Source organism: Trachemys scripta, chromosome 11 (genome assembly GCF_013100865.1).
Source record: "Trachemys scripta elegans isolate TJP31775 chromosome 11, CAS_Tse_1.0, whole genome shotgun sequence".
Classification (NCBI taxonomy): Eukaryota; Metazoa; Chordata; order Testudines; family Emydidae; genus Trachemys; species Trachemys scripta.
The window spans coordinates 52,635,799-52,779,977 of record NC_048308.1 but is presented as its reverse complement, the minus strand read 5'-3'; the positions used below and the strand labels follow the sequence as shown (position 1 = coordinate 52,779,977).

Here is a 144,179-nt window from a genome sequence, read left to right as displayed (position 1 = left end):
TAAATACCCTTTCATTACAAGTTTTACATTTCCATTCCCTGGGGCATTTCCCTTTTTCAGTGGTCAGCCCTCTCAGTGTAGAGTGCCTCCAGGTCAATTTCGTCAGTCAAAGAACACACTAACCAACTTGGGCACAGTCGGAGCAGTATAACAATAATAGCTATACATTCTGGGGGAGGAGGAAGGTGCGTAGATCCAGGAATAGGCTTTCGAGATCAAAGATTGAAAGATTTCATTACATTAGAGGGGGTTGTTGCTTGAAATCTCATATTAACATATGTTCATTCATGTGCCAAGCACAGCACATTGATGGATAGTAGCATGGAGATGGAGAAAGAGAAGAAGGTACACTACTATTATGTGTCACTAAACTCATTTCATCTGTAAAGGGAAGAATATTGATTTCATTCATCTCACTTAGTTGGTAGTATGACTGAAGAAAAATTCAAGTTCAATGACATCAGCTGTAAAGATGACAGGATTGTAGCAGAGGATGGGAAGAAAAGGCAGCAGGAAAGTGATAAATGTAACTTCATTACAAGAATTTAAAAACACAATTTGTCTTCATGAGAAGGTGGAATAGGAGTTGTGGATTCTGGATGCACCTCTGATCTATGGTGACCCTTTGTAACATCTGTGTTCTATGAGCTTTAAACTCTTGTGGATTTTTGTTGTGTTTATACATAATCAAACAGGGCATAGAGATGAATAGAACTGTAACATGGAATACATAACCTGACTCTCCAGTTGTTACCACTGGTATAAATCAGGAGTAGCTCTATCCAAATCAATGGATTGACTGAGTAGAGAATCAGGCCTGTATAAGCAATAAATATGGGCCTGATTCAAAACCATTCCATGACTGATTCAAAGACTTCCATTAACTTCACTGGGTTTTGGATTAGGCCCCCACGTTAAGAAATGTTTATGCTGAAATGATATAGGAACTATGGAGCATGAAATATCTCTTACATTTTGATTTCTGAGGTTTTTAGAGTTTGGGTTCACATTTTTTAACGTAAGGATTTTTATTCTTATTCTTTCTTAATATGGTTATTTCTCCTAAATGTTCCGTTACCAGCACCACACATACAAAGAACTGGAGGCACTGACCTGTGAGAAAAGGTTTTTACTCTGACCTAGCAAAGGACTTAATCACAAACTTTAAATATGCAAGTAGGACCATTGACTTCAATGGGCTTTGGATTACATCCATAGCTCTGGACCATATGGGCCTGATTTTCCATTCAGTGGGAATACTCATGTGCCTATAAGCGCTAACGTTAGCAAAACAATGAATAAAGGGTTTGGGAACATGGGCCCTTCCTGCAAACACTTAAACACATGCTTAGTTTAGTAGGTCTAAGTGGGACTATTCATGTGCTTAAAATGAAGCCTCTGTGTAAGTCTTCGCAGGATCAGTGTCATGATGATTGCATTAAAGTATTTAAAAGGTCTAAACTACCACCATTGATAAGAGTGAGTGGGGGAAGTGAGCACACACTTGTTGTGTACGCTGCGCACATGTAAATGGCTACATTGCAAGACAGTGGAAAATCAGTCTCCTTCAGTTTCCCACGCAGAGACTGATTTTCAAAAATATCTGCATTCCTCCTCTTATGGTCTCAGCTTGATTTCAATTAAGGAGATGCAAGAATGTCAAGACCCATTGGATTTCTTATATTCCAAAAAAAGGTTTTCATGTCATATCCTATTTACATATTAGAACTTCCTGACTGTAACTGAAACTCTAGTCACAAAGGGAACAAAGCTTCAGAATGGATGGTTCACACATTTGCATGTCTTATTGAAGTCTGGCAGGTGTTTCATCAAAACGTTTTGTGCCTTATGAGCCTTTTTATTGTTACAGTTCTGGTTTCTATGAATCTGTAGCCAAATTGTGGTTTTTATTGACACCTGTCCTATTTTTTGTTTCTTAACTTTATAAAGCAAAAATGCCAGCAGAGAAGAGATGCTAATAGTACTGATACCCCTTTGCTGAGTGGTAGCAGATGTTGAGGTCCTGTATGTTAGTTTCCCATTGAAGGAGTACTCAGGTAACATGGAGTCTGAGTATATTCTTAGTGCAACTTGTTTTACTCACATACATACATGACTCCTAGAACAGAGGTGGTCACAAACGGCATGCAACCAATCCCTGAGTCAGGGATGTCAGTCAATTCTGGCTCCCAGTGAGCTCCTCTGTTTCAAGAATTAACTCTAGTTAGAGAGATTAAGCAGATGACAAACTCCCTTGCTGCTTGCCCCAGATCCTCTACCAGGCCTGCATCACAAAACACACAAAAACACAGCATTTTCTTCCAAGACTAAAAACTTGCTTGCTTACTGTGAAAAAGAACTTGTAAGGTTATGTGTAACAATACAGTACCACCACTAGGGCTGCCTCTCATTAACACCTTTGTAAGGAGGTTATTGTATCCAAGACAGCTCTGTTAAATTTAGATGGCTAACCCGAGTCATCTGAATCCTCAAGTATCCAAGTAGGTGGTCTGATTTTCAGAGGTAGTAAGTACTCAGGATGTAGTTTCAAAAATGATATACTGTGGGAGTTGCGTCTGTTCAGTACCTATAAAAACCAAGCCAGTTACTTAGATGCTTAAATATGAATTTTCATGGAGTCATAGATTTTAAGGCCAAAGGGACCATTCTGTCATATAATCTGACATCCTACATAACATAGAACTTCCCCGAATTAATTCCGGCTTCAAGTCCAATAGCCGTGGTTGATTATTCAGCTGATTCTTCATCATGACTCCCAAGTCTTTTTCAGAGTATTTGCTTCCCAAGTTAGAGTCACCCATCCTGTGAGTATTGCCTACATTCTTTGTTTCTAGAGATATACATTTACTTTAGCCATATTAAAATGCATATTGTGTGCCTCTGCCCAGCATATCAAGAGATTTAGATCACTCTGTATCAGTAACATATCCTCTTAATTATTTATTACTCCCCCACTATTTGTGTCATCTGCAAACTTTATCAATGATTATTTTATGTTTTCTTGAAGGTCATTGATAAAAATATTGACTAGCATAGGGCTGTGAACCAATCCCTGTGCGATCCCACTAAAATCAGAGCTGCTTGATTATGATTTACTATTTACAATTACATTTTGAGACCTATTAGTTAGACATTTTAATATATTTAATATGTGCCATGATTTTGCATTATTCTAGTTTCTTAATCAGAATGCCACGTGATACAAAATGTGACACAACCTTATCAAAGTCTCAGTATATTATATCAGTACTATTACCTTTATCAATAAAACTTGCAATCTCATAAAGAAATGATACATTTTAATATATCCTAATACCCTGGGACATACATGACTACAATTACACTGCATAAAAAAATGAAGATATTTTGACAAGATCTAGTTTCTATAAACCCATGTTGATTAGCATTAATTATATTAACATCCTTTAATTCTTTATTGATTGAGTTCTGTATCAGCAGTTCCATTATTTTGTGGGGGATTGGTATCAGGCTGACAGGTGTATAATTACTCTGATAATCTGTTTTCCCTTTTTATATATTTGCACAGCATTAACTTTCTTCCCCAGTGCTTCAAGACTTATTAAAAATCAACATTAATGGTCTCAAGAGCCCCTTGGCCAGCTCTTTAAAAAACTGTTGCATGCAAATTATCCAGACCTACTGATCTAAGAAATGTCTAACTTTATCATTGACCTTAGTTACTTCTAGAATGGAAAGTATTTTATTATCATCATCATGCAATATTAATACAACATCTGGCTTTTTTTCAAATATAGAACAGAAATATTTATTGTACACTTCTACCTTTTCTGCATTATTACTAACAATGCTCTTATTTCCATCTAGTAATGGACCAGTACCTTTGCTAGGGTTTCTTTTGTTCTTGATATATTTAAAAAACTCCTTATTGTCCTTAACTGTGATGGCTATGGAGGCTGTCTTGTGGTCTTTTGCTTCCTTTATCAATTTTCTAGATTCAATTCCTAATCATAAGCATCCAGTTTTGAAAAGACTGCCCTAGTTTCTACTATTTTTATGTAATGTAAAGTTGAATTGCATGCCAGATTGTGAAACCTAAGCTTGAAGTGTCCATTGTCACTGAGATTTAAAAGAAGAAAAAGGAAGCAAAGAAATGAGGAAAATTTTTACAAAGACCAATCTTGCTGACTTTACTTACTATGCACAAGGAGTCCTTTTTTTATTGCAACGGGACAATTTGCATGTGTAAGACAGGCAGGATTTGGCTCATACTATCTGGCCCAGATCCTCAAATGTATTTAGGCCCCTCATTCCCATTGAAATCAATTATTCCTGTGGATTGATTTCATTGGGAATTAGGTATCAAAGTACTGTTGAGGATGTAGGCCTCTGTTTAATCTTGCATCTAGACCTTTCCAGGGGAATAGGTATAGGAAAAAAGCAGGAAAAAGGATCTTTAAAAGAAAACACCAGGGCAGAAAGGTGTATATAAAATTTGAACTTTGTATAAAATTTGAACTTCCTGATTTTGAAAAACTCTGTTAAAGGACAGTTACAGGGATTTGTTCCAGAATTAGCTTTTTCCCCTTCAAATCAATACAAGAAGAATGTGTGAATTTAAATTCATTCTCAGAGGAACTCATGCTCTCTTCAGTCAACAGTATTAAAATCCATCAATCTTGCACAGAAGCTCACCAAACCTCATAGATAAACAAATGTTTACCTTAACATTCTTTCTGTTACCTTCTAAATCTTGCAGTGTGTCATTTCTTTTCCTGTCACAAACCAGATAATCTTTCACCTAGGTTACTATATGTATTTATACTGTACTCATCACCACGGTATCTGAGCACCTCTACAAAGAAAGCTACATACTTCCAAAAATTTCCATGTTAGTTGTTTGGCTTGTATTAAAAACTCATGTGACTTCTTCCTTTCATTCATTCATCCATTCAGGACATGTCCAGAAAAGCAGCACTCACATGGCCCTGTGAATGTGAACCAAGAGCCCCATTTCAGAGCGGCTGAACAGGCACAGTTCTCACTGAAGTGAAATGTGTGAGCTCAGAACCTCCATCAGTCAGAGCATTGATATAGCTAGGTATGTACCTAAATTTAGGCACCCGAGTTTGTAAATTTAGCTCGACGGTCCTTGTCTGTCTTTATGCCTTGCAAAATCGATTACTGGGAAGCTTTATGCTTTTTGAATGGGTCCCATCTGTGGTGCTCCGTAGGTTAAGCCTCTTTTTCATGTAGCATAATGAAACTCAAGTGGTGATGAGATCTCACATTGTGGACTGATAGTTCTCAAGATCTGTTCAAGGTAGGCAGTTTTTTTTTTTTTTAAACTGCCAAAGCAGTGCTAGCTGCTTCTATATGAGTAGCCCAACATCAAAGCAGAACATTGCAGAGAAAGCTAAAAATTAGTGCTGAGCTCAAGGTACAAAATGGAGGTTTTCTACTTAGGTATTACTATATTTAAGAGCAAATCAGCACCAATTCATCTGTGTTATTGGTGTTTTTTTTGTATCACTAGCCATTGTAGAGGGCTTGCTTGTGTTCAAAGAATCATAGAGTCCAAGGCTAGAAGGGATCATAGGGATCATCTAGTCTATCCTCTTCTATAACACAGGCCATAGAACTCCCCCCAAATAATTCCTAGCACATATCTTTTAGAACAACATCCAATCTTGATATAAAAATTTTAAGTGACAGAGAATCCACCATGACCTTTGATAAGTTCTTCGAGTGTTTAATTACCCTCAGTGTTAAAAAGTTACATCTAATTTACAATCTGAATTTGTCTATTTTCAGCTTCGAGACATTGGATCACGTTATGCCTTTCTCTGCTAGCTTGAAGAACCTCATGTTAAATATTTGCCCTGAATGTTGGTACTTATAGACTGTAATCAAGTCACCCTTTTACCTTTGCTTTGTTAAAATAAATAGATGGAGCTCCTTGAATCTATCAATGTAAGGCATGTTTTCTATTCCTTTCATCATTCTCATGGACCTTCCCTGAACCCTCTCCAATTTTTCAACATCCTTTTTGAATTACAGACACCAGAACTGGACACGGTATTCCACCAGCAGTTACAACAAGGATTCTGGTGGCACCTGTTTTTGTAGATACAGACTAACACGGCTACCCCCTGATACTTGACACCAGCAGTTACACCAGTGCCAAATACAGAGGTCAAATAACCAGTCTACTCCTACTTGAGAGTTTCTGTGTCTAAGAATGGCATTAGCCCTCTTGGCTGCAGCGTCACACCGGGGGTTCATGTTCAGCTAATTATCCACCATGACACCCAAACCTTTTTCAGAGTCACTGCTTCCCAGGAGCAAGTCCCCCATCCTTTAAGTATAGGCTACATTCTTGTTTCTAGATTATATATTTACATGTAACCGTATTAAAACACATATTGTTTGCTTGTGCCCAGTTTACCAAGCAATCCACATTGCTCTGTGTTAGTGACCTGTCCTCTTCGTTATTTACCACTCCCACAATTTTTGTGTCATCTGCATACTTAATCAGGAATAATTTTATGTTTTCTTCCAGGTCCAATAACAGATCCCTGAAGGACTGGAAACACACCCAATCGATGATGATTCCCTATTTACAATTACATTCGGAGACCTATTAGTTAGCCAGCTTTTAATCCATTTAATGTGTGCCAAGTTAATTATATATAATTCTAGTTTTTTTAATCAAAAATGTAAAGGTTTACATACTGTATAGTATCTCATACATAGTTATAATAGCCAAGATTTTAGTCTGTCTCTGGATTCCAGCCGTTATGATAAGGGTAAATAGTCTCTGATTTGAATGGAAATGTTTAAAAATCCATATCAATTCGCAAATCAAATTATAGGACAACCAGCCCAGTTTAAAAAGGTTTAATCTGAAATTCTTATTATTGTAACTGACTTGAATGAATGGACTAAATTAAAGTTGACTTCCTCTTTCAAGGCAATTTAAATATAAACAGGTTAACGTCATACAAAAAAAAAAAAAAGAGAGAAAGGGGGGGAGATAAAAAAAAAGAGGAGGAATGGAGAGAAAAGAGAAACATGGGAAAGAGAGAACCAAGGCTAGGGACAAATAGCAGAAATGTAGTTTTGATCCCAGCTTGTGTTTACCTATTATTCTGAGCTGCGGCGATAGTTGCTCCCTGCTAACCCAGCATGGCAGCTGTGCAAACTTCACTTTAAAGCCTGATATTTCACATGTTCAGTTGGCATTTAAGCTCCATGAGCCTCCTCTTGAGTGAATTAATGAATATACCAAACAGTTTTCTCTGGAATGGTAGGAGTCCCATAAAGGTCAAGTCCTTATCTTCCAAAGCATCGTTAGCTCATAATTAAAAAAGAAAACTCACTGCTGATAGCATTACCAAAACTAAAACACCATTTACTACCGTTATTTTTTCTGATCACAGCCTAATAAATATGAGGCGGGCCAGGCAGGGGTGTGTCGGAGGGCGCTATATCATAATTAGGTTACAGTAAATCCTTTTTGATGTCCCCCTCCTTCAATCCCTTTAGCAGTATAGAGCCTGATTCAGATCCACAGAAACCACTATGTGAGGGCCCTGTATGAGTCAGGACCGGCAGCCAAGGAGAGGGTCGGGCCAAGGGGATGGCATTATCCCTCTTGCTCTGGGAGATTTTAGAGGCTGAGATATAGATGAGCTTATCAACATCCACTAACTCATGCCCTCCTCTGTGTTATGGCACCTTCCCAAGGGGCAGGTTCTAAGGCACTGGCCAAGGAAGGAAACTCTGTTAGCATTGCTCCTTCAGCAACCTTGGTGTCAAGAGGCCAGAGGGGACTAAAAAGCAACATTAAACAGTCCAGAAACATAAGACCAAAGTACAAGCTTTCAGGGGATCTGCTGGTTTTGGGGAGAAAACCATCTGTTACTTCCACACGTGAAGTGTGCCAAATCCCACCTATGAGGGAAGAATGTGAAGGAGACAATTCAGCATTTCCTGTCCCTTCCATGTGAGTAGCTCTGTAGAGGAACAAATGCTCCTGTGACAACATGGAATTATCTGATGGTATTTTGGCACTTCTGTTTTCAGTCATGAGCAGAACCAGGACCAAAAAAAAAAAATGATGTGGACAAGTGGCAGGGCATATTTGGTAATGAACTTTTATCTATACTCAGTAACATGTAATTCCAGTCTCATGGTAGTGCAACCGCACTGGATTTGTGGAGCTACAGGGATGAGAAGCTGGAGTGGATTTTAGGGAAAGGTAGAGGTTCCGTCAATTCTTATTTTGTACAAATGGATTATCCCATCCCTTCTTACCATAGGAAGATGAAAAAATTGCATTTTAGGTAAGAAATTCAGAGATACTCGTAGATAGTAGATATCTGATGTGTTTGCATTTCCCGTTTAAAGGAGGGTGAAACAATAAATAATGAGCTGAGAATTGTATAGCATTTTAAATAGTTTTATAATATCCCTGCAGCCCTACTGGCTTTGTTCATTCCTTTGTTATCCATGAACAGTATCCCTAGGAGTAATAGCATATCAGGAAAGACCAAATTATTTAGAGTCTTACCTATGAAGATTTTTATCCTCTAATATATTGGTATTTTGTTAGGTCCCATTGTTTGGCTGGCCTCTGAAATGTGTGAAACAGCTAAGAAAGGAATGGCTTGATAGCATTTAATGGTGTTCATAACTCTATATTTTCAAATAATCTTTTTGTGGTTTATTTCTTGTTTTCTCCATTACACTGAAGTCTGTACTGGAGTGTAGCTCATCAGTCAAGTTGGCTGGCTCTGAAAGGGAATCACCTTTGACCTTCTGTCTTAAAGTAGTAGGGTCACCTGAGTGTCTATGTGAGATTTTCTATTGGTATTGCTTTTGGAATCCATTATAACACATAGCCTTTACACACCTTCTGTCACAAATATCACCAGTACTACTCAGACAACTTACTGAATCTTTGAGCCTGAGACTGGAAAGGCCAATGTCATGTAGAGAAAGTACTTATTCAAACAATGTATGCTAATGCAGCTATTTGAAAGTCTCTGATTAACACAGCAGGAGTGTGCTGATTTTAATATTCTGCATTCTGAAAACCAGTCATCACTGGATAAAGATTCCAATGTTGATTAAATTTTGACAAGAGCCCCTAATGCCTCGCTAAAGAGGACTCAGACAATCAGTCCTGCAACCCTCATCAAACTGAGCTTGCTAAAGTTTGGCAAAAAGCTGTATGAGCCCAATAGGTTTATTGGTGCGCCCTGCAACTTTTTCCCTATGGAGCCAGGAAGGATTTATAGAAATGCAGTCCCACTTGTGACAATGACTCCAGGACAGAAACTGCCCCCATCACCTTCTGGTTGGAACTCTGGTTTCTGACTCCAAATGCCATAGTGATAAGATCCTACATCATCAGTAAGTAGCCGATAGAGCATGAGAAAAAGCACCAGATATTTTCACAACTAATTAAAACACAAGGACTTTCCCCTGATGGATGGGGAATGAAAGAAGCAAATGCAGAGGAGAGGTAGTTCTGATGCTAGGGAGAGGAATGGCAGGTTCAGCCAGAGTGCTCAGATGTAACTCCAGTCTCTGTTGTTGGCACAAAGGATCTAATACCCATTTTATCGACTTCTTTAGGGTGGAACCAATGCTCTCATTAATGTAAGAGGTTGACTATGGACTTCCCTGTAAAGTGTCCTGTATTCAATTCAGCAGGGAGGTGTTACAGCTGTCTTTCAGTCTGAGATTGAGAAAGGGCACCTTAAATAAAACAATCCCCCATATTGACAGTTGCAGAGCAAAAGTAACAGAAAACCAATCCAGATAAGAATTATTGCTGTTATTATGTTTTCATATGTGATACATGGAATAACTTTCAACTCCAAACTCTACTGATGAAAATAACATTGTGGCCTGCTCACCTCTATTGGGGTTACTTCCATGTACATTGTAGAAATTGGGGGGAGGGATAGCTCAGTGGTTTGAGCATTAGCCTGCAAAAACCCAGGGTTTTGAGTTCAATCCTTGAGGGGGCCACTTAGGGATCTGGGGCAAAAATCAGTACTTAGTCTTGCTCGTAAAGGCAGGGGGCTGGACATGATAACCTTTCAAGGTCCCTTCCAGTTCTCTGAGATAGGTATATCTCCATATTTAAAAAATATTTAATTTAAAGCTCCTCAAATCTTCATCGGTGTAGTTTCCTTTACAGTTGCCACTGGGGAACAAGGTTTGCTCTTTCCTGCTGCTGTAAAAGTGACGTGCTCTGATCTGCTCAAACCAGAGGATCTTGTGGTATCTGTGGAGGACCAGTACCTCCATAATGTCACTTGCCTTCCCTCGGCTCCTGTGACACTGGTAAACTAAGTGCTAGCTCTGGCCAAGATCGTAGACGTTAGCTAAGAATTGACAGTCTCATAGCTGGAAAGCAAACCAACTCACCTGTATGTTAGTTTTGTTCAAAATAGGTATTGATCTTATAGAATATATTTAGTGTTTAGACTCTATGAAATGCTTGCTAGTTGCTGCATGTGTTAATCTCACTTGTAATGTCTGTATTCCATGCTATAAGGAAATATGTACATTTTGCTTTACAATTTTAAAAATCTTTGCTCTGAACTTGTGAAAACAGGCATCATCCCCCCTTCCTCTTCATGAGGCCTAGCGAGATTAAATAGGCCATTAAGGAACATCGCAACAGAGAGGATTGGTGAGTGGCCCTATCACACCTTGGAAATGCTACGTGCAAGGGAGCTCGTCTCGTAGACTGGAAGATGAAGGCTGTGTCTGTGATACGGACTTTACAGCGGCACAGTTGTGCTACTGAAGCTACGCCATGGTAAGGTCTCCTGTGTAGCCGCTCTATGCTGGTGGGAGAGTTCTCCCGCTATCATAATTTAACCACCCCCAATGAGTGGCGGTAGCTATGTCTCTCCCGCCTGTGCATTAGTTGGTGAAACTTACGTCGGTTGGGGTGTATTTTTCACACCCCTGACCGACATAAGCTTTGCCGACAAAAGTGCTAGTGTAGACAAAGCCTAAATGTAAAAGATAAAGCAGGGTCACAAGAGAATTTTTCATCTCTTTGCTGTTTGAGTTCTCACAGGGCCAGAGACATTAAACTAAGGCAGAGATCCCAAGCGGCTACCCCGGGGTCTGCCCTGAAAGACATTTTGAATTGTCAGATTACCAGATCTCTGTCATCTTTAGGAACCATAGATGATAACTCGTGTGTGTGTGTATGCTTGCTTGCTTTAACCAGTAAATAACTCTTTTATATCCTTTTCCTAGTTAAAAACCTTTGCATAGTTTATTACAGAATTGGCTACAGGCATTGTCTTTGTTGTAAGATCTACGGTAACAATTGATCTGAGGTAAGTGGCTGGTCTCTAGGGACTGGAAGCAACGTGAATGTTTTTTTAGACCATTTATCACTAAGTTCAGCTTGCCTCGGGGGCCAGATAGACTGGAGAGCCTAAGGGGACTGCTTGTGACTCCATGGTAAGACTGATATAGTGATCCAGGAGTTCACATTTATTACTGGGTTGGTGAAGTCTAATTGTAGAACATACCACCAGTTTGGGGTGTCAGCCCTCTTTTTGACAGTCTTCTCTGGGGTAGGCACTCACAGTCATGAGCCACTCAGACAATGTGAACTTGGCAGCATAGTTCTCAGGAGCTCTTGTGTCAGCCACTTCCCTGAGAACCAGTCCCAGGGGCTGAAAGGAAAGCAATACTGCCAGAATCAACATTTATTTGTCTGATAAAGTCTTGCAGGTTTGGTGTGGGGAGAGGTGCAGTGAAGAGTAAGAAGAGTTATCCAATGATAATGGTCCAATGTCAACAATCTCTCACACCTCTGCATTTTTGGCTGAGATGGGAAATCTGTTTCCAGCCCAATAGGAAATAAGTAGTACAAGAGACCCAAAGATAAACTTCAGATGAGTATCCCAACTTGCGGATCTTTATCGAAATCAAACATTCTAAAGTCCTTATTTTATCCACACCTGTGTGTCCATCCCTACAGAGGATATAAATCAAGCAAACTGGCTGATAGCACTTGAGATGGTATTAGTTATAGTTGGCGCTACACAGTTATAGGCTTATCACAAACTAAATATTTTAGGGGAGATTTCTGATGTATTTTTTTGTAGATTTTTTTAAAACCTACTTACTAGCAGAGGCAAATTAAAATCACTCAGCAAAAGCCCTTAATTCAAAATAATAAAAGCTTAATGGAAACACAAACAGACAATGCCCACTTGGTAGTGTTTCATTTTGAAGGTGTACCCATGTGTTTCTGCAGAAAAGAAGAGGGCCAGTGGGATTCACATCTTCACTTCATTTCTCTGGGCACCTAGGACTCAAAGTTCTCACTAGGCTGCACACCATCTCTTGTAAAAAAAACATAGCACAGTATTCTTCAGCAATGGTCCCGCACATTTCAGCTCACAGTAACGTTACTATAGTGATCTGGACCATTACTCTAATACTGTAATATCTTTTTATAAAAAATGGGCATCTGAAACTGTATGGAATCCTCAAAAAATGAAAACAAAAAACAAAACACCAACAAAGGAGGGGGGAGGGGGGTCGTACACAGAGACAGAGCCCAGGTGCTCCTGCTCTAAAAGGACTCCTGCCTTTAGGTGAGCAGTTTTGGCAGAGCAGTCCATTAACATACATTTTGATTCTTGTCCCCTGGTGCAACATTTTCACCACTGCTCACGTTGGATTTTTGACAGTAGCTACTGAAATCAATAACTACCTATTCTGTATGGCACCACAACATCTCTTCTGACTAGTCTTATGAGCTAGCAATGGTGCAGAGGCTGAGGTGGATCCTGAATCATTGTTAAAACATACCACTGATCCACCTCCTAGTAACTAAAATCTTTCAAAATCATGCACCTTAAGAGTTGATTTCTGTGCTTCTTGCAATGCAGCTGCATATGTCTCCTTCTATTAGCAGAGTACTTTTTTATTGTAAGCTCTTTGGGGCAGTGACCTTGATTTCTTTTTGATGTGTATAGTGTCTAGCACAGTATGGGTGCTCCTGTAAACAAACAAATAATAAAGGCAAAATTCATAATTTTTGTTTGGTACCTGATATGTTTTACTCAATTTTTTGGCTTCTGGCTCTGCATTTTCTCTGTACTTTTGCATTGTTCTTCATATTTTGAGGCAGAAAATATATTGTGGTCTTTTCTTATTTGCTTGCAAGTAAGTTAGTTGAGTTTTAATCAGTTATTCTTACAGTGTACAGTTGCTAACACATTTGAAAGTCCAGTCAATTTCTTAAGCTATATTAGCTTAATGAGCCATATATAGGCCCCCATAGTCTTTGTATTTATATGGCAATTTCCTGATTAATCCTAATTAATGACACATCAGTGCACATTTGAAGTGAATGATGAAAATGATCAGTCAACCCTGCTAATGAATGCATTCACTCTAAAGCAATACCCAAGCCAGGAGTCAGAGAGGGAGAAGCTGGGTAAACATGTTTGTGTTTCTGTTTTCTGCTACAGCAAGTAGAAATCAAGCAATGTTTGTTTTTTAAGTTGCAGGAAGCCCCAACAGATTTGACTGATGGTTTCTGCTTTTCTGGTCTTTTTTTAAAGCTGATTCCTAACTAATTTAAGAATGGAAGCTGGTAGTAAGTGAGGAGCTTGAGAAAAAGGGAAATGCAGACTGTCCTAGAAACCAGCAGAGAAGAATGCGTTTAAGGGTCTGTCTATAGGCCAGATGAAAGGGGGCAATTTAAAGACCAAATCTTTCAAAAATCTTCAACGGTGTCTTTAGAGATCACTCTTGCTATTATATTCTCAGACTGGTAGCAAATGAATGGGAAGAGTGGTTATGGTAACATTTGCCTAGTGGGAGCTGCTCAAAGGGAGAAGGTTGGGCTGAAGAATTCAGTGATATTTTATATACTAGAACTCTGACTTCCACTTATGCAATCTGCCATTCCTACTCTTCCACTGGGGGTATGAATAATGTGAGCACAACAATAAGAGCTTCTCTGACAATATTCTGCACTTCCCTAGCATCTTGTAGTACCTAACCAACGCTTATTAATTCTTACAATATTCCTGGCAGGTAGGTATATATTACTAAAATGGCTCTTAGTGACAGAGCCAGGAAGACAACCTGCCTCCCAGCCACTTGTCGAATTGTCTGTATTCATTATGGTAGTCAGAACTGAATTTAGGTAACTGCCTATTCTTCTCCAGTTCTTCCATAAACAATCTGTGTAACAAAGTGGCTATATTTATTTTGATCCCCTCTTATATCTGGGTTACAGAGGATGTAAGTTACCATTACTACCAGCTGCCACATTTCAGGGCAACTGTGACCCTAACAATGTCAAAGTGCTCACTGTTCTGTAAATACAAATTTTTCAAGGCCTGACACTACACTGTTGTCATAAATTTTATCCAAAAAGTAACTTGTAGGGTATCAAATGAAAACTGGTGAGTTTCTGGTCATTAATATTATTGTGTGAATGATCTATGGTTAGTGTGTAAAGAGTTATGTATTTGTGCTGGAAATATGTGTCTAAAAACCGTTCAGACCAAACAATCTGAGTAGAGTGGATGAACAGGTTTGCCTTAGACAAGGAAATGTGGATTTATCAGTCTGCCTGAGTCAAGCTCTGTAAGCCAGAGACAATGAAAGAAAATTTGCATCTAAGATGAAGCAATCAAACCAATGGAAAAAGCTAATTGACAAGAGGATGAAAAAGGGACATGGCTCCTGCACCCTGAGAAACAAGCAGGATGAAAGAAGAACTTTGTCTAGGCGGTTCCTTTTCCAAACACATTTCAAAGGTTTCTTGAACTATAAGAAGAGGGGTAACAGACATTGAGGTTATCCATCACTTGGGGGACAAGCGGTCAGCACTTTTGGGATCTGTGAATGGTGGATCGCTGCAGCCATGTGGATTGAGGACTATGAAAACTGGCTGTAGCTGAGAAATCGCCTGAGGCCAGGATTGTAATCTGTTAAATTTTAGACACTAATAAGCATGTTTTATTTGTAGCCATTTTCTGTTTCTATTATTCTTGCTTACTCTCATGTAAATCCCTGTTCTTTAATACATTTATTTTTTTATTTTACCATACAATCATGTCAGCGGTATATCTTAAAGTAAAGTGTGGTTCCTGAGCTAAACTAACAGGCTGGTGTGTGCACTGTCTCTCTGGAGGCAGCGGATTTGGTAATTTCTGGGATTGCCCAGTGGTAGGGGCTGGGTACTGCAGAGGAACTCTTTTCCAGGGGGTTCGGAAATGGGGGTTCACTGACTGTTACCTATAAAGCAAGGTTAAGACTGGCAGCACCTCAAGGAGTTTGCTAGTGAGGTGGACAGAATAGAGCAGCAGGGAGATAGCACACAGTTTAAACTCCAACAAAGCTGTCTCTTGGTGAGGCAGAAGGGGAACAAAATGGCTTACAGTTTTGTATGCCCCAAGAAAGTGTCTCAGCAACTACACCAGTATTCCCCCTCTGTGGTCTGCCAAGGACACCCACTCTAGGCTTCCGGCTCCTCAGCCTTTCTTGGGCAGAGACCCATGTCTCTCTCCCTTTCGACCAGGGTTTTTCCAGGTTGCACTGAAGTTTCCTGCCTACACTGAATTCCCCAGCACGTTAGACTGCTCTAAGTAGCCTGCTTTTCTTTCTCCTCAGAAGCTATAAAAAGGATCATTGCCACAGTTAAAAGTTACCACACAGCCCTTCCTAAGCAAGCACATTTATTCTTAAGGTGAAAGCATCACAGAAAAAAACATACTAAAAACTATTAAAAAAATCCTGCATGCATGCTAATTACCAGAGATTAGCTCCAACACCAATGAGGGGTCTGGCAGGTGATCAGTCCTTCAAACCCCACTCAGGGGTTTTTCTGTGGTTACAAGTTTCTGATAGCTGTTAGCTCAGAACAAGAACACCCATGAATCTGTGGTTCATTCCTTTATACAGTTGGGCCTTTTGATTTTGGAACCCGGGGACCAGGTAATCATCAATCACCCTTTCCTTAGGACATAGTTGCAAAGGGAATAGTTTTTGCATAGTCAGCGGCAGGATGGGGGGGGGGATTTGTATTCACCTCCCATTAGATAGTTCTCAGGAAATTCACTTCACTTGTATTGTCCAGAAAGTTCATTTTTGTGGGCCATATTGTTCAATATAAACCTTTCATCATTCAGACCCACAATAATACATATAATACAATGGATTCCAAAGACACTTAAACGTAATTAAACGCAAACATAATTAAATAATATCTCCCAAAGAGATTACAGGAAATTGCCATATCTGTCAGAACAGCCAATGGAGTTACCCCTTTAGCTCAAGTGAAAGGCCTGTATTTGTTGGCATGGAGAGTCACAGGTAGTCCTGGGCAAAATTTTTCATCCAAAACTATTTTTCAGCAAAAAATGCAGATTTGGCAACTTCATTTCATGAATTCATTTGGATTTCATTGAGTAGAAGATCCTCTCCCAAACAAACAATCTGAAAAAGCCTGAATATTTTGTTTTGGCATTTTCAAGATGAAACATTTTGATTTTTGGATTCAAAATGACTTAGGAAATTCCCTTCAAATTTATTTTTAAAAATTAAAAAGTGTAAAAGAACATTCAAAATATAAACACATTTTATTTTAGTTGAACTCAATATTTTGTTGGACTCAAAATGGATTTCTTTTCACTTTTCCATTCACTGACAATTTTAAATAAATTCAGTTTCAGTTCAATTCCAAACATTTTTTCTCCCATATTTTTCAGAATTGCCAATGAACAAAAAAAAAAAAAAATCCCTTATTCACACAGCTCTGATCACAGGTTTGCTCCTACTTGATGGCCAATGGTAGGGTGTCATTACAGCTTCATAGCAGTAAGTCATGAAGAATAGCTTCTCAGAAAGACAGCTGAAAGATTACAAAGCAGATACAATGAAAAAGGCTTTTCCATCAAGCTGACATCAAAGGTTAATTTTAAGCCTTTTGAAGATTTTTCTACACACCATATAATGAACTGCTTTTAATCTCTTCTTCTGAAGTGGGGCACAGTTGTACTTCCCACGCACTTTAAAGCTTTCCCCAAAGCAAGTCCTGTGCCGTTCTCTCTTGCACCAGGCAGATGACGTGTTCTTTCCTAGGATGAAGCACATAATCTTCTTCCCATTACTGTGTTATACCTGGCTGCACATCCTAATGGGAGAGCGACAGTACTTGGCCTTCTCAATCCTGTTCATGATAAACCACTGCCTTTGTCTGAGGCAGCCGTATATTTGGGACTCGTGACAGTCCTGCTGCAATACTAGGCCTTTCCCTGGCTAAGGAAATGAGCAACAGTGTTCTTAATATTATAATAGGTTATTTGAAGAGCTGGTAATGAAAAAAGTGTTTTCAGAAAAAGCATTAGAAAGAAGTGACAAATTTTCATGTTTTCCCAAAACTTTGTGGAAATGTTCTGTTTTTTTTATGGCAAACCAAAAACTTAAAAAAAAAAAATAATAAAAAATAAAAGGTTTTATTTTTGAGTTTTTCATTGAGAAAATAAAAAAACCTCTTCACTTCCAAACAAAGGCCTTTTCACATTAAAAATCAAGTTTGACTGAAATGTTTTGACTCGCTGTAATTATTTGTATTGCAGTAGCACTTAGAAACCCAAACAAAGATAAGGCCTAGACCATTATTCTAGGCTCTTTACAAATACATGGTAAAAGACACTCCCTGCCCCAGTGAGCTTACTGTCTATGGAAAAAATAACAATACTCTCCACTATGGAGCAATACCAACATTCTCAGAATACCAGCCCAGGACATTCTGAATAGTTCCCTAAAACTCCAAACCACACATACAAGGTGCATTAGTGAGCAGTCATGGCCACCACAGCTTCCTTCTATCTTTCTCTTGGGCCCTTAGTTTCACACATTAAAAAGTCAGCTTCCCAGAGTATTGTTCATCTAGTGGAGACATATTCTCAGCTGCCATTGGGACAAAATGTAAAAGCAAAATCTCCTGGCCTTTCTCCCTGGGGTCTGTATCCTCAACATTGAAAATGAAAACACTGTGTTTTTAAGGCTCTATACAGTGTATTTATGTAATGGTGTGGTAACTGCTGCCAATTCCCAGCGTACGTGTAGAGCAGGTGTGACTGACCCTGCTAATTTACACTGTTGCAAGCGCCCTTTTGTCTACATTAGGGGTCTGCACCCAATTAGTTAAACTGGTGAAAATTTTCCTAATCTAGACAAGTCCTTAGTGTGATCTGATTTCAGCTTTTTTTTTAAAAAGTTACAGTTTATAAATAAAAGACCAAGGGGGCCTAAATTTCACCCTTGATATTTATATTCTTTCTATACTTACACATAATTATTATATGACCACAGTTGATGGCAAAACTCTCATTGATGCCAGTGGGGCCAGGACTTCACCCCAAGCAGGGAGCAGAATTATTGACTAGAAGAAAAGGGATGGGTCTGGCGAAAGGAAAGAAAAAATATATAAAAAATTCCTAACATTAAGGTCTATTAGACTGTGAAATAGCCTCCCAAGGGAAAGAGTTGAAGTGTCTTTGCATGAGTCATTTAAAATTGGCTTGGAAAAAATTACTGACAATATACTGCAGGGTACTGGATGAACTAATAGGTCTTTTTCATCTCTAACTTTTACAGCTCTATGATAATAAAAGACATAGAAATCAATTCTTTCAAATGATTCAAGGGATTGCTTTGCTTTAGGAAGCTAAAAATATGCCTATTCACTTGGTCATGTGCCTTTAAGGTGACATTCTAACAAACTGCATTCAATTATCCCTAATTTGAAAAACCGAACTACCCTTTTCCACATTCAAATGATTTCACACATTTTTGACAGAACTTCTCTCTTAGACAATTTGCATCTTAGCTGAAGGAGAGGTGGGGTGAGGGCTGCTTCTGTTGTAGTGTAACTGGGAAGAATAAACATTAAGCATAAATTTGTATATTTTTAAAAGAAATAATGTGATTACTGAGAAGGCAGTTTTGCATACGTACTAATGATTTGTTCTAAAAAGCAAATACCAGTAATTGGATATTTCTACTACCTTCTACGACTGCTGAATAAAAAGGAAAGTTTTTTACAGCATTTATTTTTAAAAGTTCATGTAGTAGCCACTTTAATTTATAAAGTACATCATACACTAGCCATGTTGGTTTTACTGAAAAGAATGGTCACTAATTTAATTAAGGGAGTAAATGTGAGAAGTCAAAAATTTAGTTTGGGTAATAAAGAAATCGACCATACTGAACCCTTTGAAGACTAGGGGCTAAATCCTGGTTCCAATGACAAAACTCCCATGCAATGGAGCCAGGATTTCACTAAGGGTGGGTAGGTAGGTAAATGGATTAGGGAGATTATCCTAAACATTAATTTGTATGGCAAAGTGAAACATCTAACAGATTTTTCAAGTTAAACCATTTATTTGATTTGTGCCAGTTCAAAATATATACAGAAGTTCAAAATACTTTGGCTTACCTTCACCCCTTTGGAGTCGTATTGATTTATTTCTTTTCTACAAAGAAATAGTAGAACTAATGGACTGGTCTATAATTAAATTGCTAAACTGCTCCTTCTAGTGGTAAAGTAGTAGCCCTGCAGTGCTCTGAATAAAAGAAATAAATAAACAAAAAACAATATATAAAAAATGATGAATTGAAAATTAACTAATATACTTGGGTATCTTGGACACTTTTGTTACTTGAAAGGAAACAGATGTGGACTTGAAAGAACATAAATATTCTTCATAATTTTTATGTTTTATCCTTAATAACTATGCAGAAAGAGCAATTAGGCAAGCTCAGCATAATAATATAACCACTATATATTTTGTATATAATAGAGAAAATGTAGTGATGGGCTGTAAAGAGAGAGCTAAACATATAAATACCAATTAAAGGCTTACATGGCAATGTACTACAGAATTAGGCCCCATTTTAGCCAAGCATGTAAGCACATATTTATATCCATTCATATTTAGGACATCACTTAAGCATGTCCCTATGTCCCATTGACCTCAAAAAGACCTAAACATATGCTTAAAGTTAAGCATGTGCTTAAATGCTGTGATGACAAGAGATGGATGGCTGAATTGGAGTCTTTCTCCTCCTCTCTCCAGACTCCAAAAACAACTAACCCTTTTCTTTTCTTTGCTGAGCAGGATGTGGTAATGGATAAACATCTTAGAAGTCTTAAAGAGAGAAGTCGAGTGAGGTAGAATCTTTTATTGGACCAGCTTCTGAAGAACTGCTCTGTATAGCTCAAAACCTTGTCTCTTTCACCAACAGAAGTTGGTCCAATAAAAGATACTACCTCATCCACCTTGTCTCTCTAATACTACAACACTGGAAACAACAATTAAAAGTCTTAGTCTAGAGTCCCCCTTCAATAGTATGAGAGCAGATACCTTTACTGGCGTTGGTTTGAACCAGTGGTGGGCAACCTGTGGCCCACAGGCCACACGCAACTCGTCCAGGTAATCAGCTGGCGAGCCACAAGACAGTTTGTTTACATTGACCATCTGCAGGCACGGCTGCCCGCAGCTCCCAGTGGCTGCAGTTTGCTGTTCCTGGCCACTGGGAGCTGCGAGCGGCCATGCCTGTAGCATGTTGCCCACCAGTGGTTTGAACCATTACAATATGCTAAATTTATTCCAAGGAGCATGCCTTAGGTACATTTTACTGTTATATTGACAATCTATTATAGAAAATAGTCACATTTTAAAAGGAACTGAACCTATGGTAGCAAGGCTACAAATAGTTAAAATAGCAAACTAGGGTTTAAGCAAACTATTTAATAAATCCTTTAACTATCCCTTTAACTTTTAGGATCACTCTCATATCCTGCACATTTGAAGTCAGACTACAGCTACTGAACATACCTATCTATTATTTGAAGATGAACTTCACACGCACTGTACAGATATTATGGACCAGGAAACCTAATATGGCTGGGCCTCTGATGCTGTCTTCTGTGTCTCAAGCTCAATGTGGAAAGTCCATTACTGTTTCTTCAAAAGTAATTTCAAAATGCAAATACATTTGCTAACAGATTCTTGTCTCAGAAAGATTGTCAATTTCCTGGCCCCATGCACATTTATTTTTCATAAAGAATGAAATATGGGGCAGAGATTTATTTGTTGACAGTTATCAGCACTAACTCAGACTCAACACTGACCTAAATTCTTCTTGCTTAGAAGTGGTGAATTAGAAAATAATGAAGGCGATGTTATTTCTGAAATGCAAAACTTGAAATTGCTGGAATTTATTCAAGTTCCTTGAATGTCTGAGATATCAGGGCCTCTGGGTTTACCGTTCTATTTCTATTTCTATTTCTAATAGCGAATTCTGATGTAGACAAATTTGCTTCTTTTCTATGTATCCTCATGCTGAACTGGATGCCCTAATAGTGTCTGTCTCTCTCCATTTTTTTTGCAAAAACCTTTATTGAAAAAACGTTTTAACCATATTTATGAAAAAAACAAAAAATCACAATTCTGTGTCCAGTTGTAGGCTATTGAATTTGCACATGTGTGTTGAGTTCAGGGCTGGCTTAAAGCACAGGCATTATGGATTCTCCATGGATTTGGTGGTATTTATGCTGTCCAGTATGCTGCTGTTTGAAAATCTGGAGGGGGCTGTCATAACTATAAAGGGAAGGGTAATAGCTATCCTGTGTACAGTACTATAAATCCCTCCTGGCCAGAGACTCCAAAATCCTTTTCCCTGTAAAGGGTTAAGAAGCTCAGGTAACCTGGCTGGCATCTGACCTAAAGGACCAATAAGAGGACAAGATACTTTCAAATCTTGGGGGGGGAAGGCTTTTGTTTGTGTTCTTTGTTTTGGGAGTGTGTTCGTTCTCGGGACTGAGAGGGACCAGACATCAATCCAGGTTCTCCACATCTTTCTAAACAAGTCTCTCCTATTTCAAACTTGTAAGTAAATAGCCAGGCAAGGCGTGTTAGTTTTCCTTTGTTTTCTCAAGTTGTAAATGTACCTTTTACTAGAGTGTTTATCTTTGTTTGCTGTACTTTGAACCTGAGACTAGAGGGGAGTCCTCTGAGCTCTTTAAGTTTCATTACCCTGTAAGGTTAATTTCCATACTGATTTTACAGAGATGATTTTTACCTTTTTCTTTAATTAAAAACCTTCTTTTTAAGAACCTGATTGATTTTTCCTTGTTTTTAGATCCAAAGGGGTTTGGATCTTGATTTACCAGGAGTTGGTGGGAGGAAGGAGGGGAATGGTTAATTTCTCCTTGTTTTAAGATCCAAGGGGTTTGGATTTGTTTTCACCAGGGATTTGGTGAAGGTTTTTCAAGGTTTCCCAGGAAGGGAATCCATTGAAATGGTGGCAGCCGAACCAGAGCTAAGCTGGTAGTTAAGCTTAGAAGTTTTTCATGCAGGCCCCTACATTTGTACTAAAGTTCAAAGTGGGGATCCAGCCTTGACAGGGGCCAAAATAAAAGCTTGGGACTTAAATAGTTGGGCTTTGACTTAGAGGTGAATTTCACCATAGGTGAAAAAAAAAGCTGAGGTTCCTTTTGCTTTTGTCTCCGGGTTCTTCCTATTTACATATTTTTAAACCAGCCCCTCTTTCAGAGATGAATCAAAGTAGCTGGAAAAGATTGACTAATTCCAAATCAGCCTAACTTTGATACCTGGAAAGATACTGGAACAAGTGATTAAATAAATCAATTTATAAACACCTAGTCATGCCAAACTAACTTCTTTCTTTGGCGGGGTTACTGGCCTAGTGGATGAGGGGAAGCTGTGGAGGTGATACAATCTAGATTTTAGTAAAGCTTTAGACACAGTCTGACATGACATTCTCTTAAGCAAACTAGGGTAATACAGTCTAGATGAAATTACTATGAGGTGGGTGCACAAGTTGTTGAAAGACTGTCCTCAGAATGGTTTGCTTCAAAGTGGGGGGCAAGTCTATGGGGGTCCAATAGGCAGGACCAGCTCCAGGGTTTTGCTGCCCCAAGCGGCGGGGGGAAAAAAATCTGTGATTGCAATTGCGATCCGCGGCACTCCGGCGACAACTCCACCGCGCCGCTTTCTTCTTCGGCGGGAATTCGGCGGTAGGTGCTTCCCTCCGAGAGGGACCTGCCGCCGAATTGCCGCCGAACAGCCCGACGTGCTGCCCCTTCCCCTTGGCCGCCCCAAGCACCTGCTTGCTGGGCTGGTGCCTGGAGCCGGCCCTGCCAATAGGGCTCTGTGCTGGGTCCAGTACTATTCAATATTGTCAATAAGGCTTGGATAATGGAGTGGGGAGTATGCTTATAAATTTTGAAAATAACACCAAGCTGAAAGTTGCAAGAACTTAGAAGAACAGGATTGGAATTCAAAGCAACTTCGATGAATTGGAGACTTGATCTGAATTCAACAAGATGAAATTCAACCAAAATAAGTATTTAGGAACAAAAAAAGCAAATGGACAATTACAAAATGGGGAATAACTGGTGAGGTGGTAGTACTGCTGAAAAGGATCTGGGGGTTATAGTGGATCAGAAATTGAATATGAGTCAACAATGTGATGCAATTGCAAAAAAGGCTAATACTATTCTGGGGTATATTAATAGGAGTGTTGCATTTAAGATGCAGGAGGTAATTGTCCCATTTCTACTCAGAACTGGTGAGGCCACAGTTGGAGTACTGTGTCCAATTCTGGGCAACACACTTTAGGAAAGATGTGGACAAACTGGAGGGAGTCAAGAGGACAGCAACAAAAATGATAAAAGGTTTAGCAAACTTGACCTATGCGGAAAGGTTTAGGCTTGAGAAAAGAAGACTGAGGGGGGACCTGATAAGAGTCTTCAAATATGTTAAGGGCTGTCAGTAAAGTGGACTGTGATCAATTGTTCTCCGTGTCCATTTGAGGTAGGTCAAGAAGTAATGGCTTAATCTGCAGCACGGGAGATTTAGGTCAGATATTAGGAAAACTTACTAACTAGAAGGGTAGTTAAGCTCTGGAATAGTCTTCCGCATGAGGTTGTAGAAACTCCATCATGGGAGGTTTATAAGAACAGGTTGGACAAACACACCTAACTCAGGTGTAGCCTAGGTTTACTTGGCCCTGCCTCAGCTCAGTAGGCTGGACTCGATGACTTCTCGCGGTCCCTTTCAGCCCTACATTTCTATGATTTTATGAAACACACAAGCTATTCCAATCCTTGAGTAACCATGAATTTCAGCTTCCTGAGTAGCCTTCAGATCAGTGACGGCAGCCTTCTTTGATAATGTTTTTATTTGGATGGCATAAATTACTGCAGCCAAAGGTAATTAAAGCTCTGTATGTAGCTTTGACATCTCAATAGGAAATACCACCTTGCAGCTCAGAATTTTTAGGGCGAGATATAGATATCAATATGGAAGTCTCCCAGGACCCATGGTACCCTCAGGTAAGTTGATACGCAGCCAGTTGTCTCATATACTGTGTCTGAATACCAACACTTCTCAGATGTCTTTCTTTTGCTGTTTCTCTTCTTTCTCTGCACTTCCTATAGTTGGCTAACTGCTGACTTCAGTCTGACATTAGGGATTGTTTTTCCCCACAGGGGTTTGTCTACCTGTCAGAGGCTTCCTTTCAATCTCCAAGGGTGAATGGAACAGAAGACAATGACTGAAGAAAACAAATTGCTCAAGAGCATTTCCCACAGTGTTGAGTCTGATACAGAAATACAAATGAGGAGTGAGAATTAGCATAGAAACCAAAGAACACCATCACAATGCTATACAGAAACTTCTCACCATAGGAGTAGAAGAAAAGCTTAACTTCCTTGGCATCTACAAAGGCCAGGGGCAAATCGTTCTCTTCAATAATATCTACAATATTATTACTGATTTAAACTGATGTGATTGGAATGTATACTGGATATCAGTCAGGAAAAGAAAAATACACAGGTAAAAGTCAGCCTTAGAAGTTATCTGCAGGAAAGCTGAATTATTTTTAAAAGTTGATTAAAATTTTTATAGAGAGGAAATTCAGCAAAGAGCATTTTGAAGAATTACAAATCAAATTAAAGGAGAACACTCAGCTCTGTCTCTCTGCAATGTGTAACTCCACACAGGGAGAACCTAAATTGTCTTTATTTAGATGAAGACATTTTGTTGCAAGAACTCATTTAATTCATATCTAAATCTGTTGTGGTTCTCTGGAGGCAAGGGAAGGGTGGAGAAGGAGGGTGCAGACAGGCATATGCTAGAGAGGTGAAATCTATTCTGATCACACAGGACCTAATGGTGTCTGGCCCCTGCTTTGGTGCGCATGTGAGGGATGGGAGAGACCTCTTGCAAAAGGGTGGCAAGGAAAGGTACATGTGGCCCTGCCTCCATAACACAGGGCTAATAGAGCTGGCCCAGCACTGAGGAAAGAAAATGGTGTACCTTTCTGAGGGCTTCACATCTTCACACCCCTTGTCTAGTGTAAGAGACAGCATGTGGCTGCACTGTCTAAGGAGAACGCCAGGGAATCTGGCTCCCAGGAATAGTATTCTGCTACTCCTAGCTGTGCTGGCTAATGCATTGGAGGAAGAAGCCAGCTGTGTGTGGATATGATTTGTATGTGTCTTACTCCGCATTACACCCCTGCGTGGCTGTTTAGGCAAGGCAATGATCTAGTCCAGTGGGATTACTTGTGAAATAAGGTACTACTCAATGTAAAGGTGGCAAATCTAGCCCATAGCGAACATTTATAATGTATGGTAATTCAGTGAGAATCTGAAGGGAATTTTAAAGAAAAAGAGCTGAAAACGGAGGTTAAGCATGGCCTAATATTCTATAATAAAGTATTTTGTTATGTTAATACATACACACCTTTTAGCTTGAGATATATTGTAGTGCAGTGAAATCAGGGAAAAATAATAGAACATGGAAGTATCACGTACAGTAGGGGTTTCATATACTGTATGATATTCTGCTAATAGAAGATGTCATCTTACTAATGCAATTTTGTATTATTCATACTTGCATATTGAATTTTCACTTTTCATACTGTAATTTGTATTTGATCTCATTATTATACTTTCCGAGACGGCCATACTCCACTGGGGAATTGTTAGGCTGAGTATTTGGTCTAGTTTTATTTTCCTGCTCATGCCATTCCTCTCTGAGGTGTTGTTAAGCCGAGAGTTTGATGTTTTATATTTTTCATCATTTGTATACCTCAGAAGGCTTATTAGACCTTTGTATTTGAAAGTGTGGTATGTACATGTACAGACATATATATATATAATGTGTGGGTATTGCTGTAAATAAGGAATATGTATAATAAATTAAAACATGGACACCTAAATACGTTGTTATGAACTAATTAATATTGAAGTAAAAAGTAAGTGCAGGAGCTGAGCTCCTATGAAAATCTGGCCACTTATTCAGGTCTTAAATATGGATTAAGGTATTTACCTTTAGGTTCTTAAGTTTGAAAAATCTTGGCCTAAGTGTGCAAGTCTATGCGAGTGTATTTTAACCTCTGCATGCACATATACATATTTACACTGCATATTTAATATTATAGTCTCTTCTATGATGCCATTGGGCATTGAAAAAGTGGGAGCTATGAAAAAAATCTAAGTTTTATAGTTTAAAAACTCACATGAATCAAGATCTGGAGTTGACACATATTACTATTATTCTTTATATTGTGGTAGCGCTTAGAAGCCTGAACTAGCAGGGTTGTGCTGGGTACATTTTTTATTACACTGATAAAATACACCTATTAAAACAAATTAATACTAATTGCCTTTTTATTCCTGTTACTAATTATCTATCCCGGACTATCTTGTTTCCTGGAGTCTTCAATGCTTTCTTTTTAAATGGTTCCCTGTATCGCCTGCTTTCTGTTTTTAGTTCTTTTTGAAGTCTGTTATTATGTGTATATGTGAATGTGTGTGTGCTTGTATGCCTTATTTATATGGGCACCTCTCTTGTCTCGTCCTTCTTGGATGTCTCTGCTGACTACTTATTTTTATTTCTCTTCTCATCACTGTAACACATTGCCCCCAGACACAGGATAATTGCTAACAAAAGGTAGGACGATACTGGAATGAGACTGCAGTTCTGACAAGTCACAGAATTTATAAGGGGACATGCGCACCCCCACTGCAAGAGCGAGACTCCAAATAATGACAGACCTGTGAGACCAGTCGTTTGAATTAGCAGTGGTTATTATTACTCATGAAGTGTTGACCCCCTACCAGGATTGAACTGGAAATCAAGAGCAACCTTTGAGAGAAGCAATCTAGTTTTATCAATCAGTTCCTCTCTGCAACTGTATCATTCCTTATTTGTATGCTGTGGCAGACAAGTGGCTCAGATTTCAACTTCCTTGCACAGAGCCAGAAAGTGTGATGTGGCCCAGTATTCTAATTCTACCTCACATACATACTCTCTGATCAGAGAAGATAATTTCCATGGCAAGTAGTGATTTATTGTTATATATTCATTGTGGGATTTAAAAAATATATATCTTGTTTCTTTAAAATGAATCTTATACACTATAGTTCCCTGATAAAATGGTAAAGCACTGGTGGGCAACACTCTTATGAAGACACAACTACCCCATTTATGTCTGTCGTTAATAATCATCATCACCACATTACTGCTTTGCATCTATTTAAGTATGGCACCTTTCATTTGAGGGTGTTAAAACACTCTCCAATTACTAAGCCTCAAAATACTTTGATGAGGGAGGGAAATATTATTATTTCCCTTTCACAGATGGGACAATAAAGGCACATTGATGTGCTAGATGATTTCACTATTGTCATAAACTGAGAGTATCAGCCAGGGATAGACCCCTAGAAGTCATCTGCTCTAACTACAGGAGCCACTACTCTTCCTGCTGCCTGTTTGAAGGAAGGGGTGAACAGTTCAGCCCCACCCAAAGTACATTTTTTGAACTACAGACATCTCTTTCAGTTGCATGTGCAGTTGCAGGAGTACTCCCTCAGAAGGGACATTTTCTACACTACATCGTGCACTGATAGTTGTTCAGTTTAGAAACAAAATTACATAGCAGGGAGCCAAAGTATAATCAATGACAGTTACATTATAAAGGAGACTTTTCCCCCATCACTGCAAATATACTCCTTCTGCAAATGTGACTTCAGTGGAAGTCACACATAATTATAGATTCATTCAGTGGACTTTGAGTTTAGGCAGCTTGCAATTTTATGGTGTCTCTGCTTGTTCTCAACTATAGAGACTTAATTCTGGTCATTTCTGTCAAGAAGGAAATATGCTTTTCTTGTCCTCAGTAGATATTTCAGGTACTGTTGGCATGATCTCTGCTTCAGCAGATTGTCTGTGGGCTGTTTGGCTTTTTATTAGCTTTTCCCTACAGTTCTGAATGGCTGCTTTTTATTTTAATTTTTCTATCTCCACACTGTATAGTGGACAATAACATCAGGAAATACGCTACATTTGGAGAGTGTTCGAAATCAGAACAGAATGACTGTTGCTCTTTGCGTGGGAATGTTAGCTCTGCAGCACATCTGATATATGAGTGTTTGTCTCTCAGCATTGCCAGATGGGTATGAATCCTGGCTGTCAGGATTTGGAATGCTAAATTTATCACAAGAGCATTGTGAGAATATTGGTTGCTAGTTGCTGGTCTTGCTATTCACCAAGGTGGCTTCTGTTGATGCTCCCTGCTAAGGTCTCCAGAGTTTGCCATTTTTAATTAATTATTTTCACCTTTTATTTTGCCTGGTGTTTGAAGCTTTGAGAACATGACTGTTTCACTTGCTTCAAGCTATATGAAATGATGGCTAGGAAACAAAAAATTACCTGTTGAACTTAAACTCCACTCAGTGATTTAATCACCATTTTTGCTAATTAAATCAGTCTCCAGCTTTTCCAAGTGCTCTGAAGGATATATTTTTACAAGACTACAATCTGTTAAGAACAATCACATAAATGTTATTCCTGGGAAACTAGAGCGTAGGGGAGATTTAGCTGAAGCAGAAACGGCAAGCCTCTTGCAGAGTCAAGTAAATATTCTCCCATGAGTTGTTTATGCGTATACTCTATGCCAGGATATACAGTACTATCAATCACCTTATTGCCTCTTGTTCTTTGATTGTAGCCATAAACCCCAAAAGGACTCATTAGGCTTGTTTCATTTTTATTTCATAGTCCCTGGAATTGGAGGAGTTTTAAAAATAAAGGTTTTTGCCTGGGTGAAAGTTTTCTGAAAACATTTTGAAGATCAACCCAATCATCTAATGTGCCGACAGTCTTCAGAGTCTTTCAGCAGGAACAGGATCTGGAAGCAAACTGTGATTTATTCCAGTATTTCCAAATTAAAGGAAAAATACAACAGCTAACAGACAAACAAGTGGAGTGGTTTAATCAGTGGAACGTCATAGTTAACCAAATTGCATCATACAAGTTTGTGTTCTTGAGCCTAGATGGAAGAATAATGAGAACTGAAACTCAAATCAGAACAGGTGATGGATAACCCTAAAATAACATTTAAGAAAACAGAAACATTTACATATATAGCAAATATGCATTTATGTGCATTTATAGATATTGTAGGTGTGTGTGTATGTGTATATATATTCGTGTATGTGTGTATACACACACAAAAGTGTGGGGGTGGTATAAAGAAAGCTTTATTGGCATGACTTTAAGTGCATTACTCCTTTCCTCTCCTTTGGTATATAATACTGCTTTTTTTAAGTCTTGTATTTCTGATTAAAGGTAGGATAAACTGTGCCAGATCCTCAGGTCAATTGCTTTCAATGGAGCACTGCCAATTTACACTAGCTGAGGATTTGGCCATTTGATTAGCAATGCATCAAAGTACTTGGGAGGATGGTGTCACAGAGTTCTGTATAACAAGTTGCCTTTCTGTGATCAGTAAAAAATCAACCAAAGCTTCAGCCAATGTTATGTTCAGTAAATGTATGTGATCTAGACAGTACGTTGTTGATTTTCTCTGGAAGAAAGCAATCTGATTTATATAGAGTTCAAATAAATGTCTTGTTAACTTTTACAGCCACCTACTGTAGACTTATTCACTCCTTACATCATAACAGACCAATGTCAGCAGGAGCTGGATTTAACAAAACTAAGAAAGAATTGGTGCTGGAAAGTTATAATGGTTAAGTTCTTAAGACTCAGTTCTGCAAGCTGCTCCATGGTGGGAGGACCCTGTTCCCATGCAATACCCCTTTGACTTCAGTTAGGCTCTATGTGGATACATGGATCTGCCTGCCTGGAGCTTCTTACAAGATGAAGGCCCTGTGTTGGAAAGGACCAGGAGTTGGATGCTCCCTCTGGAAGGATATTGAGATCCCTGAGGGAGCTGCAAAGATACATTTAAAACCCCCCACAACTATCATGAATCTGGCTCTGTGTGAGATAACATCAGAGCTGAAACCACGAGTTCAGCTTCTCTTTATATCATGGCTCCTCCTCTGAATTTTATAGTTACAGAGAAAAGTGGAATCTATCCAGCAATCTTCTATTTGGGTTGGTCCAGGTGCAGCCTACTTTGTAGATACAGATCTTCACAAGAGTGAAGGAACACAATTGCTACTGAGTTTTCTGCAGACTTCATGTATAATAATGAGTACATTTACCTGTACTACACATTAAGTGTGAAATCCATTGACTTCAATAGGGCCAGGATTCACCCAAAGCACTTGTCTCCAGTTGAACACATGGTGAGCTGTTTACTGCTGCTGGTTGCTGTTAGAGCTGGTTGGAAATTCTCTGACATAATTGTTTTCTGTCAGAGTGCAGATTTATCACAATAGAAATGTTTCAAGGAGATGATTAGAGGTTGACAAATTTGTACCCAGGTAGGGCTCTTATGGAACCTTGCTTGCCAGGTAGCTTTTGAAACCTGTCTGGTTTCTTGCTTTGTCACCTGCCAGCTTGCTTGGCCATTTCTTTAGCAGCCTGCCTGGTAGGCTGGTGGAGAGCTCAACCTTCCAGGCTTCTTTGTCAGCCTACCTGGAGAGCATACAGGGAGATGAGACCATGAATGCCCTGGGAACACCAGTTCCCAAGCTCAGAGGCTCCTGGCTCAGCTGGTGCTCCTAGAGCTTCCAAACTCCAAGCCCCCTTTCAGCCTGCCAGGAGGAATTATCAACATGAACCATTTTGACATTTCACAACATTTTTTTGCTTGATTCTATTTGGTGGAGAAGGTCAAAAAATTTTGTTTTTCATCCAGCTTGGAACTAAACTAAATTTCAAAATTTTGAAATCCTCTGGGGGAAAAAGAATTACCATTTTCTGCTCAGCTGTAGCTGACGTAAAATAGGTTTGGTTGATTGTTGTTGAGGATTAAAATGACACATTCATCCATGAGTTTGTTATAAACTTTTGTACATTTAAGGTAAATTATTCCCCTACCCGGTCTACCAGATACTGCTACTTCCTCATGGAAGAGTATATTTAGGGATGACTATTTCCCATAGTGCTCCCCACCTTTTCAAATGAAAAGTCAAGGGGGTTTCATGCTTCTAGGAGCATTGCCCTAGCCAAAATCAACTCTAATTGAGCAAGAATTGGCTAGAGGAGGGTCTGAACCAAACCCTGGATCCAAATACTCCAAACTACGAGAAGGCTTTAATGAGAAATCTGAATTTAGATCCCAATCTGAATCCAGCAAAAATCCCTGTGTGACAGGTTGTCACCCCTGGGGTGCAGTCTGGGAGCCGTGGGAACCGTTGTACCCCTCTAACTCCCAGGTCGGCTGGCCCTGCTCACACTGCTTTGTGGGAGATTTCAAGCCAGCCTCACCAGGTCCTGTTATCACTCAACATGACAAAAGATGGCGCCATTCACCCAGACACCAGCCAATTTCCCAGCTCCCCAGGCACCTCTCCCCTGCAGGAGTATAAATCCAGAATTATACCGTCTTGCACCTCCCATGGATCTGTACAATGTAAGCTTATAAATAGTTCACTCCCCCCCTCAATGTGGGAAAGATATGCAACAAGCCTGTGTGAACCAAGCTGAGATTTTTCTTCAGACAACTCACTCAAAGGCACACTAGTTTAGATAAAGCAAAAAACAAATGTATTAAGTACAGAAAGATAGATTTTAAGTGATTATAAGTGATAGCAAACAGATCAAAGCAGATTACCTAGCAAATAAATAAAAACACAAACTAAGCCTAAAATACTAGATAGATTGGATATGAATTAGCAATTTCTCACCATATACAGGCTAGAAATCCTTTTAGCCTGGGACCAGCACTTCCCTCAGTTCTGTTGGTGAAAGAGCCAATAGAAGCTCCATCTGGCATGAAAACTTGTGTCTCTCACCAACAGAAGTTGGTCCAATAAAAGATATTATCTCACCCACCTTATCTCTCTGATATCCTGGGACTGACATGGCTATAACAACACTCCATATTGTCATGAAGATTATCTGTTTTGTGTATTGTAAAAGATGTGGGGAGCCTGTATATTGGGATAGGTGAAGGCCTGAACATAATAAATAAATAAATAATGATGTTGTCTCATATGCCAGAATAAGGTACAATATTGGTGGTTTCAGATACAGGAACTGTGAAAATGAGAGAGAAAGACAATACTGTTTATTGTAGTTTAAATATTGTTGCATTTTTTGGAACCCCATTCCAAATTTAACAGGTGGTTCTACTGTATTTCACTCTAAACTGTATGCAGGCTGCTATATAAAACATGAGCAAACATGGCTTGAATTTTGAATATGGCACAGTAAAATTATGGTAAGGGAAAACTCCTATGTTAGTAATGGCCTAATATAACAAGGTTATAAATAAATTGCTCACTGTTCTCATGTATTTTTAGTAAACAGATTTGGGAATAGCACAACTAATCCCCAATGCCCAATTAAAGTCTCTTAACTAATTTAACAAATGCATTGTAAATGGGTAGCTAGAGATACTTTAAATAAACATACATTTCACAGAGGAACTTTAATAGCCAAACAAATGGAAAATCAGTTGAGAGGCTTCTGCTTTCTCAATTGTCCTTAATAAATTAGTCATAAGAAAAACAAACACAATTAACAAGCACAAACATCATGTGTTTTTTGTTCTGAGAACAGTATTTTACACTATTTCCATTTTAAGAACATCTTATCTTAAATGAGAAGCACTTTAGACCTGAAGAAGAGCTCTGTGTATCTCAAATGCTTGTCTCTTTCACTAGCAGAAGTTGGTCCAATGTAAGATATTACCTCACCCATCTTGCCTCTCTAAGGACTTTAGACAGTGTTTAAAGCTTCACTGGAATTCTTTTTTCCACCCCAGGTTTGCAATTATTTTGATGGGCTCTACTTTTTTTTGCTTTTGCATGTATTCCAAAAGTGAAGCTACTAGGCACTCAAAAGCTGAGGCGGACAACTTAGTGGTGAATTAAACTCAGAATCTGGTTTAATAAAGAGGCACAAATCTCCCCTTCGCCCCCCTTGGTAAACCTCACCAGCAATCAAACCTGCCAATGAAGGTAACGTCTGCCTTTCCGGTGGGGATAGCCCTGGCATTTTGCCTGCCCATATTTTGTGCTTGTGGAATCCCAGTAAAGTGCAAACTGTGCTTCAATTAAAGAAGGCTGAAGGGCATATACGGCAGATGAGCAGCATGTGTGCTGGGAGATAGTCTGATGTGTCTACATCAGACAGCAGGATCAAGTGCAAAGCAGACAACTGTGGAAAATCTACTCTGGAGCAAATATTTAATAAATCAGGAATTTAAAAAAGCCACAACTATCAGATGCCTCTTGTTTGCCGGGAGTGTTTGAGATTCAGTAAGACCAGCATTTGGCAGAACTCTGTCAGGCAGACACCCAATCATCCCCTTTCCTTCCTTAACATGTATGACAAGTGTTTTGAGAGCAGTTGTTTGAACACAGATTTCCTACCACCCATATGATAGCTTCCCATTCAAAGTTTGGCTGCAAGAGCTTTGGCTAAGGTCTCGGATTGTTTAGTTTAAGAGATACCCAGAGAACACCTGTCACTTCTATTATTACAGAGACTCCTGTTTGTTTCTACTTAGTTTTAGCTGGCTTGGCTTTCATGTAACATTCCTGATAAGGCCAGTACAAAAATGGCAGGTTGGCAACTTGAAAATTCTTTACTAACAACTTTGAACATCCTTCTAGAAGCCCTATGACTGAATGGGACACACAAGGCTGTAGACATGTCTACACTGCCAAAAAAGGTGTGTTCTTAACTTGGGTTAGGTAACTCAGGTTAGACATGGATTCCCCTGTAGGCTTTAACTCGAGCTGTGAATCCAAGTTAAAAGCTGAGTTGTCGTGGCTTCACTGCTAGAGTTAGCTAACCCGAGTTAAGAACACACTTTTTTGGCAATGTAAACATACCCTAAAATATCCATGGGGGACTTGCACTTGGGGCAAACTTTTGAATTTTTTTTGCAATGTCTACAAAACACTTTGCTACCATGCAACTTCCTATTGCCAATCAAATATGCCTCCTTTCCAAACAAAAACATTTAGATCAGTGGTGGCCAGCCCGTGTCACTTCCCACAGCTCCTATTGGCCGGGAACGGCGAACCACAGCCCCTTGGAGCTGCGGGTGACCATGCCTGCGGACGGTCAGTGTAAACAAACTGTATCATGGCCCACCAGCGGATTACCTTGATGGGCTGTGTGCGGTTCACAGGTTGTCCACCACTGATTTAGATCAGTGTTTCCCAAACTTGGGACGCCGCTTGGGTAGGGAAAGCCCCTGGCAGGCCGGGCCGGTTTGTTTACCTGCTGCGTCCGCAGGTTCGGCCAATAGCAGCTCCCACTGGCTGGGGTTCGCTGCTCCAGGCCAATGGGAGCTGCTGGAAGCGGCGCGGGCCGAGGGATATACTGGCTTCCGGTTCCAGCAGCTCCTATTGGCCTGGAGCGGTGAACCGCGGCCAGTGGGAGCCACAATCGGCCGACCCTGCAGACGCGGCAGGTAAACAAACCGGCCCAGCCTCCCAGGGGCTTTCCCTACACAAGCAGCATCCCAAGTTTGGGAAACACTGATTTAGATGATTCTTATCCACTATATTGACACCCCAGTGTTTTTTATTGTGAATGAATAATTCAATCTCAGTATTTATAAATAACCAGGGTAATCCCATGACCCTGAAAACCAGGGATGTCCCTGCTTTCATAGCCTGTCTCTGTGTTCCTGCCAGTTTTATACCAAATGGTGTTTTTTTTTCCTGGTTATTGTCAACTACAACAGATTGCTCACCTTGTAGGAACCACTAGCCAGCTTCTCCGGTGAATCTGATGTCTAACACTCTTAGGTGTGACATATACTAATATTGCTATCCTATCCTCCCTGGGGACAGTCAATGAAACAGAAGAGTGGTAAATGCAAAATAGACAAAAGGAAATATTTTTCAACACAATTAACCCATGGAATGTATTCCCACAAGATATAATTGAGGCCAACACCTTAACAGGATTCTCAAAGGATTAGACATCTGTCTGCATAGCTAGAATATCCAGAGTATAATAGTAAATATTCAAATACATAAAATAAGAGCTTTGGAGAGCTATAAATCTTCATGCATTAGCTGAACATTTAGGGGTGGGTGGAAACTGCATCTGGAGACAGGTTATACCATAACTAACTACTGCAGGGTTCTTGCGTCTTTCTCTGAAGCAGCTGATGAGCAGATACAGGACTAGCTGGACAACTAGTCTGAGCAGTTACTATGTTCCTTGTGTAAAACCAGTTCAGATCAGAAGAGAAACAGGCCCAGTATATATCCCTTTTGTGGGTTCACCCAATTGGCTTGACTAAAAGGATATTTGACTGGCTGAATATTCCTAACCGCATCAATGCGAACTGAACGTGCTTCACATAATGAGAAACGATTTTCCACGTGTTTTTTCCATTCTGTCTCTACATTGTATAGGGATAGATAACTGGGAGAAAATGTAAAGTACCAAGGTAATCTACTCTTTTCTTATTAATGTACCGTATGTGTATAGTGCAAAATGTTAACATAGAAAGAATTTCTTATTTCACATACTAGACAATCTTGTAGCATAATAAGAAATTAAATAAAATGTTGATAAATAAGTTTGAAAAACAGAACACATACATATATAATGTAACCAGGAAAAATCAGATATTGCAGTTAAGTGTCTTGTGAAGACCACTTTCTATTGTTTTTATGCTGCCAGTGCTACAACACCAGACTTATAGTAACTCTACTGAATAAGACTATTGCACAGGAAACATTGAAATAGACCAGAATCAGTTCTTTGCCCAGACGCTAATTAGTGCTATATTTGTCTGCAAATAAATAGCAAAAGTTGAAGTTTTATAGTGGTAGAGTCATTTCAGCATTCAATAAAAACTCAAAAAGAGAGAAAAAAGAATGAATATCCTCCACATAATTGTGAAAGAAGGTTTTCATCAGTAAGCAAATTACATGTAAACCTTCACACCTCAACTCTACATTACACAAGTGTATTGATAAGTTCAATAAAATCACACCAAAGGAATCAACTAAGACAGCGGTGAGAAGCATGCAGGTTTACAGGAATCATTGGATAAAGAGCTAATGGATATAAAGGGCTAGGATTTGGAATCCTTAGGTGAGCATTTATTTACATGCCAATACGTCTATTCACATAAGTAAAGGCTCACCAACGCGAGTAAGGGTTGCATAGTCTAGTCCAAAACAGTTCTACTCTGCAGTCAAAAAATCCAGCACCTTTTATCAGGGAGGATTAAGATTGACTAAACATGAACATTCTGGGAAAAAATGATCTCAAACAAATTTGGTGACAGTAGGATTAGAGAAGTTAGGTCACCCACTTTGCAGAACTACTGATCTGGTTATATCATTCTCACTATGACCCAGATAAAAGCCTTATGCTATTGTTTGACTTTAAACAGGTGAGCAGTCCCAATGAATTCAGTTAGACTACTCACATGCATTAAGCTAAACTCATGGATCAATCTGAAGGATTGCGACCACATATCTGATCTATATGATGCTTGAATATTCAAGTGCCAAAACAACCTTTGATGAGAATAATATAAAAATCACTATTTATGCGATGTAGCTGCTGAAATAAGTGTCATACATACCACAATTTTCATTTACTTATATAGCTTGTGTCCATCTATCGTGTTTAAAGATAATTTCTTAAGGAATACTTTGAAACTGAGTTTCCTAATCAGTTGTGAGAGACAAGCTTCTCTTAGAAGAAACTGCAGCAGCAGCAGCAGTAACAAAATTTTATTTACTTTCAATACAACGTTGGACAAATATATGAAGAACAGAGAAAGGGACCAACTGGCAAGCTGGAACACATATGTAGGCAATAGGTCGCTGCTCTTAATCTAAAGTTGTTTTCAGATTGTTGTTCAAACTTTCCAAACATATTTTCTGGGAAAGTTCTAAATCATTGACAATAGCACTGAATGAAAATATCAACTCTGCCATGTCTGTAGTGTGAGTTGTAGAACACTACATTTCTTTGTAAATCATTTTGTGAAATTTCATATGATGGATGCTAAATATAAATAGATTCTGTTGATATTCATTGTATATTATTGCAACTGTCTCTGTTGCAGATTTATCTTGCAAATCCCTGTGTCAGTCTCTGAGGATCTGGCCCAATTCCAGATTGGACAGATCCTGGCCAATCTGGATTGGGCTGCTAGCATACGGTCTCCCCAGCTTCCGTTGGAATATGACATGGTTTTGCTGTGCACTGCTGTTCTGTGTTCCCAATGCCCTTCTTCTGATCCTGAGAGTGATGATATATAGATTCCTTCTATACAGAGCAGCTTCTCTGTTGGGTAAATTGTCTTTGACCGACAATTTGAGAAGGTATCCACTCACCTATAAATACAGAAATATTTTCTTAAATTATAATATTTGATTTAAAGCTATGTACAGTACAAGGAAGATATGCAGTTGGAGCTGTTTCCCTTCCACACTCCCAAATGGCTTTTGGATTAAATAGAAATTTTAATATTTTTTTTTCTTTTTTCAAGGAAAACAAAAAAAAATTTGAAGAAATTTTTAAATGAAAATGAAAATGAAAAGTTTTAATTTTCATCAGTTTTTGTATCTGGAATAATTAAATCATTTACCTACCATCTTTAATTACCTGAAAGACCCAGGTAATTATAAGCCTGTCTGCCTGACATTGATCCCAGTTAAGATAATGGAGTAGCAGGGCCGGGGCTTCCACTAGGCGACCCTAGGTGGTCGCCTAGGGCGGCAGGATGTGTGTGGGGGGGGGCATTTTGCCATCCTCGGCGGAAATTCGGCTGTGGGGGGTCCTTCCGCTCCGGGTCTTCGGTGGAAATTTGGCGGTGGGTCCTTCACTCACTCCAGGACCCACCACCGAAGTGCCCCAAAGATGCGGAGCGGAAGGACCCCCGCTGCCAAATGCTCAGAGGAGGAGCGCTGCCGCCTCGGGCGGCAAAAACCCTGGCGCCGCTCCTGTGGAGTAGTAGAGATGGGACTTGATTAATAAAGACATAAAGGAGGGTAATGTAGTTAATGCAAATCAACCTGGGTTTATGGATAAAAGATCCTGTCAAACTAACTTGATATATTTTTTTATGAGATTACAAGTTTGGCTAATAAAGGTAATAGTGTGGATGCAATATATTTAGACTTTTGTAAGGTATTTAACTTGGTACTGCATGACATATTAATTAAAAAATTAAAATAATATAGAATTAACATAGCACACATTTAATGGATTAAAAACTGGCTAACTGATAGGTCTCAAAATGAAACTGTAAACAAGGAATTGTGATCAAGTAAATGTGTTTCCACTGGGGTCCCTGAGGGATCGTTTCTTGACCCTATGCTATTTAACATTTTAATCAATGACCTGGAAGACAACATAAAATCATCACTGGTAAAGGTTGCAGATGACACACAAATTGGGGAAGTGGTAAATAAAGAAGAAGGTAGGTCACTGATTTAGAGTGATCTAGATTGCTTGGTAAACTGGGTTCAAGGAAACAATAGACATTTTAGTATGGCTAGATGTAAGAAACAAAGAATGTAGGCCATACTTAAATGATAGGGGACTCTTCCTGGGAAGCAGTGACTGAAAAAGATTTGAAGGTTGTGGTGGATATCAGCTGAACACGAACTCCCAGTGTGACCATGTGGACAAAAGAGCTAATGAGATCTGGGGATGCATAAACAGGAGAATCTTGAATAGGAGCAGAAAGGTTATTTTACCTCTATCGTGGGCACTGGTGTAACTGCTGGTGGAATATTGTGTCTGCGTTCTGATACCAACAATTCAGGAAAGATGTTGACAAATAGGAAGGTGTTCAGAGAAGAGCCACAAAAATGATTAAAACAATTAAGTGATGAAAGAACACAAGTTTCATTGAACATCAATGTGATGTGTGCTCCTAAATCACTTAGGATCAGATGTTCAAAGATATTTAGGCACCTAAAGTTGCAGATAGGTGTCTTGTGGGATTTTCATAAGTGCCTAAGTGTATAAGTTCCATTAAAATTGATCTGAGTTAGGCACCTTACTCTATTAGGTGCTTTTGAAAACCCCTACCAGCAACTCTAGGCACCTAAATTCGTTTGAACAATTGGCCCTTTGGCACTTTTGAAAATCCCACCCCACAACACTAAGATGTCTGGGATACTTTGGAGTAAGACGCTTTAGAAAGCATGAGGTGTAATGTCTTTTCTTTCCAGCGGCAATAGGGTCTGTCTGTATAGGTAAGACCTAAACAAAAATCCTCCTCCAAATGTTACAGAAGCTGAAGCTGGATATAAGTCCCTGTAGTTGACAGCAAATCACAAATCAACTGAGATTTTCAGTTCTCATTTAAAACTAAAACTTAAAAATTGCAAAGGACAATCTTACGTCACAAGCTTGTGTTTATGCATTTGCATTTGGGATGCAGCATAGTGATTAACCGAAGATGTAACAATAAAGCAGCTGAGTACAGGTCAAAAAAGAACATGGTGAACCCACTGCATGACACACAGAAAAGAAATAATGAGATCACTTTAAAATATTTCACCTGTGTTGCTTTGAAAATTTACCCTTTCTCTGACAGGATCTGGGAAGGTACATCTGCACATTTCCGAGTTGTCTGGTCTATGAAGTACTTCCAAAGCCTCAACCTCTGGGCCAGTTGTTAATTTGTTTTATATTCTCATTAATGTCTAATTAGGACAGCCACTAAAAGTCAATATTGTTAATGGGAAAATCTAACAATGTAATCAAATTCTTTCCATTAGATTAACATTTTTGACTTTTAATGGACATCTTAATAAGGCATACTTATTAAGTGGGGTTTTACACAAATTAAAACCAGGCAAGAAACAAGACAGCCCCTTTCACAATGTAACCTTTTCCCCTTCCATTTTTCACACTCTTGTTTTTCTGTTTATACAGATTAAAGGGTAGCTGTTCTCTTACTCTTTTTAGCTAACCTCAGTGTTTGTCCACAGCTAGAAGAAGGAATGTCTCATAGTTGTCAGGGTTGAAGCCTCATCTCTCGTATTCTCTCTTTACAGTTTATTTTTCCACAACCTTCTTTTTTTAAAAAAAATTATTTGAATTTACTTCCAGTTTACCTGGGTCTGAGAGAGATCAGAACCCAACATGTAGGTGGTGGATTTCCTTGTGGAATTTGCAAAGAATCTAGAAAGTTTAGCACATGGCTGATTTTCCTTTAGGTTGGGACATACATGGTGTGTGAGAGAGACTGGAGAATAGCAAAGGGAAGATGGAAAAGGGGAGCAAAGAAAAAAAGGGGAGAAAGAAAAAAATAATTCAAGTGCACACAGATGCTTAGTCACTTAAAAATTAAACACTTCTTTATTGTCCTTTAATTTTATAATTTAATATTAGGTTGAAACATTCCTTTAAATTTAAGTAAGGATGCAGAACTGTTATACAGTCATACAACAGCTAGCCCCACCAATCTGATTAAAAATATTCACCTGATATATTCAGTGAATGAATTTTAATTACATAAAAATAATCTAATTCATAGTCCAGATACTCAGCCCTGATGTGTCTTCTTTGTGCTACTCCAGCAGTGTATACTAACCATAAAGATCTCCCATGGCAGCTCTTGGCTGGCATGGAGCTGGCATATTTGGGTCTACAGCCTACTAACCCATCCCCATATATGAGGTGTCCCTGGGAAGATGGGCCTGTGGGGAGGGAGCATAGCCCGAGCACTGCCACTGGCACACAGGCCCCTTGGGGATTGTTATCAGTTAGAAGCAGTTAGAGCTGTGAGGCTGCCCCAACTTAAATGTAAACTTGGCAGCCCCAAGGATTGCGGGAGCACAAAAAGTGACCGACAACCATCTTTGCCCTGTCCCCCATCTTGCCAGGTTATGTGCCAGGTGTAACATGGCCAAAGCCAAGGGCTGGAGCTTATGTGTCTACATACACAGCAAACTGCAAATCTCCCATAGCTCCATGTGGAAATACAGCAACTGAACATCAAGTGCACAAATACACTAAAAGCATGCCCTGTTTGTTCCAAGAGTTATGTTCTTTCAAAATTAATATCACTTAATAGATTAAGATCTGATACTTATTTCCCAGTCATTTTGGGTATCAAAGAGAAGGCTAATGAATTATTTAGTTCAGATCAAGTTTTTGTTTGTTAATTACTTAGAATAATGCTCCAGAACATGACATCTTAGGCAGTTGTACTAGTCTAGCAGACTATTAACTTAGTTACTAGAGAGTCTATGGAACTGTATTTCACTAAAGCTGTAAAACCACCAGGGGTGAGTCTTACCACTGGAAAAACTGGGAAATTGAGAAGACTGTCAGTTCATGCTTGAGGAACAGTCAGATTGTAGGGAAAGTTGCTACATTTGGAAAGGGGAAATCTATACCACTATATGTCCTTCCATGAAGATGTTAGCAGAGAAAGACCCTTTGCCCCTGGGGCTCATTTAAGTGAGATACAGACGTAATTATTCTTTCAGGCCCTTTCTTTCCTGTATGGTTGAGCAGCTTGGTTTGGAAGTATGGGAAAGAAATTCATTTTAACAGATGGGAAGTTCTATAAAATTGAGACATTTATCTTTGCATTCCATAAGGTATTTCCTTGGCTTTTCTCCACAGGCTCCTGTAGGTAGCTACTCTCACTCAAATTCACAGCCAGTGATGGATACCTATTTCTTCCTCTCAGGCACAGTTCTAAATCTGAAATATGTGTATTGTTGGGGTGGAATGGTCTCCACTTGTGTTTTGGAAAGGCCAATTTTTTAAAATTCATACTAGGAGGTACATGCAAGTCGTGATAAGAATGGATTGCTGGTTTGTATTGAGGGAGGAAAAAACTGGAAAACAGAAGAGAAACTTTCCTACTAGGTCAGTTCAGCTGGTTTCAGTGTTATTTCTGGGGCTGCTGATGCTACTAAATGCGTGGCAACATACTGTCATATACAGGCTTTACAGAGATTGCCTAAGTCATCAATTCTGTGTGCTTGGATTTATTTTGTAGCAATATCAGAATATACCTCCCTTTAGCAAATGATCAAGGAAAGTTGGCATCCTTTTTGAATGATTGATGAAAAATGGTGGAAAGATCTTGGTGGGTGCTAATAAATAAAGATTAAACAGTCCCAACAATTTTGCAGGTTTGGAGCCAGATTTTAGTCCGATTTACACCCCATACCAACCCATTGGCGTTGGGGACAAATTTTGCACTAATTTAGACTTCATTAATTGCTACTCACCAGCAGAGTTGCATGTGGTTCAATAAGTATGGATTTTGGCCCTTTATTTAAATAAGCAATCAGAGTTTGTATAGTTTACTGAGCCTTATGATATGGTTATCTGAAGCTTATTGGATGGCTTTCTGAATGTCTTTTATCTCTAAACTCAGGACAAATCTCTCATGAGAAAAAGCCTTTCTCATGAGACATGTAGCATCAGTACTTCCCATTTCTGTTTAGGCTGAAAATACCAGAAGACCAGCCTTTTTTTCACAGAATTTTGTCACTTTTCACTTCTTGGTTGGAGGGAACAAGGAAATGCAGCAGAGCACAAGAATGAAAAATAATGAAAAAGTATTTCCCAGCCTCAGACATTGTTCATTTCAAGCTCTGGGGAAAAGTTCATGTTGTTTCTTATTTTTTTCCTAACTTGATTTGCCAATCCCATTTCTGAAAAGGGGGCATTTCATGGCTAAAGCTATTTACCTTTATGCTCAGTTTCCCTCCCTTTATGGCATGGTCCTAAAGAGTTTAGAGGAAATTGATAACTTTCTTATAGGTTTTTTTGAACCAACTTATAGGATGTAATAGAGAATTCTAGCCCTGCAATAGAACTCAGATGGATTCAAAAGACCTGTAGAAATATCTTTCTAGCTATGCTATAAATTCTAAGATAGTTTCAATAGAATCCTGTCAAATTTCCATATAATTCTATTGGTTTAGTCCCTGTTTCATTCAGTGGGATTGTCCAAAAGGATTTTCTCTTTCCTCCCACCTTTCCCTTTCCTTTATTTACTTTCACTCCCTATAACTTATTGTCTCTCTTCTTGAATATTCATGTACATTTTACACTGGTCTCCTAAATTAACCTCTCCAGTCACAATACCTCTTCCACCCCCTCCTCTCTGGTAGTTTGTCCTGATGTGTGGTTTAACTAATCTCCTTTGGCAGATCATTGCTATAGAATGTCCCAATCATCGCATATGAGTCCCCTGCTGCTGTCCTTAACAATTTTTTAAAGAAGGTTGCATATACTTTCCCAAATGGTTGAGCTGACCTATTCCATTAGCCCTATATGAAAAGCTTTGTTCAAGAAGAATCAGAGTTTAAAACATGTTTCAGTGGACCCAACCTAACAGCCCACTAAAATTTGCAAAAATGTATGCAAAGGTCAAAATAACAATTTACCAGTAGATTATTGGGCTCAAAACTGTCGTGCTAAATGCTTAGTAGGCTTCGACTTTCATTGCTATGTAACACCCCTTACTTAATAGACAAAAGTGTATAAGGGCACTGTCCTCAATCTGTGCATAGAACTCTTACTATGATATCTGGGAAGCTCCCAAAATGTACACTTAAAAAGATAGTAAACCGTTCTCTCTCTCTCTCCTTTGTAGTCAGCAGGGACTGGCCTTTATTTGGCATGATTCTGTTTTGTTTCTCTTCCTTTGTTGTTGTTGTTGTTTTTTTTAGTGAGGGAGCATTGTGTGAAGGACATACCAAAGAAGCAGGTTGTGAGGTTTTATTCTGAAGCAGATGGGCTGTTGTGTTCTGAACTAACTGTAACTCTTTTAAGGTCAGCAGCTTCATACCTTTGCCCAGAGAACTACAACAATCTGTAAACAGGTGAAGGCTTTGGAAATGGTGGAGCAGTCATTCATTGTCTCTCTCTGGATACAATTTGAGCGAAATGAGTGAAACCATGTCAGTGGGATCCTTCTATCCTCTGTCACATCTGTAAGGCAGGTCAGCAAGATTCCATGGCTGATGATATCTAATGCTGGAGAGAGAGCTCCAGCTATATGCGTATGGGTGTCCAGGGCTAAAAGGAGATCCTCCACCAGTGTCACATGCACCACTTTTGTTCCAGTCAGATCCTGGCCCGAAACCTTATTGGGAAGGTTCCAGAACACTGGCAGCATCTACATTATTAGTTCCCATTCTTTTGGGATTGGAAATCTTTCCATGTGTGAATAATCTGCACATACTCCTCCCACATCCCTGCCTCTGGGAATCGTCATTCAATCTGCATTCTCTTGCTCTCCCTTGCCCCCATTTTCAGTCTCTGTTCTCTTTGTTCATTCTTGTCTCTTTATAATTATGTTTTTGCAATCTTCGATTCCATATCTGGTTCATTTTCTTTTACTCCACTAGCTTTTCCTCAGTTTTCTCCTCCTTTTCTCTGCCTCTCTCTTCTCCCTCTTCTTTGTCTCAGTGTGAAGCCACCATTTTTCTGCCCCTCTCTCAAAGTTCTCCCCCAAGTTCCCTCTCTCTCTGTCTCTGCCAACAGCTTCCCCACCTTTTCTCCCCCTTTGCTTTTTCCAGTCCCCTCCCAATTCTCACATTCCCACCCTCTAATTTCTCTCTTCATTTTCTCCTTCTCTCTCCTCTTCTTCACTTCAAGCCTCCCCACTGCTCTTCCTGTCACTCCCCTGGTTGGGCCCTACCTTTTTCTCTGCCCCTCCTCCTGGTTAGCTGGCCATATGACAAATGTTGCCAGGGACAATTCTTCTAATAAGCAGTGGGTCTGCTGGGGGATTCTGGTGAAACCAAAGGTATATTCTTTTTAGAAGGTGAAAGAAAGAACAAAGAGAGAAACTACACATGGGAATTTGCTATAGGCAGAAACCATTATTATTAGTGGCAGGTGGACTCTGGAGAGAGGGGGTGGGAGTAGATGGTTGGATATGTTCCAAAGAAAGGTGGATTGGAGATAATATACCAAGACCCCAGAGCTGGGTGTTACTACATGAGAGGAAGTCCTCACCCATAATGGGAGGAGACATGCTTTTGGAAGGATGGTATCAAGGGGGAACAATTCTGATTTTGGACATCGCTAGTACCTCCCTAGGAGAACAAACTACAAACCCTTGACCTTTATTCCATTGCCAGGTAGTAGCATAGTTTCCCGTTGCATGTATATACATGAGGATAAGAGTTAATCCTTTAAATCTTATCTGTTTCTTTCTTAAATGAACCATTCATTATTTAAATATGCTGTAATTGGGATTTGTCTGTTGATCTGGGGTGCACGGAGGCTGCATTTCCCTGTGAACAATGGATCTCTAGCCTATAGGAGGAAAAGGAATCCAGTGGGATTAACTGGCTGTAGAGACCCAATCTTAGAAAAAAATGGTCTCACTAGGAGGCGTTTTAAGACCTTCTCACAAAGTGCCACAGTGAGCAGAATTTAGGCAAGGCTGACCTAAAGTGAGCACTCCCAACTTGGAAGCAACCCATTGTAACAGACCTTTATGTTTTAATATATGAATATGCCACTGCTTTATGAGCAGCTGTTGATTTTATTCACTGTGTGCAAGTGTAATCCTTGTAAAAATAATGCAAGCGCTGCTGGCAATGCTGTCATCAAATATTCATGAAGTGGCTGCTGTTTAGCCGTACGGCTCACTTGGTCTCTCAGCAGAAGCGAGACGAGGTGTGACACCAGGTCATTCGGAACATACAGCAAACCAGCAGTTCCACTCAGAACAGTTCACTCTTCAAGATGCTGGCACTTAAAACAGTGCGAGATTAAATAGCTACTTTTAAAGTAAGGCAGAATAACAGTATTGTAAGTGCCTTTCACTGTTAATGTGGTCTACTACTGTATGGGGGACCGAGATCAGATTTAGCAAACAGCCTGCAACTGTAAAAGGAACCAAATATGTTTGTTGTTATCATGTACCTTTCAAGGCTCATATATTATTCTAGAGTGTGAGTCAAGCTATTGGCAAGTAACTGGTTTGGCACAGCAGCCTTCTTAACACTATTATGATTGATGGGAATGCTTCTGGGAATGCTACCAAAAGCAAAAGAGGTATAAGGGGAGCCAGAAGTTCATGGGAGTGGGGAGGAGCACGTGTACAAGTGATGGGATACATGTGAAAGGACACGGTCCCTGGTTATCAGAAAGACAGAGGTTCGCTCTGATCTCATTGGTTTAAAGCCAGAGTACTTCCACTGAAGTCCATACAGAGAGACAGGAGCATGTCCATAATTGGTTGCTCTGGGAAGATACTGAATTTCCACTTCAGCAAAACTCCTTTAAATAAAATTAAAATCTATCTCCTCTTCCCCAAGGAAATTGGACCAATGTCCTTAAAGTGAGGATTGTATTGCTTACCCCGCTACTGTGAATTCAGTGCTACTATCACAGACCAACTTTGGTACTGAGTGCTGCTGTCACAGAGAAGGAGTCACATACAGCAGATTCTACCCTGAGTGATAGAATCACTGGGGTCCTATGACTACAGTCACTCCCAGACTATTATTTAGAAATGTGGGTATTAGAGATGAAAAATGGGAGAGGAACAGAGAGACACTGTTATGGTTCTCTTCTAGCAATTGGAGGCAAACCGCACAAGCTTGAGAGATTTAGGGTCAGATCCTCAGCTGGTGTATATAAGCTTTGTTCCATTGACTTCAGAGGAGATCTGCCAGATACTAGCTAAGTATCTGGCTCTCAGTTTGGATAAGCAGGCAAATGTTTGAATTTTTATCTGATTCTTCACAGAACATTTTCAGAGCCTTGAGACATCCTCTCTCTCTGAAACAGCCCCCAGCTTGGTCAGCAGCTGACTAGCAATGCCTGGAGCAGGTCAGCGCCTTCCCTTCATTCCCAAAAGAACCACGTTTCTCACAGGGACAGAAAGATCTGGTGAGTTCTATGATTTCCTGGAATTCTGCATTGCAATCTGGGGTGCAACTCAAGTGGAAGCCCTAGGCAGGTGACAAATTGGAAAAGTTCGATAGGGAGACTGTTGGGCCCTGTTTCCTTATCCGAAAAGCTAGGGAGTCTTGAGGCAGTAGGACAGCAGGTGAAAAACGGACCTGTCCTCCCTGACAAAAGATTCAGGGAGGACAAAAACTTTTGGTCTGTTCTTATTTGCTTATCATAGTATCTATTTATTTACTTATCTATTTATTGGGCAGTGGCAACAACTGCACAAGTTTGGAGAAGCAAGAAAAATCAGATACAGAAATCCGCACTACATTCTCTTATCACCTCTTTTTGCCTTATCCCTTCCAAGCCAGATCTAATTATCACTGGCTAATTTGGGGATGCTATTGCAAAATTCACTCTGCTATTCAGTTCAGCAAGAAGACATTATTTCACAGAAAGAAAGATGACATTTCTCCAATCAATCAGTTCAATACTCTCTTAAGCATAACCACATCCACAGCTTTATTGGGGTACTTTGACCAAGCTATTTTAATGGCTTAGGATACTTTAATTATTAATACATTAAGCTTCTTCTTTTTTTTACAAATACTGCTAGTTTAGCCTTTGGAATCTTGATAATGGACTTAATCTTCTAGGGCCAGATTGTGATACTCTTATTCATGGTAAAAATACTTTACCCCTAGTATTTCTAAGATACTACTGAGCATGAACAAAGATATCACATTCTGGCCCTCAGTTTAAGAGCAAAGTATGATGCTATAAAACGAGGGACCCCTCCATAATGTTTCCTTCCAAATGTATTGCTAAATCTGTGGGCCAAGATGAAATATTAGGTCCATTCAGGAACCATGGAAACATTCTTAAATATTCTGTTTAGTGTCATATGCCCTGAATTCTAAGAATTCAAATTGGTAGAGTTTGTCATATTGAGAAGTGAGGTAGAAATTGCCATGGATACAAATGTTAATATTAATATTAAAGTATTTTCTGAAAATTCTTGAGAAACAGAATGAAAGAAGCCTATAGAGGTGGAGGGCAAGAAGGATGCAAACATCTGCATGAATGTAATGAGTGTTTCCATGGAAAAGACACCTTGAAAACTAGCCTGAGCAGTGTAAACAAAACCATTTGCCTTGCTTTCGTTTTTGTTTATCTCTTTTTTTCAGAATGGTACAAAAGAACCCTAACTAATAAGGTTTCACATGTATCCTTATTTGTAGACTCCAAGAATCTGCAATTATGGTGGACCCTAAATTTGACATCATTTAGGATCTGGTTCTGATAAATACAATTTAGCTCTTATATAGCACTTTTTATGCATTGATCTCAAAGCATTTTACAAAAGAGATTAGTATCATTATCCCCATTTTACAGATGGGGAAACTGAGTCACACTTTGGTGACCTAACTTGACAAGGTCACCCAGCAGTTTAGTGGCAGATCTGGGAATAGAATTCAAGTCTTTGTCCAGGGCACGTTGAGTAGTACCTAAGTTCCTGAATAGTCCTGCTGAAATCAACACCCCAGTAGCAAAGACTTCCAAAGTGATGTCTAGGTGAGGCTAAGTATGGAGTCCTTCTGAATAAAGTTAACAAATGGACTTTAGGAAATTGAAAGAATATTAGCATCCAAGAATTCTCTTGATATCGTAGCTTAATACACAGCTGTTTGTTGAAGCAATTTACCTGAAGTCAAAATCATGAGTATTAATATCTCACTAGCTAGAAGTGAATGCTTAAGGTAAAACTTTGAGTTAATATATTTATTTACCCTTATTTAGTTTCCTATATCATCTCTTTTGAACATCTTTGAAGTGTTCTATGATTTATTATTTATGCTGGTGAAGAGAAGTGAGTGTGTAATTGTTAGTTTTGCAAGCCTAATGTTGCTGAGTCGATTTTTTCTGCATAGAACATCTATGGCTGATTTATTCTTGTTACTTTCTATGTAGCATTAAGGGATAGAACTTGTGGAAGTTTACTAGAACAAGCGCACAGAGGGTCTGTCTTGGTATATATGCCTTTACTAGTTTTCCTTTTGGATAATTAATGTTATTGCAGTATTAATACCATCTTAAGTTAATTTATTGAAAACGGCAATGGAGAAAATGTAATGGCACACATGGTATTCTTTCATATGTAGTAAATATGGCTGACATTAAGATTCCATTAAAACTTTAGATAGCCAAAATATACTTTTTGGCCCCGATTTTCATGAATCACGCAGTTCTAACTGCCTGCTTTTGGAATATGCAGTATTATATTGTAGCCATGTTGGTCCCAGGATATTAGAGAGGCAAGATGGATGAGGTAGTATCTCTTACTGGATAGACTACTCTTGGTGAAAGAGGCAAACTTTTGAGTTTCACAGAACTCTTCTTCAGATCAGGTCAGAAGAAGAGCTCTGTGTAAACTTGAAAGCTCTTTCACCAACAGAAATTGGTCTAATAAAAGATATTACCTCACCCACCTTGTCACTCTTGGAATATCATTTCTGGCAGCATTGTTTTTTTAAAGACAATTGCCAAGATTCTCAGAAGTGACTAGTGATTTAGAGTTTCTCAGCTTTTGGGTGCCCAACCGGATATACCTCAAAGGGGCCTGATTTTCAGGGGGTGGACACATTTCTGAAAAACCCTTTTCTGTGTCTCAAGTTGAATGAGTCATTTTGAAAATCTTTATCCTTTATAAAAGCCAGTGCTTCCAGGAATGACAGTGAATTAGCACTGTGTGACTTGAAGAAAAGGAGTACAGTGTAGGGACAAAAATTTCTGGGACCGACATTGCGTTATTCCAGGAACTCCAACAAATTTAATACAGAATGGTCTCTCTTTCTCTAGTGCTGGTTTCAAGGGAGTTATTCTAACAAACTCCTCTCCTTAACTAGTAAGACTATAAATAACAATGATTCAAAGGGAAGTGAAACTCAGTACAGTAGGTAGGCATTGAATTTGGAAGAGATGATGACTGGACACATCCTCCTGCTATACTGGTACATAATTATGTGGTAAGTGTCGTGTTTATTTTCCTATTACAAAGTGACACTCACATCTGAATAATAATAAATAATAATTAATATACTCTTTGATAATTTGGTTGGAGCTGATTCCTCTGTTTCATTTAAATCAAATCACTAAACATCCAGAGAGTAACAGACGCATAACAATAAATAGCATAAATAATAAATCCCTGCTTGACAAACTTTATTGCTGTTTTGGATAGAATTGTAAAATTAGTGGCTGACAGAAATTCAAGACAAATCATGTATTTGTATTCTAGTTAAACACCTGATACTGAATCTCAGGCAATCTTGTCTGAAAAACTAATTCACATTGGCTTGAATAGGAGCACTGCCATGTGGACTGAAAACTATCTACAGCACCATAATCAAAGGACAATGGTAAACGGCAATACACTGAAGTGAGGTTAGGTGTCTAGTGGGTCACTGCCAGTTATTTGACATTTCCGTTAGTGATATGGGAAGCAGGAGTAAACAACATGGTAATAAAATATGTAGATAGTATTCGGCAGCAGTCAGACAGGAAAGCAACACAAAGGGAACCAGAGAAATTAGAAACAGAGGAAGAGAATAACAAAATGAGATTCAGCTTGGAAAATGCAAGTCAATATATCTGGAGAAAAATGCTCTGAAGCATATGTACTCAATGGAAAGGACAAACTGGAAATCATTAATTCTAAAACAGACTTGTAAATGAGGCATGTTAGCAATGTCATATGGCAACCAAAAGGGTCAATACATTTTCGGGATGGATACAAAGATACAAAGCAGATAGTTAATAGTTTCTCTCTATACAGTTTTAATGCAACCACTCTGGAAATACTGCATACTTTTTTTGGCCCCCCTTTATTACTAGAGGGATCGGAAGGAATTCAGACAACAGATGTTGGAGGAATTAATTCATAAGCAAAGGTTAAATGAGTGAAACATAGGCAGTTTGTTTAAAAGGCAACAAAACAGGGGAAGCAATAACAGCCTAGAAATATTGCAAAACATAAATATCAAGGGTGATTTATAGAGCTATCTAGTGTGGTACATGGTGTAGGGAGAACTCTTTTTTCCTTTGTTCTCTCCTATTTTCTAGTACCTGAGGCTATGGCCCTGGGCCAAAACAAACCTGCAGAGTTAGGGCCCTAACTTTAGAGACCAAAGTTTGAAGATATTCACAATATTTAATAGCCCCCATACTCATTTTTTGATAAGTGGCCTAGAGATTTGAAAGGAGTTTGCAGTGAATAGTAGTCTGCTTATTTATGTATGCCATTGTTCTTAGTTTCTGCATTTATTTACCTTGGACTTAGAAACTCAAGATGCATGGCTAACTTTGAGCCTGGGGCTTTCTCACAAAGCAGGTAAGTGCCATGAAATGTTCGGCTGGCTGTATTCATCCTAGTTTTCAAGTGGCCGTATTATTTTTCTTAGTAGCTTTAAAAAAAACTAAGTAGGCAAAAAACTAAAAGCCTGAGCTAATGGGAAACTATTTTCCTGTTCCAGGAAAAGTTTTGAGATTTTGAAAAAAATCCCTTTCCTGATTTGGTACAAAAAGTCGAAATCTCAAAAATGTTCACAACCCAACAATCCAAACAAATATTTGGTTCAGGTCAACCAAATATTATAATTTTGACCTTTAAAAACTTTTTTTTACTTGTTTTGGCTTAAATTTTGAACTGAAAAATCATTTAAAACTGAAAAAATGGACTTTTAAAAAAAGAAAATAATGATTTTTTTGCAATTTCAATGCTTTTCCCCATAATATATTCTCTTCATTATATTCCTAATTTGCATTAGAATGAAAAATAAGTTCCATGGGGAACACATGACTTTCTTTGTTTCTTTGTACTTTTGTTATTCAAATTTCTTTCTCAATCTACATCAGGGGTCGGCAACCTTTCAGAAGTGGTGTGTCGAGTCTTCATTTATTCACTCTGATTTAAGGTTTCGTATGCCAGTAATACATTTTAATGTTTTTAGAAGGTCTCTTTCTATAAGTCTATAATATATAACTCAACTATTGTTGTATGTAAAGTAAATAAGGTTTTTAAAATGTTTAAGAAGCTTCATTTAAAATTAAATTAAAATGCAGAGCCCCCCGGACCGGTGGCCAGGATCCGGGCAGTGTGAATGCCACTGAAAATCAGCTCGCATGCCGCTTTTGGCAGGTGTGCCAAAGGTTGCCTACCCAGATCTACAGTAATGTTTTTCCTTTAATTGTTTTTTTTAAGCAAATATACTGCTTGGGAAAGGCGCTGAACTACAGCTGAGGAGACTGAAATCCTGCATTAATCCACAGAACAGGGCAGGACTGCCCAGAGGATTCAGGGGGCCTGGGGCAAAGCAATTTTGGGGGCCCCTTCCATAAAGAAAAGTTGCAATATTATAGAATACTATATTTTCGTGGGGGCCCCTGTGGGCCGAGGGCCTGAGGCAAATCGCCCCTTTTGCCCCCCTCTCTGGGCGGCCCTGGAACAGGGATGGCACAGACAAAGGTAGCGAAGTTTTCCCACTAGGCTCACAAATGTGCATCAACCCTGGGGGAACATCTTCTAGAGATTAGTGGGTAGTTCAGTCTCCATGTCCATTCTCTCTCCTTTGCTTGTATGAGGCTAAAGAACATTGCCCTGCTGACAGGAGCGGCGCCAGGGTTTTTGCCGCCCTGGGCAGCAGCACTCCTCAGAGCATTCAGCAGCGGGGGTCCTTCCACTCTGCGTCTTTGGGGTGCTTCTGCGGTGGGTCCTTCACTCGACCCGGGACCCGTCGCCGAAGCGCCCCAAAGACGCAGAGTGGAAGGACCCCCGCTGCTGAATTGCCACCGGGGACGGCAAAATGGCGCCTCCCAAATCCAGCCTTCCTAGTCGACCACATAGCGTCGCCTAGTGGAAGCGCCGGCCCTGCCTGCTGTCAGTTGCATACCAAAAATACAACTTTTATAAATTATTGAACATCTTAAAATATAATAAAACCTGACTGCAAAAACAAGAACCGAAGGACATCTCACTTGATCTTTCTACTGTGAAAGACCCATTTCTTAGAAGTGGAATTATATTGGGTCAGAGTAGGAATTTATAGAGATGCTTTAATAATAAACTATGAGGAGTTGCAATTTCCCCAGTTAATATCTAAACTCACAAGTCACCAAAATAATGGAAAATGTGGAGGGTAGAGCTTTGGTAGTAGTTATCAGTTTGATTGGATTAGACTTTGCTCTTGGTCCAGTTTATACTCCTAATGTTAACAAAGGTGAATTTTATTATATTTCACAAAATGTTACTGTACCGATCCCCACTTTACAGTATATATATTAGAAGGAGGGGTGAAAGGTGTGAAATGAAATATTAGATCCAATTTTAGATAGAACTAGACCACCATACAACAATTCTGGGATTAATGAATGTGTGACATAGGATTAACAGAAGTCGGAAGAACTTTTCACCTAAAAATAGATAGATACATAATCTTTCCCAGAGTGACAAGATGTTTTTCCAAGCAATTTTTACATGACCTCAACCAATGTAATTGCTGGGGTAGTCTGGCTCCTGATTTTCAGTCCACTTCCCTGAATTGTTAGTTCTGTCTGTGGTGGCCAAGAATATAAATGACAAATCTCTTTACAATAAAAAATAAAGGTTCATATTTTTAAAATGTAGGGCCAAATCCTCAGCTGGTGTTAATCAGCACAGTAGAGAATTTGGCCCTGAATGCTAATATTGTATGGCAAAATTTAGAGCAGGAAATTTCAAAATATCAGAGAAAAATGTTGAAAAAGGGAGAAAGGAGGTCTGTGTGCAAAAAGGTACCCAGAAGGCATTCCCAACTGCATACGCATCTGCCACAGTTATGTGCACAAACTGGGTAACTGCAGGCCCAACTTATTATCAGTATTATTTATTTGTACTACCATTGCACCTCGGAGCCATAGTCATACGGCTGCGACGGAGCCGTGATGATGTAGTATTTGATATCTCATGACTAATGCACCTGCAAAATTCAGAATCAAGTCTAAAGTAGGCTCACAATTTTTAATGTATTTCAAATTAAGCAGTTAATCTGTGTGTGAGGTTTACAACTCTTTCATCCTAAAAGGATAAAAAGGGAAGAAATGTAAACAGACAATAGAAAAATGATAGCTAGTTATTGGGTCACATGTGGTAGAATGCTGAGGTTTTATTTTCTTCTGGAACCACTACCTCTTATAAACCTCATCCATCATATGTAATGAGAGCTGTCAGGAATATTTAGCTGAGAAATAGCTACTTGATATGCTAATGGTGGTCCCTTAGTGAATTCATTTGGTTCTGCTGCATGACATAAATGGTTTTCATAATCTAATGAATGATGTGTGTAATAGAGGTAAGGCCACAGGGAATGACATTGTGAAGCTAGTGAAAGTACTATGCATATACATATATATGTGTATATATATACTTATGTATGAATTTTATAAACACATACACACAATTGCTTTTGCAAGGTGGACAGAATAAACACAATGTAGATATATACAAAAATATATTTAGTAACACTTTTTATGTTAATAAATATTCCAAATTCTTTATTCCAAAATCAATGCATACATCGAAGTACCTAGATAGATAACCAGACTTCTGCTCACTTTCGAGGCCTATCCTCATACTACCTATCATCTCTCATACACTACCAAGATGTCATCTCCTGCCTCCTTTCTGTCAGTGATGGCAGCCTTCTTTTCCCACTTGTTACATTTTCAAACCAGTACCTTTGTGCTTTCTCCCATGCTGCCCCTCACAGTTGGGAGAAGTTAACTTCCTCAAAGCTACCTCATTGTCCTCCTGCAAATCCCTCCTTAAAACCCTACTTTGGTGTGCTTCCTGCCTTTAAAAAAACTTGACACTGGTTAGGCAACTGGTATGCTGAGCTTACTGCCTATCATGCCGACCACTATTGTTTCATTGTTTTCTTGGGTTCTCCTATCTCTGCATGTTGTATCTTGTCTTATATTTAGATTGTGAGGTTTTTTGGGCAGGAACTATTTTGTTGTTCTGTGTTTGTACAGCTCCTAGCACAATGGGGAACTGGTCCATGACTAAGGAGCTTAGACGCTACTGCAAGTCAAACAATAAATAATGAGAGAGTGAGAAGTAGAGTGCAATGCTCATTTTATCCTTCTTGCGTTCAAAACTAATGGCTGCTGACTAGTGCTGGGCAAATAAATTATTTTTTAGTTCATTAGCAATTTCAAAAAGTAAAAAAATATTGATTTCCATTTGGACTGAAACCTTAAATTTTTGAAACTTTTGGTGTATTGAAAAGTCAAAAACATTTTATTTTGGGTTGAATGAAATGAAAGCATTTTGTTCTGATTTTGATCATTTAAATGTGTATACATCTTTTTTAAAAAGCAAAAGAAAGGACAATTTGAAGCCAAAGGCATTTTACAACAAAAAATCAAAACATTGCTTTTGAAAATGTTGAAGTAAAACACTTGGATTATTTCAGATATTTTTTTTTATGAACAAAAGTGTTTCATGAAACCAACACAAATTTGCAAAACATTTTGGTGTTTTCAAATCTGTATTTTTCAGTGAAAAAAAAATTTTGATGGAAAAATTTTGTGCAGCTATTCTGGAGACCTCAATTTTTTGTTCTGTTCTTAAAGATAGACACAATGTCAAAAATTGTGAGGGAGGTTGAGACAATTGTATGAAAATCAAATCCAACTCATCCCTCCACATCTGAACACACGTACAAATATCTGAATACAAAATCTTTATTGGGAATGACTCAGACCTAGATGTCAAGAAGTCTGAGACCTACAGTGTAGTTACAAATTCAACAGATGTGAGGGATCAACCCAGGAGGTCACTAGGAATAGCAAGAATCAACTAGGCAGGATTAAAAAGTCAGAAAAACATCCCATTAGAATCTGTTCTGAGTAATTTTCTTTGGTTTGAGACTCATATGTTTAAAATGGACAACGATTATCCTTTAGGCTAAAAGTGATTTTTAATAAGTAGTAATGCCCCAAACACATCATTGCCTGGGCATTGCAAATACGATTGGTTGTATGAGCATTTCCCTTACTTTAATCACTTCATATATGAGTTTGCAAAATTGGGGCCAGGGTTTGACTAGGGTTGCCAACTTTCTACTCCCACATAACCGAACACCCTTACCTGCCCCTGCCCTCCTCCGAGGCCCGGCCCCCACTCACTCCATCCCCCTTCCTCTGTCGCTCGCTCTCCCCACCCTCACTCCCTCATTTTCACTGGGCAGGGGCAGGGAGTTGAGGTGCGGGAAGGGGTGAGGACTCCGGCTGGGGATGCAGGCTCTGGGGTGGGGACAGAAATTAGGGGTTCAGTGTGTGGGAGGGGGCTCCGGGCTGGGGCAGGTGGCTCGGGGGTGTGAGGGCTCTGGCTGGAGGTGAAGACTCTGGGGTGGGACTGGGTGTGACGTTGCACTCCATATGTGTGACTATAATGTAACTGGGATATGCTTTATGCACAAGGTCTCTTGTAAGGTATCATTACAAAGCTTATAATCTACTGAGTGTGTTCATCCTATTTGTATGAATGTATCATTCTTGTATCTGAAGATAGAAATATGAAGTATTACTCTGAAGTCCTATTGTAATTATGCAAAGTGTGGGCCATCAATGGTGGCTTGGAATCTTGATGGCTCCCATTGACTAGGACAATTGGTTGTGAATGGCTCTGTTTACTTGCAAACCTTCTGGGGTACATGCTGGCCAGCTCTGGAAGAATGGAGACTAGGGGTCTCACAGGACATGTGACCATGTTACATGATGCTGAAATCCATCTTAAAGCTGGTGCTTTTCCATTTAGAAGGAGGGGTGGGGACCCAGAGAGACAAAAGATTCCCGCCTTGGGCCAAAGCTATAAAAGGGGGTGGAACAGAACAAAGGGGGCTGCCAGTCATGAGAAATCCCCTAGTTACCACCTGAGCTGGAATTAACAAGGACTGTACCGGGGAAAGGATTGGGCCCAGACTAGGAAGGAGTCTAGTCTGTGAAAGAAGCTTATTGGAACACCTCTGAGGGTGAGATTTACCTGTATTCAGTTTCTTAATGTATTAGGCTTAGACTTACGTGTTTTGTTTTATTTTGCTTGGTAACTTACTTTGTTCTGTCTGTTATTACTTGAAACCACTTAAATCCTACTTATTATTCTTAATAAAATCACTTTTGTTTATTAGTAAACCCAGAGTAAGTGATTAATACATGGGGGAAACAAACAGCTGTGCATATCTCTCTGTTTATATAGAGGGTGGACAATTCATGAGTTTACCCTGTATAAGCTTTATACAGAGTATAATGGATTTATTTGGGGTTTGGATCCCATTGGGAACTGGGAGTCTGGGTGCTGGAGATAGGTAACCTGCAGCGTGGTTTTCAGTTAAAGCCAGCAGCTTTGTGGGCGTGGTTCAGACCTGGGTCTGTGTTGCAGCAGGCTAGCGTGTCTGGCTCAACAAGGCAGGGTTCTAGAGTCCCAAGCTGGCAGGGAAAACAGGCTCAGAGGTAATTTCAGCACAACAGGTGATAGTCCCAAGAGGGTCTCTGTGACCAAACCCGTCACATTGGGGATGAGGGGTTTGGGGTGCAGGACGGGTCTCCGGGCTCAGAGGGCAGGAGGGGGATCAGGGCTGGGGCGGGGGGAGGGGGTTGAGGCATGTGGGTGGTGCAGACTCTGGGGTGGGGCTGGGGCTGAGGGGTTTGGGGTGCAGGAGGGGCTGAGGGATTCAGAGGGCAGAAGGGAGACCAGGGCTGGGGCAGGGGGTTGGGGTGCAGGAGGGGATCAGGGATACAGACTCTGGGTGGTGCTTACTTCAGGCAGCTCCCGGAAGCAGCAGCATGTCCCCACTCTGGTTCCTACGTGGATGCAGAGCTGGTGCTTGGGGTGGAAACAGAGAGTGGAGGCCCCTGGCTGCCCCTACACATAGAAGGGCAGGGAGCCTATCTTAGCCCCACTGCACCACTGACTGGACTTTTAACGGCCCGGTCAGTGGTGCTGACTGGAGCTGCCAGAGTCCCTTTTTGACTGGGTGTTCCAGTCGAAAACTGGACACCTGGCAACCCTAGGTTTGACAGCAACCTAAACATTCTAGGAAAAATGTTTATAGACTCACGTATATTTTTCTGTAGCTGAAAGTTCTGGAGGCTTGTATCTAGTGGACACTACTGTTTTCTCGATCCTGCAAACTTTTAGTCAGAGTAAGTTAAGGTGGGGATATAAAGAGCAACAGTGGAACAGCTTCCAGCTGCTGTTGGGGTAGCCTCACAGCCGTAGCATCCCCTCTTCCATACAAGAGGTGGTGGGGTGTTTGGCTGATGGACTTGTGTAATGGCAGATCCATGAGGCACACACCTATCATAAACATAAAAATATAAGACTGGCCATACCGGGTCAGACCAAAGGTCTTTCTAGCCCAGTTTCCTGTCTTCAGACAGTGGCCAGTGCCAGATGCTTTAGAGGGAATGAACAGAACAGGGCAATTATTGAGTGATCCATCCACTGTCATCCAGTCCAGGCTTCTGGCAGTCAGGTTCAGGGACACCCAGAACATGGAGTTGTGTCCCTGAGCATCTTGGCTAATAGCCATTGATGGGCCATCGTATAGGAGACACCTCCTCTCCAACCCCACTTCCATGCTAGTGTAGCTGCAGCATCAAGTACAACACACTTTGTGGTATAATGGAACCAGACACTCTTGTCTCCCCTCTGTGCCCAATTGTGATGGTTCTCCATAGCCTCTTACCTCCTTTGTGCAGTTCAGCTCCACTGGTCCACTCCCTTTCAGGCTACATGTGCTAAGATTGGTGCAGTTTGCTTGCCTTAGATAATAGCAGAATCATAAACAAGGAGCAGTATAGATTTATTAAGGCTAAATATTGCCAGATAAATTCAACTGGTGGTTTTATGATAGAATTACAAAATTATATGCTGATGGCAACATCACAGATATACTATATTTGGATTTTAATGAACACTTGATGCACCAGACATTTTGCTCCCAGAACAAACTGGCTTGTAAATGAGCACCATGATAGGGACTGAAACCTGGCAGAAGGTCTGAAGCAACGATTAAGCTAAAATGATAATGTATCAGGTTGCAGGAAGATAATTTATAGGCTACTATAAGGACTTGTGTTACACCACATCTTATGTAATATCTTCATTAATGATCTAGAAAAGCAGATAAACATCAAAGTAATTAAATTTGCAGATGATATTAATCTCAGAGGAGCTATAAATATCACTGGGGACAAAAACATAGTAGAAGGGACCTAAATAAGTTATAAGTATGGACAGAAAATAACAGGAGATTAAATCTTGGAAAATTAAAGATAAGTGTATTTAGAGGAAATTAATCCAAACAGATTAAATGGGAGAGAGAGACCTAGGAAGCCATAATACTGCAAAGAGATCACAGGTGATAACAAATCGGAAATTAGACATGAATTTGCAATATGGCTGCAAAAAATTGTGATCTGCGGATGCATACAGAGCCATCAAGTTACAGAACAGGAAAACAAGACTTTCTCCTGTGGTTTTGGGGTGATTGCACCTGGAATACTATATATAGGTGAAGGCACTTCAATACTAAAAAGATCTTAACATGTTGGAGGAAATTCAAAGAAGGCCCACAAGAATCATCACTGGGCTGGATGTATTGATTTATGCAGAAAGATTAAAAGAATGAAATAGCCATGGTTTGGCTAAGAGTCAAGAGAGGATGTAGCAGTCTACAAATATTTTATGGGTGTGACTAGTAAATAGAAGGGGTATAAGAAGAGAAACAGGATGAAATTAGGAAATGGAAAATTTAGACAGGAAAAAAACTTGCAGATATTGTGATGTATCAGCTATGGGCCATCCTCCCAGGGAAGTGGTGGAAACCCCATCACATGGGATGCTTAAAACTGCATGTGATAAAGCACTATAAAATATTCTGTAAGGAACATTCCTGCTGGGGTGGGGACATCCAAAGGACCTAATTAGCCTCTCTCTCTCAATCTCATTCCTCACATTCCATGACTCTGTAGATTTTTTGTTTGTTTGTTTCCTTCCATTTCTCCATTTTCTGGACAGATTTTCTGGAAGCCTGATGTGGAATCACATTAGCCAGCTTTTATTCATTGCAGCATTATTTTTTCCATTGGCATTGTAGCATTGCTCTTTAAACACAATGGGGCCTGCTTTTCAAGGCACACAGCTCCCACTGACTCTAAAAGAGATTTGTTTTGTGAGTGCTGAACATCTCAAAAAATTAGGTCTGGGGACTTTTAGGATCTACCAGCTTTCTGCGGCACTCTTGGTTTTAATATTTCCTCTCATTTCACCCTGCTCACAAAGTTTCTTAACTTCCTCAATTTACAGTGTTTTATAAATAGTCTTTAATATTTGAGTTACTTAGATACCTGTCACATATTACAGGTTAAGACTGTATTTTACATGTAAGTTAAATAATGACAATAGTATGCTCCTGTTTAAAAAAGTGTAATATCAGTGTAGTCTAATTTATTTAAAACATGTAACTACCCCCAAAGGATTATTAATGATTTTATTACATTCCTGTTTCTTCTCCCACCTGGCAGATGGAGCAATGCAGATGGTTCTGCACCACATCATCAATATTTTTGTTAAATTCAAGTGAATGTTCTAATTTATACACCACATTTTGTCCTTATTGGATTTATACTCTCTGGCTTATTATTTAACAACCTGTATAGTTCAAAGGAGCTGCAATACTGAATGCTTCTTCTTTTTGTCTTTTTGCTATAGCTTGGATTGCAGTAAATTTGTTCATGCAGGGCCTGACTGAAGTGCTGAGTACCTGCAATTCCCAAGTCCAGCAACTCTTGAGATCTAGAGTCCGATCCTACACCACTTTCATGAATAGGAATTTGTTATTGACTTCTATGGGAGAAGGACTGAGACCAAATCTTTATTTTAGTTTTCTATAGGCTTTCATGTTTTAAATTATTTTAAAAGCTATTTAGGAATGTGTAGTATGTAATACTGAAAGCAGACTCAATATCTCAGTGTATCTGCTCTGCAGATCCAACACCTGTAGGTCTGTCTAGGGGAACCTAATCAGAATGGGGATGGGGGGAGGAGATGGATGTTGTAACACTTCAGACATCAAGCACAAGGAAAAATTTTCAGCAGCAAGATGGGATAGTTTGAAACAATAACACATCAGTGATCAGCTAGTAAACAATTTGATTTTCCAGGTGAGAGGTTCCTTTTTCTTTATGAAAATACTTACATAATATTGGAGCTTTGTTAGTACACAATGGTATTGCACATTACAAAAATTGTAACCAATTCAAAATAGCCACTCTCTTAAAGTTAAACCACTCTTTTATAATTTCTTTTGGAACTGAACAATCACATTAACAGTGTGAGGGCTTCTCATGTGCTTAAAGATAAGCATGTGCTCAGGTAATTTGCTGGATCAGGGCCTTAATCCTCAGTGCTTATGATGATTAGTTATTTTGTTTGACTAATACTCTACTATACAGTATATGGGTCAAATTTTATGCTGACTTAACACCATTAACTTCATTAGTTATGCTAGCAGAGAATTGGGTCCTACATCTTACTGCTAGTGGGATACTGAAGCAAATGGAATTAACTAAACTACTTGAAGATAAGCACATGCTCAAGTGCTTTGCTGGACTGGGACAATTCTGACAAGTGCTGAATGTAACACTGGAAGTTATTTGTTTTCTCTGTTTAAACTGGACACATGCAAGCTCTTCCTCCTGATAGCTTTCAGCATTTCTTTGCTGCTGTCTGCTGGCTTTTCAATCGATAGATGTAATCTAAGCTACACGGCCACCCAGTTCTATTTTCTATTCTAGGATGATGTTAGCTGGTCAAAGCCCTTCTTCCTGGAACATACATAAAGCAAACTCATTTATAAGGAAATTTAGGATAATCCAAACGAGATACAAGTAGTTCATGATCTAACATTTGTTAGCTGTTAAATGAGAAAAATATGGCACAAGGCATTTCTATAATAAAGTAAGTCAAATTTAAAGTAAACACATACAAATTCATCACTGACGGTTTACATAGAGACAGTGCATAGGCAAACAGCTATTACCACATAAACATTACATTTACCTACACAAAACATCACAGTCAGAGACATACTCGCTGGGAGTACAGTGGACACTTCTGGCTTTCTTGAGAGGGAGGGTATAAAAAGGGGTCTCTCATACCTTTGTTGATCTCCATTTTCTCTTTAGTAATTCCTGAAGAGTAGAAGGAATAGCGTGGCAAGGAAATGAGAGGTGAAATATGCTGGTGTCAGCTCATTGACAAACCAGCATAAAACTGGAGGAATGCAGCGGTGAACGAGGCCCATATTTTCATACCCACTTTGTCCCTTTGTTTCTCGAGTTACAGTTGTAGGAGGACTTGAAATTGAGGTGCAATTTGCCATATACTATGAATGAAAGAACATCCTTACAGAAATACCCCCCAAACCTCAAATGCCTACTGTAAAATGAGAAGACTTGATACTCCTCTCTCCTTTAAATGCTGCTGCTCTGAGCTTTCTCCCCTGGGCCTCTTCATATCTACCACCTCCATCCCTCACCTTATCATTTCCCCCCTGCCTACTTATCTTGCCTCCTTGTCACTCTGAAGGTCCCTGGGTAGGCTGCCCCCACTGCCCTTTCTCAGGGTCTCACCAAGTTCAGCTCCACAGATGTCAGGCCCTGTTCTGGGACAAAATTCTGCAATTTGCCCACTCTCAGACCATGACCTGGGTTACAGCCTTCCCTTGGTACTAACCATGACTAATTCATCGAGTCCAACTGGGACTGGACCCTGCAAAGTTGTCTTTCAGGAGCCTATGGACAGTAGTAGTATGCGGTGTCCCAGAAGCCATTTCTCCAAAACAAAATAGGATTTATTTTGCCCAGAAGGTTACACAGCACTTAGAGGAGTGGTTTTAAAAATAACAAAGAAACTTATATTCATACTGGCCCAAATAAGTATCTCCCTCTGGATGCTTGTAAACAGGAAATCCATTTTTGGTAAGTAAGTTTATTCAGTTTCCCCATGCATTCACCAGTCCATTGGCTGATAGGTGCTCCACAGTATGAATATTGTCTTAACTGCTAATATATCCCAGTGCTACCCAGGCGAATATTATCCCCCAAGCAATAGGTTATAATAGAGCTACAATCTCCACATGAGAGCAGAACGAGCTTTCTTATTCCTTGGCCATTCCAAATACTTACAACATAAATATTCAGGGGCTGGTTAATTCCCTTGAGATAGTGACAAAGAGGTCTTTCCACCCATAATCAGGAGGGCCCACCACACTCAAGTGCTGACAGGATTTATGAGCTCACATTTTCATGTGTTTTTATCATTATCCTTACACACTCAGGCACTCTGCTCATGAGTTACCCTATTTATAAGCATCACCCTGTTACGAGCAGCTCATCCATTTTTTATTTGGATAGGAGATTCATGACAGGTATCTGAGATCACTTCTGAAGCCTGAATTCAGTGTACACTAGGATAGCATTTTTGCAACGAGTAGTAGAGATGCTACCGAGATGAGTCAGCCTTCTGCATCCTGGTGCCTTGCTCGATCCCAAGGCATTCGCTGAATTTCTGACAACTCCACATGCAGCAGCAGACTGCAAAGGGAGGCTTAGATTTAATTTCTGATTTTCCCATGGTCTTAGGCATGATTGACAGCATCTGCTGATTGATTTTAATGTGGCAGAGAATGAGGAACTGTGTGTTGTGAGGAAGATTTTCCACGAGCTGAGTCCTACAAAAAGGGGAAACTCGGTCAAACTACAAAGGATGAATATAAACAAATAACAGAAGTATGTAGGGACAAAATTAGAAAAGCCAAGGCACAAAATGAGATCAAACTAGCTAGGGACATAAAAGGAAATAAGAAAACATTCTACAAATACATTAGAAGCAGGACGAAGACCAAGGATAAAGTAGGCCCGTTACTCAATGAGGGGGGAAAGACAATAACAGAAAATGTGGAAATGGCAGAGGTGCTTAATGACTTCTTTGTTTCAGTTTTCACCAAGGTTGGTGGCGATGGGACATCTAAAATAGTGAATGACAGTGAAAATGAGGTAGGATCAGAGTCTAAAATAGGGAAAGAACAAGTCAAAAATTACTTTGACAAGTTAGATATCTTCAAATCACCAGGCATGATGAAATGCATCCTAGAATACTCAAGGAGCTGACTGAGGAGATATCTGAGCTATTAGCAATTATATTTGAAAAGTCATGGAAGATTGAAAAAATTGGGTTTGTTTAGTCTGGAGAAGAGAAGACTGAGAGGGGACATGATACATAAAAGGTTGTTACAAGGAGCAGGGAGAAAAATTGTTATTCTTAACCGCTGAGGATAGGACAAGAACTAATGGGCTTAAATTGCAGCAAAGGTGGTCTAGGTTGGACATTACGAAAAACTTCCTAACTGCCAGGGTGATTAAGCACTGGAATAAATTGCCTAGGGAGGTGGTGGAATCTTCATCATTGGGGATTTTTAAGAGCAGGTTGGACAAACACCTCTCAGGGGTGGTCTAGATAATACTTAGGCCTTGTCTACACTACGAGAGTAGTTCGATTTTACTTAAATCGAATATTTGGAATCGATATTGCAAAGTCGAACGTGTGTGTCCACACTAAGGACAGTAATTCGACTTTGTGAGTCCACACTAACGGGGAAAGCGTCGACATTGGAAGCGGTGCACTGAGGGCAGCTATCCCACAGTTCCCGGAGTCCCCGCCGCCCATTGGAATTCTGGGTGGAGCCGCAAATGCCTTCTGGGTAAAAAAAAAAGGGGCCAGGGTGCTTTTGGGTAACTGTCGTCATCCGTCCATCACTCCCGCCCTCCCTCCCTCCCTGAAAGCGCCGGCGGGAAATCATTTCGCGCACTTTTCAAGTCATTGACAGCGCGGACGCCACAGCACTGTGAGCATGGAGCCCACTGCAACCATCGCTGCAGTTGTGGCCGCTCTCAACGCCTCGCAGCTTATCATACAGGTTGCCCTGAGGCAGATGCAGAAAAGTCAGGCGAGGAGGCTACGTCAACGCGGTGATGACCTGAAGTCTGAGAGTAGCACAGACCTCTCAGAAAGCAGGGGACCCAGCGCCGAGGACATCACGGTGGCAATGGGTCATGTTGATGCTGTGAAACGGCGATTCTGGGCACGGGAAACAAGCACTGAGTGGTGGGACCGCATAGTGCTGCAGGTCTGGGATGAATCACAGTGGCTGCGAAACTTCCGCATGCGGAAGGGAACTTTCCTTGAACTTTGTGAGTTGCTGTCCCCTGCCCTGAAGCGCAATGACACCCGGATGCGACCAGCCCTGACTGTCCAGAAGCGAGTGGCCATAGCCCTCTGGAAGCTTGCAACGCCTGACAGCTACCGGTCAGTCGCGAGCCAGTTTGGGGTGGGCAAATCTACCGTGGGGGTTGTTGTGATGCAAGTAGCCAAGGCAATCGTTGATGTACTGCTGCCAAAGGTAGTGACCCTGGGAAACTTGGAGGCGATCATAGATGGCTTCGCAGCGATGGGATTCCCAAACTGCGGTGGGGCCATAGATGGAACTCACATCCCTATCCTGGCACCGGACCACCAGGCCAGCCAGTACATTAACAGAAAGGGCTACTTTTCCATGGTGCTGCAAGCACTGGTGGACCACAGGGGACGTTTTACCAACATCAATGTCGGATGGCCGGGCAAGGTTCATGACGCTCGTGTTTTCAGGAACTCTGGTCTGTTTAGACGGCTGCAGCAAGGTATTTACTTCCCGGACCACAAAATAACTGTTGGGGATGTGGAGATGCCTATAGTCATCCTCGGGGACCCAGCCTACCCACTAATGCCCTGGCTCATGAAGCCCTATACAGGTGCCCTGGACACTGAAAAAGAACTCTTCAACTACCGGCTGAGCAAGTGCAGAATGGTGGTGGAGTGTGCTTTTGGACGTCTCAAGGGGAGATGGAGAAGCTTGCTGACTCGCTGTGATCTCAGCGAAACCAATATCCCCATTGTTATAGCAGCTTGCTGTGTGCTCCACAATCTCTGTGAGAGCAAGGGGGAGACCTTTATGGCGGGGTGGGAGGTTGAGGAAATTAGCCTGGCTGCTGATTACGCCCAGCCAGACAGCCGGGCGATTAGAAGAGACCAGCGGGAAGCGCTGTGCATCCGGGAGGCTTTGAAAGCAAAGTTCCTGAGTGAGCAGGGTAACCTGTGACTTTCTAATTTTGTGTACAGAGAAGCCTTCACCCCACTTCCAACACACGTTTCAAAATAAAAATAGTTCTACTTTGTTAAAGCACACCGTTTTCTTTAATACTGTTTTCGCGGGAATTTTTTAAAACTGGGACGCAGACTGTGGTGCGGAGCGGGTGTAGTGTAGTCGCGCGAATGCAGCTTCTAAACTCAAGGACTGACAGGCTCCGCTGCGGTGGGATGGTTCTTTCAACGGAGCCTGTCACCCCTCCTGATACGGACTGTGTGTATGGGGGGTCTATGTGAGTTTGTGGCAGGGGTGGGACGGTTACAGATCCCCTGCTGTGTGGCTCTGTGATCCTGCCTAAGGACCGCCGCTTAAGATCTCTAACTGCCCTCCCCTGACACAAAGTCACAGAGCAACCCACCCCCCACCACATAACATGAAAAGAACCTCCCAGACTAACCAGGGTAAGTAGTCACTGCATCACTGCACTATGTATGTGCCCTGCTGCTGTGCCTGCCCCCGACTATGTACCCTGCCAAAGGTGACTGTCCTGTCCAATTACCAACCCCCTTTCCCCCCCTCCTCCAAAAGAACATGATGGAAACAGTAGTTAACAGAAACATATTTTTTATTATCAACTACACATGGGACTGGGAAGTGAAACTTGGACGGGGGCTTGTGTCAGGCGGGAAGGAAAGAACTTGTCAAACTTTGGGGAATGAGAGCCTTCTGCTGCTCGAGCTCTCTGCAGGGGTGGAGTGAGAGTTAGCAGGGACTCTGCCGCCTCTCCTTCTGTGCACTTTGGGTGAAGGGAGTATGGGACTTGGTGGCGGGGGAGGGCGGTTAGAGATGGACTGCAGCGGGGCTCTGTCCTCCTGCCTCCGTTCCTGCAGAACATCCACAAGGCGCCGGAGCGTGTCCGTTTGCTCCCTCAGTAGTCCAAGCAGGGTTTGAGTCGCCTGCTGGTCTTCCTGACGCCACCTCTCCTCCCGATCCATGTTGGCTTGGTGCATTTGGGACAAGTTCTCCCGCCACTGGGTCTGCTGTGCTGCCTGGGCTCGGGAGCAGGCTATAAGCTCTGAGAACATGTCCTCCCGTGTCCTCTTCTTCTTATGCCTAATCCTCCCTAGCCTCTGGGAGTGTGATGACAGGCTAGGTTGTGAGACAGTCGCAGATGGGGCTGTGGGAATGGGAAAAAGGGAGTGAATTCCTCAGAAAGATAAATGTAGTTGTGAACAAAGAACATAGTCTTTCTCTGTGAACAGGACCATGCACAGCACCTATCACATGCGCACTCAGCACAAGGTCGAATTCTCGGCCTTCGCATTCAGTGTCTGGGGTTTTGCAGAGCACTTTTGAGAACCCTGTCAGGACAACGGAATTGCTCTTGCACGCAGACATGGTAAGCCGTAGATTCGTGGCAGCTTAAAACTTTAATATTAGCAATGGCCTCATTTCACATTGAAATCAATGTCGGTCCCTGCTGCCAGCAATCCGGCAAGCAGGAAGTCTGCTCCTGTCCCACACCCTCGCGGCTGTCCCCGGGAACGATCCCTTTCGGCTGACCCTCTCCCGCCTCCACCGCGTGGCTGCAAACCAGCGGTTACAGTTCTGTAAAGGAACGGTAAAGCAGTCCCAACACTAACATTCCCCTACCTCATTCAAAGCAGGTCATCATGAGCGACATCACCCTCATGAGGATCTCTGAGAGCGACAGACAGAGAATGCTCCGGGAAAGCCTTCAAAGACCAGGGCCGTATGCCGCCATGCTGTGCCAAGCAATGATTCCAGAGTACTTGCTAGTCTCGTGGCGCGGCAACGTGTCCTACTACGGAGGACCCAATAAGGCCGCTCTCCCCAAGAACCTAATGCAGCGGATTTCAAATTACCTGCAGGAGAGCTTCCTTGAGATGTCCCAGGAGGATTTCTGCTCCATCCCCGGACATATAGACCGCATCTTACTGTAGCTGCAGTAGCAGGGACTAAACAGTAGAGCGGCTTGGGCAGGACAATCATGCAAAACCGGACATTGCTAGATTTTTTTCAAATAGTTGCACTGCCCATGACTGAACCGTTAAGTTAATCAAACTAATCATGAGAAACCCATTTTTTAAATTGTTAATAATCATGTTCTGTTACAAATAAATGTTTAGATGTTTACAACACTTACTGGATGATCCTTCACCAGATTCTGTGTCCGGGGTAACGGCTGGGGAGGGTTGGTAGGGGATCTCTGTAAGGGTGATGAAGAGATCCTGGCTGTCGGGGAAATCAGCGTTGTGAGCGCTGTCGACTGCCTCGTCCTCCTCATCTCCTTCCTCATCTTCCCCGTCCGCTAACATGTCCGAGGATCCGGCCGTGGACACTATCCCATCCTCAGAGTCCACAGTCAGTGGTGGGGTAGTGGTGGCGGCCGCACCGAGGATGGAATGCAGTGCCTCGTAGAAACGGGATGTCTGGGGATGGGATCCGGAGCGTCCGTTTGCCTCTTTGGTCTTCTGGTAGCCTTGCCTCAGCTCCTTGATTTTCACGCGGCACTGCGTTACATCCCGGCTGTATCCTCTCTCTGCCATGTCTTTAGAGATCTTCTCATAGATCTTTGCATTCCGTCTTTTGGATCGCAGCTCGGAAAGCACGGACTCATCGCCCCACACAGCGATGAGATCCAAGACTTCCCGATCAGTCCATGCTGGGGCCCTCTTTCTATTCTGAGATTGCACTGCCATCAGTGCTGGAGAGCTCTGCATCGTTGCCAGTGCTGCTGAGCTCGCCACGATGTCCAGACAGGAAATGAGATTCAAACTGGCCAGACAGGAAAAGGAATTCAAATTCAAATTTTCCCGGGGCTTTTCCTGTGTGGCAGTTCAGAACATCCGAGCTCTTACTGCTGTCCAGAGCGTCAACAGAGTGGTGCACTGTGGGATAGCTCCTGGAGCTATTAGCGTCGATTTCCATCCACACCTAGCCTAATTCGACATGGCCATGTCGAATTTAGCGCTACTCCCCTCGTCGGGGAGGAGTACAGAAGTCGAATTAAAGAGACCTCTATGTCGAACTAAATACCTTCGCGGTGTGGACGGGTGCAGGGTTAATTCGATGTAACGGCGCTAACTTCGACATAAACGCCTAGTGTAGACCAGGCCTTAGTCCTACCTTTAGTGCAGGGGACTGGACTAGATGACCTCTTGAGGTCCCTTCCAGATCTATGGTTCTATGACTCTATGTAGATATCATGTGTTGTAAGAAATTGTGTTCTCAGTGTGCACAGTATGCTGTGCCTCCCATTATCTCTAAAGGGAGTTGCATGCAGGACCAAGACCATGAGGAGCTGTTCCTGAGAGATGCTGAACAGTTGAAAGTCCCATTAAATCATCATTTGGAATTGCTGGGGCTCTCTCTCTCTCAGGATCAGGCTCAGTGTTCTCGGCTATTTTGTGCACATTTATAACACGCAGAAAAATGACTTGCTTCACCGTGCACCTTGAATAACAATAAGTCAAAAGGAGTTGTTATTCTGTGGTCATATTGTGCAGCATGCATTACAATGCATGCTAAGCTAAACCCTTCCTAATAGTCCATGTGGCTATTCTATTACATGTTATATAATAAATACGATGCACAGCTAACAAATCATCTAAATGTAGTTAGTCGCTGTACATGTCTATGATTGTTATACAGCACACACTTGCAGGCAAGTTTTCAACATGATGTTTAGAGATAAAGCCAGGTGATGTTTATTGACGCTAATAGTCTCCTAGTTAAGTTCCTGTGCGTTATGGTAAAAATATACCCCTTGACTGAAAGAACTAGTACCATTTTTAAATCATGACAGAACAATTCTAAATTTTAAGTGGATTGTATTATTCTGTTAGCTTTAAACATTGCTACTGAACAATGTCATATTAGGTTAAATCTAACCCAGCAGAATCGGATTAATTTCCACTGGGCCAGATCCTTAGCTGGTGTAAATCAGAATAGCTCCATTTGACCTCAGTGAAGCTATGATGATTTGCATCATTTGAGCATCTGACCTGATTGACTACGGTGGAGTTACTCCCATTTACAGTAGGTCTGAATCTGGTCCCATATATTTCCAAAGACTATTACGCTATCACTCACAACATAGCTGCATCAATGTGCATTGATTTCAGCTTGTCACAGTTCAGATGGCACAGATCATCTCAGAATTTTGGAATTTTGATCCACCCTTGTTGTTTCAGACCTTTCCAAAATAATTATGTTTGTATGAAAACGAGCACTTTAGAACCAAAAGAGATTTAAGTGTGAACAAACACAATGAGTTTGACGAACACTTTTTGAAATGTTGAATGTTTCACTTCTTAAGTGATCTGCTGCTAGACACTTGTGTATTGTATCAGAAGCAGGATCCTGTTATGTTCTACTGTTTGGAAGGAATAATCAATTTCACAAATAGAAAATGGGAATGGACTGCCTAGGACGGAGTACTGCAAAAAAGGGTCTGGGGGTTATAGTGGCTAAATATGAGTCAACAATGTAATGCTATTGCTAAAAAAGTCAACAGCATTCTGGGAGTGTTGTAAGCAAGACACGAGAAGTAATTCTTTCACTCTACTCAGCATTGCTATGTAGGTACCTAAATAAAGAGTTAAGTACTTTACTATAAACATCCCAAGTTTGAACATTTGGCCTCAGTACTTCCTCCTTGGTGCAAATTTTATCATCTGGAACTGTATTTAAGTTTAACTGTTTCCCCCTGACAATTGCTAGTGGTCCATTTATTTAACAGATTTAAAATTTTTATTAAGATGATGTTAAAAAAAAAAGTGAACAGAGTTTGAGCATAGAAATTTCTGGTTATCAGGGAAAAACATACAGATTATCGAGGGTGCAAAGTTTGGTTTAAGATCAGGTGGCATAAGGAATACATAATCTGCAATATCCCCGAATGGGGGTAAAAGGTTGATGGGTCAAAGTACAGGCACTGAGATATGAGGGTATGAAGTTCATAGAGTGGCTATGTTCAGGTGTGGAGTATAATGAGTGGATACGATGATGAGGATGGGATTGACCCTCATTTGGTGAGATTTAATGTTCAGGGAGTTTATGGTTCCAGTTCATCATGCTAAGAGCCTCACTCCCTTGAACTTTGCAAAACTTGCATCTAAATTCTGTATAACAGACCTGAACTCAAAGCATGGATAGAAAGAACCCCAATTTAAAAAGTTTTCATCCGGATTTCAATTTAGGCTAATTTGTAGTGTGTTGTAGAAACATTCTCTGTGAGGCTACAATGGCTTTGGAATTTGTCCACCCTGCTTCCACACACCTTTCTACAACAATCAGTCTCTCAGGGCCTTCAGGGAACACAATAAGGCTCATCTCCATCCCCCCCATTCCTCCCCCTGCCCCAGCATTTGAAAATGGGACTATGGGAGAGGGGAATTTGGAAGGGGGGGAATCTGTGGGAGAAAGAGAATTATATGATCTTTTTGATTTGTCCGGTTTGTTTGCAGTGGGCAATATTAGTTTGTACTGCAGCACTTTAGTTGAGGGTGGGCATTATGTTATTGTATTTAAAAATTATGTCAAGGGCCCCTACACAGAAAGAACTGACACTCTATTTTTAGCATTTGTATAAATCTAAATTAATAGCTAATACAAATAAATACTGGTGTTGATGGGTGTTTTGTAAGTGTCATGGCTGAAAGTGGACCTTTAGGAGAGATTTGAATGATGAAAGGGCAGTAAGCTATATGCTAGCCACTCTTGGCAAAATTAGTAAGAAGATACACCAATGTCCAGCAGCTTTTCTCCAACATAAGCAGCATTCACTCTCCATCCGGAAATCAGAAATTCACAAACATGCTGGATATCTTCTCCTCCCCCTATATAGAGGGTGCCATAAAAAACATTCACCTCTCATCAGCGACTGCAGAACTATGGTATTTCCTTTTCTAAGTACTGGAAGACATGTTACTGCAGGTACTTGATGAGAAGAATGGGGTGTGGGAAGGCAGGGAGAACTTTTGGTTAGGATACTGTTTTGAGACTCAGAAGATCAGGATTAAATTTCCAGCACAACCACCAACTTCCTGTGATCTTGGGAAAGTTATTTAATCCCTCTGTGTTCCCCATGTGTAACATGGGGATAAAACTACTTTTGTCTGAGGGCTTCATGGCAGTGACTGTCTCAGGCTATACGTTTGAACAGTGCCTAGTACAATGGGACCCTGATCTTGGCAGGAGCCTTTAGGGCACCTGTAATATAATAATACAAAATAGAACCAATATAGCATGTTTAAACATGCTCACTGTACACATACAATGATATTTGACATTAAGAAGAGTGGTAATAATAGTTACAATTCTTAGGGATTGTCTACATGGAGAGATAGTATGCTGCAAGCCAGAGTATGAATGTACAGCACACTTGCCTGCCATGCATAGCTGGCCATGTGGACCCTGCTATCACACTCTAAAAATTCCACATCGCATTTTGATGTACTGCTGTTTGAAGTGAGAGTATGTCAAAGTGGTAACTTTAGGTGCATGGGAACAACTTTTAGTGCATGGTAGCAGGGTTCACACTGTGGTGTTAAAAACTGTGTTCAGATTATAGGCTGTCACTTTTAAATTTCAGACTTTTTTCCCTGGCCCTGCTTGCAGGCTAGGGGACTCTGCAGAGAAACATGCAATCTGGGCATAGCAGCAGTCAGTGTGCAGCCAGCCAGCTGAGAGTAAGGTGGGGTAAGGTGTTCCTCTCTGTTTTAGGGAGCAGCCTACTTTGTCTCTTTCTGGTTTGGGGTCCTTGTATGTTATAGTTCTAAATTTGAAGAAATAAAGTAGTGTTACATTGCAACCTTCCAGCAAGAGTATTTTATGTTTTTATCTAATATCTTTGTGTGTATGCTGTACACATAACACACACAGTCAGTTAGTGTGTGGCAGGCTAGTGTGCTGTACATTCGCACCCTGGCTTGCTGTGCACTAAGTCGCTGTGTAGACAAGCCCTTAGCTCTTATCTAGAGCTTTTTGTTTTCAAAGTATTTTTAAAAAATGTGGGCATACAGAGAGAACAAATGAAGCTTTAGGCAGACCAGAGAGCTAACTATTATAGTTAAACTCGGGGAAACAATGTATGGCTATGCTCAAAGACACAAGCAAAGATAAAAATCTTGCCAACAAAATGTTCAATGAAAGTAGCAAAATAGACCAGACACTCTTTCCGGTTGTGTTAATTCTAATAGTCTCTTAAAAACAAAACGAAAACAACCATTCAGAACACAAACTGGGAAAAGGCTAAGAGCATGATCAAGTATTCAAAGCCAGTGTGTGGAACAAATAGGTAAGTACTCTAAGGGATACATTTACCAAGCAATGAGTGGGAGGTACATACAGAAAAATCTCATCAACAAATAATGGGACTTGCACATGCACTCTTTGGAAATATAGCTAATAAGCTATAAGGGCCAGCTAACCATGTCCCTAGTTCTTTGCAATCAGTCAGCAATTTTTTAGCAATTCTTAGATCCATAATTAGTTTAGTTTAATTGTTTGTTTGATTCATGTTGAATTTCTGTTCTGAGTTTTACCATAATTCAATATTTCTCTCTAAGCAGGTCTGCAACATGAACAGAACATAGCACTTCTATATACGTCAAATATTGCATAATGCTCCACAGAACTATATACCTTCACTACACCTCAGCAGGCTAAAAAATTAAACTCCACAGGGGGATGAAAAATAAGAGCAATACTTGATAGTAATAAGAGATGAGAGCTAGTCCAGACATGAACAAATTCTGACACTTCTAGTGTGAAGAAAATATACTATTACAAAAGAAGTGTCATAGGTAGTTTCAGAAAGCAAGCAACAAAACAAAATTAACAGCACAGGATATGAATTTGTTATTGCAATCACGATATTATTGTATGGCTTCCTAAACTCATTTGTTGTTACCTGATGATGAGAAAAAAAAACTATCTCTAGCATGTCACCTTTCATTAAAACTGTGTTTGTCTGAGATTTTGTTATTTGCAGTTGCTCATCTGTTAAATTAGAAGTTTTAATTCTTCACAGTTTGTCACCTTTTTAATTCCAGTCTGTTGACACGTACTTTTCTATAATGTAGAAAAGGTTAAAAATGAAATTTAAAAGAAAATTAGCTGATATGAAGGCTCCCAAAGAAAGCTTTGGTCTTTTGCCACTAAAACTGTTTTTCAAGACTACATGTGAAGTGAGTTTGGGAGTCTCAGCTAATTGGAAACCAATGGACATTTCTACTATGATATCACAGATGTTTCTAAGAAACTGACAGCTTTGTTTTTCAGGGAACCACCTCTAGGGAATAGAGCATATTTTAGGAACATTAAGAACTAGATTTTACCTTTAAGCCTCAGTCTGTTTGAAGGGGGTGTGTGAATCTGTACTACCCCAGGGAAGAATTGGGAAGTATTGTGACATTTGGGGGTGCAAGCATACTCCCATTGTGCATGTAGGGGCAGAGTCATGGTTCTGATGCCTCCTTGGGAAATTAGTCCAAGGGTGATAGGCAGCAACTTAGTGGAAGCCCTGGTGCTCCCTTTAGGTGGGCTGATTGGCTGCATTGGGTGTGAGTTGGAGTCAAGATTTATCCATAAGAGTCACTTAGCTTTGGCGTGCTGCACACGCTGTTGTCTAAAGATGCATGAAGGAAATATGTGTTCCTTCTGTGTTTGTACAGCACCTAGAATAAGGGGGTCTTGGGCCATGACTAGGGCTCCTAGGTGTTACGAATAACAGGTGTTAGGGAATACAAATAATAAATAATATGTGAATTACTGGACCTTGAAATCCCATGTATTTTGGGAACACTATGCTGCCTGCACTCCAGTGAGGTGTACTCTATGGTAGCATTTGAAACTTTAGAAGCTTCAGGTTAAAACACATCTTTCAATAGAGTTACTCTTCAAAGACTCATTCAAAACTGAAAAGGAAGCTTTGACCACGACGGTTCCCTCCACAATACACTGAGTCCAAACTGGAGATCATAAATAGTTCCCTAGTGGCCACTTTTGAAACTTTAGTTTTCTTAAAGAAAACCCCTTAGAGCAGAGGTGGACAAACTACGGCCCGCAGGCCACATCCGGCCCACCGGGACCCTCCTGCCCGGCCCCTGAGCTCCTGCCCCGGGAGGCTAGCCCCCGGCCCCTCCCCCGCAGCCTCAGCTCGCTCTGCCACCAGCATAATGCTCTGGGTGGCGGGTCTGTGAGCTCCTGGGGCAGCACAGCTGCAGAGCCCGGCGTGACCTGGTGCTCTGTGCTGCGCGGTGGCGACGGTGTGGCTGGCTCCAGCTGTGCAGCGCGGCTGCCTGTCCTGGTGTTCTGGGCAGTGCAGCTGTAGCACCGCCAGCCACCGGTGCTCCAGGCAGCGCAGTAAGGGGGCAGGGAGCAGGGAGTGGGAGGGGTGTGTGGACAGAGGGCAGGGGAGTTTGGGGTGGTGGTCAGGGTGTGAGGGTGTGGATAGGGGTCAGGGCGGTCAAAGGGCAGGGGATGGGGGGTTGAATGGGGGCAGAGGTTCCCAGGGGGCAGTCAGGGAGAAAGGGTGGTTGGATGGGGCAGGGATCCCCGGGGGGGCAGTAGGAATGAGAGGAGGGGTTGGATGGGGTGTGGGGGGCAGTCAGGGGCGGGGGCTCTGGGGGTTGTCAGGGGACAGGGGGGTTGGATGGGGCAGGAGTCCCGGGGGGCTGTCAGGGGGTGAGAAGCAGGAGGGGTCGGATAGGGCTATGCCTGGCTGTTTGGGGAGGCACAACCTGCGCTAACTGGCCTTCCATACAATTTAGGAAACCCGATGCGGCCCTCGGGCCAAAAAGTTTGCCCGCCACTGCCTTAGAGCATAAGCAAAACTAAAATAACTTTTGATGAGGAAAAAAAGAACCAAAACAACCAAAGCTTCCCATAGTCTCCAAAAGAAGCTGAATTGACTTGCTGCAGGCTGCTATTTTAGATTTCTTCTATCTGAGGAGGGAAATCAACATGACCATATCAGAAGCATAAGAGGCTTTGTTCTAAAGAGCCTTTGTTTATAGGCAATCCTCAAACAGGGATTTAGAAGCTACATTTAGTTTTTGAAAGCTTCAAATTGGCCCACAGAAATTCCGTCATTAGAAGAAAATAACCCAACATGGTGGTGTGAGTTTCAGGCCATTTTAAAATCTTGCTACTTTTCCTGCAGACATTTTCAAGTCATGGCTATTGTGTACATCTACATTTTCCAGGTCATGACACTGTCTATATCCATGGAACAATATGGTGTTATAGTTAATGTTCTCAGATGCATAAAATGTTCAATGTTTTTCAATGTCCAAAATCTCAGATTCTTATCCAGACCTCTTGGGTCCACAAAAGAAGACTGAAATTCCGCAGCAATAAGCTTTCTTTTGAAGTTTCTGATCTTTCCTGCTTCCCACTGGACTGGAAATGCTGCCAGAGCAGTTTGTCACATGAAATTTCATTGCTTAAACTTCCAGGCCTCATTGGAAATAGAAAGCACAGTAAAAAGGGCATAAAACTATTTTTAAACCCATAAAAAGTTTGAATTAAATATTAAGAAGAGGGCCAGCTCAATTGTTCAGTTTAAGCAAACTTGTTTGCACTTCATTGGTTACTACAAGATTTGATACAGGAATGGTGAAATTTCTGGGTATCACTGATATACCATATCTCTATTTATTAAGAAATTATTGATGCTTGTGTGTGTGTGTGTGTGTGTGTGTGTGTGTGTGTGTGTGTGAGAGAGAGAGAGAGAGAGAGAGAGAGAGATGGCAGGGAAGCTTCAATCCCCCAACAATCCCCCTTCTCAATTCAACCCCAAATCAATATTTTAAATGGCTTTATCCCTGACAGTTGAAAGGCTTCAAAATTTAATGATCTGTAACATACAGGAAGTCAGAGCAGATGATTTACTTGTTTCTTCTGGTCTTCAACACTATTAATCTATGAATCCTGCAAAAGGATCTACTGCTTATAGGCTTCAATGGGAACTCCATGTAGGATTATATTTGCAGGATAATGGCCCTTGATATAAGTTGGAAAAAAGGCTTCTTCAAGTAAAAACAAAGAGAAGACACAGGTTAAATAAGGTCAAGGAGAAGGGACACTCTGAAACCAGAGAGCTCTAGCAACTGTATAGGCAGTTTAGTAGAATTAATGGGTCAACAGGTCTGATCTGCTTTATGGCAAATCGTGTGTTTTCCCATGGAATTATAATGTGTGAGCACAGATGGGAGGGTTAACAGAAAAAATATCTAACCTATCAACTTTTATCTTGTCTTTTCAGATATGAAGTGGACAAAGAAATGTTCATGCAACTTAGGAAAGGAAGGGAACATTGTACAACACCTGGGACCAAAAGAAAGTTTAGCTTTATTGTTATATTACACCCGTTCGAATACAGTTGTGATGCTGTACCAATTTACACTGCTTCAACATTGTACATTGACACTCTTACAATGATTAATCTTGTTTAACAGGGGCAGGTTAAATCCATAAAAAACAATTTTAATCTGATGTACCTAAAATTAAGTATATAACTCATGATTGTGAAGGTGCTACTAGACACACACACACAAAATACTGTGAAGGTCCAGTAAAAAAACTTCTTACACTTCGTGAATACTGTGAATTCTTTCTTAGTCAATACTGTGATTTTGTCTCTTTCATAATAAAGGATCATTTTACCTAAGGACACCTATTTATCACAATTAGAGAATTAGTTCTGTGCCACTTTTTCCAGCTACATTATGAATTACCCACAGACAGCTGGACAGATTTGGCCCAGAAGTGTTTCAACATGTACAGAATTTGTGCCAGTAGTAGCCAGCTACCAGCTAGATATTTTCCACTCACACTGCTTTAAAAAAAATCATAGGCAATAGTAAGAATAATAAACGTCTCCCATAACATGCTTGAAAAAATAGAAACTTATTTGTGATGGGTTTATTTTTATAGATAGGTAACAAATAATTTCTTTTTACAGTGCTTTAAAAGATGATGTACAGTAGTTTGAACGAAGAAGTAGTGAGAAAGCACACAAATAAAATAAGAAGGACATTCTCATATCTCAGAGAGTACCTAAGATCTGCTATAAAAACAGGATACGGAATGTATATTAAAAAAATCTCTTTTGTGATCATGGCAAAGTGATTATAGCATTTGCTGGTCTAGTGGCTTAAATTTCTCCCTAGTAGCGTACTAGACAAGTACTGGAACAATATAAAGTTAGTGGGAAAGTTGGTTTGCCCCAATTTTTATATTGTCCTTTTCCTTTGCTTCTGAATTGAAATCAGAGTTTCCATATTTCCATATATTCTTATTTAAATATGCATAATACTGAAATGTCTTTTTATTTATAATAGTTCCTTGGCATAAAATAACCATTAACTGATGAAGTTAAACAAACAGTTTTCCATATAGCATATTACTCCTATTTTTATTTTATTTATTTAATTAGATTTAAAAATAATAAAAATATGCACATCCAAGGCTTTAGGCACCATAAAACATGATTACTAATACAATAAAATCCCATCAGTATTAAAGTAATCATTTCAACAGCCAGTCAGCCACCTACAGAGTCTCCTTTATACTCCTTTGCTGTTGTGGGAAGCATACTCTCAGTCATCTCCCAAAACTCCCTCAATCAGATATCTTTTGCAGCAGGTCCTGAAGTTCACCAAATTAGTGGTGTTTTAGATTGATAATTTCCATAGCGTTGGAGCTCCCATAGAGAATGCCTTGCTCGTCACCTTTTCTTGCACAACAAAGAGAATCCAGTTCAGGATCATAATTGTCCACTGTAGGATTCTTGTATCTTCCTGTGAGACAATATGTGTTGACCACTGTCAAGACAAGACATGGAGTAGACAGACCAGTGGTCTGATCGGGAATGACAGTTTCTGTGCTATATTTATGCCCTAATTTATGTTGCTGACTCTGGCCAGGCTTGACATCTCAAGATGAACAAGAGGAGTTGGCAGAGATTATGTCAGGGTACAGGGGAGTATGCTTGGAGATCCTCACTCAAATGCTTGGAGCTAGTTTGTTGGTTTGGGGGTTGAGAAGGTGTTTTCCATTGGCAATCCATAGACCTAGCTACTGGTTTTACCATCTTCTGGAGCATCATAAAGGAGGAGAAGTTCATACCCTGTGTGGCTGGGGTGGGGGAGTGTTACAATTTGAGAGTGATGAGTGTTTGGTCCAGGGCTGCAGCATCTTTGTTTTGAAGCCTATCAGGCAGTTAGCAATAGGGATTTATTTGTCACAGGAATTTGTGCTTTAGGAGTATATACATAGGGCTCGGGGCCTATAATTCCAAAGTCTGAGATTAGGTTTTGGAGAACTATTAAAGCTAAGGCTGATAATGGTTTGAACCCCTGGCAGTAGACCATACTGACATGCGTAAGTATAATGCAACATCCACAGATAAACTGTTTGTGGCCAAGTGTGTGGGCAGTGAGTTGCCTATTAGGCTTCAAGGCTTAGAGCTGACTATGAAACAAAAAAGGATTAGGACCACTGGCTACTCCTAGGCTAAGTGTTTGCAGTATACTAAGGTTAATAATTTAGGAGTTGACACATAGTCCATCAAAGTCAACAAGTATGTTTCCACTGACTTCAGTGGCCCTTGGATCAAGTCCTTAATGAAGTCATGGCTGGAAGACTTACCACCATCCTATGGTGTTGAAGGGTTTATTTTCACTGCCAGCCAGTGCCACTATAAGGGTTTAGTATCACTGTCAGCAATGCCATTATAATCAGAATCGGGAAATGTCTACTAGAACACCTTCTGCATCGCCTCGGCAATAACCTTTACACTGTGTTCTTGAGTGCTTTGTCCAGTCTCTTTTTAAATGATTCCAGGGAGGGAGTTTCCACCACTTCCCTTAGAGGACTAGTCCACAGTCAAAGATCCTTTCAGTTAGTGATAATACCTACAGACGATTTTATATGACATTAGATGTTAAATTTTTGCTTTTTGAACTACCACAAACTCTGTGACAGACCCTAATCCAGCAGTTCTTACTTAGGCAAACTTCTATGTAAAGCAGTGGGAGGTTTCCTTGGATTAGGATTGCAGAGTCAACCCTCAGTCATTGTACAGATAAAAGAATTTCTGTTGTTTTTATAACAAATGTCTCCTCAGATGTCTCATTTCTAAGATGTAGTCAAGGATTTAATTCAGAAGTCTATTCAAATGTACTATATTTATGCCCTCAGTAATTTACAGAGGGACAACTGATAAAATGAAAAGAAAAGTTATGTAAAAAACATCCCTTAGCACGGTGCATTCATTTTCCTGTATTATCTCTTAGAGAACTACCTTAGTTTTTGATATTTACTGTTGAAATAAATATAGACCCCTGAGACTGCAATTAGTTCTTCATGGGCCCTTGCTCACATGGAGTTTATTGAACTGGGACAATGAGGATTAAATGAAACATACTGTATGTCAAGTGAATTAACTAAAGATATCATTTGAATTTAGCACCTTAAGTAAGTCAAAAGGAAAGTGTGAACCACACTGGTGATTGAATCTCACCAATTAGCTAGTTGCATGCAGCTTTATGGTCTTTTGGATACTCATTTAGGAGACAAGAAAACAAGAACAAACAACAACAAAAAGCCCAACTGACTCTGTCAAACTTTAATAGAATTCTCTAGGCAAATTTGTCCAACTCTTGGATAGCTTGTTTAAGTGTAGAGCAACACATCACTTAAATGAAAATACTTTCATTTCATTTAATGGTGTACCTATCCAATGGCTTTTTCCCCATCATTAATGGTTCAACATGAAAGTTTGCTTATAGACGATCAGTCCATATATTTGTTGATTTCACATTTTTAAACTTTAATTATAACTTTATACAAGACTGCACAGCTATAATTCAATGGATTGGTCACATTAGTTTGCTTCAATGACAAAACTCAACCTTTTAAAAATTTAAACATGCCTTTCTATTAGTTTCAATTAAATTACTTCAGTAATCATTGTAACAAAGGCAATTATGTGATACAGTATGAAGTAATTGACTGCAGTTTGATGTTTTAGTATACCCAATAAATAAGAGCTCATTAAAATAATACTTAGCATTTGTATAGTAATTTATGTGACCAAAGCACTGTACAGACATTGATTAATTAATCAATCCTCACAAGCTAGGTGTGCAACATATTTATCCCCATTTTACAGATACTTTAACTGAAACAGAGAGATGAAGGGACTTGCTGAAGGCCACTCATAAATCAGTGACAGAGCCTGGATTAAAACTAAGGATCTCCTGCTTTCCAGCCTGTATGTGTTTCTCCATATCACAGTGTCCTTATGTGCACAGTTAACAGTGTTAAAGCTACAGAAGGTCAAGGGCCTGATCCAGCTGTCACTTAGATAATGAGAATATTTCTATTGACTTCAGTGGGAGCTGCACTGGGCCCTAAACCAACAAGTGTTGATTACTTTCTTTTAAAATCACTTTGTGGACCTTATTCAGGAGGGATGGGGACCAATGGTAGTTTTTCAGGGTCAGGCTTGGCAAAAGGAACATTTGGAGCCGAGAAAAGAATGATTTTGTCAGATGCATTTCCCATTTGGTTTCATTGGCCATTTCCTTCCACCTCAAAGCTGGAAGAAGTGGAGCAAGTGAAGGTGCTCATACTTCAATTTCCTGCTACTGCCAGCTTTTGTGTGACTCTTTCTGATACCATCTTCTCTTAATGTGGCGAAACCAAAGGTGAATGATAATAAGCACTAATTTCCCTTCCTGCTGATTGCTGCATAGTGGTTTTGCCATTGTCATTCTATAGAAATGAAGTATCATCACAACTGGTACAAAATGTGGCAAAGTTAAACAGTTGGGGACAAACACTCTTGCCAGTGAGAGCCGTATGACTGGAATTTCAGATTGCACAATCCACACATGCATCAGTCTGTATCCCAAGTGGAGTCTGACTAGATTGGTCGGGACACAATTTGTCCCGATATCCGCCGGCGGGACTGACTCGGTTTTTTTTTTTGCTCCACCAGCGCCACCCCCCCCCATGTGTCCTGATCTTTTCTCTCCCTCATCTGGTCACCCTAGGATTAACTGAGAGGAGAATTTGGCCCATTTTGTCCAGATGGTCTTTTTTGCTGAGAAGTCTTTTAAATTGTCACATACTCTGTTAATTCTGATCAGATTGGCCTTTCTGTGGGGGTTATCATAAACTGTGCTCTGTAGTTTGCTCATTATAGCTGCCTTGCTACCACTTCATTTATACTCAGCAAAACTTACTGTTAGAAACTAAAAACAACCCACATATGTTAACATAGACTGATGGGCAGCTGCATCATGAAATGAAGTCACTTATTCTCCACTCAGGACGAAGAGGGTACAAGCAAGGAAATGGACTCTCCCTGCATCACAATTACTTCCCCAAGCTCCCCGTGAGGTACCACATCCCCTTCTCTGGGCTCAGCCTAATAGTGAGTAATTTCAGTTAACAGATGAATTCAAGGAAACCACAATCTGCTCATGGAAAACAGGTGAACAGAAAAAGAGGGAAAATAAATTAAAGAAATGCCTGTTATAAATTCACCAAGCTCTGACGGCAATCCTGGTATTAATTATCCCATTTCCAATGATTTCCCAGGGTATTTAGTTCTTGAAGGAGCTCTATTTCTCATTCATGGGGGTAGTAATGTTTAAAGGGAGAAATTGCTATACAGTATTTTTATCAGAGTCAGCACGGCTGAGAAGTATTTCAAGTGAATTTCAAGAGCTGGCTCATCATGGCAGCTGTGGGAATAATATGCCAGGGGACTCCATTTCTTCAGCAATATAACTTGGTAAGTTCTGAGCAGAGAGAACTCACTTTTAATGGTAGCGTGGATGCCTCCTGGGCCATTTTATGAAACCATCGCACTCAATCTATGCTTAGAAAAATATTGCACTGCTGCAAAGCAAATAAAACCAGGAAAAAACATACAGTCAGACACTAGATCATTTCCCCCCAATCTGCTATGCAGATCAATACAAACAGTTCAAGTTGATTGAACGGTGTAATTCTTTGCCCAGCCCGAGTCAAAAGTGTAAAACCTAATATACTGAGACAGTCGCCCAATCTTACTGTAAATATCAATGTTTTCTTTTTTTAATGCATTAATCACACATGCAGTTTGGTGGATGAGACCCATCTTTTACATTTCCATTTTCAAAATGTGAGACAGTTTGCCGGATAAATACGTGTCTGGTGCATTTTTTTAAAGTGTGGTTTTGATGGCAGCAGAGATGTGATAGTCTGTCCTGTAAACCCATTTTAGCTCAAGGTTTGTTGACCTGATAGAAAATAATGTGTCTTGTAGCAATGTTAGAGTCTGTGCTATTGAACAGGCAGCTGTGTATGAGCTAGAGCATCCGGTGAGAAAAAATCTTTGCCCTGAAAGTGTCACTGAAATTAGAGCATGCTGAGAGCCATGTTGCTTAAACAAAACCTCAGTGATTTGAAAGATGTAACTACACAGGCCCAGACACTGCTGATGGACTTGGTGGTGCCCGCATCATGCAATGAGAGAGGGGGGGCAGACTGAAAAATAAAAGTGAATAAAATAAAATGGGTTTCAATGCATCCGGGATGACTGAAAAATGGTGTAAAACATCAATACAAATTTTCTGATCTTTAGAGGAAAACTCACACGTAGGCTGAATGTTTAATCTGCCAAATGTCACCCTGCACTTGTATAGTAGGGAGAAGTGAGAAAAAGGATTGTGAGGGGCTACTGAGCCACTAGGGAAAATGTTGCTTGACTCTTAGCAGAGCAAAGGTATAGCTGGCCACCTGCTGCCGCAGGTCCAAAGCCCCTCAAATTCAGTCAGAGTCTTTCCAATGAGTTCAGTGGACTTTGGATCAGGCCTATGGTTCTTGGACAGATTTTCAAAACATTGGACCATTTAATCCAAAACAGGACGGTTGGCAACTTTTCTGAACGGCCCTGGTGTCAGGTTTCAAGTTTTGCCTGTCTCTCTCTTTCCTTGACCTCTAAAAGAAATCCCTTCTTGCACTCCCCTATCCTTCTCTTTCCTCCCACCCAGCCCTCTCCTCCCAAACACATCATTGTCTGGCTCCCCTAAATGTATATAGCTTTCCTATCAGGGCCTAGGAGATGCGGAGACATCCTTCTCCTTATTGCACTGCATGAGCTGGATCTTGCATGATTCTGTATCTTCCTTTGCAGATACACAGGACTCTCAAGGATGTGGCTGATGGAAAAGGACCCAGAAGCATGCGAGATCTGAGTGCATTAGCTACTCAGGCCCAGCAAAGAGGAGGAAGAAATCTGCCACATCTTATTATAGAACCTTCTACTGGGGGAGGGGGAGGCTTCTATTGCTCTCAAAGGAGAGAGCATAGACCCCATCGGCTGTTACAAGGAAGGAGCAATGGATGGTCCTGAATAATTTCTCTGACATTCAGGTTCTCAGCATCTCTAAAAGTCAGCCCCTTCTTCTTTGAATGGTCCAGCCCCACTATCTTGCTGAGGGAGAGCTATGTGACTTGCACACAATGAATTGCCCCACTTCTGTAAAAAAGATCCAATTAAAAACCTTAGTTAAAAGTCTCAATTAAAAGCTCTCAGGAACAAGTGTGCCTTGCACGGCACCCTGGAGCATGATGAAACACCCACCAGAGCTATTTGCAGCTCAGAGACTGCAGAAGCACCGCAGCTGAACTTAATTGTCAGAATGGCAAGCCCTTATCCTTTTCCTGGTGAACATTTTATGGCCAATGAACCCCAGGAAATAACTGCAGCTGATTATAATGGAAATGCTGAAACCTCTTAAATTATGGCATCAGGCAGGAGCAGCACTGTTATAATTACTATGCTAATGACCAAGTAATATTGAAGTACTCCTGAGTCATTTTCCAGTATTTTTTAGTACCCATCTTTTATGCCCTGCAGAGGGCTTAAGAGCTGTTGCCACCCTCCTGCGGGGTTCCCATGCAGTTAGTTGGAGAGCCCTCACTATTCCCCTCCGTGGCCACACTGCAGGGGCCTGGACACCTGCTGCCTTTCTCATCTTTGGTTCCCATGCACGGAATTGCTTATCATCCCCTCCTTGGTGACACCGCAGGGGGCTAAAGTGGAACCAACCTTGCTTCTAAAGCCTTTGTAGGAGGCTGAAGAGCTGCTGTTGTTCCCCCCACTATAACGAATGCAGGGCAGAGAAACAGGGCAGTAGAAGAAAGAGGAGTCAATACAAAGAAATCATGGAAAAGATACAAATCCAAATATAGGAATAATTTCCTTGATAATTGCAATTTCTGATAAATGTCAGTGACAAACAAGCAGTCCCTACTAATAAATAAGGTATTATTAATGAAGAATATCAATAGGTCTCTGCACATTTTGAGGGAAAAAAGAAAATCCAATTCTGGTTTGGGTCTGATAGCTCAACTCCCCACACAGCACTTCCTTAACACCAATTGTCCTTCACCTAGCTGACAACTTAGAGCCGGAGGCTAACAGTCATTTACTGGGAAAGCAATAATAATAATAATGTTGCTGGAAACTTGAACTTTATTTTTCTTCTGAACAATGTTTCTGAGAGTGGGAGGTTGCAGTACTGTTTTTAAAAAAGAGCTCTCCTTAAAAAGAGCCTGTTGTGAAAATAAATACAGAGACATGTTTCTAATTCCAGAGAGTGAATGTACAATGAAAGTGAATTCAAATTAAAAGGAAATGCAGATCTTCTTTAAAGTAAAAAGAACAGGAGTACTTGTGGCACCTTAGAGACTAACAAATTTATTTTATCTAATAAATTTGTTAGTCTCTAAGGTGCCACAAGTACTCCTGTTCCTTTTGCGGATACAGACTAACATGGCTGCTACTCTGAAACCCTTCTTTAAAGTAACGCTCTCTCAGAAGTCTTGAGATTTGTTTCTTCATTTTTATTGTATTGTATTTAGTGTTTGTGAATAGTGTCAGGAAACAGCACTGGAAAAGAAAACCCTGTATGCAACCACAGTACAAATATTTTATGGGCAGTGGTAGGGAAAGATTTCTCTCATACACGTTAATATGCCCAAGGCTTGGCCTGGCAGGATCACCTCAAGGAGTGAGAGACTATAACGTTTTTCATGCCCATTGAATCCTTGGCCATTTTGCTGAGGCTGTCAAATAGCTATTTACTGCCTGTTGCTTCTGATGGGTTCGGTGGTGCAAGACATCTAAATGATGCCATATGGGCCATCCAGTATCTATCAGGTGGTTATGAATTTTGCTGTGATTGACCTGCACTATATTTACATTAGCGACAAAGAATTGAAAAGATCTACCTTCCAGTATGTGCTCATTTGCTTGAAATAGGCAGCCCTGAAAAATACTATTATGATCCCTAATTCTTTATGTTTTGATTGTGGCTATTCGGGCCCGGCTTGACAAAGCCCTGGCTGGGATGATTTAGTTGGGAATTGGTCCTGCTTTGAGCAGGGGGTTGGACTAGATGACCTCTTGAGGTCCCTGCCAACCCTGATATTCTATGATTCTATGATTCTACTAGCCAATAACCTTGTCTAAGGGGAACTCAGAGGCAGCATTTTGCAGTAACTTCAGAGCTTCAGAGCCGTAGAGATATGTGAGTGACTGTGAGCCAATGGTTTGGGGAAAGATTCCATTCCCTGCATCCTTTGTATGTGTGCAAGGCCCATTTACTTGAGACTTGTGAAATGGTCCAGAATTTGGTTCTTTGTGATTTAAAGGTTACAGAAATTGTTGCCCTGAATCCAGGAAGAGAGAAGTGAAATGATGAATGCTAAGACTTTCCTGACAAGCAACCAAACCAAGTCATCGTCATCCCTAGGCTGGGAAGGAGATAGGTAAGGCCTGTGTGAGACCATGGAAATACTTTTGCTGGTTGCCCCAAACCCTCTCTGCCCTAATTCCCCTGTTTTTGTTCCTTGTAGCCCTTCTGTCCCAGATTGACACAAAAATAATATTAACTGAAATTGGATTATAGAAGCACCACTTCGTCAGGACACTCAAACCAAATGTGTAAAAAAAGCAAACAGAGACCCCCTCCTGTGAAGTAAGGAGCAGAAGGGAAAGGGAGAAAATGAAGTGACAGAATTACCATTTGAGTCAGAAAGCTCAATAGCATTAGCCCCTCAAAAAAATATTTATGCTTGAAGTTTAAGGGCTTGTCTGCACATATAGTGCTGCCTCTGAGCCGCTGTAGCACTTCGTGAAGATGCTACCTATACTGACAGGAGAGCTTCTCCATCTCCCTGAGAGGCGCTAGCTATGTCAATGGGGGAAGCTCTCCTGTCAACATAGCGCGGTCTACACTGGGAGTTCGGTCAGGATAACTACGTCGCTCAGGGGTGTGGATTTTCCACATGCCTCTACGACGTAGTTCTACGGACATAAGTTTATAGTGTAAACCAAGCCTAAGAAGGGAGGTTAACAGAGACAGGTTAGTTAGGGGTTTAGTGAAAAAAGAACCTAAGGGGTTTTCCCAATATCCTATGAAAGTCTGAAACCTAGTATTTTAATAGTTCAGCAGAAGATGGTTATTATGTGTCTACCCCATAGGGGAAGAAACTGTCCCAAAGATTTGTTCGGTTCAGATTTGTTTGTTCCTACGCTAGTTTAACAAAATAAGCAGCTCCACTCCATCATACTTTTCTGTACCATAAAATTCCTAAAAAAAACACATAATTTTCGTCCTAAAAATGCTTGCATATCACGTTGGTTCTAGTTTCTGCCTGTGTTACTGCAAAATCCCCATGTATCTTTGGCAGGAGTTTTACTAGAAATTTGATGTCTATTGGGTTTAGATAAACTGTCAGTTTACCTGTCAGAGATAACATTTCTGATTGTTCTTTTTATGAATGTTAAGTGTAAAGATCTCATATTGCATTCCTTAGGAGCAGTATTCATTGCTTTATCTTTCTTTCACAGATGCTTTGAACTGTGGAAGAGGACATGATGAAAAAAAGCAGGGATAACATATGAAGTTGGCCATACAAACAGAAATGGAAACAAGATGTTATTTATACACATTTTATCTCTGCCAAGTAAAAAGATTTCTTAAGTGAATATTTGAAGGTGGGAAATGATAAATGAAACTTGTCTTGCTCTACGTGGTAAAGTGCATTGCAGGTCTTTTCTCTAACCAATGGATAGGAGATCTACATGGGCAACTCCCATTAGTGCTAATAGATGTCACACACATAAATCCCCATGCATCAATAGGAGAAGCCTATAAGACTAACTGCATGCCAATATTTTAAGCTGAACAGAGATAAATGTGTTCTGTGCACACTCAGGGATATGTACCTTTTGACTCTGACTTACAGAAAACAGTGTAATACTTTGCATTACACTTTAACATAAGGATCAAAGAACACTTATGGCATGTGCCAGTTTGAAAAACAGATTTTTGAGTTTTGACAGCACTACTGCAGACCCATATGGATATTTCAAAAGTTATTTTAATAACTCGAGCTTAAATAGCTATAAATAAGTAATCTAATTAGATGTGTCTCTTTGGACCTATCAGTGTAATAATTGCATATTAATGCAAAGAAAACAGCTTTTCATTAAAAACTAATCAGTTGAGGTTAATACATTTAATAACTAGCTGGAATTTAATAAACATACAATAACAATGCAATTACATCTAAATTAATGCTAAGGGCCAAAATGCTGCAGTTTGCACTCAGCCTGCAATGAGGTAAAATTTCCATTGACTCAGTGGGAGTTTTAATTGAATATGGATGGTAGGACTTGTCCGATATATAGTTTAATTTGGACAAAGACTCCTAATTTTAGTGTAATTGTCAAATTATTCTAAAAAATATGCACTTAGAACATCACAGAACAACTAACTTGGGTTGATTACATAGGCATTTTATCATGGGCCTCAACTATTATTTTCCACTCAGGGCAAATATTTCTGTCTGTTCTCATTTTAATTCACACAAAACCCTTCAGGTTTAATACAACCTAAGGAATTTGGGACCAGATTTTCAAAGGTGTGTAGGCATCTAAAGATGCCGACAGGTGCCTAGTGTGATTTTCAAAAGTGCCTTAAAAGGATTGGGGCCATCAATTTAAATGGGAGCTGGGTGCCTAAATACCTTTAAAAATTGGACTCCTCAGTCTCATTTATACTGTTATGAGTTGGAAGAAACTTTGTTGTGTGTTGAGTGAAAACCCTATTGAGGTTGATAGTTGTGACCTCACCTTTCAGTTGCCATAACTGTAAACATCAGCCCCCTATAAGACAAAAGGTGTGTGTGAACCTGCCCGGGAGCTTTGAGGTTGAGTATTGTTTTGGGTGGGTGAGTATGACAGAACACACAGATACTGAGGTTACAAGCAAGATCAGAGAGAGAGAGAGAGAGGGTCAGAGGAAAAGAGACAAGAAAAAGCCAACCAGGCTCCTGTAAGCATAGTGTGACCCTGGAAAAAGCTAGAGAGAGTGCTTTTGGGTCTCGTGTTGGCTAAAAGGGCTGGTAAGCTAAGAAACTGTTCTGTCTTAGAGCAATGTCCCTTTGGTGCTCCACTTCAGGTGCACATGTGCCCCACGCGCCTTTGATTGGAGATGTTGCTAGCAGTGCCTGTTCAGCTCCGCATTCACTTCAGACATCCTTATGCCTTGTACTGAGGATATATAGAGCCGTGTAGGCAAACTGCCCTCAGTTCCTTATCAGCCACCCGACAGCCTGAGATGGAGTGTCTAACATGCCTGCTTCAGGTATGCTCTAGCTTAGCAGTGAGTATTAGCTCTAGGTTTAGTTTAGATTAGTTTATTTAGTTCTTTTGATAATCCTATCTCTTTAGTTAATTTGGGGGATTTCTGTTTAGTACCCTCTTTCTCCCCTCTCCATTCTGAGGTTTTTGCTTCGGGGGTTGTCATTGACCTGGTATGTACCGATCCCTGGGATTCAAGGGCTGCCTTACCTGCCGGAAATATATCCTGCTGTCCCCAGTGTCTGGGACACACACACATCCCAGCTCAGTGCAATATCTGCTCAGCTTTCAAAAGAGATTAAAAAAACCTGGAAGATTAAAGTTTGGCTTCTCATGATGGAGCACTCCCTCCGACCAGCCTCAAATCCAGACCCACATACCTACCCTGGACATTGATGTCTGACAAAATGTAAGCCTTGGGCTGCTGTACATTTTGTTATATTCCCTCTGGTTCCAGGAGGTGCGCAAGAATTGTTCTACAGAAAGACTTGATTGTTTGCATAGTACAGCCTTCCATTAAGTTAGAAATAGATATTACAAAAAAAAAAAAAAAAAAAAAAAAAGCAAGCAACCAGCCAACAAAACTGCTTGGAAAACAATAGTTAGGCAATTGGAAAAATTTACAAAAATGTTTTCTGAAACTTGAAAATGTTTTGCAAAACCCCATATTTAAATTAACAATTCTAGAAGCTTCAAGAATCATTCTTCCATCACCACCTCTCCTTTTCCCACCCCAAATTTCCATACAAACCCACATAAAAAAGGATTTTGGAAAAAACAAGATTCATGTCAATTTAAATGTGATTTATTTACCTTTGAATCAACAGATATTCACCACTTTAAACGAGACATAATTTCTATTGACAAGTTCTAAAATGAGTTTATTTTCCCTTTGGCTAACTTTAGTTTTAAGAGTGACATTTTAATTAATGAGAAGAGTGTGAGGAACACAGAGGTCAATTTACTGTAACTAGCTGATTAACATTACATTCCTGATTTTGAAAAGAATTTTTAATGTCTTTGGGCCTGATCCAAAATCCATTAAAATGGAAACACTTTCACTAGCTTCAATGGATTTTGGATCAGGGCTTTTCTGTGTGAAATGACTTTCTGGTGAATGAGGTTTGCTTTCTTAATCTATCACTTTGCAAATAGCCTCATGTTTTTATTTTGTTGGTATTAACTAGTTCAGCTTTTAAAACCCATTGTTATATGTGCTATTCAGGCATCTAGGATGGAGTTGTCCAGGCATCTTTTGCTCTTCAGTTAGCAAGTTGTAAACTTTTAGTCTTAAAGCACAAATATTTTACTTTTCTCCAAAGTTGAAATGATAAAAATATGCACAGATTTAGTGATTCTTCAGGGACAGAAAACTAATGATTTAAATTAAAAAAAAAATACTCTGTGCCTTTTAAAATCTAATATTTGCAGTTAAGAACAATTTGGAACAGCAATAGTCCTTGAAATCTTCAAACGCTTTGGAGACTTAGACCTTGCATTACTACTTTTAAAAGGAATTACTTGTTTTTTTCTTCAAATAATAGTGATTGGAATTTCAGACTGCACAATCCACACATGCCTCAGTCTGTATCCCAAGTGGAGTCTGAGCTTGTTATTTAAATTAGTGTTTTTGAGCTTGTTATGTAAAATAGTGTTTGAGCTCTCTGGGGCAAGCATTCTGCAGGGTGAATGACTTGCTGAAGGACTCAACAGGGTTCTTTTCAGTTTACCTCCAATCTCTCTCTACCCTTCAAAAGTCAGTTTCAGTATAGGCGCAGTTTAGCCTTAACCACGAAAAGCCCCCAAATCCTTGGTCTTCAAAAGTCAAGTTTAACAGCAACAAGATACAAAGCAATATTACATTGTCATTAAGTCCCTCTGTGCACTATAAATCAGTGGAAACTGCTTGCTGTCCCCAAATCTCAAACTGAGGGCTGAATCCACAAGGCAGTAATTCACCCCATCAGGTACTGTAGTTTGGACAGATGCATGTCATTAAAAATAGTTGCAGGTATGACTTCATAAGCCCAAGGAATGGCTCAGAAAACAGGATTTTTGGGGGGGATGAGGAGAATGGTGTCATCTTAAAAATACATTTGGTTTGTACTAGAGATAACATCAAAGGGTTGACTTCATTGGGCTTTGGATGAGGCCCAAAGGCAAAACTCCCATTGGCTTCAATGGAGCCAACATTTCACATCTTCTAGATTCATTTAGTTGATCTGCCCATAAAGAGGGGTGGAGCTGGTTTGGTGATGGTGCTGACCAGAGGGAGGAGCATTCTGTCCACATCCTGGTGGAATATTACAGTCTGTGATCATCGGTGTCTTGATTGCCTCTTGCCCTCATCACTTGTCATTTTCACATCTTCCCTCATGGGGTGGAAACTATAGCAGAGCCCAGTGGCAAACTCTCCATTCATTTGTCGGCCAGTGGTGGCAGAGAGAATATTTAAAATTTGATGTGCCTGTTGTGGAGGCAGAGAAGTTTTCCTGCTTCTCTCTGATAGCATCCTCAGAGTCTCAGTAAAACGGAGTGATAACAGCTTGGGAATATGCACAATCATCACCTCTCCCGCACAAACTCAACACCTGGAGGAACGTAAGAAGGACAAAGACTTTCAATGGGGGAAGGTGGTCCTGGGCTGGAAGGTAGTTCCAGCCTGTGTATCGAGAAATTGTGACCTGTTTGTACCATCTGTCAGGGTGAGACGCTGCTTGACATTGTTTAGTTTGTAGAACTCAGACTGCAAATTTATTTTTATTTCTTAGGTAACCAACTTTGATCTCTATGCTTGCTAATTATAATCAGTTAAAATCCATCTTTCTGTAGTTAATAAATCTGTTTTATATTTCACCTAAAACAATGTGTTTTGGTTGAAGTGCTTGAGAAATCTCAGCTCAGTTTACAAAGGCTAGTGTGTATCCTCACCACATCGAGAGAGGGGTGGACTGGGTTATGAACTTACACTGGGCAGGCTTCTGACCAGTGTAAGACGATACACTTCTGGGGTACAAGGCTGGGGAGCTGGGGGGGGAATTGGCTGGAGCCTCCTTATGGATGGTTCCTGAATGGCTGGGAGATCATTCATGTAACTCAGTTGGGTGTGTTCCAGCCTGTGGATGTCTGTGTAAGTGCTGTACCTGCCAGAAGTTTGTGGCTAGACACAGCATGTCAGTGTGAGAGGGATACCTCAGGTTGACAAGACAGAGGGTTCAGCAGTCCCACAGACAAGGTTGCACCTCAGGGAGCACGTCACAGCAGGTGAATAGAACCTAGGTCTCCTGAGTCTCAGTGCAGTGTGCTAACTACTAGCCTGCACTGCCTCCACTAGCTGCTTAAAGTCAGGTGTTATTGGATCCATTGCTGGCAGAAGTCATTATAGCTTCTTTAAGGAGGACATAATGATGGTGTCCCTCAAACAAGTGGTTGTTAAATCAAAAGACAGGACAGATTATCGTACACGAGTCAGCATGCTCTAGTGGATTAAGCAAAGGGATGGAAGGATGGGACTAATCCCAAACCCAACTTTGGTATTGATTGTCTCTGTACCCACAGTCAAGTTACATAGGACAACTTTTTTCAAACTTGGGTGCTTAAAGTTAGGGACTTAAATTCAGGGGTCCTCTGAAAAATCAGGAACTCTTATTTAGTTGCTTAAATATGGATCTATGTGCCTAACTTTATACAATGAAGCTTGAAATGTTTAGGCTTAACTGCTCGGTTGCTTAATTACCATAGTTGTAAAATGGGGACAATTATAGGGGTGTTGTGACAATTAACTAGTTAATATTTGTGAAGCCCCTTATAGTTCCTTAAACTCATCAAAAATGTTCATGGAACCCTCCACATGGTTGGGACTTAGAGCCTGGAAGATGCACAGAATTCCAGCTTGTCCTTTGCAAATCTTTTCTATGTTGGCAAATATGCACAGATTTCAGCTGTGCTTCACTTCTCCTTGCACCAGGAGGCTATGAAGAAGAGGACTTAAAGAGGGTTCCCCCTCCAAGGCACACATTGTACATAAAAGGTATCAGTTAAGTTTTGGGGAAATGCCAAATAATCATCTCTTTAACCCATATGAAAATTATCAGGCTGGCCTTGTACATTATCATATACAAGGTGGACAGCAGTACTTTACAGTTTCACAGATTAGAAATCCTGAAGGGATCATTGTGATCATCTAGCCTGACTTGCTGCTTAGCCCAGGCCATGAGACTTCCCTGACTTAGCCCCTATTTGAACTAGTGCAGATCTTTTTGGAAAAACATCTAATTTTGATTTAAAAATTGCCAGTGACGGAGAATCTACCCCCCAATTTTGGTAAGTTGTTAATTGTTTCAATGAAGGGAGGGTACAGTCAGAAAGGTTCTGTAGCCTCATACAGAGAGGCTGATACTGGTTTTGCATAAGGAAGCACATTACATCAGTGCTCCACTGACAACCTATGTGCTCTGAGGTGTAATTTAAGGTGGTTGGAGTCCAACCTACGTGAGAAATTGCCTCTCTCCCAATATGGCATTTGAGGTCATCTGGTGATCTTGAGCTATATGTCCTCAGACCTGAATGTCTGAGGACTGCTACTGCAGGGAATTCTCAGTGGAGGGCCCACATCTCTGGAATTTACTTCTACTATTTGTTTAACAGAGTCTAAATTTTCTAGCTTTCACGGCACAGTGTGTAGCTTCTTTGTTTACTAACACTTTTGGCTGAACGGTGGCATCAGGCATGCTTGTAATCTGTTAGGTGAAAAAAAATCTATTTTGTTCATTTATTGTTTATTTTTTATTGTTTTACATTGTGTAAAATTTAGGGCTGTCAAGCAATTTTTTCATATTAAGAGGAAAACAAAGTTCCTTCCCCAAAAAGCATACAGTTTAAGAACTAAACTTTGGCTGCACTAAGTGAAATAATACACCTAAAGATATAGTGGTGAGTATATTTTTCACAATAGAAAAGTAAATAAATCATGCACATCTTGAACTGTAGTTTTATATATATTATTTTGTAAAGTTTAAGAAGATCTCACTGTAAATTTTCTCAAAACTGGGTTAGAATACAGGCTGCCCTGCCCTTTAGCTACAGATTGGCTATTTCTGACCAGAGCTCAGGTCATTGGGAGTCACGAAGTGGGAGAGACTGGATTGCAATTGTATATCTGTCTTGCAGATAGAGAACTTTGGGATTCCAGATGAGTAGTGCTTCAGATTTACACATAAATTGTCTCTGAGGATTAGCGTGATACTTACAGCAAAGAATTACAGAGCAAGGGAAAAAGTTAAAACTTTTCACACAAGGGAAAGGCTCTGAACAGTCAAATTCAAAGGTATTTAATAAACTTCTGAGTCTGACAAGTATTTTCCTTCTGTATGTAGATTTGTTTGATAGTGTGTGGAAAAGTTGTGGGAATAAATGAGTCACTAATTGCTGTAAAGTTTTAGGTTAATCAAAACACCGTGGAAAAGCAGATCAATTTAAATGTTTTTCCCTCCTAACATGTGAGGTCTGAATATAGGCAATCTATAGTTCTAATGATCTCTGTGGGATCTATGCATAGATGTAACCTCCATTAGATTTAGGTGGCATGTAGTGGACTAAATTCAGGTCAGGTAACTAGCTGTATCTCTATTAGCCCAATGGAATTGCACCCTGTAGTAGATCTAGTCTGGGTAGCTGTAGAGAAAGTTCACAGGAAGCCCAGGTTAAGCTAAACACATTCTCCCTAGGGGATTCAGTGTATTTACAGGCTTTATATTTCTGCAGAGTAACCCATAGCAGTATAGTCTCTGACCACATTCCCTACATGCAGTATGAAGGTCCACAGGCTCCAGTCACTCCCCCTCTGAACTTAAGTGCTTATGGCTAACAAACCCCTATCTCCTCCTACAATAAGAGCAGCCAGATTCAGGCTTGCCCCCCACCCTTTAAAGTTTCTGAACCTAATTAGCCTCAGCTGCACCCAATTGCCTCAGCTGAGGGAGACACTCTGCACTGGGGATGTGAAATCTCAGCTGGGATTTAATACCTATAGTTGAATGCCCCTCTCCAGCTCAGCATGTCTTCCTCCTAGGAGCAAAACGAGTGGAATACAGCAAGCCTGTGGCACCCCCAGAGGCAGCTTAGAACAACCTTTACACCCAGTTACTCATACCTGTTTATACCAGTCTAAATTTGGTGCAAATATATTACAGCCGGAGGAAAGATTTAGGTGGAAAATCAGAGCTCACCTAAAACACTTACTGTATTTTTGTACCTATCAGACTCCTCTATGTGTGATTCAAAATCAGGGAGCTTTATGAGGTATTATGGTTAGTACGAGGTTAGTATTATGAGGTTGCCACAAGGAAAAGGTTTTCAGAAAAGCACCCCACTTATGGATGTTCATTTGAATCAAAGCCTGGGAAGTTCCCCACATTTTTCCTGGTAAATTGTAAGTTGTTATAATAATATCAATGCATCTAATTGGCATTATGTACCTGGCAATTCCCTCGCAAAATATTATTTCTACTCAAGTGATTGCACAACACAAACTTGATCAATAACAGACCTTGATTAGTTCCCTAATATCAATGATTTCTAATATTTACTGCTCCCTAAGGGACACATGTATTCATATTACTGGAATTTGCAGCATAATGATTCATAAGCAAGGCAGTCCATGGTCCCAAATGAATTCACATCCATTTGGTTAAAATCAAGGGTATATTTGACTATATTTAAAAGTATGTTCAAAGGACTATGCTCCCTACTTCTTAGTAAGAAGAGTGTGAGCTCTTTAACAGACATTGCCTAAATTTCTGTTCTCTCCCCTTTATGCCCTAGGAAGTCTTATTAATTCAGCAAGTTTAGGGGGAACTTCTAAACAGTAAATGGTACACATTACAACACTAAGTAATATAGAATTCTTACAACAAGCATTAAGGGCCACATTGTGCTCCTAGTTAAAGTGGTATTAATCTGGAGTAATTGAATGGAAGTCAATGGGGTTATTCAAGATTTGCACCAGTGTAACTGAGAACAGAAGTTCGCTCTAATAACTGATGTTAGCCATAGCCAGGACTGCACAAGTTCACCTGCAGTAGTAAAGTAGCTGGGAATCACCACTTCAAATCAAATTAGAGGCTAACGTGAGTGAGTGAAGCTGGAGCTTTAAGAATGGAGATCTAGAAAACCGTAATACCTGCAATAATTTACTTTCACCAATACACTCAAATAGCCCCGTGGCTAATGTACAAGACTAAGACTCAGGATATGCTGGATCTATCTCTATCTTGGCTAAAATGTTTTCTGGGACCCTTGGCAATTTGGTTGATATCTCAGTTTCCATTTAGGTAAAATGGGGATATTGTCATGTACCTATAGAATGTGTGAGACTCAATTAATTAATGTGGTTCTTAAAAATACCCCAGTTGCCTCCTGATCATTGTGAAGAGGGCTCATTCCGTGGTACTGGGGACTGTGCCTTTAAGGACTGAGAGTCTCAGAGGGAGAATCTGGGCAGGGCACTGTGAAGTGCTTGTTGTTCTGCTCAGCCAACTGGAACCAGACACAGAATAAACCAGATCTCTTGCAAGCATCTTAAGCACAAAGGCCCAGATCATCAAAGATATTTAGGTGCCTAACTCTCAGAAGGGGGTTTTATGCTGGCTCCAAGCACCTGTCTCCTTTCCCATATGAAGGCCCTTAGGTGAGGACTCTGTGCAGATGGAGCTCGGTGGGAGGTTGATGCTGGGGTGCGTTGGTATGTTGCAGAAATCTTGGCAAGACATAATACAGCAGAGAGGGCTCAGCCAATAGCAGTGCCAGTCCTAGCTGAGCCGTGCTCTGGGGGGGTGAATGGAATAGCAGCTCTCCCTACAGAATGCCTCCTGGCTCTGCATGGAAGCCCCTTTGTGGCACATACCCAATATTCACATGGTTTGGAAGCAATGCAGCTTCCAAAATCCTTCCTTGTCTTCCCATAGCCATCCTTGTCTTCCCATGCTTGCAGGTCCTCAAATGAAGAAGCATGAAAGAAAAAAGCAGATCAGTCATAGTGATATGCCAATAAACTTAACAGTTAAATTGATTGTGCATGCATCAATAACGCTGATAAACAGGCCTTATCCACCATAAAGCAACTATGTTAAGTTAATGATCCAGCTACTGCATGGCAGCACTACTGTATTTTGATTTGGGCACTTCTGATGAGTCAATTAAAAGTATTTAATTGTAAATACTATAATAAAGGCAAAGATCTAATGCTTAAGTGATTCATACAGTAGTTCTTACTTAGAAAATAATGTGGTTTTCATTTCTGAATCTATTAATGGAAAGAAATTAATATGAATGTGACAAGCATCAGTATATTTTCTAGCAAAAGGAAAGAATAAAATGTGAACTACAAATAATTAATGTTAATAATAATGATGATAATTTGCTTACTCTCAAGGAAGATTGTTTAAAATATATTAGTCTTGGTATCCTGACTATTTTGAGTGTTTTTGTGGCTGACATAAAGACAAATTCATTAACTTAACCAGATTATAGCCAAATAATGGCAACCAAACCCTAAGTTATCTAATCTACCTCCATTATTTATAGTATGTTTAATCACCTCTTGCTGTTGTATCTAGACAGCAATATTCTCCAGAGTTCATGCTTTGGCGAGCAGAGAATACACTGTAATTTCCCCAGTAAAAAAGCTAAAATATATGAAAACTTTTAGTTTAGCTGCAAAATACAGCCATTTCCCAGAGTGTATGCAAGACCACAGTTGACAATTCCTTCTAGGTCTCACAATTAAAGGATTGAATGAACTGGACATTAGAATGCATAATTTCAATTCTATGTTGCACACTTCTTTGGCATAATTGCTTCCATTGCCCTTCTCACAAAGCTTTGAGATGAATGGCAAACACAAACTCTGATGCTTATCACTGAGAGCTAGATTATGCCATTTTAGCACAGGGAAGGTGGGGAATTACAATATCTCTCAGGGAGCACTGGGAAGCATTCCCCTTTCCAGATATCCCAAATGCACAGAAGTCATGCTCTTGTGAATCCCTTTGGGGGGTGCAGTTTCCTATCCCCATGCAGCTGGCCAGCTCTGCCAGCCCATGTGCATGGTGTTACAAGAGATGTCTGTATATAGTTAAACAGTTAATAGACAGACATCAGTGGATTGAGCTATAGAATCTGTAGCATAGTTCCTAGGTTTTGTAGGACCAATTACATTTCTTCTTGTTTGTACAGGCAAATAGATTCCTCTGTGTAGTTCTTGACATCATCTCTTAACATATGGGAAGAAAAAGTTTGGTCTCATTTTGGGGAACTGTGTGCACCCAGGAGGAATAGGGAGAGGAGAGTCCCTTATGCTTTCCCTCATGCATGGATCACCACAAAAAGGCTAGAAAAAGTCTGCCTTTGAATAAGGCATGAGTCACAGAGACTTAAATTGAAAATTCTTCTGGTAGTATGTATTATAATATCTTTCTTTTTCTCATGACTGTCATTGGGAGAAATTCATTTCCTTTACATATACAGTGCATCTGAGTTTTTAAACAGGTTAATTTTCAGAGCAGGGTTATGTGGGGCAGGGAGGGAATAAAGACCTTACAGAAAGTCTGGGGTTAAATCTCCCTTTGAAAATGTTCGGAGAGAACATGCCATCCAGTGCATTCCAAAGATAAATGTCTGCTCTTCAGAAGTATTTTTATGATAAGGGTAAGTCAATCCTGGCAAAAAGAACAGGAGTACTTGTGGCACCTTAGAGACTAAAACAAATTTATTTGAGCATAAGCTTTCGTGGGCTACAGCCCACAGGGATTTATAGTCTCAGATTCTGGGGGGAAGAAGGGGGCGGGTTGAACTCCATATTAGACAGGAAAATTGCCCAAATCTTCTTTTCAAACTATCATAGAAATTAGAGATGGGAAAGAATTATTCTGTGATCCCAAAACATGATTGTTCTGGGCAGTACATCGTTAGAATTCTACCTAGTCTAGTTTTGTAAGTCCCAGTCCCAGATGGGGCTTACTATCTTCCTTGGAAGACTGCTCTACAACCTAAATCACAGGCTGTATTTCAGGATAGTCAGCCTAAATTTTCTCTCTCTTAAGCACACCCCATTATTTTTAGTTAATATTTTACCTACATGTATCCCACTAAATAAGTCCTCTCCTTCCTTAGTTCCACCCAAATATTTATTGTCATTATAATCCTTTTACCAAACTATACATAGTTAGATATTTTCACTTTTCCTCATAAATCAGTCACTCTAGCCCTCTTATCATTTTTATTGCTCTTCTCTGAACTTTCCCCAATTTGTCAATAGCTATGTGGTAATTTCCCCCTCCCTGAGTTCAGAAACAGATTGGCCAAAAATACGAGCAAGAAAATAATAGCGAAATTATCTCTATGGAAAAATTTGGCCCTATGTTTAATTGCCCCCATAAGAAACAAAAGTAGCTGTAACCGAAGCCATGGTACTTTCTGTGCAGCTAAGACTGGCTGAAAACTGTAAGACTGTAGGATGCTGAGTGAACAACCACTGTGTTATTGTGAACTGGGTAATACTGTTATGATAAAATTATTAAAAAACAAAAAGTACCCAGACACGGCTGCCTGTATGTCATTTGATTCATCTTCCCACATCATAAGGACACTGCTTCCGATATCTATCCCTGATTTTTAATAGGAACTTAAGCATGTGCTTAAAGTTAAAACACATGCTGTGATCCAGGGACCTCTGTCAACTGGTACAGGGGTACATAAAGTTTACAGGGATCCCCTGGGTCTGGCGTCTACCTACCAGTCCACCAAAAACTGTCATGTAAGTTTGTGTCACGCTGGACATCATAATCATTTTGAGATGTATGTATGGAAAGTATGTGAGGAGTTATGTATATATAGTAAAAATTATGTTCTCTAGATCTGTGAGTTAAGGCAGGTCACCAAAAGGTGATCCACATACTCCCGCCAGGCAGAGGGGAAGAGATGCTTATCTCTCTCTGGCTGGTCATGTACAAATTGAGTATTATATGGTTCACAATGTATGCCCATTTACAATCAATAGATTGTGGATGCTGCAGGAAAAAACCTAAAAATAGCAAGGGTGTCCTGTTTATGAGTAAGGACAATCAACTTCTGAAACTATATTTCGGGTACAAAAGGTCTCCCAGATACCATTCTCGAGGGAAGGAAAATGTTAGTGGGTTTGCTTCATGAAAATGGGATCTCAACCAGGCTTGCCTGAGAATGCTGGGAAGAATTTTGGATGAGATAAATTTCTTCAGACAAGAGGGTAACTTTTTAGTTACGTTTAGGCCATAGAAAACATTCTTCTCCACTGTCAATGAAATGGGCCCTAATCAACACTTGGAGCCTTAAGGCTCACAAAGCTACTATTCTGGGAGATTAGTGTTGGACATTACTGAGCTAGGAGTGTACTGTTAGGGACATTCACACATATACATTTGGGAAATTTTCAGAAATACTTAAGGACTTAAAGGACACAAGTGCTAATGACGTTTAATGGGGCTTGTGCTCCTAAATCCTTGAGGCACTTTTAAATATTTGCCCCATAAATCACAACCTAAACTAAAACAAGATTTTAAATTACGGACTAGGTAGAAGTAGAACAAATGGTAGAAAGCAGATCTTATGTTTATTCTATTAGACTTCAAAAATTGTGATATAACAGTGGCAAAATTTCCTACAGAGGAACTTTATGCTACTCATAAACCTTTGACACAGGCAGTATGTGGAGGAACAATTATGGACTATTCATAAGTATTACTTGACATTTTTAGAGCTGGATGCAAGAGGGGTTTGTCTTCTTCTCAGGTTTAATAATGACTTTTTCAAGTAGGGTGATCCTACTGCATGGGTGTCACTGCACTTACCATAGTAAGGAGAGAGAATTTAAACTTTGTGTGTAAGGTGGAGCGAGAGACAGATGGAGAGGGAGAGAGAAATTGGCACAAGAATTGTTATCTGTTTTTACAACTCTCACCTTCATTCAATGGTTAACTTTAGTAACAAGATATTAAGGTATTTGCAACCCACATACATCAAATTGCATGGATTATACAAGAGAGCATTCTACCCTAAAGAAAAAAAAAAAAGAATGAACCCAGAAGATAGTGTTTTTATTAAATATCTAAAATATTTCCTTGCTAAGCACTGTAAATCAAGTTAACTGGTGGCTATAGCTCAAAGCTCAGTTGTAAGTTTAATATTTCTTTTACATATTTTTTTATACTGCCATGGGTAGCTGTCATGGCTGCACTCGAGCACTCCCTCATGGCCACTCATCAGATTGCTGAGAGCAGATCCAGCTGCTGAATCCTCCCGGGTTTTAAGTCACTGAAGTCTGAACAGAGTCTAGGCACTGCCCCTGCATTGGGGTCACTAGGCACACTGCCAGGGTGCGGATCCTCTGCCTAGCATCCCCTCCTGAGAATTGTGACCCTGCAGCCCACTGCCCAGACTTCTGTAACCAGTGCTGACTCAACAAACTCATGCATAGTTTGCCCACCACATGGGTGGTCTGGGCCCACAGTTTGCCTCTTTAAGGGGCACATGCTGCACGTATAACACACAGACAGACTTTGCACAAGAGTTTAAAAACCATTGTTTCGTTTCTTAATCTCATGAGAAATACACAGATCTATTCAAAAATAATAAACCCTACACACATGTCTCTGCCTCAGTTTCCCCATTACTTCATGGTATTTTTGGGGCTGGGGTCAGATTCATCTAGGGCATCCAGGGACCCCCTGTTGCGATGCATGCCTTGTATCCTGAAACACTGAGCCTTCCCCCCACCTCACCTTGTCTGACCTTGGCTGGTCCATCTCCTTCCTCTTTGCTCTGCCCAAGCTTCCTGTGTGGTTCTCTCTGTCTACCCCATGTCCTTTTTAGTGGTTGCATTACCACCTTGCTGTCATTGTTTTGCTACTGGTAAGTCTCCATTCTCTAAACCCGTGTTTAGGGAAGCTGGGGAGAACTGGTTTCCCCACTCAGGCAACCACTTTGTATATTTATTGTCCGGTCATTAAATCCTAATGACCCACCATTACCCCTGATCTGGCAGGGAAAGCACTATGAGCCCATGGTAGATTCAACATACACATGCAGGCAGCCAGGGGATACAACAATTTTCATAGTAAGAGAATTTATAAGTTGTACATGCGGATTTCCAAACTGTCACAGTAGTATCTGAACAAAATTAATTTTTCCTACATTTGATATGGAGACTTATATAGTTTTCTGTGATTTTGCTTAGATGACCTAAAAAAGGAAACAGTACAAACAAAACAAGAAGTTTCCTTCATTCTTAAAACCACAGGTGGATATTCAAAAGGGCTCGGCATTGCCCTAATTCTGGTCTCAGTGAAGTCATTGGGAATTTTACCATTAAATAGGCTCTCAGGTACAATAATAATGGGTATCATAGAAGTATCTAAGAGAGACAGACAGACTTTGCGGGCAGCAAAGTTAGGTAAATGCGGAACCCTTTTGAAAATTCTAAACTACAGTCTCACAATACAAAGTGACTTAAAGTATAACTAAAGATTAGAAAACCAGACTGGATAAAATAAATGTAACTCCCTTTCCTGGCCACCTCAAATGGCATCCAAACGGACATCACTTTGAATATGTTTGGTTAACTCTTTCATCATATTTTTAAAAGCATATACGTTTGCACAGGTCCCAGACAATCTTTGGAGCAGAAATACCAAAATATTACAAAAACTGTTTTTTCTTGTTTATGAAAATATCAGAATCAGGATGTAACAGAAATCTTTGGCCCACTCAGTTTTGCAAGCCCAAGAAAATCAGATAGTTCAGCTTTGTTTTGACATATGAATTGTTTTTGGGTGTTTACCCAAATGGAACCAAAATACCAAATCCCTTCTAAAGTCCAACCATACATTGATTGTAAGGCAGGGACCTGCTCTAGAAGCAATCTTTTATTGCACTTTCAAAGCTCAGTATGGTTTGACTTAGTGAAAAAAAAAATCTGTGGAGATGTATAAATAATAGAACTGATTGAAAAATGTCCTGGAAACATCAGAAGTTGATGCCATTTCTGCCCCGTCTGCCCACTGCACATTGTCCCATCAGAAATAGGGCTAGTTGAAAATTCACTCCAAAAACTAGAGTGACACGTTCACAAAAATTCTGACATTTTTTTTGTTGCAGCTCTAATAAATAATTATTAATACAATATAAGAAATAAATAAATAGTAAATCCTTCTATTGATCAGTTCACACAGCTGGTGCTTAGCACTAGCATACCTGTGTGCAAGAGGAATAACTATAACCGAGGCTAATTCAAAACTGACTAGATCACAAAGCAAAGGGCTAAAAGAAATTAGAAAAAACACCTATAGAAGCCTGATGCATTATCTAAAATGTATTCAACAGACTTGGCCTGACAAGGCCTAAGACTGGAAGTAGTATAAAGGTAATTTTTGTAGGTAAAAATATTTGTTTTACACCAATAGAAGCTGCTCTCACTTGAAATATCTTTTGCTGCTGCATTGACATCATACGGATGTTACCGCAGCTGCAGAATTGGTCTTTCTCTCTCTCTCTCAATACACCCATAAACTGTTTCCATGGCTACAGAGGCCATGAAAAACTTGGTAGCATGCTGGAACCCCACAGCCACAAGACCTCCTATATATTCTGAAGGCATAACATCATCTCTGAGGTGGCTGTATAATTCTTAGGTGGTCACTGGGTTGGTTCCACTATGCTGGGGGGTGCTGGAGGTGAGAGATGGGTACAGAAGGCTTGCACCATGGACAAATCCACAGAGGCTCCCTGTGCACAATTGTGTGTGGGTGGGAGGTAGGAATAAGGGAGAAGGTGGGAGAGGGCTGACAGATCCACCATCCAACTCTCTGGGAAAGGGGATATGGGAACTGTGGATGCCATTGCAGTCTGAAGGCTGAAGGGTAGCATTCTGTCCCTCATGATCTTGCAGGATCTCCTTACAGGTGATATGACATTAGGCCTGCATTATATAATAAAAAAAAAACTGGACCATATACAAATTGACTGAATTTGACACATAGGCCTGTTGATACAAACAAGTCAATCCAATGAAATTGTTTCTTCAGCCTCATTTGACCAAATAATTGCACCAATTATTTTAACTTCATTTCCTCTAGTCTTTAGTTTTAAATGCATTATTAATTAGCCAGTTTGATTGTAACTTTGTTCACCCGATTAATTCTCATGAAGATGGGAAATTGAAAGCATTTGCATTTGTTTTTATTAACGTTGAAATAATTCTACCTCAAAATTGTTAGCAAAGCAAGCAAGCACACTTAACTGGTAGCCAGGGTATCATGATTGGAATATCTACTTATTTTTTATAACTTATTTTCTATTAAATGAATTTGCTTTCACTGTATCCTGGATCCTTGTCTGCTCACTTCCTTCCAGTATTCTAGTGAATGAATTTGCAGGAAAATTAATCAAGACAGCAATTTGTAAGAAAATATTGTAGAATATTCACAGAATTTAAAACCACAAGTCTTTGACCTGGAAATCTAATTCTAATTTCAACCAAGGTATAGAAACATACTGTGTGTGACCTACGCAAATAAGAAAAACACCCTGAACATTCAAAGCAATACTTGTCATGAACAGTTAGTTGCAATCTATAGACTGAAACATTGAATAAAACAACCACCAAATACATTTGATAATGGACAAATTTCTAGAAACCATCTTCTGTTTGTAGGCAATTGGCGAACAGAAAAAAGGGCTACGTGTCACAAAATTCCCTGCAAATAGTTCACTTCTTAGCTCATGCCTGTGGTCTCATGCCAAGATTTTGTGTGTAATGTTAATCAGTGTAGTTAACTATAGAGCAGCTACTGTGGTGATCCTGCAGGTGGACTCCAGCTTCTGTGCAGAGCTCAACAGTTTTCTGCTTGTTTGCAACAAATTTCAGTAGTGTGGTCTAAGAATGTTCAAACAATTAAATTGTTTTGTTGTGTGAGTGTTGAAATACTTTATTTAGAATATCTAAGAGCAGAGGTTCCCAAATTTTGGTTTGTGGAGAACTGGCAGTATAAGTAGATTTGGCTAATGTCATTTCCAACAGTAAATTGCTTTAAAAGATGGTTAAACATACATTAAATGCTGCCATAATCTCACTGTGTCCATGTACTGTAGTTGGGACAGGTATATTATGCAGTCATGAATGGGAACAGAGGTGGTCTTCACAATTGTAAATGGGAGAGTAAGTGGATGGTTCAGGAGAAAAATCAGTTTAAACTGCAAAAATATGAGAATCCCTGAATCAATGTGATAACACGATCACAGAAAGTTCTGTTGTTACGCTTGGAGAAGACGATTGTTATTTATATCAGTTGCCAGATAGCAACTTCTGTAATTAAGGTTAAAAGTAGTTAGTATTGTAAGTCCCTGTTTTCAGTCACTAATACATTTCTGAAACATTTCCCTTTCATGCTGACATTTCCATTCTGGGTCTATGCCAAAGCTGATTTTTGTAAAGGATGAATAAAAATAACTCAGCTATATTTTGATTGAGAGGAGAATGAAAACAGATACTTTTTCCTATTATAAAATAGGCTTGTAACCATTTTTGAACAGCTCTGCAACCAAAATGGCTGTGGTTTAAAACTTACAATTTAACATAGAAGTAGTCCTTACCCAGCTGTAATGTATGGCTTTATTCTGGAGGAAATTGGTTTTGATTTGACCAATAATACATAATGAATAACATATCTTCAACATATCCAGTATATTTTTTGCTTGACTCATTAAGTATGCAACTAAGGATTGATGCACCTTGCATACATTCATAGCTGAGTACACGCTTAATGCTTTAGTCCTCAGAATGACACCCAACTTGCCTTGACACATTTAGCAAATATTGTGGGAGACTTGGGAATGTATCTGATAAAAGTGATTTTTCTTGCTGCTGCATTCCCCACCAAAATGGCTTAGGGGAGACTAGTGAGCTACCGCTAGAAGGTTCTAAATAACATTCCCAGATTTTTCCTTTATTGGCCTTAATGCCTGTTTCCACATCATCAGTCTTATCTACCAAAGCCTTACTTCAGAATTTTTGAAGTAAGAAGGAAAAGCAAGGAAATTTTCCACATCAGGAAAATGCATGTTTCCATTCATCTTTAAATGCAGTCAAAAGTCAGGATGAAAAAAAGAAAAAAACAGATTTTAAGTGTGACTGCTATGTTATTAAATATTTAAGGAGTGTAGAATATGCGGTCTTAACAAATACATTTATAACTGCAGGCATGTCAATATTTTTAAAGGTCAAGTATGGTTCTTCACAGTCTTTGTAATTACAGTCTTCATTTGAGAGGGATCATGACTTTTGGTGATTTCATTTAATAACCTTAAAATTGAAGTTTGGCTCTTTGTGGAATACTCAAGGACAACTTCTCTGAGAGATATTTTACTATAAGATTTCAGCTGATCAGAGATTTAATGTAAGCCACTATTAAGAACTAAGTACATGGTTTCATATGCAAATAATTTCTATTTTTTTTACAACACTTTTTCTTTTTAAACTGTTTTAACATAGGCCCATGTCCTCTCTTTTCCTTTTGGAAACCCATTGAAGGGAACATCTCTAGCCTTTGGTCCCTCAGTATTTTGGGCTGTCTTCCCCTTCTGGAGACAAGATAAGTTTTAATGCAGAACAGCCAGGGGCACAGGAACCAGTTCTGTTGGAAGACTGAAATCTGAAAGAATGAAAGAGACATTTTCCTGGGATGTTGGGTCACCCATTCTTTTTGCAGTGACCCTTGTAACACCATTGGTATGGTAATTTTCCTTGCTGTGCTGCCATTGGCTGGCCCCCATGCCAGCTATGCAGGTCGGCTCTCTTTTTGAAATTGGCCTACATTAAATGTAAACTGAGTACCTTTTAGATCACACCAGCAGGAACTACCTGGGGCAGTTAGAGCATAGCGCTTTACTGAGCTTTACAAATCACAGCACTCCAGTGTGCTTTGCCACACCATGGAGAGAGGCTCTAAGTTTCATTTTCAAAAGTGACTTAGGTACTTAGGAGTATCATTTTCAAAAGTACTTAGGCAAGTAAAGATGCAGATGGGTGCTTAGTGGGATTTTAAAAAACACATAAGCAGGTTAGATGCCTAGCTGCAATTGAAATCTATGGGAATTTAGTATTTAACCTGCTTAGGCATTTTTTGAAAATCCCACTAGGCACCCCTTTGTGTCTTTAGGCACCTGAATACCTTAGAACATCTGCCCTTTATGTCACTTTGGCACTTTTGAAAACTTTACCTGACTGCTCCATTTTTTATAAATAAGAATGATACCAACAATTCATGAATTTTAACCTTCCCTCAACTATATCTTGTGCTACTTTCTACATTTACAATATATAAAACAAAGCAATAGAAATCATACAAGTCATTCAGCAATGTAACCTGTTAAGTTTTGAAGTTTACATAATCCATACAGGGCTCATTACATTATGAGCACAATAAGACAGTAAGATCATCAAGTGAAGTCCCATGCTATATCATTTTCTCCCTTTCCTGACTCAGGATCATCCATGTTGCTTACAGAGTTTTGAAAGTTTCCCTCTGCTTTAATTCCTCAAGTATTCTGTAATGATCTGACCATGTTAAGTCAAAGAAAACTGGATGGGATTCCTTTCTGAGTCCATATTTGAGTTCCTGAATAGGCCAGATGAACGGCTGTTGAATGAAGCAAAAACACTCTCTCAGCCTGATTGCTTCCTGTGAAGAGCCCTTGTCATACCATAAAAAAGAATGAGGAACTGGACAAAACTCTTCCCAACTGCACACTGCAGTGAAACACTGCACGGCAAAGAATTTGGGGTTGCATTAACAGAGGCATAGCATGCAAATCATGGGAGATGATAGTACTGCTCTACTTGCCGCTGGTTAGGCCTTAGCGGGAGCACTGAGTTCAGTTTTGGGCAGCATTGTATAAAAAGGATGTAGAGAAACTGGAAAGGATCCAGAGGCAAGCAACAAAGATGACCAAAGGAATGAAAATCATATGAGCAAAGGCTGAAGGAACTGGGTACGTTTAGTTTGGAAAACAGGAGATGAAGGGGGGACATGATAGTGGTCTTCAAATAAATACTTGAAAGGCTACCAAAAAAAGATGGAGAACAATTGTTCTCTTTTGTAACAGAGGGCAGGACAAGAGGCAATGGGTAAAAACTACAGCATAGCAGATTTAGATTAAATCTCATGAAAAACTTCCTAACTGTCAGAACTGTAGGGTAGTTGTGGAATCTCCTTCACTGGAAGTTTTCAAAAAGAGGCTGGACAGCCATTTGGACAGCCATATTGGATGCTTTGGATACTACAAATCCTGCATCTTGGCAGGGGGTTAGAATAGGTGACCCTTGCGGCCCCCTCTAACCCTATGATTCTATGATAAAGCCACGTAGTCACCTCCCTGCCATCAATTTCTAAGAGGAAAAATACTGTTTACCTCTCTTGAAAACTTTTAAATTTAGAATCCAGAGCTTCAGTAACCTAGTATTTCTCATATACTGTACTAATGATAGGAAATATGAATCTGTGGAATTAAATGACAATGCAAGGAAAGATTACATGTTAACTGTTTCAGATTGATTTTAGCCAGAGGTGAAGCCAAAGGCTAAACTCATCTCTAGTGAGCTTAGAACCAGGTACATAAGGCTCACATCTGAGGTATCTAATTACTGTGGTTAGACCACATATTATGCCAGTTTCTTTATGCATAAAATCTCTCTGACAGAGAAAGTGAGAAAGAGAGAGTGCCAGTTTTAAATTTATTTTAAAATTATTTCTTTTCAAGATCCTTTTATTGTTATGGATCAGTGTGACACTATTATAATAATCTTTGTAAAAAATATGCCTTATGAGGTATCATTTGAAAACTAATAACTCAGTGTTCATTAATATTCTTGTGTGATGTATGCACATGGTGGTATTAACGGTTATGTATATATGCTACAATTATGACTAACATGTGTTTAAACCAAGCATGTTGGGGGAGCTGGTAAACAGGTCTGCCTTACACAAAGGAATGTGTATTTGATTTTTTGACCGGCCCGATCTTCTGGCCATGACAATGAAAGTCCATTTTTACATATTAGGTAAACAAATGTATTGAGCTCAAGTGATAAGCAATTGTATCAACTGATTGCATACAATATTATTGTATCATAAAAAGTGTATAAAGTAATTTCTTCTCTGAAAGTTAACGACACACTGATGATTAATATAATTGTGAAATGTATGTATTAACACTATATGAGGAAATGTGGCTACTTAATGACATTATATTCTAAAGTCTGTGGCCAAACAGGGAGAAATAGATTCCCGCCCACACAGAAGAGAAGGCAGCTATTTATCTGTCTTCTATGTAAGTTAAGCCTAGTGGAATAATAAAAAAAAGGAAGTTCTGTTTATATAGAAATCAGCAGTGGGATGGGAAGTCCAGAGGAATGGACAAACAGCATGAGGTCATCTTGCCTTTTGAAACAAGCTAATTGAACTTAAGAAGATATAAGCAAGGACAGAAGCTATCTTTGGTATCCATCACTAGACAGACACAAGGGGACAGAGCTCTTGCAAGCTGAGAAGGATGAGTCCTTCAACCAAGTGTGGGTTGAAATCTCTGGGAACTGAATATAGGTGAGAAAAAACATCTTGAACAAAGCCCATACCTTGCTAGATTAAGTTTTAGACTTTTATAAGCATGTTTTCACTCTTATTTGCTTGTAACGCTTTCTAACCTTATTTTTTTTTACTTGGCATCACTTAACATGTGTCCTGTCGTTAATAAATTTGTTTTGTTTTTACTATGAACCAAGTCAGTGCTGTGTTTAAATGGAAAGGTGTATTTACTCAAGTTGAGTTAATAAGCTGTGATGACTTTATAGGAACAAACAAATCCCCAATAAGGTTAGTTTGAAGTGGTACTGAGGACTTAGTTTGCCACCCTCAATAAGGTAGGTATATGCGGTACTGGGGACTATAGTTTGGCCACCGCCAATAAGGTTAATGTATAAGGGAAATGCATTAGGAACTTGGAGTGTGTTGGGGTCACTCCAGAAGTAGTAACCAAGGCTGGTTGAAGCCAGAATGGGGCCATGAGGCTGCTGGGGCAGAGCTGCTGAACAAGACACACAGGCTGTCTAGTACACAGACACACAGGGTGTGACCTGCATGCTTGTATGCTGGTTGTGAGTGTTCCAGGTTGTAAGTTACAGCAGCAAAGCACTGTGAGGCACCTGGAGTTGCAGGGCAAGAGGTGACCCAACCCTACATTGGTTGGATTTCCTCCCACCTCAAACACCAACACAATCAGTAATGTACATTGTAATCCAAGTGTCTTTTCAGTGTCCAAATACCCAAGAGGGCACATGAGCAAATGGTTAAGCACATAAGAGGGAATTTTTGTGGGTAAGCATTATACACACAACAGGCTAGATTATGATATTATTACTCAATTTGCATGTATTTTATTCCATTAGCCGTCCTACTGAAGTCAGTGGGACTCTAAGCAGAGTCAGGTGCTACTCAACTGAGTCAGATTATCACAACCTGGGCCTATATTTGTAATCATGTTGGTATCTTTTAGTTTAGTCTCTGATATTCAAACCAAATGGAGGGTGTGTACAGTACTGCATATATTTGTAAATGTTGTGGCTACTTTGTGATGGGAACATTATAATTATTGGAGCCGCAATTTAATTCCTATGTGATTATTCTGGCCAAGTGGCCTTTTGTATTTTTTCTTGATACAGTCTGTATGAGGTACCCAGTTGAGCTCAAAATGTTTCAGTGTATTTTCTTTAATGTATATGCTGCTTTCTTCATTGGAATGAAAACATGTATGTTCATCATCCATTTTTAAGCAGGAGGATGGTTTCTACTAGAAAATAAAATAGCATTAGCTGAGCATAAGGCCATCTGTAAATATACTTTTTGTATTTATTTAACCATTATTCCTTCAGTTAGGTGTACAAGACAGAAGACTAGATTCAGATCTTAACTATTGTCTTATCAGACCCCCCATCACTGTGCTATCTGAGTGCCTCCAAAGAAGAGGTTGGTATTCACCTGAACAAAAGTCAGTTTCCAGGCCTCACAGCTCAGGCTGAGATAAGCCTTTCTGTATACAACCAATCCCATATAAACACATTGGTTTTTTTGCGAAGCATGTTGATGCCACGTGTCAGAAAAACAAAATGTAACATTCTAATAGTAGCCTGTTATAAAACTGTACTTTAATAGATAGCAAAGTCGCCTATATGCAGTTTCATGTTCACTGGAGGCTATTTCTTGAAAGGTATAGTCTGATGGCTTCCAGTTGTTCAAAAGTACATCTCCTGCCATCATTGTGCATGGCTTATTAGGTTTTATAAAGATGATTTGCAAGAGATTTGTGAAGGAGATATATTTTATAGCTTGCACTTCAAGTGTGGCAAAAAAAAAAATCATTTATCTCACATACAGTGTTTTCTAAAAGTCAAGAACTAAAAATATAACTAGAAGTTGCTTTGGCATGTCTAATGCTACAGATTCTGCTGCATGAAAGTATGAAATAAAATTAGAATTTTTTTTCATGGCCAATGTAGCTCTCATGGATCCAATTATTACTTCTTTACATAACGTTCTACGTGATTGAGATAAGCAGACTTGTCCAGACTGATCTGAAAAGGAGAGCATAAAAACACTTGTGTGATTGCAGTATATATAAGAATGCATTCAAATAATGATAGCAGTCTGACATAGACCCACAAAATCTAAGACTTTCGGAGCTGAGGATGAAAGGCCATTTTTAACCAGCCCAGACACTAGTACTCATATGGAAAATGAAATGACAAGTTATCCCGAGAACCTTAACAGAGAATCACTTAGATACATGGTGGTGGGTGAAGGATGATACAGGACCTTAATTGTGTGTGGGTTGGTTTTTTTCTTTTGCTTATATAAATATGTCAGATTTCTAGCAGCATTTTAACAAATTTTCCTGGCTTAATTCAGTAGCTCCTTCATTACTTTTTTAAAAAGAGTAGAGATATGTAATAAAATATAGGTTCAGTTCTAGAGACCCTTCTCAGTTTTCACTCAGAAAAAACTAATGGGAGTTTTGTTTGTGGAATGCCATGAGGACTGGATCCTAAAATAGCACTGAACCATGTTCAGCGCCTTAGACCTTTGCAAAAATCAGTATATGCCTTGAACAGTGGGGCTGTTGAATGTTTGTTCACATCACTAAACAACTGTTTTTGATCTAGAGTAACAGGGGATGATGTAGCTATATTGGCAGACGTGCAGGGAAGCTTGCACAACTGCTTTCTGTTCTATAGCTAGATTTATCCATAGCTGTTTGTCTAGCAAATTCTTGTGTTTGAAAACTCAGACATCTGTATTTTCTATTACTTGGTAACTAAACAAAAAATGATATACTGACTTTTCATAATTGAAGAAATAAAAATGTGTATGGTAAAACCAACTGTCCCAGGTACAGCTCAATTCAGTCAGTGGAGTTTAACTAACTGACTGACATCTGCTGAGGATTTGTTCCAGTTGTATATAGGCTGACAAATGCATAAATGTGCTAAATTTCAGCTTGATGTGATTTGAAATGGCTCAGATATTACACTTCCCAAGATGGGGTTTGTAGCAAAAATGGCTCAACAGTAGCAACACTTTAATATACATAGTGCTTCTAGTGTACAGTTTTCAAATAGAAACGATTCTATAATTACTCTCTGCAGTGTTGTTGTAGCCGTGTTGGTTCTAGGATATGAGGAAGACAAGATAGGTTAGGTAATATCTTCTGTTGGACCAACTTCTCTTGGTGTAAGGGATAAGCTTTCGATCTTCAGAGAGCTCTTTCTCATGTCTGGAGAAGGTAACCAGAACATCCAAGCTAAATACAAGGTGGGACAGGTTGTTAAGCATATCGGGTTCACACAAGCTGTAGGAGACCACTTAGAATGAAGTGGGCAATTAAGGGTTAAGCAGGGAGTGTTACAAAATGTGGTAATGAGCCATAAAACCAGTGTCTCTCTTAAGTCCATGGTTTTTAGTGTCCAGCAGAGTAATGAATTTACGTTCCCAGGCTTGTCTTTTGAAGACATTGTGCAGGTTTCCTTTGAGGACAAGGACTGAGAGGACTATCCCATTTAATCTTTAGCTTGGACACTTTGGTTACCTTTTCCATACTGGAGGAAGAACTCTGTGAAGCTTGAAAGCTTGTTTCTTCCAACAGCAGAAGTTGGTCCCATAAAAGATATTACCTTACCTACCCTTTCTTTCTGTTTAATTACTCCATTTAAATACAAGAGCAATTCATACTTTATAATGGTCCGCGTGCCAGTGACTTTATTTAAAATACTGTAGATTCTCCTTCCAAAGACAATTGTGGAGGCTATGAAACCTTTTGTAATTTTAACACTCACAGCAGGAATATGTATTTGGTACTCAGCGCAGGAACTCTTACTCTTTGATGAACTAAGGAGTTCTATCTGTCACAGCAACCGTGAGGGATAAGGTGAAGGTCTAATAAATACAGCAGATGAATTGAAAGATATGAGTATTAAACATCAAGGACAAATCTAAGCATTTACATTTTTCTCTAATGCATTTTTTATGTTTGTAACCTATTGCATTGTATTATATTTACTCTCTGAACTAAGAACTTCTGCATGTCAGATCAAATGTGAGGGGCAAGGTGAAAGTCTAATAAATAAAGCAGATGAACTGAAAGATATGAGTATTAAATATCAAGGACAAAACCAAGCATTTACATTTTTCACTAAAGCCTTTTTATATTCATAACTCAAAGTATCATCTACTTCAGGGGTCAGCAACGTTCGGCACGTGGCTTGCCAGGGTAAGCACCCTGGCAGGCCGGGCCAGTTTTATTTACCTGCTGACGCAGCAGGTTTGGCTGATCGTGGCCCCCACTGGCTGCGGTTCGCCGTCCCGGGCCAATGGGGGCGGCGAGAAGGGGTGCGGGTGAGCGATGTGCTGGCCGCGGCTTCTCGCCGCTCCCATTGGCCCGGGACGGCGAACCGCGGCCAGTGGGGGCCGCGATCAGCCGAACCTGCCGCGTCAGCAGGTAAATAAAACTTGCCTGGCCCACCAGGGTGCTTACCCTGGCGAGCCGCATGCCAAACGTTGCCGACCCCGATCTACTTTCTCTGCCTAACTTTTTGAGGACTACACATTTGGGTTCTCTACTATCTGACTGGTCAATTGACCATGGATGCTTAAATATTACCACAGTGGTAAGAAAAGTAAAGTACTACATATTTCTGAAAAGAGACAGAAATTTTAAAAACAAGACTTCCTCTGGACTCTCCTGAAGAGAGATTTTCTGATGTAAATAACAATGGGTTTGAGCTTTTTGGTCTGGATATAAAACTTTTCAGAGTTTAGAGATTTCAGATTTGAAAATCCAGCTTTGACCTTCAGTCTACACTCTAGAGCTAATATATTAAATACATGTATTTAAAAGAGAACCAAAAGAGGGGCTAATTAAATGTGCACCTAATATTAAGCACATTGCATGGTGTTTCATTAAGACCTTCACTGTCATACTTGCATTCCTATCTCTCTTTTCTTTGGCACTGTATTACTAATAAATAAACAAAGAAATAATAAAATATCAATAATAAATAAAATAATAATGAGACATGGCATAAGAAATGCTAAGTCCATGACATTTACCCATGTAATAAATGACAATATTAATAATAATAATTAATAAGTAGTGTATTCTAATTATAATCACTGTATGACTTATGTCTATGGGAGCAAGAGAAGATGAAGCCTATTGAATATCATCATGGGTTGTCACTGGGGATGGAACCTGGAACCTCTAGTGCTAAAATAATAGACTCTTGGACTGAAAGTAATCTTGTAGGTGGTAGTTATACAGTAGATTTATTTCTGTGACCCGGCCACTAGAGTGTATGCCTGGGGAGGAGACACCAAACACAATGAATGATGGTTTACACAAAATAATGGGCTGAACAGTGATACCCTTGATTAGATTCAGAGGGGCCTTACACTAGGAATAGTCCCACTGAAGTCAACGGGACCACTTGTGGAGGAAGGTACTACATAGTATAAAGTACGGCAATCTGTCCCAAAATGATTAATTTGAATTTTAAATAGTTTGCTTAATGCCCTCTATCTGCAAATTGATTTTGTATTTTCTTGACCAAGATACTGTGCTGGTAGATATACTCAATTGCCTCTGGATTGCTGCTGCACCAATGCAGTGTAAACTATAAAGGACCACAGTTTACAAATTATTGCTGGTGAAGAAACTTTTTGGGGAAATTTGCCAGACTTCTAAAGGAAAAGATACTGTAGCAGAATAAAAATAGATAAATAATAAATTGCAACTTCGTCTAGAGCTGTGGACTGTGCTAGTCTTCCCTGTTTTGAAAGATTTTATGGTGAAAATGTTTTATTTTTTATGTTTTGAAATATACCGCAACATAAAAATGTAATGGTTGGCTTAACCTATAAAGAGTTTTCTAATCAGTTAGTTCCTGACAGAAGGTGGAATTTGTATCTCAGTGGAAGATTTACTTATTTATTTTTTCCTTTCCTTTTAATTTTCGAAGTCCAGGATGCCTTGAAGTTGCTTGACATAATGGGATAAATTTTCAAAGCTCCTTGCAGGAGAGCTGCCAGTGCAAAAAAACCATCAAGCAAACACTGAGTTATGTGTGCGCATCTCCTGTGCTGTGTTTTGATAATTCATCCCATATATCTAAAAGACGATAGGATTTGCAAATAGAGTGAAATTATGGATTGGCCTGGTTACTTTCCTTCTTTTGCACTACATGGAAATTAATAAAGTCAGTAAGTATTACATTTACTGTGCATTGAATTACTTGGTTGTTTGGTCATTATTAGTGTGGTTACAACCTGACATAAACAATGGTGTAACTCAAATGTGCAATTATGTTCGGTATATGCTGAGCTGACTCTTATTGCACGTATTTTGCTGATTTTGCAAGCAATTAATAAATACTCTTACAATGTGGCTTGTACAAAGAGCCTATAAATAATGTATCAGAGTCCATTTTTTGTTCAGCCTACACTTGTGCATGCACTGAGCACACTGTTACAGCTCATTAGTAAAGCCAAACAGAGACAATTTAACTAAATCACTATGAAAAGTAATTTAAAAGGAAGGTAAAGGCAATTTTGCTCAATCCTGGATTTTCATCCGGCTATTATTTTCCTTGTGGCATATTTGTCAATAATGTCAGAGCTGCAGTATTGATAAAATGTTAATTTTTGGCTTACTGGAGATTTTTAAGAAGTGTAGAATTTTGGCATATTATCCCTATTTCATCCTATTTCATCACTGCAACCTGGTGACATAAACAATGTGCTCTTGCATGGAGACTCCACTTTAGTCTTTCTTGGTTAGTTGTTGTCTTGCTATTAAATAAAGCCAATTGTGGCAGAGGAAAACTCATATTTGTTTAAAAGATGATTGTGAAAAGTCAGCAATGTTTTTTTTCAAAAATAAATAAAGGCTAAAACTTACAATCTGTTCAAATAATTTAAATCCCTGAAATCAAGAGTACTGCGGTGTTTTGTAATGAAGAAATTCAAGAACTGTTGAACAAGCTGGTAGTTCTTGTCGTATAAGGAATGAATACTAATAGTTCCACTGTCTGTATAAAACTGTGAGCATTAAAAATATCTCATCTTTGCGTGGTTACCTTAGAGGTCCTAGCAAAAAGTTGGCTATTGTTTGGTTTGGTGCTGGGTATGCACATTAAATAACTACATCTATTACAGCAGGATGAAAGCCTGTGCTCATTTACACTTGTGTACAGCTCAACCATCCTGATTTTGGGCCATTTGTAACATCAACTTTGCACTCTGCACATGTGGAAAAGACTATATACAATGTGCAATGTAGTAAAGAATCTGGCCCTTTAAGGACATCTATCATTCATTCAGGGAGCTGGACCTACAGTGTTATTCTCAATAGCATGAAAACAGTAGTGAGAGAGGAGACAAAGAGAACAGCATAGAAACAGAGCAGTATTTTGTTTGTGTACTGGACATTATCTTCCTAAAAACTTTAGAACCTCTGGGTATCAACTGACCTTGAAAAAAATCTTCCACAAGCGCAACAGCAAAGCGAGTTTTTCTGCTTCACGCCATGCTGATAACGTAAGTGTTGTGCTCTGCATTGGCTCAGTTGGGCCCATAAATCTTGCACATTTTGCTGCTATTGCAGGTGTTACTGCAGCTTTTGGTATCACTATGCATATTATTGTTTCTTCAATCCCTTTGGCACGCTAAGTTATTTCCTCAGGAACTTGTGAAGATTGATTTATGGGAGTACTTGACTTTTGCAGAGAAATAGAGGAGGAGGAGGAAGAAAGAGAGAAGGAAGGAATATTGTGTGGCTCAGATAATATTGTATATGAAAATGTTAAGTGTCCTGCCTACCCAATCCCTAGAAAATTATCATTATTAATATTACTATATGTATTATCATAGCACGTAGGAGCCCCAGTCATGGACACCATTGTGTTAGGTGCTGTGCAAATACAGAACTCCTACTGCATATATTGTGACAGACCCAGACCAGTGGGGTACAGGAGTCTGGTAGAGGGCAAATATACTGGTCACTGGATGAGTAGTTTTCTGTTCCCCGAGTGACCAGAGCAGGGGCTGCACTAGAGTAATCAGGAACCTGCTAGAACCAGTTAAGGCAAGCAGGCTAATTAGGACACCTGGAGCCAATTAAAAAGAAGCTTCTAGAATCAATTAAGGCAGGCTAATCAGGGCACCTGGGTTTTAAAAAGGAGCTCACTTCAGTTTGTAGCTGCTGGAGGACTGAGGAGCACAAGCATTATCAGACACCAGGAGGAAGGTCCTGTGGCGAGAATAAGGAAGGTGTTTGGAGGAGGCCATGGGGAAGTAGCCCAGCTGTCATGCAGCTGTTACAGGAGGCACTATAGACAGCTGCAGTCCACAGGGCCCTGGGCTGGAACCCAGAGTAGAGGGTGGACCCGGGTTTCCCTCAAATCTCCCAATTGACCTGGACTGTGGATTCTTCCAGAGGGGAAGGTCTCTGGGCTGTTCCCCAACCCACATGGTGAATCTCTGAGGCAAGAAAATCCGCCAATAAGCACAGGACCCACCAAGATAGAGGAGGAACTTTGTCACAATATGTACACACACAGCTTTCTGTTACAACTGTGTCTTCATTATCATTCTGTTGGTTTAGGTGACACTAATTGGAATTATCTTCACATTGCAACTGGATCAAGGTTAAGTACGAGGCTAACCAGTTAAGATGAGTTAATAACTGACCTATGATGTTGGTCTGGCTCTATTACTTGGTACAATAAACCCAAAGCAAAACTATGCCTTGAACAGTTCCTGTAATTGTTGCAACTTCATAGCTGAGTAGGTTTAACAGACCAAGCCAGCAGTTTCTACTGAGGCACAAAACAGTAATTAAGGCATCTGGATCACCTGTAGCATTTGGTCTTCAGCTGTTGTTAAGACTGCGCCGATCACAACACATCCGTCATTCTTCTTGCATTTTTGCCTTTCTTCTCCACATTCATCCAAAACATTTAACAATGTCATCTTCCCATCTTCTTGGAGGCCGACCAGGTGGTCTTTTCTGTTCTCATGGGTACCACTCAGTAATGATTGCAGTCCACCTATTGTCCGTGAGCTGTGCTATGTGGCCTGCCCATCGTATCTTATTATATCTGCTTTCCATGACAATAACTTTCACACCGCTGCGTTCTCTAGTCATTTAATTTGGGATACGATCCAGAAGGGAAATCCCCAACATAGCTCGTTCCATTGGCCTTTCAGCTACCGACAGCCGGTGTTCTTTTCACACCATCCTGCCTGAATCCTTCGCGAGAGTTCTCCGTTCATGTCTTAGTGCATATTAACTTCTTGGCCCAAATATATGTACTGTTCTCTTCAATTTCTTCTCCTGTTATTGTTATTCGGGCTTTTCGTAAGACATCTGATTGCATGTATTTCGTTTTGCAGTGGTTCATTTTCAGACCAATCTGACAGCTTTTCTTGTCAAGTCTTCATCTTTAGTTAACGGCTAAAACAACACGAGTAATTAAGGCACTTTGCCAAAATTAATCCAACAGGGAGTGCTGCATGAATCCCAGGAACCAGCTTCTCTAGATATGAAAATACAATATTCAACCTGGCATGCTGCAGATTTGTGTGAGAAATATTACTTTTCCTGTAGTGAACTGAAACCCAAGTAACAAATGGAAAGGTTGGCAGAAAAAGAGTTAAGCTGAAAGGCCTCTACCTCCTTTTGGGTGGGTGGAGATGGGTCAGACCACACTAATTAGACAACCTATCAATTCCAAAGACATGCTGTGGAACAAGTGAGTATATAACTTGTGATAACAATTGAGAGGCACATTTGTGAGTCACCTGTGTATACAGAATAGCTAATGCCATCTGAGTGGCTGAGGTAATTTACATGAATCATGTAGCGGGAGAGCAGAAGTGGGTGAAAAATGGAGCCTTATAGGATATCCATAGAAAGGGAGAAAGTTGATAAGGAGAATCCACTGAAAGAGATTTGGATGGAACAAGCAGAGAGTTAGGAGAAGCACAAAATCCAAGGGTACACAAGGTTTTCAAGAAGTAGGGAATGGTCAATCACGTCAAAAGCAGCTGGGGAGTTGAGGTGTTCGAGGATGGAGAAGAGGTGCTGAAATTTGGCCATGAAGAGGTCATTAGGGAACTTGGTGAGAGCAGTTTCAGCATTGTGAAGAGGGCAGCTACTAGACTGAATGCAGGCCACAGTTGGATAACAGGAACTTGAGATAACAATTGTAGAGATTCAACATAATAATGAATTATTAGAACACCTAGGCTTACTTTTGGCAAGACCGTTTTCCTCTGCTGCTCTCACCAATTCTTGGTGCAATAAACCCAAAGCAAAACTATGCCCTGAACAGTTCCTGTAATTGCTGCATCTGTAATCTGTCTCATTTCAGATCTCCACTGACAATGTCTTTTCTCTTTTGCCTACCCTTCTTAACCGTGTGAAATGTCATGGGCTACCGTTAATATGAAAGATGCTATGCAATCTAATCAAAGAATCATAGAAGATTAGGGTTAGAAGAGACCTCAGAAGGTCATCTAGTCCAACCCCCTGCTCAAAACAGGACCAACACAACTAAATCATCCCAGACAGGGCTTTGTCAAGATGGGCCTTAAAAACCTCTAAGGATGGAGATTCCACCACCTCCCTAGGTAACCAATTCCAGTGCTTCACCACCCTCCTAGTGAAATAGTGTTTCCTAATATCCAACATAGACCTCCCCCATTGCAACTTGAGACAATTGCTCCTTGTTCAGTCATCTGCAACCACTGAGAACAGCCGAGCTCCATCCTCTTTGGAACTCTTCAGGTAGTTGAAGGCTACTATCAAATCCTCCCTCACTCTTCTCTTCAGCAGACTAAATAACCCCAGTTCCCTCAGCCTTTCATTATAAGTCATATGCCCCTGCCCCCTAATCATTTTGTTGTCCTCCGTTGGACTTTCTCCAATTTATCCACATCCCTTCTGTAGTGGGGGGACCAAAACTGGACACAGTATTCCAGATGTGGCCTCACCAGTGCCGAATAGAGGGGAATAATCACTTCCCTCAATCTGCTGGCAATGCTCCTACTAATACAGCCCAATATGCCATTGGCCTTCTTGGCAACAAGGGCACACTGCTGACTCATATCCAGCTTCTCATCCACTGTAATTCTCAGGTCCTTTTCTGCAGAACTGCTGCTTAGCCAGTCAGTCCTCAGCCTGTAGCGGTACATGGGATTCTTCCTTTCTAAGTGCAGGATTCTGTTATAAAATACTTACCCTCTCTTAAGTCTGTGATAGTTCCTGTTGGTTTTTGAGGTGCTATGAACACTCAGTTAATTGCCATGAGCCAGGGTTTTGGATGATCAGTCTAGAAGAAGAAAAGGCTTACCTCACAATACTGAGGTGTGGAAGAAGCAAACTTCCCTTGTGTAAAAGATTTCAATCAACTCATGAAGTTTCATAATTATAGTTTTCTTATTTGTAGAATGCTTAGAAGAGCAAAAACACATTAATTTTTTGTTCTTTTTCATCCAGCCTTGGCACCTTTTATTCTCTCAAAACTATGGTGTGATGTTTCTTGTCTCACAGCCAGGGACAAGGATGAAATGAATTCAGATGGAGCTGTTTCTCAAACAAAGGGACACCATGTTCAACCCTTCAAAGCATTTCTACTCAGATTTCTCTTTATGTACCACACAGTTCTTTCCTTGCTCATGGGTAACATCATGTGAGGGCTCTTTTCACATCTTGGCATTAAATCTTTGACCATTATTCTAGAGCTCACCTAGCATCTTCAGCTATTGTTTTTTCTTCGCCTGACATCTCTGGCCACATTGAGGAATTAGTCCCCACCCTAATTCATCTGCTTCTTTGATGATAACCTGCTGGCTCTTCAGTGAAATGCCAGTAATGGGAGACTTCACAGACAGTTTGGGAACTGAGACCATCTTTGGACAATAGCTCCTACCTCATGGTCTCTGGTTTCCAAATCAGAAACCAGTAGGGAACATAACCCACTAGGACATTACTATCAATACCCTATATGGTCCTGTACTATTTACATGACAGTAGAAATTAAGGATGGAAAGTCTTGTAGTTAAGTCACTGTACTGTGATTCAGAAAAGCTGGGTTTAGTTCTCAGTAGAGGTGGTCAGAAAATGTGGAAAATTACAATGAAAATGAAAAAAAAATTGGTTTCAATTGTCTGGATTTTTTTTTTAACTTTTCTGCAAAAATTTGAAAAACCAAACATTTTTGGCTGAAAACTTGCATTTTAAAACTGAAAATTTCCACTGGGACATCCCATTGCATTGCCCTTGGGAGCTATATTCCAGCCAAGAAGCCTAGACCAAATTACCTCTCTCATAATGCACAATAGTTTCTCTTCTTGCCAAGCCACCTCAGTACCCTATGGGAGTGCCTGGGCCAGGTGCACCATGGAATAAATAGAGAGATAGACATGCTGTTCTCTCCTTCCTTCGAGGGAGGACTTTTTTAGCTGGGTATTAAGGCTTGCATTCTCTGACTGGGAATAAATATGCTCTAATAAATTTGTTAGTCTCTAAGGTGCCACAAGTACTACTGTTCTTTTTTGCGGATACAGACTAACACGGCTGCTACTCTGAAATCTGACTGGGAAGGTTCTTAAATAATATATTTCAATAGCTCTGATATTTTCCCTCTAACATTATTGGCTGTCTCTCCCATTGCCTTAGGCAATATTACCTGAGCCTGCCAATAACAAATGTGAGGTGGCAACTCCCGCAAAGAACCCTGAAGCTCTCAGCCATTCAAATGAAGATGTCCCCCTCATGCTTTATGTTATCGCGCTGTTAATTCTTTGTTAGTAAAGCCAAACTCCAGATAGAAGATGAGTGCTAATTCTACACATTATGTACGTTTGTTATGAAGCATTTTGAGAAAGTCACTGCTTACATTAGTTCATATTTATTCATTATTCAAATATTCAAATAGCCAGGAGCTGTTCACGAAAACTTTTGCCAGTCTCTAAAAGTTTAATGAACTCTAGTACAATTGATTTGTCAAAAAAAAAAAAAAAATTGTACCAGAAGTACTTTATTTATTATTAGTGTTTATTTGTTCATTTAAGAAGTTTCAGTCATCCAATCACAGAACAGAAAACACATTATGTTACTTAGGTGATCAGTCACAAAACATAAATAATGGGACAGGTCATGGGAAATAAACAAAAATTCACAGAAGCCCATGATCTGTCCCTGACTTTTACTACAAATAACTGACAAAACGGGGAGGGCTGCTGTGGCTCCAAGGCCCCCCAGGTGCCCACAGTGGCTCAGAGATCTGGGATCCCCCTCACCACCTGCGGCCCCCACCAACTGATAGCTCCAGTCCCGCGGCTGAAGCAGAAAGTGTCATGGAGGTCTCTGGAAGTCACGGATTCTGTGACTTCTGTGACCTCCGTGACATAATCTTTAGCCTGTAATCTGGACAAGTTGAAATTGGTTTGCATAAACTGTCCAGAAATTTATGTGTCATGAATTTGTAGAAATCAGAATTGGTTTGTGATTTGCAAACAGAAAATAAGAGTTAAATTCATCACAAATATTATTTGTAATGAAAAATTCAAGCAACTTGCAGTGGTGGCAGGACCTAACTAGCCAATGAACAAGTAACACCTCATCAAAGCAGAGGGCTTGATTCTGTCTTACATCTTATGTCAGAATAGTAGGATTTTACACTCACTTTTCAGAGGTGTAAATTACTGTTCAAGGTTAAAGACAGTGAAGAACGTGAAGAAATCTAAAGGCAATGACGTGGCAAGTGCAAAAATCAAGAAATAAGATTTTAAAGAGAAAAGAGAGTAGGGGGATATTGTCAGGACCGAATGTCTACAATTGGTGAACTGATCGATCTGTTTGTGGATTGTCAGGTTTCATTACATTTTTGAAAATAGGTAAAATAGTGCTGAGTATAACCACCTCCTCCCCCTGCTGAGGTTACTCAGAGTACAATGATTCTTCAATTCTCCATTAATTTCTGTGGGAACTGAGTACACACAGCACAATGCAGGACTGTCCATTGAAGTCAGAAGTGTTTCCTTTGACTTCAGTGGGTTTTGGATCAGGCCCAGAAGTATAAGAGCAATGAATTTACTATGGCATCCAAGCCCTGCAGAGTATGCATGATTCAACTCTCAGGTACTGAGCAATCAAACTAAAAAGAAGAGACAGCTTCTTTCTCAACAGGTAAACCAAATCCCCAAAGTAAAAAATTTTTCCCAAGGAAGCAAAAGGTTAATTTCAAATGCTCAAGGTCTCCCATGAATCAAATGAAGTAATCCCATGTCTGAGTTTTAAAAGCATCCTTAAATTAGCCTGGTGCATTGCGTGGATCAAAGAGAGGGTTATCAAAGATTAATAAAGAGAGAGAGGGAAGAGAGATTCTGTTAGAAACTCCCTCATCACTGCAAGTGAATTGAAGAGTGCAATCCACTTATAATAGACATGGTTAGCATACCACTCAGTCTTCTGACAGAAATCAGGGCAACACGCCTAACAATCATAAGGAAGGGACAAAAATCAGAGACCTTTTTAGAAAATGGATAATAAAGGCTTTGAAAAAATACATGCAAGTGATTTTAGGAAAGAATAATGTAATTGAATAGAAAGAAAAAACAGAGTTTTTTTCCAGATCTAACTGTGGTTATTTTTCAGTGCCAGCTGTCTCTGAAGTGCAAGCTACACTAGGAAAGGAAGTTTCAGTGAACAATCAGAGAGACTTGAGAAAAGCTGCTGGTTAGATGAACAAAAAGTGATTTCCCAAAGAAAACGTTATACAAATGATGAACCTCTTGCTTGCTGTATGAGCAGTCAGGAGCATCTGTTGCTAATACTTTTTACATGTGCAAATTCCTAGCATCTGATTACGTTCAAATATAGGGCTGCCCCATTTATCCAAGTGGCTTGGATGTTATTTAAAACCTTTGGTTGCATGGAGAACAACGGATGGTGTATATTGATGTTGCGGGTGTGACAGCACTTTAACAAACTGGGAGATTCTTTTAATCAGAGATTACTATGGATCTGATCCAAAGCCCAAAGATGTCAGAGACTCCCAGTGACTTCAGTTTAGAGCACGATCTAGAACAGGCTTATGTTTTTCCTTTGGTTATTGTGATGTCCTGTAGACAGCCAGGACCAATTTTCAAAAGTGGATTCTAGTTATCTAACCTTGCAAACAACAGAATGTATATAACTTGATTCATCTGTGTGTCCCTTTTACTCTGTATTTGTAAAGTGTCCATCACGGCAGGGCTCTGATCATGATTGAGGCCTCTTGGTGCTACTGTAAACAAATAACACTAATAATGATATTATTAATTATAATACAGTATTATTAATGTTCCTGCTATCCAATGGGTAAATTCATACTGAACTTACCTACAAATACCCTGAACTTTTGGTAGCTGCTATTTCAGAGAGCACCACCTCAGATGTATAGTCCTGCATATTGCTAGATGGCATTTAAAAGTGGATGGAAGATTGAAGTTAGTTGGCAAACTTGAAGACTGAACAGGAATAAAAAATGGTCCCCAAATACCACTGAAATGAACCAGAAAAGCAAGAGGAGAGAAAGTTATATTAATTCATGGTTGATTCATGGATAACTACTGTGGCAAATTGCTGGCACTACTGTGATGGGTCCCACGCTTTCTCTTCTTGTGGGGATGTTCAGGGCACCATTTCTTGCCCCTGATCTGGGGTATTAACTGTCCCACTAGTATCCCAGAGAAGGGGCGTGGAAAGGGAGGGACCCGGGCCCACCCTCTACTCCAGGTCCCAGTCCAGGGGCCCTAGGGATAGCAGCAAACCTCTTGAACTAGAGATTCCTTCCCCTGGGCTACTTCCCTCTCCCGCCTTTCAGCCTGTAAGGCTTCCTGCCCTCTCTCTGCTTGGGAAAGGTTTCTCCCAACCCTTTGTGTCTGTGGAGTCCCTCTGCTCTGTACAAGCTGGGTTACCCTTTACCTAGGGTCTTGGTCTTCTGGCCCACCACAGCACTTCTCCAAACTCTCCTCTGCTTCCCTCCAAACTGCTCTCCTTCAAACTACTCTCTGCTCCAACATCAAACCACTCTGCTTCAACTCCTCGAACTGTCTGATTGAAGCAAGGGGTTTTTTATCAGGTGACTGGCTTCAGGTGCTCTAATTGGCTTCAGGTGCTCTAATTAAACTGTAGCAGTCTCTCTTCCCTCTACAGGGAATAAGGGTCTCATCATCCTGGGGCTTACATATCTCCCATCTATCACGCTCCTGCTGCCCTCTGGCCATGCTGTATCACACAACTTATGGAGGAGGGGGGGGGAGCTGTTGCCATTTTAGAAAGAACCAACAGATCAAACTTGCACATCGCACTGTCTATGAAAGGGATGACCTGCCAAGATTCCGACTGCGTCAGTGTCACAGCCGGATTGGGGGGGGTCAGTGGCACTTAGCATTCAGCTGCTCTACATATCACCCTGGCCGGGATGAAGCAGCCATCCATTGAACATTGCATTCTTTGTATCTCACACCACTACATATGGAAACAAAACTGTTGTTCTGAGTGGCAGCGGGGGGACAAAATAAGATGAAAATCTCTGTATTTTTAATGAGTTATATTTTCAATCTTAGTCCCATTTCCTAATGGACCATCAGATTTTTTCACTGTGACTTGACTTTAGCATCATTGAATATATGCTTTAGAAAGTGCGTCATTTTCATTAACAACCAAATGCAGGCCCTGATCCTGCAATGAGCACCTTGCAGGAGGACCCATTGCCCTAGAGGGCTAGGGTTTTTTTTTTGCTGACAAATACCAGCAACAAATTATTACCTTCCCACCCCTTCTCTTCCACTGTGCTGACTCAAGTCAGCTTTTCTGGTTGGCACCTTGGGGGCAGAACCCAAGGTTCCATGCATTCCACTCCCCCCCACCCCCACACCTGATCTGGGAAAGTAGGTACAGGTGTGTATGGGGGATGGTGTAACTTCCCCTTATGTCCCTGCACATGTGCATAGTTCAGGCGACAATCTAGTTCTTAGTTTTTAATCAGTCATGTGATTAGTTTCTTTGAGTCTGATAGGGGTGAGCAGAGATTGAAATGGACTTGTCCAAGTTGCAGAAAACTCTTGCCCCATGGCTGGGCTTCATTATCTTTGTATCCTGCACTTAAGCACAAATGAAAAGTAAACTAGGAGCCTTGTTGTCCACAACAGTAGTTCTGTTGTCCACTTCTGTTGTCCACCTCTAGTTGGGCTCAGAATACAAAAGAAGGCTCCCCGTGCCCAAATAACTAGGGACCTGATCCCATTATACTCAATTGAAAGGCTCCCATTGACTTTGGCAAGCATTGGCTTGAGCTCTAAAATCAGTGCTAATTTCATCTCAGATTGAAATCTCTCTCTGGGTATTTTACAAATTCCCCTGGCCAAGGATGCCTAGAAACTGCTGGAAATTTTGCAATTTACAGTACAATAATAATGTCTACTGAGATTGAGATCATCATGGTAAATAGTCCTTTGATTAGTGAAGATACACAGATTGTTTTCCACTTAATCTGTTAAGAACATAAGGATGGCCATATTGGGTCAGACCAAAGGTCCATCCAGCCCAGTATCCTGTCTACCGACAGTGGCCAATGCCAGGTGCCCCAGAGGGAGTGAACCTAACAGATAATGATCAAGTGATCTCTCTCCTGCCATCCATCTCTACCCTCTGACAAACAGAGGCTAGGGACACCATTCCTTACCCATCCTGGCTAATAGCCATTAATGGACTTAACCTCCATGAATTTATCTAGTTCTCTTTTAAACCCTGTTATAGTCCTAGCCTTCACAACCTCCTCAGACAAGGAGTTCCACAGGTTGACTGTGCGCGGTGTGAAGAACTTCCTTTTATTTGTTTTAAACCTGCTGCCCATTAATTTAATTTGGTGGCCCCTAGTTCTTATATTATGGGAACAAGTAAATAACTTTTCCTTATTCAGTGGGTTGTTGGTCGAATATCATGTTTGATTATCAAATGTGATGGAGGAAACCATTAAGAATCATAATTTGAATAAGGGTCCCAGAAGTGCAATTAGAAAATCTTACCAGTAGCTGGGGAAAATATAAATAGAATGCAATACAATGGAAGTAACTGTACATTAAATGAAAAAAAAATGTTTTAGTGTGTCATTGCAACTGTTCACAGCATTAATATTGGTTTCTAATTGCAAATGACAAATCTAACCAATAACACCTAATTATTATGATTGTGTTGGATTAGATTACAATATAAAAATACTCTATCCTCAGCATGGTTTTTATGAAAGCTTTGAACACTGCAATATTTGAATATTCCTATTCATGAATCAGATAAACATCTCATGTTCCCTTGGCTCATATATAGGAAATATGTAGCATGTTGTTGGAAATCCATTTTAGTTAAGAGGGCAACTGATAACTGAACTATAAAACAGAATCAACTATTCTTTCCAAAGACGTCAGAGTTTGGAAGTTCCATTTCCACACTAGTTACCATTCTTACTCTAGATAGCAAAAATCCATTGGGGCCAGGACTTGACCCCAGGTGTTTTAAATTTGCAGCCATATCACCTTGTGTTGTGATCCAGTAAAATAAAAGAGGCCGGAGCAGTAAGTGGTGCTGGTGTTTCCCTCTGAGTCTATACTGAATCAAAGCCCTAGCATGGTGTTAGAGGCCATTATGCAGTGTGATGTGCTGCATTTTGGATGAGATTAAATACCAAATTCCTGACTAGAGCTAGGGGAGAGAATTATTTGTTAATACATCAACATTTCCACTTATTTTCAACTGATTTTTGATTTTGCCTTGCTCATAACCCTTTATTGCTTTTCCTCAGCAGGTGTGCAATTGTTTTTCATTTGTGTACATGTTGGGGAATGCCCATCATTCATGCGTATATCAATATTCACATGTGAATACAAGGATTTGCTATTCATGCTGGAAGTGCTTTGCCACCCACATATAAAATTTCAGTCATCCAGACGGGACCAGAAACTATATCATCTGACCTAGGTGACCAGTTAAACAAAATCAATTAATAGTTAAAGCAAATAGGTTCTGAACAAGCTGTAGGCTGCAATATGTATGAAGTGTTCACTGAACACTTATGAATAATGAATACATTCATAAACATCAGTAGTTCTTTGTGGGTAATTCTCAAACAGAAAAAAGGGTGAAATTCCTTAGCTACCCTGTTCACTATTAATAGCTCATTCAGCTCTTGCCCCAAACACTTTGATCATTAAAAATTCCATGCAACATTTTGCAAGTTTAAGAGTGTTAATCCCAGTGTCCTTGCCAGATTCTAGCATGGAAATCTGGTTAAAAATTTTCAAAAGTATCCAAGTCCCTAAGAAGCCTAAATTCCACTGGGATTCAGTGGGACTTAGGCTCCTAATACATTTACATCTTTTGAGATTTTTACTCATAGATTCTTAAATGCTGAAGTCACTTTTGAAAACAGGACATATGCTCCTAAATCACTTACGTGCTTTTGAAAATTGTACCCCAACTGATCAATGTATCTAGTTTACATATCAATTGGTTACTTTTGTAAAGAGTTTGGGGATGCTTTGTGGAGGTATATAAATTTTTTCCAAGCAGAAGTGGTAATTGAATCCAAACTGAACATGTCAAATCCAGCATAAAGAAAATATGCCTTGATTTGACAAGATCAGGTAGTTTCAATCTGTCTGAATATTTAGCACATCAGCACGCCTCCCAGTATAGACTAGAAGAACTAAGCACTGGTAGTAATGGCTCAAAAAGATGATGATGATGCATAAAGTGCATTGCCAGTAAGACATCTCTGGTCTGATTATAATTGTCACAGGCTGTATATGCAAAGTGAAGGTTGTGTGTTTTCCTGTGTGTGTACACCTTGTGAAAAGCCCAACCTCTCATCAGTGGCCTGTTTAAGGACCAAAGAGCTTCACCTTTACAGATTAATAATTAGAAAAGGGTTAAAAAGTTCAGAAAAAAATATTTACACCTCTAAAGTGGAAGGTTGGTGATTCAGTATCGTGGATTGGGGCCAGAGTCTGCCCTACTGGACAGCCTTTTAGCATTCCCATTTTCTACCTTCTCACAGCTCCTCTTTAGCATATGGGGAATGATCTCACAGTTACTCTGTGTTTGGAATGCCTATTGATTTAAAGAGGAGTTCTGTGCAGAACTGTTCACAAAGTTATTTAGCGATAGATACTCCCCTATATAAATATTCATAAAACTCATACCAACTATATCTAAGCATATACACTAATATTGCTGGGGATGAATGCATTATTGATAAAGAAACATCTCTATACCTCTAAATACATATTACATAATAAATACATATTATATACACTTATGCAGTGTGCATCTCTATCTTGCTGGTTACACATTTGATTGCAAAATGGGAGGTGTCTAGATTGACAAATATACTTTTGCTTTACAGCCAAGAGGGCTGTGTTGTTCCCCCACCTGTTGTATGAATGCTATCATAATTATTTCACGAGTACATACTGTATAGTCAGAGCTAGTTAGTGGAAACCAGTTTGTAAACTTCATTTTTGTTTGGACTAAACACGTTTTAGATTAACCAGACAATAATATATGCATACTCTATAATAAAACCAATTACCATTAAGACTTTTCAGATTTCCAGACATCTGGAGAAACCAAACATGGATTAAAATGTCATTTATATTCAGAAAAGTGAATCTAAAATAACCTTGTGGGTGTTATTTACTCTCAGTGATTTTCACATTGAATTTGCTAAATTCACAAGTTTAATGATGATTTTTCTAATTGCCATCCATGTAAAAGCTCATCCCAAAACCAAGTTCTTACATTACTGCCAGCAATATGAATTCTGCATTCAGAATTTAGCTGCTAATTTTGTTGTTAATGTGGCATACTAGAGTCCAGGTTGTTCTTCCATATCTCTAATAGCATTGTTGTTTTGATGGTAGTAAAGAGAGCTGTGCAGAGAATGGAAATTCTATTTCATAAAGGATTTTGAAATTTCAAAATCTGGCTTTGTTCCAAGTTGGAAGGAAACCCAAACATTTAGAAATTCTCCACAAAGGAAATTTTTTGTAAAAAAAATTCAGATTGATTGAAATGTTTCAGTTTGACTAAATCATTTCATTTTGATTTTGACTTTTTATTTATATTATAATATGTTCTATAGTACAAAATAAAAACATTGCAACGAAAAGTCATTGCAAAATGAAAAATGTTAACATTTCATACCAAAAATGTTGAAACAGGATTTTTTGACATTATTGAACCCTAACCCTAACGAAATTCCAAAAAAATTGACATGATTTTGTGAGCACCTCAGTTTTGATAGAATTGCATTCTCTGCTGGAAAATGGTTCCCTTGAAGTTTTTCTGACCTGCTCTAGTAGTAAACACTAGGCTTCATTAGTATATGATCAGATTTTGCATCCTCAATCACAATGAGTTGCATCTTATTCTGTAAAGACTCTTATCTGGCCCATAATAAGCAGGTATAACTTGAAGGCACTGTGTCCCCAGGATTGTGAGTCACCTTGTTACCCACTGCCTCTAGCTAGGGGGAGTCTTGCCTGTGGTGGCTGGTTGTCAGCTACCAGATTCCACCAGCCTTTCAGCCACTCAAGAACTATCCTCTGGGCTATGCCAGCCCTGTGTTTGCCTTGCAGGTTAAAAATAGGTGCACCCCAGCCCCTGAGCTCCTTTGAAGTGTTCCCCTGTGATATCTAGCCCCTGACAATGGCTACTTACAGAAATTCCAGATCATAGAATCATAGAATCATAGAATATCAGAGTTGGAAGGGACCTCAAGAGGTCATCTAGTCCAACCCCCTGCTCAAAGCAGGACCAATTCCCAGCTAAATCATCCCAGCCAAGGCTTTGTCAAGCCGGGCCTTAAAAACCTCCAAGGAAGGAGACTCCACCACCTCCCTAGGTAACGCATTCCAGTGTTTCACCACCCTCCTAGTGAAATAGTTTTTCCTGATATCCAACCTGGACCTCCCCCACTGCAACTTGAGACCATTGCTCCTTGTTCTGTCATCTGCCACCACTGAGAACAGCCGAGCTCCATCCTCTTTGGAACCCCCCTTCAGGTAGTTGAAGGCTGCTATCAAATCCCCCCTCATTCTTCTCTTCTGGAGACTAAACAATCCCAGTTCTCTCAGCCTCTCCTCATAAGTCATGTGCTCCAGACCCCTAATCATTTTTGTTGCCCTCCGCTGGACTCTTTCCAATTTTTCCACATCCTTCTTGTAGTGTGGGGCCCAAAACTGGACACAGTATTCCAGATGAGGCCTCACCAATGTCGAATAAAGGGGAACGATCACGTTCCTTGATCTGCTGGCAATGCCCCTACTTATACAGCCCAAAATGCCGTTAGCCTTCTTGGCAACAAGAGCACACTGTTGACTCATATCCAGCTTCTCGTCCACTGTGACCCCTAGGTCCTTTTCAGCAGAACTGCTACCTAGCCATTCGGTCCCTAGTCTGTAGCAGTGCATGGGATTCTTCCGTCCTAAGTGCAGGACTCTGCACTTGTCCTTGTTGAACCTCATCAGGTTTTTTTCTGCCCAATCCTCTAATTTGTCTAGGTCCCTCTGTATCCGATCCCTACCCTCTAGTGTATCTACCACGCCTCCTAGTTTAGTGTCATCTGCAAACTTGCTGAGAGTGCAGTCCACACCATCCTCCAGATCATTAATAAAGATATTAAACAAAACCGGCCCCAGGACCGACCCTTGGGGCACTCCACTTGAAACCGGCTGCCAACTAGACATGGAGCCATTGATCACTACCCGTTGAGCCCGACGATCTAGCCAGCTTTCTATCCACCTTACAGTCCATTCATCCAGCCCATACTTCTTTAACTTGGTGGCAAGAATACTGTGGGAGACCGTATCAAAAGCTTTGCTAAAGTCAAGAAATAACACATCCACTGCTTTCCCCTCATCCACAGAGCCAGTTATCTCATCATAGAAGGCAATTAGGTTAGTCAGGCACGACTTCCCCTTCGTGAATCCATGCTGACTGTTCCTGATCACTTTCCTCTCCTCTAAATGTTTCATAATAGATTCCTTGAGGACCTGCTCCATGATTTTTCCAGGGACTGAGGTGAGGCTGACTGGCCTGTAGTTCCCCGGATCCTCCTTCTTCCCTTTTTTAAAGATGGGCACTACATTAGCCTTTTTCCAGTCATCTGGGACCTCCCCCGATCGCCATGAGTTTTCAAAAATAATGGCTAATGGCTCTGCAATCTCACCCGCCAACTCTTTTAGCACCCTCGGATGCAGCGCATCCGGCCCCATGGACTTGTGCACGTCCAGTTTTTCTAAATAGTCCTGAACCACTTCTTTCTCCACAGACGGTTGGTCACCTTCTCCCCATGCTGTACTGCCCAGTGCAGCAATCTGGGAGCTGACCTTGTGCGTGAAGACAGAGGCAAAAAAATCATTGAGTACATTAGCTTTTTCCACATCCTCTGTCACTAGGTTGCCTCCCTCATTCAGTAAGGGGCCCACACTTTCCTTGATTTTCTTCTTGTTGCTAACATACCTGAAGAAACCCTTCTTGTTACTCTTAACATCTCTTGCTAACTGCAACTCCAAGTGTGATTTGGCCTTCCTGATTTCACTCCTGCACGCCTGAGCAATATTTTTATACTCCTCCCTGGTCATTTGTCCAATCTTCCACTTCTTATAAGCCTCTTTTTTGCGTTTAAGATCAGCAAGGATTTCACTGTTTAGCCAAGCTGGTCGCCTGCCATATTTACTATTCTTTCTACACATCGGGATGGTTTGTTCCTGCAACCTCAATAAGGATTCTTTAAAATACAGCCAGCTCTCCTGGACCCCTTTGCCCTTCATGTTATTCTCCCAGGGGATCCTGCCCATCTGTTCCCTGAGGGAGTCAAAGTCTGCTTTTCTGAAGTCCAGGGTCCGTATTCTGCTGCTCTCCTTTCTTCCTTGTGTCAGGATCCTGAACTCGACCATCTCATGGTCACTGCCTCCCAGGTTCCCATCCACTTTTGCTTCCCCTACTAGTTCTTCCCTGTTTGTGAGCAGCAGGTCAAGAAAAGCTTTGCCCCTAGTTGGTTCCTCCAGCACTTGCACCAAGAAATTGTCCCCTACACTTTCCAAAAATTTCCTGGATTGCCTGTGCACCGCTGTATTGCTCTCCCAGCAGATATCAGGGTGATTAAAGTCTCCCATGAGAACCAGGGCCTGTGATCTAGCAATTTCTGCTAGTTGCCAGAAGAAAGCCTCGTCCACCTCATCCCCCTGGTCTGGTGGTCTATAGCAGACTCCAACCACAACATCACCCTTGTTGCTCCCACTTCTCAACTTTATCCAGAGACTCTCAGGTTTTTCTGCAGTATCATACCGGAGCTCTGAGCAGTCATACTCCTCTCTTACGTACAATGCAACTCCCCCACCTTTTCTGCCCTGCCTGTCCTTCCTGAACAGTTTATATCCATCCATGACAGTACTCCAGTCATGTGAGTTGTCCCACCAAGTCTCTGTTATTCCAATCACATCATAGTTCCCTGACTGTGCCAGGACTTCCAGTTCTCCCTGCTTGTTTCCCAGGCTTCTTGCATTTGTGTATAGGCACTTAAGATAACTCATCGATCGTCCCTCTTTCTCAGTCTGAGACAGGAGTCCTCCCCTCTTGCGCTCTCCTGCTTGTGCTTCCTCCCAGGATCCCATTTCCCCACTTACCTCAGGGCTTTGGTCTCCTTCCCCCGGTGAACCTAGTTTAAAGCCCTCCTCACTAGGTTAGCCAGCCTGCTGGCGAAGATGCTCTTCCCTCTCTTCGTTAGGTGGAGCCCGTCTCTGCCTAGCACTCCTTCTTCTTGGAACACCATCCCATGGTCGAAGAATCCAAAGCCTTCTCTCCGACACCACCTGCGTAGCCATTCGTTGACTTCCACGATCCGACGGTCTCTACCCCGGCCTTTTCCTTGCACAGGGAGGATGGACGAGAACACCACTTGCGCCTCAAACTCCTTTATCCTTCTTCCCAGAGCCACGTAGTCTGCAGTGATCCGCTCAAGGTCATTCTTGGCAGTATCATTGGTGCCCACGTGGAGAAGCAGGAAGGGGTAGCGATCCGAGGGCTTGATGAGTCTCGGCAGTCTCTCCGTCACATCGTGTATCCTAGCTCCTGGCAAGCAGCAGACCTCTCGGTTTTCCCGGTCAGGGCGGCAGATAGATGACTCAGTCCCCCTGAGGAGGGAGTCCCCGACCACCACCACCCTCCTCCTCCTCTTGGGAGTGGTGGTCGTGGAACCCCCATCCCTAGGACAGTGCATCTTTTGCCTTCCAATCGGTGGAGTCTCCATCTGCTCCCTTCCCTCAGATGGGCCATCTAGTCCACTCTCCGCATTAGCACCTGTAGAGAGAACATGGAAACGATTCCTCACCTGTATCTCCATTGCTGGTGCATGGACGCTCCTCTTTCTTCTTTTGGAGGTCACATGCTGCCAAACCTCCTCACAATCCTTCTGTCCCTGCTCCGCCTGCTCTGAATCTTCAGAACGTTGTGGCCGTAGAAGCATCTCCTGACGTCTATCCAGGAAATCTTCATTTTCCCTTATGCAACGCAGAGTCGATACTTGTTTCTCCAGCCCTCGAACCTTCTCCTCCAGTATGGAGACCAGTATGGAGATCTTCTGCTCCTTTACCAGTTTTACCTTAAACTACCACTCCTGGAAAACACAGAGCACTTGTGCAGACTTATACTGAAACACATGAAGGTTTATTTGAGCAAGAAGAGAGATTCCACTATAAACAAGAAAGAGTGATAGAAACAAATGGTTGCAACACAAAACAAAAAAATAAAATGCAAAGTAGGGCCTACATGTATTAATAGTTACCTTTCCTATTTAATGAAGTAGGTGTCTCCCTGCCCCTATTCCCCCAAGTTCAGTCTGCTGCAGCGCTAACTGGCTCCCCGGGACTAGAATTCAATCTTTCATGAAACTCCTTCACTCAACAAGAAGTTTCCTCAGTGAATGGGTGCAGAGTATCTTTTTCCACACTGTGATATACTGAATCAATCTTTTGTGGGGGGCTTTTCCCACAGACAAGGCAATCCTGTGTCTGTTATAATGTTCCTTTTTTACCTTCAAATGGTTTTGATTGTTAAAAGTTGTCTCTGATGGTTTTCTGTTGACTGTTCTGTGATGGGACAATGATAGACAATTTAACCTTGCATTACATCACTAGCTAACCAGGGAGGGGTGATATCTTCCTCCTATTTGAATGGGCCATCACCAAGACATGATTCCCTGGTGACTAACTTTTATTCCAAGAGCATCAGGCATAATTTTCAATATAGTTACTTTTTTTAAAACATATTATCCATATACACATCTCACAATCATTTTGAGGATTGATAAATTTCAAGCTTTCAGTAGTGACCACACATGCTATCCTTTATGGATAAATGTCATGGAAGTGCTGTATTATGGATACTGGGTTTGTCAGGTCTTAGGCAGAAGTTGCTTTTAAAGAACAGTGAACCCTTTTCCAGTTGGCACCAGTGGGCTTCTGTGTCACAGATACATAGAGCCAGAATACATATACACCTCTCTACTGATGTTGAGTAGTACCTTATGCTGTGGTTAGCTCCACTGAACTCAATAGTGGTACTTGTGTAATAAGCTGCCAATCAATCTGTTAAAGGTATTAGACTATTGCTTACTGTAGGCACATATTTTGAGTAAAAAGGTGAAATTTTAAATTGGTTACTTTAGCAAATAGCCATTTTTTAGCTTCATCCCAAACTTTTGGAGTCATGGGACATGTCCCTGATAAGCAACCAAACATTGGGTGCTTACCCAGGTTCAGTATTTAAAGTTCACTGAAAACCATTACTAATTTTTGTATCCTCTGCAACAACCAGGAAATATACATTTTTACTCCAATTTAGCACTAACTATAATAAATATAGCAATTAATCTTCTGACTTAGTTCATTGACAGTACTTCAGCAATTGGCCCAGTAGTCTTGGAAATGCCAAAGAACCTGTTTAGTAAATGATCTAGGAGGCACCATACATCCTGAGTTACACTGTAGCTAAACTGTTGTGTCTTGCTACAGTAACCATAAATCCAGAAAGGGCTCTTTTGTTCTTGTTTGTGCATATTGCGGAAATAATTTGTTACATGTTAAATTATAGTAAATTGCTGTGCCAGCTTTGCTACATGATAAGTTCTCTGATTACATGAACAGGTAGATTTAGAGCAGTTTGCAAAGATTAATGTAGTTTATTGTTTGTGCACCAGGAAGCAGAGATTGTTATGTATGATTGTTTTATAATGATTATCACAGATAGATTAAGGGCACGTACTGAAGATTTTTGTTTTTTAATTCAGGGTTAGCAACAAAGAAGCCAAGTTTTGATGTTTTTTATGTTGCCACAAGAAAATCTGTTTAAAATCTTTTATGATTTGGTTGAAACCTTTTTAAAAACTAGCTCATTAGAGAAATGAGTGTTTTATGTTTTATTTTATTTTCAAATACCCAGTTTCACTTGTAGTTGTATCCTCTTCCAGGAAGGGCAACCTTGGACAGAGATGCTCCAGAGGCATTGCTGGTTAGTAAAGTGCAATACATGTAGAAAAGAAAACCTACATCACCTACTGGCTCTGCCAAGAATCTTCGGGTCTGTATTATCTTTCCTGAAGAACTCCCTCCGCAGCTGGGATCTTCCTTTAAGAAGATTCTTGGGCAGCCATGGTTAAAGGGTTACCTAATAGTTCCATTGGAAATCTAGGTCAGGATTTCAGTCTTAATTTAGCTGTCCAAGGCCATCACTAGTCAAAATGCCTTCTTGTGAGAATTCCACCTGGATTATGTTTGTGTTTCAAAGAAAAAAACCTTTCAATTGACTCAGGATCAGGCCGAATGTTTTGGCTACTATGACTGTGAAATAAGAGCTTGTGTTCTTCCAGTTCCGGGTGGCAAACTAGTTGTCCACATTATACATGGTTTTAATTTGCACTGTGTTGGAAGCCACAACTGAGAAGTCAAAGACGGAGCATCAGTTGAGTAGGGCCATGCAAGAATAGAGCGTAGTGAGCAGCAGAAGCAGATACTGAACAGAATACAATGTTCATACCAATCCAGGACTCCTATCCTGTTGATATTGCTCCACATCCTGCTCCTGGGTTGGATCAGGATTAGGAAAGTACAAAAAACATGGCTGCTGAACATCTCATTAGTATCCACTAAATCATACTTGAGGGAGCGTTACTTGGTTGTGCCCTTGTCCTGTGCTTGGCCATGCCCAGTTTCCCATTGTGATGGTACCGCAGCATGCATGCAGGTTCTAGTCAGTGTGGCTGTTGATGGAATTACTCTCTGTGGAAATCTTGCCTCACAGGAACACTGTTGGGAGGGCATAATGAGCATACTCCACACTATACTCTCTGCTGCTCCACGGACTACTGCATCCAGCTCTTACGGATCTAGCCCAAATGGAAAAGCTCTGTAAAATGTAATAGGATCAGACTAATAGGGCTATATAAACATTTAACAGCTTAAATAATTTCATAATTTTAATGTAAATGTAACTCTAAAAACCTATGCATCTTTCATATACATTTTTGAGCCATGTTTTAGAATTGTATGGAAGGGCTAGAATTCTAAATCACCTACATATTAAATTCTATATGACTAGTCCATAGGGGACAAGTGATCCTTACAGCTCAGGCTGGGGAACATAGTTGAGGCAGCTTGCCCTGTTGTATCTGTTCTATAGGTTGAGGGATCTGGGACTTGCAATCAGAAACCTTTTTGATGAGTTGTAAATTCAGTCCTTTGTAAATGAATTAATGAAACTTCAGGAATTATGAGGAATGCTCCTGAATGATTTATAAATGCCCATCATGGTTTGTCATTCGGTTCATTGAGGAGAGTCACATGTTTTATGAAGCCTGCTTTGGCTTTTGCAGGTTCATTACCCTCTGTGTGTGAACAATAAATGTCCCATTTCATGTTGGAAAAAATGCTCAATAAAAATAAAAGAAAATGCCATAAGAAACATTCATAAACAACATCTAACTGTGTTAAGTTGGCTGGCTGCTTTTGAGAGAAAAGAGAAACTGCCATGCTGGAATAGCAAATAGCTCATTCAGACAAAAACTTGAGGGGAAAGTAGTAGTATAATACAAAACCATAGCAACTTTCCCTAATATATTGGGTTAGCTGTACAATATTAAAGGCTGGAAAATTTTGTATCTGACCTTAGCCAATGTATGGCTTGATCCTTAGTCCCTGGTCATGCACTATTAAAATCATTGGACCTTTCCAATCCTCTGAACCTACTATTAAGCAGAACTTGACTTCAGAGGGACTACTCATGCCCGTAAAGTTAAGCACGTGCTTAAGTGCTGTGGAGGACTGCGGCCAGAGTGTTCAGCACCTTGCTGGATTGAACCCTTCAACCCTGAATTATAAGACTGCTAGCCCTTATAATATTTAACCTAGCTAAATATTTTTATCCACAGAAAGTTCCATTCATCTGTAACTCTTTGCAGTGCTGTTGTTTGCCGGTGCTGTTGTTTCTTCTTTTCTTCGCTTGATTTGGTACTGTGGAAGCTCAGTCTCCCTGTGAGTTACAATGCAGAGCTACACTAATTTGTTCTGTGTCTCCTCCCACCAATCTAAAAATGTGTTTCCAAATGGTTGTCTCCTCGACAATATTTCTAAACAATACGTCCCTAAGGTCAAGGACCATAAATACCTATGTGTTTGTACAGTGCATAGTGTAAGGGGACCTTAAGGCTGATTGAGGCCACTACCACAAAGCAACAACAATAATAGTACGGTAAATAAAAATACCAATTTCTTGTTTCTTGCCTATAACAGCTGGTCACAGTATGGGGCACAGTTTCCAAGTTTACATGAAGACAGAAAGCTATCCCAGAAATATTTGTACAGATTTGACTCCCGACAGCAAATTCTTGGGGACTTTCAGAAACATAATTTTCATTTGACCTTATAAAAATCTTTTGGAATTTTCTTTTAAACCTTTTAATCTAAGGTCTCATAAAGTCAAGGCTGGCCTATGCTTATTTTTAATCAAATAAGCAAAGCAGTCCTGCACTTGGAACTCTCTTCAGAATCTACTGCCTTTGGGGAAATGGAACAAAACTTTTTTATTTGCTGTTTGTTTAAAGAGGAATTTGGAGGGTTTCAGTGAATTCTGAATTCAAAATACAGACACTCAAAATGTCATTCTCTGGGAAGAAATATTTACTAGAGTGAAACAGAATAAAAATGGCCAATATCTTCCTACTGATGTATCTTTGCTTGTTGTAGTCATGTTGCATTTGATACCCACAGGGCCAAATCACACACCAATTGTTATTTGTGCCTGGTAAACCAGTTTTGTTATATTGAATTTCATTCTTTGTGTCCCAAGTATGCAATTTACCTGTAATATATTTTCCATTGGTATATACTTGTAAACAATGCCTTATAAGTGCCCAGTGACTGAATCTGTATAATTATACACCCGTTTCCTTTTCTATCTGTGATTCTTAAAATATATTTGAAGATTGATACCCTAATGAATATGTCCTATTTTCTATAATATGGGTCTCCATATTAGGATTCTTTGGAATCAGTAAATGGATATTCAGGAAAGCACACTTTTATTAAAAAACATATGAGATAGTAATTTACTATGAGAAGGATAAGATAGGATAAAAAAGCTCTAATAACTGACTTTTCCTGGTCAGACTCTATTGCTCCACCACTTGGTTTTGCTCCAAACTCCAAAGTGTGTATTGGGCTCTAAGTCAATGAGGCTTAGATGGGATTTTTTTAGATGAAAAAGACATCTTTAATTTCAGCTGTAGTGCTTGTTGATCCACAGAACAAATATTAACTTCTTTGGAGATGCCAGCCATATCAGCATGAAAGCCCTTCTAAATTATATTATGTACTCACATAGTGCTTAATAAGGTGATATGAAAAAATAGATCTAAATAGTAACAGAGGTTCAACAAGTCTAGTTTACATAGGTGATTTTTGTTTGAATTTAGAAGGTCTTTGTGGCAAGTATTGCGTGGAATTTACCTCCCATGAAATTGAAGGACTCAGAGCACTGGTGGGCAGGAGTAGCTGTATTTTTTAGGGAGTGCATTATGAGGTTATCCTTGGTGGCCCTACCACACATTCAAAAGTCTCCTCATCTTCCCAGGCAATAGAAAATCCCATGTGTAATTCTGGACTGCTCTAAAAATGGGAAGCCCTAAATCAAGGACCCCTCATCCCTTCATAGGTCATAAAACAAGCTCTGTTGGCATGTTCCAGATATAGTGTGGGCTTATGCTGAGCAAACTTCCCCCACGGTTCTTTCAAGGTGTCTAAATCATAATTTCATTGAATTGTTGATTTCACTGGGGCACCTTGAAGGCAGAAGTGCTACTCAGTATGAGAACGGGTATCTGAGAATCTGCTCATTACTGATTTTTGCAAGTACAAAAGCCTTTGTTCATTGCATTTATTTATCTATATTTATTTTTCTACACATTTTAGAAAGTTATTTTCCATTTAAGGTCTATTCTGTTTCTTGCCTTCTGTCAAGTCCACTAATACACCTTTATAGTATGGTCACTGCTACCTGGGTTTGCAGCTCTCTGATCAAAATGCTCCATGTTGTGCAGGATGGTGCTGAAATATACTAGAACAGTGGTTTTCAACTTGCAGTTTGCAGACTATTTGTTAGACTATGTCTAAGATTTCCAAAGGAGCCCACAATTCCTTTCGAAATATTTTAGGGGTCTGCAAATGAAAAAAGGTTGGAAACCACTGTACTAGAGCTTCACCAACAGGATTTGCAAGCCCAGCCTGCTTGGTACTTCCTTTTCACCATTCTGTTTTCTTTGTACTGCACCTTTAAATGTAAAAGCGTCTTCGTGATTGCTATAAGGGCCACTGTGAAGCGCCTACCATTTTGAATGTCTTTTCAGACAGAGAATGTTACAGAAGAAGTTGCCATGTTCTCTCTCCCCCTCACGGATTTGTTTGTTTTCTGTAATCTCAAGTAAACGTTGTCTGGACTCAGTGATACAGATTTTGTTCTTTGTGACTGGCAAAGCATAACCAAGGTCACCCTTAATTTAAAAGCACAGAGGCAAGCAACTCGGCTTAATAACAGAGACTGTAAACAGAGGCGTAGTAGGCTGTATTGTGCTGTTTTAAGCTTTGTGGGTAGATTTCACTTAGTGAGATTTCTCATGTGGAAGGAATATTGAATCCCTGTTATTCTTTGACAAACTACAACAAAATGCTTAATTCATAAATACTAATGTTTTCTGTTTTGTTTATTTATTTTTAAACGAAGGGGTGGGGGCTGAGTATTCCTAGATCCCTTTAAATGCTGGTAGGTGAAATCCTGACCCGTCTGAAGTCCAGGGGAGTTTTTTAATTGATTTCACTGGGGCCAGGGTTTCACTTTCTTTCATTATTTTCTCCCTCATTTTAACTATGATCACCGATCAGTCTGTTCCAGGTGTGATCCCAAATGGCATTTTGACCCAGATCCTCAAAGCTATCGAGGCACCAAACTCCTGTTGATGTCAATGGGCATCTAAATACTGTTGAGGATCTAGAGTGACTGAGGCTAGTCAACTAGTTTGTATTGTTGTTTATAGGCTGATGAATCAAAATGATGTCCAGATCCTCAGCTGGGGTAAATCAGTATAGTTTCATTGAAGCTAGTGGAGCTATGCTGGTTTACCCAGTTGAGATCTGGCCTAGTATCACAAGTTCAATGCCAGGCTTTCAAATAAAGCAAAGTTTCTGTCCGTTCTGAATGAGAAAAAACATGAAGCACGGTTACAAGCAGATTTTTAAAACATCGCATTCAAATCGTATGGGTCTGCTAGTTTATACAGGCTGCATTTCTCTTCTATATGCTGATGTACTGGATAAAGACAAACCAGCATTGTTCAAGCCATGAATTTTTGTATATAGCTGTTGAGGGAGGAGAGGAGATGGGGAAGCTCAGGCTACAGCTTGC

At 40.2% G+C, this 144,179-nt stretch overlaps 1 long non-coding RNA gene across 1 annotated transcript; it reads left to right on the top strand.

The window, feature by feature from the left end:
• Nucleotides 1-50,289: 50,289 nt before the first annotated feature.
• LOC117884745 lies at nucleotides 50,290-88,782 on the top strand. Its single transcript, XR_004647655.1, has 3 exons — nucleotides 50,290-50,422; nucleotides 87,434-87,550; nucleotides 88,635-88,782. It is a non-coding gene; the product is annotated as an uncharacterized LOC117884745 (long non-coding RNA).
• Nucleotides 88,783-144,179: the final 55,397 nt, after the last annotated feature.